At 36.3% G+C, this 144,179-nt stretch overlaps 6 protein-coding genes across 7 annotated transcripts in view; 3 read left to right on the top strand and 3 right to left on the bottom strand.

Annotated features, from left to right (window-relative positions):
• The window catches only part of LOC135783465 (E3 ubiquitin-protein ligase TRIM39-like), an 8,303-nt gene extending 4,432 nt beyond the window's left edge, over positions 1-3,871 (top strand). Inside the window, exons 6-8 of the mRNA XM_065294198.2 lie at positions 2,454-2,595; positions 3,136-3,162; positions 3,296-3,871. Of these exons, the coding sequence (XP_065150270.1) occupies positions 2,454-2,595; positions 3,136-3,162; positions 3,296-3,843 (717 nt within the window). The 3' untranslated portion in view covers positions 3,844-3,871. The remainder of the gene's footprint in view (positions 1-2,453; positions 2,596-3,135; positions 3,163-3,295) is intronic.
• A 16,492-nt stretch (positions 3,872-20,363) lies between these two features.
• Positions 20,364-31,163, top strand: LOC135783464 (E3 ubiquitin-protein ligase TRIM39-like). Its single transcript, XM_065294197.2, has 8 exons — positions 20,364-20,907; positions 21,915-22,002; positions 22,141-22,691; positions 22,795-22,890; positions 22,986-23,222; positions 28,980-29,145; positions 29,699-29,725; positions 29,859-31,163. The coding sequence occupies exons 2-8, from the start codon at positions 21,933-21,935 to the stop codon at positions 30,404-30,406; spliced, it is 1,695 nt and encodes a 564-aa protein (XP_065150269.1). The 5' UTR covers positions 20,364-20,907; positions 21,915-21,932; the 3' UTR covers positions 30,407-31,163.
• A 2,469-nt stretch (positions 31,164-33,632) lies between these two features.
• LOC141280599 (epidermal differentiation-specific protein-like) lies at positions 33,633-34,157 on the bottom strand. The gene has a single exon (XM_073811736.1). It carries the CDS (start codon positions 34,155-34,157, stop codon positions 33,633-33,635), a length of 525 nt encoding a protein of 174 aa, XP_073667837.1.
• Positions 34,158-47,638: 13,481 nt separating this feature from the next.
• On the top strand, positions 47,639-61,741 carry lrrc8c (leucine rich repeat containing 8 VRAC subunit C). The gene is made up of 3 exons (XM_065249516.2): positions 47,639-47,777; positions 52,461-52,602; positions 58,625-61,741. The coding sequence occupies exons 2-3, from the start codon at positions 52,465-52,467 to the stop codon at positions 60,854-60,856; spliced, it is 2,370 nt and encodes a 789-aa protein (XP_065105588.1). The 5' UTR covers positions 47,639-47,777; positions 52,461-52,464; the 3' UTR covers positions 60,857-61,741.
• Positions 61,742-66,834: 5,093 nt separating this feature from the next.
• mctp2b (multiple C2 domains, transmembrane 2b) lies at positions 66,835-111,441 on the bottom strand. 2 transcript variants are annotated; one of them, XM_065294200.2, is made up of 22 exons: positions 111,325-111,441; positions 97,044-97,589; positions 91,785-91,905; positions 82,207-82,349; positions 82,023-82,099; positions 81,834-81,945; positions 81,687-81,719; positions 81,147-81,314; positions 78,373-78,503; positions 78,109-78,295; positions 77,706-77,799; positions 75,919-76,021; positions 75,716-75,818; positions 74,259-74,360; positions 74,078-74,152; positions 72,683-72,802; positions 71,710-71,823; positions 70,804-70,845; positions 70,604-70,713; positions 70,216-70,325; positions 69,286-69,383; positions 66,835-67,573 (listed from the first exon to the last, which is right to left on the bottom strand). In XM_065294200.2, exons 2-22 carry the CDS (start codon positions 97,527-97,529, stop codon positions 67,505-67,507), a joined length of 2,598 nt encoding a protein of 865 aa, XP_065150272.1. In that variant the 5' UTR covers positions 97,530-97,589; positions 111,325-111,441; the 3' UTR covers positions 66,835-67,504. The 2 variants fall into 2 exon arrangements, with proteins under 2 accessions (XP_065150272.1, XP_065150273.1); XM_065294201.2 differs by lacking the exon at positions 81,687-81,719.
• Positions 111,442-116,568: 5,127 nt separating this feature from the next.
• On the bottom strand, positions 116,569-139,858 carry mef2ab (myocyte enhancer factor 2ab). Its single transcript, XM_065294446.2, has 10 exons — positions 139,645-139,858; positions 134,620-134,801; positions 128,926-129,129; positions 124,945-125,079; positions 121,510-121,687; positions 120,479-120,538; positions 119,976-120,112; positions 119,339-119,456; positions 119,124-119,250; positions 116,569-117,844 (listed from the first exon to the last, which is right to left on the bottom strand). The coding sequence occupies exons 2-10, from the start codon at positions 134,671-134,673 to the stop codon at positions 117,520-117,522; spliced, it is 1,338 nt and encodes a 445-aa protein (XP_065150518.1). The 5' UTR covers positions 134,674-134,801; positions 139,645-139,858; the 3' UTR covers positions 116,569-117,519.
• Positions 139,859-144,179: the final 4,321 nt, after the last annotated feature.

Below are 144,179 nucleotides of genomic sequence, written 5' to 3' on the forward strand. Positions count from 1 at the left end.
GGTAAAGCTCTTGAATATATTATCCACCCAGATCAATCATACTGTGTTCCGGGCAGGAAAATTTTTGACAATGTCTCTTTCGTTAGAGATATTTTAGACTGTGGAAAACTGTTTAATTTAGATTTTGGGCTGATATCAATTGACCAGGAAAAAGCCTTTGATAGGGTTGAGCACATGTACTTATGGAGCGTCTTAGAAGCATTTGGTTTTAGTTCAGGTTTTATTTCAATGGATAAAGTTTTATATTGTGGCGTTGAGAGTGTTTTAAAGATCAATGGTGACTTGTGCTCTCCTTTTGGAGTGTATAGAGGTGTCAGACAAGGCTGTGCACTATCAGGAATATTATATACTTTGGCTATAGAACCTCTGTTAAATAAATTAAGAACTGTTGTGTGTGGACTGTGTATACCAAATTGTACCCAAAATTTTAAGTTATCAGCTTATGCTGACGATGTTGTTGTCATAATCAGTGGATCTAATGATGTAAATGTGTTGTCAAAGACCTTAAATGATTTTAATTTTCTTTCATCCGCTAAAGTGAACTGGAAAAAAAGTGAAGCCATATTAGTTGGTAAATGGCTAAGAGGTGAACCAAAGCTTCACGAAGGCTTAAAGTGGACCAGAGATGGTTTTAAATATCTTGGAGTTTTTTTGGGGAGTGATGATGTTGTGAAAATGAATTTTGAAGACACTGTTGAAAAAGTAAAAGGGCGACTGGACAAGTGGAGGTTTTTACTTCCTAAAATGTCCTATAAGGGACGTATTTTGATTATTAATAATCTTGTTGCATCTGCCCTTTGGCACCGTTTGGCTTGTATAGACCCCCCAGTTGTCATTTTGACAAAAATCCAGTCAATTTTAATTGACTTTTTTTGGGACAAATTGCACTGGGTGCCGAAAAGTGTGTTGTACCTGTCAAAAGAGGAAGGGGGACTTGGTCTAGTACACTTGCAGAGCAGAACGGCTGCCTTTCGTCTACAGTATGTGCAAAGACTTTTAATGTGTTCCACAGAGTCAAGTTGGATGGGCGTTGCTTGTGCAATTCTTCGGAACATTGAAGGCCTAGGCTTGGACAAAGCTTTGTTTTGGCTGGACTCTCATAGACTAAGACTTTGTGACTCTCCAGTTTTTTATCGCAACTTATTCAAAGTCTGGTCTTTATTTAAGACTAACAAGGACAACAGTGCTCCCTCTCTATTTTGGTTACTCCAAGAACCTTTGGTCTTTGGTTCACGTTTGGACCTAACACATGAAGCATCATTTGCTGTACCTGAAAGAACTTTACTGAATACCAAAGTGACAACAATTGGTCACTTACATCAAATAGCAGGACTTGATTTTAAAGATGTGTACACAGTTGCTGAGCATTTAAAGCTCAAATCATGCCGCATTGTAACAAAAGCACTTGAAAGTTGGAGATCAGCTCTCACTGATGAAGAAAAAGAGTTGTTGGAACAATATTCAAAAGGGTCTAAAAACCCTGATTGTAAAGATCCTTTTCCTGATTTAAGTGTATATCCTGTCATGGGAGAATGTGATGGTATGTTACTTAATTGTGATGATTTGAAGATTGTGAACTCTGAGGTTGCATCAGGGAAAGAATTGTATAAGATTTGTGTTAAAGTGCTTAATAAGAACTTTTTAAATAATAGGTGTGATACACCTTGGAGAGAGGTTCTTAAACTTGATGGTAATGAAAAACCAGAATGGAGAGTCTTATACAAGTCACCATTGATCAAAAAAACTGGTGATTTACAGTGGAGACTGTTGCATGGTGCAGTTGCAGTTAATGCCTTTGTGTCTTTGTTTAATGATGATTGTAATGAAGGTTTTCCCTTTTGTCCACAAAAAGAAACTCTTTTTCATGCATTCATGCACTGTGAAAGGCTAAAACCTTTATTTGACACATTGGAAATGCTTTTTATGTCTTTTAATGTGTTGTTTTCAATGAAAATATTTATTTGTGGTTTTAAGTATTTAAGAAGTTGTAAACAAAAATCTCAGTTGTTGAATTTTTTGCTTGGTCAAGCAAAAATGGCAATTTATGCCACTAGAAAAGAAAAAATTGAGACCAATGTTTTCTGTGACCTAGTAGTTGTTTTTTCAAGACTTGTGAAGGCCAGAATTCTGATTGATTTCCATTATTATAAATTGATGCATGATCTTTCACTGTTTGAATCAATTTGGTGCATTAATGGGACTCTCTGTGAGATTGTTGAAGAAGAGTTGCATTTTTCTTTTTGTTAGGTTGATTTTTTTTCTCTCTCCCTTTTCTGGAATAGGTGATGTGTTGTAGTCTGTTCCATTTTATGTAATAAATGTTTTTTGAAAATCTCTCTCTCTCTCTCTCTCTCTCTCTCTCTCTCTCTCTCTCTCTCTCTCTCTCTCTCTCTCTCTCTCTCTCTCTTTCTCTCATGCTGATGTATTTCTCATCTCTCTCTCTCCTGCTGTAGATTGACCCATCTTCCCTGTACAGAGCTCCAGACATGAAGAACTGGTCTGAAATCAGTATGAAGACTCATGTGAGTGTGGAGACTCAGATTAGAGCTCTGACTCAACTACAGGAGACTCTCAATGAGAAACTCACTCAGACTGGTGGGTGAATATTCATTATAAATGTTTATTTGTGTTGTTAAGTGTCTGCCATCAAACACATGGGTGTTTCTTCAATAACATTAACTTTGTTTTCTCAGGTTTTTTTATTGAAGTGTTTTATTGTTTTGCTTTTTTCCTAGACACCAGCTTCAATCCTAAAATATGATATTTTTTTTTTACTTTAAGCATTTAAAAGTCTATTTTATGAAAATAATGCTTTAATGCATAGAGGGACATTGTTAAAAAAATGAGTTATGAATAAAAGTCAAGAAACTTTTTCTCTCAATTATTTCTTAACATTATGCTTTGTAGAAATGTTTCAGAAAAATTAAAAAAATATATTATTTAAAAAATGCATACAGAGTAAACAAATTAGACAAAAAGTGTTTTAAGTCCATGTATAAAAGTGATGATAGTTGAAGGAAAAACCCAAATATTATCCGCTATAGAAATATAGTTACTGATTCTTGTTATCTGTCAATGTTTTTAAGTTTCTTCTCTAAACTCTTGCTGATGTTTTATTGTGATTTGTGTTGACAGTGTTGATGAAGATGCAGCAGTATACAGGTACAATGTGTGATCTACACTCTTCTCTCACATTCACTAACAATAATACTTTACATACACAAACTCATCTCTACTATTATAAACGCATCAACATCTTTATATTGTCATTCATATTCTCTCATCTCTCTCTCAGTGGATGTGACTCTGGATCCTGATACAGCTCATCCATATCTCATCCTGTCTGAAGATAGAAAACAAGTGAGAACTGGAGACATTAAACATAAACTCCCAGATAATCCAGAGAGATTTGATCCGTGTGTCTGTGTCCTGGGAAAAGAGGGATTCACCTCAGGGAGATTTTATTTTGAGGTTCAGGTGAAGGACAAAACTAACTGGGATTTAGGAGTGGTCAGAGAATCTATTAACAAAAAGGGATCGATCACAGCAAAGCCTCAGAATGGATTCTGGACTGTGCAGCTGAGGAATAAGAATGAATATAAAGCCTGTGCTCATCCTCCTGTCTCTCTGTGTCTGAAAGTGAAACCACAGAAGGTCGGGGTGTTTGTGGATTATGAGGAGGGTTTGGTTTGTTTTTATGATGTAGAGTCCAGGTCTCATATCTACTCTTTCACTGCTCAAACTTTCACTGAGAAACTCTTTCCTTACTTCAACCCATGTCCTAATGATAAAGGTAAAAATTCAGCTCCTCTGATCATCTCACCTGTTCATTACAACAAATGAATTAACATCCAGAATATAAAATACTAAATAAAACTTAACTAAGCTTTATGAATATGAATAATAAATAGTAATTATCTTTACACATCTGTAATAATAATTAATTACACATTCTTTTGTAATTTGCAGAATCAGAATAAAGAGTTAAAAATTACATAAAAAGTAATTTTGTTTGGTTAATATGTTAAGTGCAATGGTGGTTTTTTTATTTAAATTAACTCTAAATTTTATGACAAATTGTAATTTAAATTATTAAATCTGACAAACTTGCAATGCAAAAACCAGTGAGCACTGATGGTCCTTAAAGTTCATGAAATGCAACAGAACTTTTATAAAGACAAACATTTGTTTCAGTTTTAATATGAAGGGACAATAATCTGCTTAAACTTCAATATAATATTTCTCCAAATATATGCACGGGTATGTAAGAAAATAATGAAAGCATTTTTCATAAAATACTTGAACACATGAAGTCAGAGAGATGTTAATTTTGTTGTTGAAAAAAAAAACAGCTGTGCATTATCACAACACACTTAAGCAGCCACATCACAGGAAAATAAGTGAACAGTGTCCCAGTGTGAAGTGAGCTAGAGTCCTTACCAGTGCCCGATCCAGAGCATGTGAGTGGAGCTGAGGGGTAAGAAATTCCACTCCCCGCTCACGTGGGTGTTCGCTAACCTCGCTTCACCGCTGAATGTCGGACCAGACCGCTTAGCTCAATTCCACTCCCCACTCACCTACAATTTTATCACGCTCCAGTGAAATTGATCCACGTTCGCTCAAATTTAAAATTCCTTTGCATGCCTAACAACTGCGTTTTCAGCCTACGCCTGGGACACACTGCCTGCATGGCAGATACCTCCACCCGCTTCTGACTCACAGGCTGTAAGTAGCAGAGGCGCGGGAAGATATTTTCAGTAGGGGGTGCTGGGGTGCGGCTGCAGCCGGGGGGGGGGGGGGGTTTGGTATGGAGTTATAACATTTTAAAGTTGTTCACAAGCTTTTTATTCTGCAGACCACTCTACCTATAAATGTCTTCTTTTAAAAACTCACTCGCACCTCCCATCCATAAAGTAAAGATGAGCTGACGGCGCATACAAACTATATAGCCTATTGCAACATAGAAGAGTTTGAATTCTCTGCCAGGGTCGTTATTTTCTGCTACTATCCTCTAGCCGGCCGTTGATTAAGCATATTTTTCATTATTACTTTATTAGCCTCATTGGGTGGGGAGAAAGCTATGCCATATAATCAGAAATATTATATATAGACTATATTTAGGCCAAAGTAACAAAGGTGTCCAAAAAGTTACACAAATTACAAAATGCTTTGTAAAAGTTACAAAATGCAACGCGAGTCATGTGCGGAGTCTCCTCTGGCACCCATCAAGCACGGGTCTGCTGTTCTGTAGCTTAAGTGCAACATGGAGTTTAAAGAAAAAAAAGAAAAACAGGAGAATTAACTTTGAGCAAGTTTGCAGGAAAGTCGAAGGCATGGAAACAGTTTATGTATACATTCTCATTCGTGCCAGTAGCCTATACATCTTTTTTGTTTTCCTTTGCTTAAGTTTTTACTATTTCTAAATTCTAACATGGAAACTTTATTGACATCACTCGAGTTAAGGCGATTAGTGGACCTTTTAATTCACGGGTTTCATTTAATTCTATTTTTACACGTAAGTGTAATATTTGTGTGTTATTTTTTGTTTCAGTTTGCCATGCCTCCTGCACGGCGGTGTAAAAATAAGATATTTTTCGACTTTAAAATTCGAACATCATATCCTAAATTGTCAGAATATATTCCATATAGATTCATTAGAATTTATAGATGTTTAACATTAAAATCGATGCATGGGAATAATTTATATACATTTTTGAAATGCCCACCACTCTTATTAAATGCGCATGTTCCTTGTTGTACATAGAGGCTTTACACTTTAGTTCCTTTCATGTCGTTTTAATCATTTAATTAAATCTTTTTTACTTTAAATGTTACTTTAAATGTTCTGTAACATTTACATGTGCGTTAAACACCGCGAAACATTTTGGCAATTTTTTTAAATAGTTTTTGAAAAGATGACCTTTATCTGATATGAGGAGTCAGTTGGAGAAATAACGCTAGTCCTAGTTGGGCTGTGTGATTGAAAAAATCCAAAATTCTCTTTTGAGACATTGCGAAGCTGATAGATACAGATAGCCTAAATGCATTCGTCATTGTGGCTGTGAGTGTGCATGCTTGTCTGTTATGCTTATACGTATAGACGGGTTGCAGGTTTACTACAGGGTGCGCAGCACGCATCCAGGAGGCAGAAAGCCCGCTTGGTGAGCTGATCCGGTACTGCAACAACCTTAATTATTGAAGCGTTCTTTATTGTTTGTATATAAATAAAACTTGATTTTAGTTGGATCTGTTTTTCTGTCTTTATTTTTGCAGTGTTACTGTGATACATGGATAATGTTAGACTAGTAACGTAATAGTCGCATCTATGTTAACATCAGGCACCCAGCACTGACTCTGTTGGTACTATTTTCCCACGCAACAACTCCTTGGCATTTTGACTTACAGACACAGCTACTAGCCTACAACACAATGGAACATCTCTTCTTTCTGCCTCTCGGTTGCGCGCAACCAGTTAATGATGTTGCCGTGCAACCCGTCTCTTCGCAGGGCTGAATCGCAATCACGCCGTCAAAACAAATCTGATTGGCTAATAAACACTGAATTAAATTAAATAATTTTAAAATTACTAAAATTATCCCTCTCTTCATCACACACCCCAAGCATGACAAACAAAATGTCTTGGAACAGAAACAAAAAATCAGAGATATTTATAAGCCATCATTTTATTGTCATCGCAGTTTTAAATCTTTGCCACCAGGGGGTGCTGCAGGGGCCCGCGCCCATGGTAAGTAGTCTAGATTTTCATATTATAATAATTTACTACTGACTAAACCATGACTCAAACACATTTTTTTTACATGGGTTTCACATGGGATTCACACAAAAATGTTTCAAAAACGCATTTCACGTGTGAATTTGCACATGTGAAATTCATGGGACTTTTCTGTAAGGGCATTGTTATTTCATACTGTATTTGTAACAATACCCTATTATGGACACGACAGAGGGGTAAGAGGGGTTAGAGAACTCAGGAACGGCCATCTTGGACATGGCAAAGAGTCTTTGAGATCGCCATTTTGGCAAGGGCAGAGAGTCTATGGAGCCTGGGAGTGGCCATGTTGGCTGACTTACAGGACACAAGAAACTCAGGGGTGACCATCTCGGTTTTGACAGGAAATTCAGGAAACACAGATACAGGCCTTATGGCCATGACAGGAAATTCACAAGCACTAAGAATGTAGGTTTCTTAAAACGTTTTACCCTTGTGAAAATTGACAATGATTTTGTTGTGGTAAAGGTGTAGTAATCATGTTTTTGGTGTATTGATTATATCAGCAAAATCATGGTTTTATTACACTAACTTTAAGGCGTACCAAACCCTGACAAAAGATATTTGTAAGACCAGCACCAAATGGCTGAATCCACAGGGAACTGTTTTCTAATTCCGATTGAATTAACATCTAAAAAACCCCTCTCTTAGAATTCACATCTACAAGCCACTTCTTGGTTTGAGGTCACACCCTACATCACTTCATCCCCATCTCCCCCTCTTCACATTCTCTCAGGACAAACTGTATATGGAATACTACATTCTAGAGGCTGTTTACACTTGGCATTAACATGCGTTTTCGTCGATCGGATCACAAGTGGACGACGTTAATGCCAGGTGTAAACGGTGTTCAAAACGTTTTGAGCTCGTCCACTTTCGACCACTTTCAACCACATCCAGAGGTAGTCGAAACCACTTTCGATTGGATCGCTTTGGAGTTGCGGAACGCATATGTGGTTGAATGCGTTCGAACAGCCACACGCGACCGCCTTCTCTCCGCCCATTTATCTAATCTGAGGTATTAAACACAAGTTTTACGTCTTTTTTTGACTTCTGGCGTGAACATACGGTGAACAGCGCTATTTTTAGCCTTTCATTGATACAACTAAAGCGGCTGATCTCCGTAGTTTCGTTTTGTAAGCGTGTGAAAGTTGCGCGATCCTATTTCATCAATTGCGCTGAAAATTCAGAGAAAGCTCCAACATATAAACGTACAAAACACTATGCAGCATGTATACTTGCTAAACAAGCAGTGGACTCCGACATAATATTAGTTTGCGTCCATATAAACTCATAATTACTCCCGCTCGGGTTTGAATGACAGCAGAGAGACTCGCCCACCGTCTCACAGACCACCCCCTCACAGTATTCAGGACAGATGCGGTCGAAAGTGGACAAAAGAGACGGATTTAAATACCAGGTGTAAACGTAATGTGTCTCTCTCGTCCACTTGTGATCCGATCGATGAAAACGCATGTTAATGCCAAGTGTAAACAGCCTCCTACATGCACAAAGAATCTGAATCTGGTCTTGTTTGGTGTCATATGAAATGTTTCAATGGGTTTATTTATTTGACAACAGAAATTAATATAAAAGTGTAACAATAAAGTATACACTGTAAAAACATATTGTGAAATTCACAGTAATTAACTGGCAGCCATTGACAAGTAACTTAATTTAGAAAAAATCTGCCAGTTAACTACTGTGATTTTTCTGTACTGTACGTTACTTGTCAATGGCTGCCAGTTAACTACTGTGATTTCTTTTCCACAGTAATTTACTGGCAGTCATTGACTAACCATGTAACTAACCAGAGATTATATATTTTTAATATATAGTTAATTGTGGTTTTCCCTACAGCATTTGATTGGTTAGTTATTTTCTGTAAACATTCATCAATATAAAAATAAAGTTGTAATGGTCAGCCTTAAAGGTTGAGTTACAATTATTTAAAAACTCAAGACTGAGAATACAAAAACCAAATCTAAAACAATCTAAAAGTCCAAGCGTGTTAAAAGTCCAAATGTGCAAAGTTTCCACCGTGTATATACAATCCAAGAAAGTGATATCCAAAGTCCATAAAATGTAACTGGACTGGTAAGCCCAAATACACAAACTCCTCACACCAGCAACCGCTTGTTTTAGCTATAGCTACAGCTAACCATGTGCTCCTGCTCTTTCCTTTTATACAAAGTTCCATGTCATGTGACCCCTCACATGACAGGCAGACGAGGCAAAATAAAAGACATACACACATAAAATAGCAAAAGGATAAAATGGAATTAAATGGCTAAGAAAACATGTAAAACTTATTAAAACTCAAATATACATAAATCACAACGTTAATGATCTAATTTAAATAGGCTAAATTACAAAACAATACAATAAGTTTTCTGATTTGAGGGAAAATGCTACTGTTTCACAGATATTTACTAATTTTTTTTACAGTCAAATACATTCAATAAATGCATGCTAACATTTGTAAAATAACATTTTAATTTGGATGAAAAAGTATAAATTCCCAAAATTTCATCTTAAAACATCTTAAACTTTTGTTACAATCTAAAAATAACGTAATATAATTCAGTTTTGTAGATATACAGGACAATCGGGTCAATCAAAAGTACACTGCAAGTAAACTGTAAGTTTCCTCCAATTCTTATTAAACATAATATTACTGTGAAGTATAATAACTAAAATGCAAAACAAATTTATGTCTACAATATTTTCACTCCAAAATGAATAGTTCTAGTGCACAACACAACCATTGATTCTAAAAATGATTCTAAATTCACAATCCTAATTTTACAGTGTATAAGTAAGATTAAAACAACATTGAAACGGAACCAATGTTAAGAGATTGAAAAGCTGTTTTCATTTAAATTGCTAGTAATCTACTGGATCCTACAGTATGAATAAAAAGATTTACAAGATTTACTAAAAGTTAGAATTTATGTTTTAATTCTATTCAACATGCTTAAACACATTAATTGTTTAATTTACATTAAACGTGCCTGTGTTGACATTTAACTACGAAATAATATCAGCTTTGAGTGGACCCATTATCAGATGTTTAAGTGAATCACCAAAACTCCAACACAACACTATTAAAACCGTACTTGTGTGTGGCACTTAAACAGACATACTGGGTGCATCCCAATTCAGGGACTGTGGCCTTCTGAAGGCAAATGACATCACTGGGCCGTGACAAAGGCTGTCACAATTTTAAGGCTCCTTCATATAAAAGCCTCTTACTGTGGCCTTTTTCCCCCTGAAACCGAGGATCCATAGATGTATCCTTCACAGCCTATCCAAAAATTCAATGCGCACCCATGAAGTCCGGGTATTTTGAAATAAACATTCAAAACTGTAGTTAAATAAAAGTGTATATTTTGCTAATTAAAGGTCCTTGTGTCTGTTTTACTATTATAAATGATGTTTTAGTGATGTAAATTAATATTATTGCTGCTATGTTATGTGTTGCGTTTTGCTTTTGTATATTTCTAAGGTTGGTGAATTTTACATACTGTTGGATAGTTTAATCTGCATCAATGTGTTATATTTTCTAAGTAAGGGATAATGTAGAGGCAGCCGGTAGTTATCGGGAAATAAGCCCCGACAGTGTGATCAGGACCCGACGCGAAGCGGAGGGTCTTGTATCACACTGAAGGGGCTTATTTCCCGATAACTACCGGCTGCCTCTACATTATCCCACTTATTACACGGCTACTTGTCATATAAGAAAAAAACTGGACATGAATATGAATTTGAAACATTTTATTGGCATATTTGTTGTAAATTAACATTTTTTATCCTTCCGCGAAACTTTGCACAGATGCATAAAATGATCGTAATACCTTAATAAGATCCTCTGCTTCATACTTGTCTGTCTCCATTTTTTTCTCTTTTAGCCAGTCTTTGAGAAGTTTTAATGCCCATCCTGTATTTTTTTGTGTGTTGGCTTCGTAGCTGTCATGCTCTATTTTGTCAAGTTCAGTCTCAGTAAGCTCTCTGTGTCTTGTCGTGGTTGTCCAGTGTTTGTCACAAGATGGCGCCAAACAAACAGTAATCTTTATTGGCGCGGAGCGATCTTTCTCGTAAAAGTAGTACCGGCTATGCGTTATTATTTTGGAGCGGTTATTATTCGAAAAGAACGAACCTGCAAATGTCTCAACTGACCAATCAGAATCAAGCATTCCAGAGAGCCGTGTAATAAAGTAAAATAAAAAAATCTGCCACCATATTTATTTTTAAAAGTCTGATAGGTCTCAGCTTTTGTGTCCCAGTGACAAGCGTAGTGGGTGGGAAAAGCAAGTGATGCCCCTGTAGGCTAGACCGTCTCATTTCATTTCACTTTGTGGCGTTTAGAGGCTGCTGCCTTCAAATATTGAGCCTTGCCTTCAAAGTCCGCGGCCTTAAAAGGATCCAGACCCTGAATTGGGATGCACCCTCAGTTTGTTCAAACTAAACCAGTGCTCACACAGCAGTCATTGGCCAGTTTACTGAATGACAGTCATATTAACCAATTATACTCAAAGCAACATGACGAGTCAGCCAATACAATTTGGTAACACTTTTTTTCGATAGTCCACTTTAGACATTTTACTAATTATAAGTAACTTTGCAACTATTTATCCTACCAATCTTTACCGTATTAGTAGACTGTCTGCTTAATATCTTTTCACACTTTATTGTGATGATCCCTCAACAGACATTATACTGACTATAACGGCGCATTCACACGGATAAATAATTTTCTTCAATTTATTTTGTGTATCCTGAATAAGATTAGACATCAGCATGTTGCAAACAAAAATTGTTGTTGACTGGACTTAAATACATTTACAGAATGTAAAATGTGCTGTAACCATCTATATAAATGACTGGATTGCACATAGAACGCTTGACGTAACTGCGTGAGGTGAAGCCAGCGCAGAGTTCGTGCCGCCATCTTGGTATACCCAACCGTCAGAGAGCGTCATTGACTTCCATTCAAAATCATGATCAAAATTTACCCCCTTTACAGCGTATCAGTTACACAAGGTTAATTTTTAGGATATGTGTACGTAAATTATTTGTTAATTCTGGTGTTATTCTTAATGGCACGGGTATAAATAAAGTTTTTTTTGACATTCAGCTACACTGTGACGGTCAGCGTTATTTCTCTAAATAAGTTTAGGTAACTTGTAAGTTTAGATAACATAATTACAAAACTAGCAAATCATTGCATGCACATACGATACAAAGCATGATTATTTATTTAGATTTTAGAATGAGCACGTTTATTGTCATTAATACTAAATATGCTGCGGTCTGTCTGCTGATCTGATACTGTAATAAAGATGAATGTATAATAACTGATTAAAACGCAAAATGTACAACTTTCAGTAAATAACTATTTACATGCTTTGGACGTTTGTGTTGTAATAATGTGCAGGGTAACTTTACATATAAAAACGAAGACGAGTAAAGTGATGTTTTATCATCAAAATCTGATAACGTCCATTGATTTAAAAAAACGTTTGGGTATACCAACATGGCGGCGCGGTGGCTTCACAAGTGTGAAGTCATGCGCAATCCAGTCATTTATATAGATCAGTGGCTGTAACACATCATGAAGTTTGATTTCTCAGAGTTTTTCAAAATAAAAGTCAATCGGGTTTAAATGTCAGGAGTTCCTGTCGGGATGAAAGTAACACTTGTTACTCTTTTCCCACTGCCAATACTGTTGAATTATGATGAAAATGTATATTTTTTTATTTGATTTAATTTTATTGTGTTCAAACTGTTAAACATTTTTGCAATTCAAGTTTGTACTGTCAGATTGCTTTAGAAACATTTGATGAAACCAAAATTTTACCGAAAATACATATAAACGAGATCATAGTCATGTTTATTTACTAAAAACAAGTGTAACACAAAAATCTATCTTGTTCTCTTTTCTGTTACTTTTGAGCCACCTGTGTGTTACTTTCGTCCCTGCTGACAGAGTCTAAGGCCATTTGGTTTCCAAAATTTCACCTGGAATTCATAGTCCACACTTGAGTTACTGATCACAGCAAAAATATATCTGTCTAAAACTTTATCTTTTAAAATTAAGTTTTTCTGAAAAATGGTACTTTCGCTCCTGCTTACCCCTACTGTGAGTCTCTACAGTACAATGTTGGTTACTGTGAGTCTCTACAGTACATTGCTGGTTACTGTGAATCTTTGCAGGATATTTTATTCACTATGATTTTCTACAGCACATACCTTTTTACTGTGATTTTTACAGTTCGAAAACACTACTGTGATTTCACACTGAATGCACTGTAATCCATAGTGAACTTTATTACAGTTATTTGCTGTGCATGAACACAGTTAATTACTGTAGATTTCACAAGCATTTTTTACAGTGTAGTGTTAAACTTCCCTTCTCTGTGTTCATTTATATATCTACGTTCAAGATGTATATGATCTTAAACTTCTGTGAGGAAATTCATGTCTGCGTTGATGTTCAGTTCAGTTCAGTCTTGCAAATTATCATTTCCATTGGTTTGGGTGTCTAATGTTAGGCTACATGATGGTCTTGTAATAATACTTGTAAACAGTTTATTTAATTTTAATTAACAGTTGAGTAACTTTTGGCCTTGAGTTAGATGTTGATTAACACTAAACCAGTCTAAAAATCAGTCCAGTTTCCCCAGCTGTAAACCTGTTGGCTGTTAAAGAGTAACTAAACCCCTGGTCAGAGCCTGACTCCACCCACTGCAATATTTGAAAAATGCAAGAAAAGTGGGCAGATCCCAACGGAGATAGAGGGGACGAACTAAGTGTGTGGTGAGATCGTAACAAGGGCGTGGTGAGCTTGAACCTGCTTACATCACGAGTTATTTCTTGGACCCAACATCCAATAGGAAAATTAAACTGCAGTAGCCACCGTTCAACCTGAAGAGGGCAGCACTCAGACGTTTTTACACCATATATTGTAGTATTGAAACACTTTATATCCAAATGTCAAAAAACTTACTAAAATCAATGAACAGCACTAATAAAGCATCATTCTTACAGATCATTAACTAAAAAAAGTTGGTTTAGGGTTTAGTTACTCTTTAAAGTCTTTTTTTCTTATAATAAACTGACATGTTGATAACACATTCAGTTTATGTGTTTATGAGTACACTTCGGAGATTATACAGATGCTGATGTGTTTTGTTTTCATACCATCATATGTAAGTGAATGTCTTTGATAGGGGACATAGTAGTGCATTTGTATGAGCATTTAAATATTTATACATCAAAATAAATCCGATGACAGTTAGAATTTGAAGTATTGAGTATATTTACTGTATATTACACTAATATATTCTGTATATGACCATATTATGGTGATCCTGGAGTCATGATGATGGGGCCCTTGAATATTGTTGCCCAGGGTATAACGAAGTGTTAATATGGCCCTGCGTTCTTGTCTGTATTTGTGTTCTTGTGGACTTGTAAAACGTCATCAGTCGTGGCCCAAGTACTGTTCCAAATCCATATAATGTAGTTTTAGGAGCTGTTTAGTCCAGAATATTGATGAATAAACTTCAAATATGTGGTCAGTTAGTAAAGATAGCGCCTATATTACAATTTGCTTTTGGATATGTGAGTTCCAGGGAATCAGCGGGTGGTCAGCGGCATATAAACCGACGAGAGCAGCCTCATCTTGGCAAATTTTTTGCTGTCTCAGTGCAGCTGTTCTGTCCTCTGGTGTCTGATGGTCAAAATTTTCCCTTTGGATATATCTAACTGGCAACATTTTGTCTCATCAATTTATTTCTTTTTATTATTCATATGAAGTCTGATATTTGTTATTATTCTTTTAACTGATGCTAAAGTTAAGTTTCATAACTTAAATGATATATTTTCTATATGATCTTAACACTGTAGTGAGTTACTGCGCTTTACTTTAACTGGATGTTTTTTTTGTGTTTATTTCATGTTGTAGAAAGTTTTTTTAGTATAAGTATACGTGTAGTATTAAAATAAATGGTTGTGTTTTATATCACATTTTATATGGTTGTGTATGTTCCATTTCTTTAAAAAATACATTAAAATAAGAAAAGCCAGGACTGCACGTATTGATTTAAACTGAATGACGACCTCAAGTACTCTGCAGTTCCATTTGCAATATAACCGGAGTCGCGTCCTTCCGGCTTCGGGAGTTCATTCTTCCGAGTCTGAACTTGCCAGTCCGAACTACGAAGGAATAAGTCCGCCTGTTTTCTTATCTTTAATAAAATGCATAAAATAATCATTTTTATTTTGTTATTTACTCTATTCAGTGTCATGCAAAGCATGATGGGGACTGGAAATTCTCACCCAGTTTTATAGCAATATTGCTTTAATACAGCACAAATTATTTATGTAGTCCCAACTCAAATAAGTCAAGTTTACATAGGTTGATTTTAAACATGGTATGTCTAGAATCCACTTAATATATTTATTAAAACCAAAGACGATATTTTAATGGATTTAATCAGCAAATTTTAATTATGGTAAATTTTAGGTGTGAAAATAAAACATTATCAGAAGTAAGGAGGCTGTGTTTTAAGACTCTTTATGTGTCCACTGAAGTTCTCTTTATATACAGACATCAGATGAAATCTTTCCTTCTTTGTGTTTGACTTTCATTCATCAACTTGTGTGCTGTTTACATAACATATCAGTTTAAGCTTGAAATGTCCAAAAGAACCTCTGTCCCTGCTGAAAAACATGCACCAAAAACAGCATTGGAATTATGCCTCCAGTGTGGCTGCCCTTCGCTGATCTCACGACGTGATTGGATACAATCTACCATAGCATCAGCTGACGCATGTCGAGAGACCGTTCTCAGGGAACACTAGTGTTATTCAATAAAGCTTCAGAGAAACCAGAAGAGGGAGGAGTTCCCCATAGCGTCAGCTGACGCAATGTCTCGTTCCAGTATCTCAGGGATAGTATGATAGTAACCGTAGACTTTTACCAGTGCACAAGTTAGTTTTGCAGCAGGTTAATCAGGAAAGCAGCAAAAGTCAGAAGACAAAGATATAAAATTGCAGTGACAGATTTGAAAGGTTGTTGTTATTTGGGGTTATATTGTAAACCTGGACTTTAAAACAAATGTAAATATGTGCAAAATATTAAAACTTAAAACATTTTTTAAATCTACAGGCTCTCAAGTTTGCCGCTGATTTCTCTTCATATATTTAACAGTTTCTATAACACAGATATGAAGAATACAGGCATTGTCATTCATCAGTTTATCATAACACTTGTTAATAATGAATTAATGAACTGCACAGATCCAAAAAACAAAACACTGCCACCATCTGACTGTATGAACTCAAAATTACTTTTACACAATGAACTGTTTCGTTCCTCTTTCTGAGTTACACACCTGCATGTATTCCCATCAAATCCTTAAACCTATAATTGTATTATTTGTTAGATTTTCTGGGAAACACACAAACCATTTTATAAATAAACATCTCTGCCATGGAGTGAAGTAAATGTTTACTGTAAAATTATATCAAACTGAAATGTCCAGATTCATAGATCACATAGACTGTCACGTTTTTGTTCTGTTTTATGGACTTTTCCTGTTCTGTATTCCCGGTCCTGTACTCTTATTTTGAAGTTTTGTGTTCTGTCTGCCATGTTTGTAGTTCTGTGTAGTTCTATAGACCCTTTTACTCTTTGTACACAATGATGACGTGGCAGAGTATGCGCGTGCAGTTTGGCAACGGAAGTATGGTAAGAATCCGCAGTGAAGCAACACAGACAGAGAAAGTGCTAACACGTTAGAACCAATGGGGAATAAAACCACTTCTGTTGCCTACATGCGCGCGCAGGCTATTTGATCACGTGGGTTGTAAAAGGGTCCATTGGTCCTCATGTTGATTGTTTTCTCATGTGTATATAAACCAGGCAGTGTTCCAGTTGTCTTTTGTCAGTCGTTGCATGTGGATTTTCTGCTGATTTTGTGGATACTTTGTTTGTTTATGTGGTGGATAACTTGTGTGGATCCGGTGCCTCTGTCCTCATCCGTAACAGAAGATGTAGTATGGATGACAGGGGATGTCTTTTTTTGGCGCCCATGTTAATGTTACCCGCTCCAGGCCCGAGAAACCCAGAGGGGCAAGTTGAATGAATTCACTGTAGAGAAATAAGAGAGACACGTTTATGCTGCTGAGCTCTTGCAATGTTTAATGAACTCTGACCTTTCTTTCCTTTCTCTGTTTTCTATCAAATAAGGTCAACATGAATAACATCTATTCATTTCCAAGATAAAGAACACAGTAACACAAATAAAGAAAATAAATTTCTTATCAACTATGTATTTAAATGTCCATGTGTTCAAATCAATTGTATTTTTAAAGTCCGTATTTGTTCCTTTAAGTCAATAGAGGATCAATGTGAAAAATACATTACATTGTATATTCTGGATGACTGTAAATACTCACATCATATCATATTTATCATCGCATTCACATTATATATTGCGATTTATATCACAAATGTTTCCCTTTATTTTACTCACATATTCACAGTTCTCATAATCATTAACAAAACATGGATTTCAATGTCCTCTTTTCATTAAACAGGCTTTAAACACGCCATTTTGTTTCACGTTATTTGTCACATGGGCGCCGCCATTTTGGCTCTAACTCAAATACACACACCACCATTTTGGCTCAGACTCAAATACACATTAAATCATATACACATCCCTTTAAACTCACAATCCATATATAAAACTCTTTTAACACATTCATGAACTCATTTTGTGTATATACTTGCATATATTTGATAGTTTCTGTGCATATTAATTCGTGGATTACACAATTTAATTATGAATTTGACAAAACTAACTAAATAACCTTTTTTAAACAAACGTAATTGCAGTTTTATGCTCTCAAACATATCACAACAACATCAAGACTCATTTAGTTTCATTTTAAATGATTGACAAACCATATTTTTGCTCACCTGGGGCATGTTCAATCTCACACCGGTGCGCAACGTTTTGCTACGGTTTCCGGGTTGAACGACATGTTTCCTGGAAACGGTGTGCAACGGAATGCAACAGGTTTTAGAAGCGTTTTCTCTTGTTTGGTGGGTGTGTCAGAAATGTCAGCCCAATCAGCGGCAAGATGTATAAAACCACGCGATAGTAAAGAGACAGCTCTCTCAATGGGTTCAAGTTGGAATGTTGTCTTTCATTTTGGACGGCAAGGTCAGTGATTGTAACATCGAGGGTATTTTACAGTATTAAACACACATTTATAACGATTTCATCAGGCTTTAGAAACATTTAAAAAAGAACACAAAGAATGGCCTCTCAGCTACCGTAGTTGCAACTCTTGCGTCATCACAACAGGGTGTTCAATGCATCACCGTTTCAGTTTAATAAACGTTGTGCAACGTTTTGTCGGGGCTGAACGCAGCCCTGTAGAGAAATAAGAGAGACACGTTTATGCTGCTGAGCTCTTGCAATGTTTAATGAACTCTGACCTGAGCTCTGCAGCCTCTATTACTCAGAAGCGCTAGGCGCCCTCTACAGGCGGCAAAGATAATAACAATTTAAGGATCAGTCCAAAAACACATTAATGAGTCCATACTACACAGAACAGAATCAGGTACATGTACTAAACCATTCTACCATTTAATTTTATGGGGTGTCTGTTTTTCTATATGTTTATGCACATTTATTTCTTGGACCTCTACATTAACAAGTTAAAGCATGTACACCGCACGGGTGAGCAGCGCATGCTCACGTAGCAGGAGCGTCGCTGAAGCAACAGTGCTGCAATCGTTTCGGTGTCGGCTCTATTTTTGCTGCGCTGCTCACGCTCAATTAAAGTGACAGTGCTTTGTTTATGGTTTAAATGGTCGTGGATTGATGCAAAAAAGTGTCATTTTACTATAAAACCACGAATTTGACGGCAAGTGTGTTTAAAACAGTTATGACTTTGAGCAATTTAAAAGAAAGCAATGAAATATTTAAAAACACACTGAAGACTGCGTTGTCATTCACCATCTGCCCAGCACTAAATGAGTCCTCATCTATCTTAAATAATCTTCAGAGAAACAGATACATCTATAAATCTAAATCTTATGCTTAAACTGTTGAAGGGAAACACGATCAACTGCTTCATGCTGTCAATAATTTAGTGTTTTTATTATTTTATCGTAAAACTTCAGAGAAACAGATTTAATAATGTGCTATAGGCTTTTTATGTCTATAATTGTGTTTTTTGTCTATATCTGTCATTACACTGACCAGAACAGCACGAAAACAATGTGGATTAAACAAATCACAGTTATATAAATTACACTGACAGTCAAAAAGCAACTGAAAGAGGTTTTGCTCATAAATGCGTGTAAAATAAAGTAATGTGAACTTGAGATTTTTATAGCTACTGTTATTAAACTGCACAGTATGCGCTGCAAACGCAGCTGGTGTGAAAGGACAACGGACAAACGCAGCAAACGCTCTCCTCCTGCGCAGCTCTCGCTTGTGGTGTGAAACCCGCGTAAGATGGAGTGCAGTGACCTCTGGTGGAGCATGAGACCACTACACCTGACGGATGATATAGAGATAAACTAAATGTATACATCTGGATTTAAACACAAGTTTATCTGTAACACACAAGACAAACATTCAATGCTGTGAGATCACAACCCTGGAAAAAATTCAGTTTGTAGGCCTATTCTTTTTATTTGTATTTACGTTAATCAATTATGTATCTTGTATTTCACTTGTCATATAAATATATGTATAAGATAAATCCGTTTTTAACATTTTTGTCAAAACATGTTTATTATTACGTTATCATGTTATTATTTTGTTTTATGGTGCTACTTAGCTGTATTTTTTAAGTTATGAAGGTTTAAATCAAAACAAACCAACTGCAGTTGAATTTATATTAATTGGAATGCACAACCAAAAAACAAGATTTCTGAAAAATAAAAAAAAACGGAGTTATCTTGTTTTGCAACGAATACACACACTTATATACACATTAGAAAACTGTAATGTGTTTATAAGCTAGAGTTTGTTTTCATGCCCTCACTGTGACGCATGTTGTGTATTATAAACGTTTTCCTATTCAAAATAATTTTAATTTACCTAAACCAACAAAAAAATGTTTTACACATTGTCTCTAAAAAATACATTTTACAAATCTTTCACACAGAATTTAATTCTGTTTTTAATAAAATGTTTCAACAATGAGAAAATATTTTACTGCTCAGTGTCTATGTTTTAATATAATATTCATCTTATTTCAAGTCATGATGTTATTTTAAATCTGATCACTGTTGTGTGTGAACATATAAATCTGATGCCTCTTGATTCTGATCGAGGCATGATTTTATAAATCTTCTAATACAAATATATTAACATTTCAGATAATCTAAATTGAATCTGTATATAAACTTTTCACACAAAACACATCTCAAACACAAACACATTTACGTCATGCCCATATGTAAGAGGAAATGTGGGAGGAGCTATGACATCATCAGCTAGTGACAGCTTTGAGTGAAAATGAAACTAAGGCCCTGTCCCAAATGGCGCACTTCATGTGGACTTTCGGTCTTGTGGCCTTAAATTGCGCGTTCTCGCTTAGTCTACGAGTCCGTAGGGTGTCCCATCTGTCATTTTTACGCTTTGAAGTGTGGTCATCAGCGCCTCCTTTGCCCCCTTGATGCGGTCTTCAGCGAAGCCCGCACTGCAGCAGGCTTCGCGCACTTTGCCAACCCAGAAGTCCTTGCGAAAGGGCAATCAGACCAATCAGGCGACGGAAGGGAGGAGTTCACGCTGACGGGCAACCTCTCTTCCTATTTCCGGGGTGATGCTCGAGTCTGTCCCAAAATACGACTCCGGTGCACCCACGTGGACTCACATCAAGGGTCCCTAAAGTCTGGACTACGTGATGTCATCAAAGTGTGGACTCTGAGGAGGACCACAAGTCCGGAGTGTGCCATTTGGGACAGGGCCTATATTGACGATCAACAAGCTGCAAGCTTTTAAACTCTTATCTCTTCAAGAAAGAAGATATTTGAGACTTTTAAAGCTGTACATGAACACATTTGAGACTCATTCACAGGTAACATGATGAAAATATATGAGAAATTTCTCTGAACAAGTTTCTAATCATAGATATGTATATAAAGGCTAGATGGCTCAAGGCGGAGTCAGCTGTGTCGTCACTTGGCGGCCATCTTAGGTCAGTGCTGCCATAGTGCTGCTCCCTGCTGCTGTGGACGGAAGGTGAGTGACATACGCCAACTAAAATGCTCGTAACTTGCTGAATTCTTGACGGATTTACAAACGGTTTGGTTTTTTACAAACGTTATTAACGTGGCTATAATTATGGATGCTTTAACATGTTTCATGAATTTTTTATTTATTTTTAGTATACGTATTCAGTGTCATAGGTACATCTTTGACGTTTATAACAAACCAATCCGTTTGAAAATCGGTAAAAAATTAAGCAAGTTATGGTCATTTAAAAGTACCTGCATCATTAAAACTCAATGCTACGAGTGAGCGAGCGCCCTGTCCTAAGATGGCCGCCAAAATGCGGACGTTCAACTCAATTGGCCATCAGCGCGGACGAGCCATCTAGCCTTTATATACATATCTATGTTTCTAATGTTAGTCTTCTGGTTCAGTAGGGTTTATAAGTCTAACTAGAACACATTAGACAAAGTCTGATTAATGCATAAGTTAAACTAGTTGATCTACACCAAAATGTTAAGAGACTGTTAATAAATGTAGACTATGTTATTTATTATAGCTATTATAAGTCAAAGTTTAGTGTTTTTATTTAAAGACTTAACACTTTAGAAACAGGAAGTACAGTGTGTGGACTTTAGACAGAATGAAAAACAGCAGATGAAAATCACATTAAACAATAAGAATGATGATTTTATAACAAGACATCAGATATGTAGACATTTAAATTTGTCTTTAAAAATTGCAGTTTTAATATCTTGTGTTTTTAATTTGTTTTTTAATGAAAGGGAAAAATGTTACAGGTCTTACTAAACTAAACACAGTTGATAAAGTAAGTGTCAGATGTGATTTGTGATGTGATTGTTTCCTGAAAAGCTTTAAAAAAAACGACCAATGGCAGAATCTTCACCAACATCACCAAAACCAAGACGGACCAGAAGAAAGAGTATGGAGGAACATCCAAGTAAGTCAACAATACAAAATTTAATAAATATTAATTTTAATATGTAAAATGTGTATGTATGTATAATTAAATGTTTTTACTCCGTAATGTACAACCTGTCAGTTAAAGAAAAATACAATTTCTCTCTGTGTTTTTCAGTTTTGTCATCCTCCAGTGTTTCTCTGTCTAAAGAGCTTCAGTGTTGTGTGTGTCTGGATGTGTTCAGTGATCCAGTCAGCACTCCATGTGGACACAACTTCTGCAGGATCTGTCTGAAACAGTGCTGGGACAACAGTCAGATCTACAGCTGTCCATACTGTAAAGAAACATTCAGTAAAAGACCAGAGCTCAAGATCAACACAACACTTAGAGAGGTCACGCTGATCTTTAAAGAAAAGTTCAGTCTGAGAAGATCTGAAGTCCTCTGTGACATCTGTGATGAAAGAAAACTGAAAGCCATGAAGTCCTGCCTGATGTGTCAGATGTCTTACTGTAAAACTCACCTGGACCTTCATGAAAAATTTCATTTAAAGAATCACAAACTGCTGGATCCTGTGGAGAATATAAAGGACTATATATGTGAGAAACATGAGAGACCTCTGGAGCTCTTCTGTAGAGATGATCTGACATGTGTTTGTGTGTTTTGTACTGATGGAGATCACAAGAATCACAACACTGTTCCTCTAGAGGAGGAGAGTAAAGAGAAGAAGGTACGAGTTCATAACAACATTAATACATGCTTTATTCATCTGTTATACATATTCAAACAACATGATCTTTTATCAGAAGATGATCAAATGTGTCTGTCTATAGACTCAACTGATGAAGACACAGACAGACATTCAGCAGATGATCCAGAAGAGAATCAAGAAGATTCAAGACATCAAACACTCAGCAGAACTCAGAAAAGTGAGTTGAAGATGTGAAATATTTGATGGATGATAATGTTTTGATTTGTCTTATAAATAAAGGTGATGAATTGTAATGAAAAACTGATTTCTCAGAGAAGCAGAGAGCAGGAGAAAGCAGCGAGTGTTGAGGTCTTCAGTGATCTGATCAGATCCATTGAGAGATGTCAGACTGAGCTGCTGGAGATGATGGAGGACGAACTGAAAGCAGAAGAGAAACAGGATGAAGATCTCATTAAAGATCTGGAACAGGAGATCGCTGAGCTGAAGTTGAGAGACAGTGAGCTTCTGGAGAAGATCACACACAGTGAAGATCATCTTCATATCATACAGGTCAATCTCTCTCTCTCTCTCTCTCTCTCTCTCTCTCTCTCTCTCTTTCTCTCTCTCTCTCTCTCTCTCTCTCTCTCTCTGTGCGTATGCGTTGAGTGGGCGGAGCGTTGAGTGAGCGTTTGGTGTTTGCGGTGCAGGTGTGAGTGCTACCTTTTCTATCTTTTCTTTCCTATTCTTGAATATTGTTTATGTTCATTTAGATTGGGAGGATTAAAAGTTTATAACTGATCGGAGCGTTTGCTCCGGGTTCCGTATCAGGAGCATGGCTGCCCCAGATAGCGGAAACTTTGGTTTCCTGACACGGCGTCATGGTGTTAAAATAGACACAGGTGTGGGTGTGGAAGAATGTAGTCTGGCTGTAGGTGAAGTGATTGGTACTGAAAATATCCTGTCTGCATCCCGTATGAACAGTGCGGTTGTGCTGTTTTTAAAAAGTGTTAATTTAGTGAATCAGATAGTAGAAAATGGTGTAGTGATTAGTGGTATTTTTACCCCAGTGCTCCCTCTCTCTACTCCCTCGAAAAAAGTAACTCTCTCCAATGTGCCACCTTTCATACCAAATGAAGTTCTATCTGGAATGCTCTCTCGCTATGGCAAACTTGTTTCTCTGATAAAAATGATTCCAATCGGTTGTAAGTCTCCGCTGTTGAAACATGTTGTGTCATTCAGGCGTTATGTTTATATGATTTTGCAAGACAACTTGGATGAACTTGACCTGGCTTTAAATTTTCGTCAGGACGAATTCAATTATGTTATCTTTGTTACCACAAATAACATGAAATGCTTTGGTTGCGGGGAATCGGGTCATTTGATCCGCGCTTGTCCGGGTAGAGTAAATCAACCGGATAAAAACCGGTTACCGGTTAATGGCGAAGATGTCAATGTTGCGCGCGATGACGAGAGGCAGAATGTTAATACTACTGCCGAGGCTCCAAGCACAAGTTCACATCATAAAGCGCTACCAAAAGCACCTGTAACAGTCGCAATGTCAACTGAAATGTCTAATGATGAGGGAAAGGAGGCTGCGGTTGACGCAAAGATAGACGGAGATTCTGAGGGGACTGATTTGTCAGTGCCGGCTCAGATGAATGAAGCGCAAAACCATGGTAATCCTGTCATAGCTGGAGAGCAAATTCCTTCTTATATAGGGGAAGATCAGTTTTCTATGATGGATTCAGATGATGTTGCTTTTAAAGCACCACAAAAGAGAAGATTAAAACAGCAAAATGTTGGTAAACAAGCTAAAAAATCAGATAATTGTGACGTGAGTCACTCTGACACAGGGAGTGAGAGTGATGCTTCTGAGTGCAGTATTTCTTGTAGTTTACCTCCGGGTGGTTTTTCAAGTTGAACTTATACTGTGGAGGATATAAAATCCTTTCTTAAGGTGACAAAAAACGCCAGGAAAGTTCGAATTGAGGAATATTTCCCTGATGTGTTGCAGTTTATTGAAAAGGCAAAAGTTTTTAAGAGTGATGGTGTTTTTACTAAACAGGAAGTGTTTCGGCTAAAGAAAATTCTTGCCAAACTTAACTCTCAATCAAGGCTCAATGCTAGTAATGACAGCACATAGATTTCATCTCCCTTTTTCTTTCTTTTTTGTTGTCTTTGTTTTGTTTTTTTCTTTTTAATTTTTTTTCTTTTTTCTTTGTGGGAGAATTTCATGTGGCTTCTTTAAATGTGAATGGGGCCAGAGATATTGCTAAAAGATTTCAGTTATACGAGTTAATGAAACAAAAGAGAATTGATGTACTGTTTGCTCAAGAAACACACAGTGATGTAGTGAATAGTACTGACTGGGCTAGAGAATTTGATGGGTTATCTATTTTAAGCCACTTGACTTCAACCAGTGGTGGGGTTGCCATTTTATTTTCTAAGAGTTTTTTTCCCTGTTCTTATCAGGTTGATGAGATTGTAAAAGGCAGGCTCTTGAAAGTTGTTGCTCAGTATGAAAATTATTCTTTTATTTTTATTTGTGTGTATGTCCCAGTCAATGCTCTGGAAAGAATGATTTTTCTAGATACTTTGAGTAGTGTGTTATGTAATTGTGATCCTGAGTATTATTTATTTTTAGGGGGGGATTTTAATTGTACAGAGAGTATCCTTGATAGGAATCATGTTGAACCACACATGGCCTCACAGAAACGTCTTATTCAATTAGTAAAAACTCATGAGATTGTTGATGTTTGGAGAAATTTTCATGGTTTTCAAAGGCAATATACTTGGGCTCATGCGTATGATGGTTTAATTTCACTGGCAAGGTTGGATAGGTTTTATGTTTTTAAGCACCAGCTTAATCTTTTTAGGAATTGTTAAATTTGTCCAGTGTTTTTCTCTGATCATAGTTTGTTACAGTGTGCTGTATCACTGAGTTCTCTAAAGCCAAAAAGCGCCTACTGGCATTTTAATAGTAATTTATTATGTGATAAGCATTTCAAAGATGTGTTTAAAGAATTTTGGAAACAATTTAGAGCCACAAAATCTTCATTTCAGTGTTTACAGCAGTGGTGGGATGTTGCAAAGGTGCAAATTAAACAGTTGTGCCAACAATATACTCTCAACGTCACCAGAGACATAACCCGTTCAATGAAAACAGTTGAGAAAGAACTAGTAGAGCTTCAGATGCTTGCTGATAGTACAGGTAATTTGACTTATATTGACTCTTTTAATAAAAAGAAAAATGTTCTAGGAAAATTGCTAGATACAGTTGCACAAGGAGCTCTGGTTAGAATTGATGGATGCACAGTCTAAATTTTTCTTTAATTTGGAGAAAAAAAATGGGCAAAAGAGGTTTATACATGCCCTACGTTCTGATGAGGGAGTTCTGTTGTCAGACCCCTCTGAAATTCGAAAAAGAGCAGTCAGTTTCTATGAGGAACTGTATAAAAATGAGCTCATGCACGAACAAACTGATAATGTCTTCCTTGAAAACTTGCCTCAGCTATCTGAAGAAGCTAATGCTGCTCTCAGCAAAGCCTTAACTCTGGAGGAGTTGGAAAAAGCTCTTGGAGGCATGGAATGTGGGAAAGCACCGGGAATCGACGGGTTGTCAATCGACTTTTACAAGTCTTTTTGGCTGGAAGTCGGGCCCGATTTATTAGAGGTGCTCAAGGAAAGCCTAGCCAGGGGGCGGCTACCCACAAGTTGCCGTAGAGCGATTCTCACCTTGCTGCCAAAGAAGGGAGATTTAAATGACATTAAGAATTGGAGACCAGTCAGTTTGTTGTGTAATGACTACAAGTTGCTCTCTAAGGCTCTGGCTAATAGACTCGGAGAAGTTTTGGAGCAGGTGATCCATCCTGACCAGACCTATTGTGTACCTGGTAGACGAATTTTTGATAACATATCTTTTATTAGGGATGTTTTAGATTTTGGTAAAAGTCTCGACTTAGATATTGGTTTATTGTCACTTGACCAAGAAAAGGCTTTTGATCGAGTCGAGCATAATTATTTATGGGATGTGTTAGAGGCATTTGGCTTCAGTTCTAAGTTTATTTCTATGATCAAGGTTTTGTACAGTGACGTCGAGAGTATTTTAAAAATTAATGGTGACTTATGCGCTCCTTTTAAGGTTTTTAGAGGTGTTAGGCAGGGGTGTGCCTTGTCAGGTATGCTGTATGCCCTAGCAATTGAGCCATTTTTAAATAAGGTAAGAGCTGATTTGCGTGGTTTGCATATTCCACAATGTTTAAATGTGTTTAAATTATCGGCATATGCTGATGATGTTGTTATTTTTATAAGTTGTCAGAAAGATGTTGATTTGCTTTTAAAATTGTTAAGAGATTTCAAAGTGTGTTCTTCTACTAAAGTAAATTGGTTTAAAAGTGAAGCCCTTTTGCTTGGGAGATGGTTAAATGGAGAACCAGTTCTTCCAGATGGGTTAACATGGACTAGGGATGGTTTTAAATATCTTGGAGTATTTTTAGGTAATGAAACGATTGTACAGAAGAATTTTGAAGGGGCTGTAGAAAGAATTAAAGGTCGTATGGATAAATGGAAATTTTTACTCCCAAAAATGTCTTATAGGGGACGCATTTTAATTATTAATAATTTGTTAGCGTCCTCTCTCTGGCATCGGTTGGTGTGTGTGGATCCTCCACCAATTTTTTTGTTTAAGATTCAGTCTATTTTGGTTGATTTTTTTTTGGGATAAAATGCATTGGGTTCAAAAAGCAGTTTTGTATTTACCCAAGGAGGAGGGTGGTCATGGACTCATGCATTTGCAGAGTAGGGTTGCAGCTTTTCGGCTTCAATTTGTACAGACACTTTTGACTGGACCAGCAGACTCGAACTGGAAGTCTATTGCTTTTATGATTTTGCGGTCTTTTGAAAGTCTGGAAATGGACATGTCTTTGTTCTGGTTGGACCCTAAAAATATGGACTTATCCAAGCTACCAATGTTTTATCGTAATGTTTTTAAGGTTTGGGCCTTGTTCACTGTGCAGAGACCCTGCAGCATACATTCTCTATACTGGTTATTACAAGAACCTTTAATTTGTGGTTCGCGCTTGGATATATCTCATGAGGGACCTTGTCCTGCACTCAATGGAATACTTCTTTCGTCTAAAATAACAACTCTTGGGCGTCTACTACATTTAGCTGGAGAAGGTTTTAAAAGTGTTGACTTAGTTGCTGATCAGCTGGGCATTCACTCAAAACGTACAGTGGCAAAGCTTCTTGAATTATGGAGTGCTGCTCTTACAGCTGAAGAAATCCATTTGTTGGAGGACTTTTTTAAGGGGTTAATTACTCCAAACTGCCATGATCCTTTTCCTGATTTACAATTATTTCCAAAGTTAGAGGATTGTAAAGGTGTGTTTTTGTACTGTAAGGATGTGATGTTAATTGGGTCGAAGTCAGATTCTGGGAAAGAATTGTATAAAAGTTGTGTCAAATCTCTGAACAGAATGTTTTTAAATAATAAAGTGGATACTCCTTGCCGAATTGTTTTAAATTTAAAAGAGGGTGAAAACCCTGAATGGAGAGCGTTGTACAAGTCACCATTAATTAAGAAGCTTGGAGATTTACAGTGGAGAATTTTACAGGGTGCAATTGCAGAAAATGCTTTTATTTCTATTTTAAACCCTGATGTTAGTCACGATTGTCCATTTTGTCGGCAGAGAGAAACTGTTTTTCATGCATTCTTGCAATGTTTTAGACTTGAGCCTTTGTTTACTGTTTTACAGAATTTATTTCTGTGTTTTGGTGAGACTTTTTCTAATAGGATTTTTATTTGTGGTTTCAGATATGTGCGGCAAAAGCGTTTTAAATGTCAACTTCTGAACTTTTTATTAGGTCAGGCTAAAATGGCTGTTTATATTACCAGGAAGCACAAAATTGAGCGAGATATGAGTTATGATATATTAGCAGTTTTTTTTTAACTCCGTTAAATCTATAGGATCCTTGTTGACTTTAGATATTTCAAAGCAATGAATGATCTTCTTTCTTTTGAGTTGATTTGGTGTTATGGAGGAGCTCTGTGTATGGTTATTGAAGACGATTTGGTCTTTGCTCCTATGTTGGCTTAATTTTTTTGTTTTTTCTGTTACTATTATTATATAATTTTTTTTCTTTTCCTTTGTTGTTTCTGATTTGAGGTTATGAAATTGTATTGATTTGTAATAAAGGTTTTTTGAAATTCAAATTCTCTCTCTCTCTCTTTCTCTCTCTCTCTCTCTCTCTCTCTCTCTCTCTCTCTCTCTCTCTCTCTCTCTCTCATACTGACATATTTCTTCTTCTCTCTCTCTTCTCTTGTAGATTGACCCATCATCCCTTTACAGAGCTCCAGACATGAAGAACTGGCCTGAGATCAGTATGAAGACTCATGTGAGTGTGGAGACTCTGAGGAGAGCTCTGACTCAACTACAGGAGACTCTCAATGAGAAACTACAGGAGACTCTCAATGAAAAACTCACTCAAACTGGTAGGTGAATATTAGTTACAAATTATTATTTGTGTTGTTAAGTGTCTGCCATCAAACACATGGGTGTTTCTGCAATAACATTAAATCTGTTTTCTCAGGTGTTTTTATTGAGAGGTTTTATTGTTTTGCTTTTTTATTAGACACCAGCTTCAATTCTAAAATATGAAACTCCATTTAATTTAATTTTTTTTTATTTTTACTTTTAGCATTTAAAAGTCTATTTTATGAAAATAATGTTTTTTTTGTTAGGAAAATGAGTTATGAATAAAAGTCAAGAAACTTTTTCTCTCAATTAATTCTCAACATTATGCTTTGTAGAAATGTTTCAGAAAAATTAAGAAAAAAAGAGTAATTCTGTAAAAATGCATATACAGAGTAAACAAATTAGACAAAAAGTGTTTTAAGTTCATGTATAAAAGTGATGATAATTGAAGGAAAAACCCAAATATCATCCGCTATTGAGATATAGTTACTGATTCTTGTTATCTCTCAGTGTTTTTAAAGTTTCTTCTGTAAACTCTTGCTGATGTTTTATTGTGATTTGTGTTGACAGTGTTGATGAAGATGCAGCAGTATGCAGGTACAATGTGTGATCTACACTCTTCTCTCACATTCACTAACAATAATACTTTACATACACAAACTCATCTCTACTATTATAAACACATCAACATCTTTATATTTTCATTCATATTCTCTCATCTCTCTCTCAGTGGATGTGACTCTGGATCCTGATACAGCTCATCCATATCTCATCCTGTCTGAAGATAGAAAACATGTGAAACATGGAGATATTAAACATAAACTCCCAGATAATCCAGAGAGATTTGATTACTGTGTCAGTGTCCTGGGAAAAGAGGGATTCACCTCAGGGAGATTTTATTTTGAGGTTCAGGTGAAAGACAAAACTAACTGGGATTTCGGAGTGGCCAGAGAATCTGTTAACAGAAAGGGAAGAATCACACCGACTCCTCAAGATGGATTCTGGACTGTGTGGCTGAGGAATGAGAATGAATATTTGGCCTGTGCTGGTCCTTCTGTCTCTCTGTGTCTGAAAGTGAAACCACAGAAGGTCGGGGTGTTTGTGGATTATGAGGAGGGTTTGGTTTGTTTTTATGATGTAGAGTCCAGGTCTCATATCTACTCTTTCACTGATCAAACTTTCACTGAGAAAATCTTTCCTTTCTTCAGCCCGTGTCCTAATGATGAAGGTAAAAATTCAGCTCCTCTGATCATCTCACCTGTTCATTACAACAAATGAATTCACATCCAGAATATAAAATACTAAATAAAACTAAAGCTTTATGAATATGAATAATAAAAAGTAATTATCTTTACACATCTTTAATAATAATTAATAACACATTCTTTTGTAATGTGCAGAATCAGAATAAAGAGTTAAAAATGGCATAAAAAGTCATTTTGTTTGGTTAATTTGTTAAGTGCAATGGTGGTTGTTTTATGTAAGTTAACTCTAACTTTTATGATAAATTAATATTAACTTACAATTACAATTATGAAATCTGAAAAATTATTTTCCAATGAAATGTTCTGTACCAAAACTGTTTATTATCAGATTACTTCTAAAAGAACAAAGACGAAATCTAAATGAGGTTTGCTGAAGACATGATATGTAAACAGAGAAACATAAATGTGTTTCTGTAAAGCTCAGTGGTAGAGCATAACTTTTACTGTTTGAACACAGCAAACACAAATACTGATAAAAATGTATAGCTTGTAATTCACTGTAAGTCGATAAAAGTGTCTGCCAAATGCATAAATATAATACATAACATAAATGACAAGACTTACATTTTTAGTCCTCTGATAATTAATAGTGAGTAATGTGACTGACTGACAGTAATCTTTTACTGTAGCTCATAGGTTGGCTCATTTTGTCTCTTGAGGGGTCTCATCTTATTTCTTTATGATTAATTGTTTACGTTCATCCAAGTTATAAGTTTCAGTTTTCAATCATGAACCTTGAGCTCTTGCCAAAGACTCTCAGATGGACTGAGATCTGGTGTCCTTTAAAAAGTTTTGAATCATTTTAGCATCATTCATCTTTCAATGATTCTTGTTAAACTTTCTGGTGATTTTTCTCTTTATGTTATTTACCTCTGTCTCTTGTAATTTGTGATGATGTAGTGTACACTCTCAGAAATAAAGGTTTAAATGCTGTCACTGGGATGGTACCTTTTAAATAGGTCCTAATATGTTCCATTTTGGTACAGATATGTACATTTGAGGTACCAGAATGCACCTTTTAGGTACAAAAGTGTACTTTTTGTCAAGGTACCGCCCCAATGACAACATTTTGCCTTCATGTACCTTTCTTCTGAGAGTGTACAACTGATCTAAACACAATGAAATGCACAAGCATTTCTGTAAAATTGACATTTACTATCTTCTGAGGTCCAGACTTTAAGGTCCATGAAATTGTTAAAGGTGTTTCTTAATCTTCTAAACCTGAACTCTGTTTATTGTCTGCTTACTGTAGTTGAGTTCAATGTTAACTGAGTCACTCAAATCAGATGTGATCAGTTCCCTAAAATCAATATACTCCTGGTTAGATTTGCACCAGATACGCACCGGAGCTGCTGACCCTGGAGTCTATTTGTCAAGAAAGACAAAGTCAGTGATTCAGATGCAGGTAACAGATTATTTTATTGAAAATAAACCACAGAGCTATGCCCGGGAGTGAAAGAAAACCACAGGGTTAATCCTGGGAGAGAGGCGATAACCAATGGACCAACGCCAAGGAGAGATGTTGATATATGGTCTTATCATAAGACTCTTATGGTTTGCTATATCAGGTTGGATGGCGCCAACTTGGACCTCTGGTTATAGTTTGAGTTCTGTATTAAGTTATAGGTTGTTGGTTGTGGATGCGTAAGTATTTTTAATAAGGTCACGTCAGAATGGGGCAGTTGCTTCAACCATTTCCTCTGGTTACACAGATAGTTAGGGTTAAATAATTAATCTAAGTCATATGTAATCGTGATTGTATGTGGGCTATAAGGTGATAAGCCAGGACCTCTGGTCATCGTCCCTACTTTAATCAAGTTGTTTAATAGTATTTGATTCGGTATAGCGCCAAACAGCGCTGGTTTGGACCTCTGATCATCGTATGGTCTTTGTATCAAGTTGTGTGTAGATGATTACAGTGGCCGATGTTGCCAGACCTCTGGTGTGGTCGAGTTTATGTTTCAGAAAACAGCTGGTTTGGGCTGATACGACATCGGTAATCGAATGAATGAGTTCAATTTAAACATGATTAAATAGAATGATAAAACATTTATCCAAATTCCACTATAAGATCAATTTGATTCATAATTACGAATAACACATTTTTTACATGTTATCTTTTGGAGTCAGAAAAAAATACCTAAATTGTGTAACACTAAAACGTCATCTGTATGCAGCAGAAAAGACTGAACGTGTGAGAATCCTTCTGCCATGCTGATTTGTTTCCGCCATTGGGCCAAACGGATGGATACATTTTATTTTTCCCAACATAACCATTGTTTAACTGTGTTTTTTCAAAACCATTGTTATTTTGTGGTTACAATGCTTTTACTACAGTAACCATGTTTTTTATTTTATCTTTAGTAAAACCATGGTTAATTTTCGTAAGGGTAGCAGTTATAATAATAATAAAGTGAGAGTAATTAATTTGAGTTATTAATTTGTGACAAGAGTATGCAGCAAACCGTCGACACCTAGTGGCTGTTGTTGGTAAAACCACTAAATGTGTGACACAAACTACATTTTTTTGTGATTTTAAGTTGAAATTTGGATCACAGCTAGTTAAGGCATACGTCTTTATTTTTTAGTGTTTCTGGTGTAAAACATTTTCTGTTTTATAATTATGCATACAATTTATACTTTATTGCTTTATTTTTATTTATTATAGTAAATATTAACTGCTATTATTATTTCCACATCCTTCAGAGTGATTTCTTTAAAACAAGACCAAGATTAGGGCACAAAAAAGTGCCAGAGTTATATTAATGACAATAATACAGACAATGCGTTTTCACGTAATGTATGTTTTATTTTTTAAGTTTGTCTTTAGCACAAAGCATAATATAATGCCAAAAACCCTTTGAATACAAAGACGAGTAAAGGAAATAACATGATCCCTTGAGTGTGTACATATCTGTGAAAACTGAAAACTGCCATTAATACAACATTTCATATAACATTTGCAAAATTAAGATGTATGTCCATCCATCCATTGAATCTCCAAACATGCTTATCCTCTGCAGGGTGTTGGGTTGTCTATAGGGCATTTCGGGCCATAGGCAGGGCACACCTCCAGGGGACAGATATTCTTTAATGGCAGTCTGATGCAGTTTTGGCAGACATGTTAATTGCTGTTTCCTTTATTTGTTACCATGACATTCCCCACCACCGGTCTAAAGCTTTCCAAAAGGGTTCAGGTTCATATTAAGCCATTGCAAGAGCATTTTGAATGAGACCTTTTATTTCTTTGGCAGCAAGGGGCGCGCATGGCTGATGACATCATTGAAGCCATGGACGATGTAATCATCAACTTGTTCTCCAGGATAGCAAACCATCTGGTTTCCACTACGATCACAATGCTCATACAGCACCCAGACACCACTTTTGACTTTGTGGGAGGAGGCCGTGTCATTAAAATCAATATTCTGAAGATTTGTTTCCTCCTTTAGAGTCACGCTTCTTCCTTGAAAATATGTATCCATGAACAGCTGGATTTCAGGATTCTCAAGGTTTTGTGTGATCTTTCTGAGGGAAGAAAATTGCTTTTTGTCTTCAAGGGTAGGGTACTCTCCTTCCTCAAACACCCGTGTTTTCCCCTCATAATTAGGCAAGTAACATCCGACCCATGGAGCACCGATGACTTTCAAAGATGAGATGACTTTGTCTAAGCCATGATCTTTTAAAACCGCAACACCCTGACTGAATTCAGCGCTTACTCCAGTAAATCCTTCGCCTGTATAAACAATGATCTTGTTCGCGCTCATTGTTTCTGGTTATGATTTCAGGGCTTGATTCGGCTGGAAATAGTGGTTGTTCAATGGTGTGCAGAGCTGCCTTTTTAAAGCATCCAAAAGAGCCAGCCCTAACAATTTGTTTGCCCTATAGGCAAAATGTTAGCTTATGCACTTTGTAAGTTTGATAGATTTGCATGCAACCAAATAAATAGTTATTCATTTGATTTATGGCTCAATCGGACTAAAAAGCCTTAATGAAAAAAACTTTATTTTTCATACCTGTAAGTGCAAACATAGCTCATATTTTAAGAGTACAGCTTATGCACACAGTCACTAATTTATAATTTTTAAGTTTTAGGTGTTGATTCAACAATTTTGTCGAGATGATGAGTTGCTGTAACTCAATGTAATGTTGAGTTATGTGACACAAGAAAACTCTGTGGTGCATCTAAAGTGAACATTACTCATCACTTTAGGTTAACCATTGATGTGCAAAATGGTTGATTCAAATTAGATGTAAAATGTGAATGTCAGATGGCATTACAGGCAGACTAAGCTACAGGGTTTTTGATTTTGAAACTTATGTTTGATATACAAATTTTAGATGAAGAGTATAAATTAAATCTTGATTCACATGAATTATTGTACAGTAATAATTATTTGGCTGTTCACTCCAGGCTAGAATGAAGACTACCGCTGATTCCATTTTAGATCTGATAGCATTGGCTTATTAATTACCTTGATCTCAATTTAATTTAATTTCACTTTATTGTGAGAATTTGTCTCCATCACATGTAATATATAACGTTTTCTGTCCTACAATAGTTTACAAAACAAAATGAAACAAAAATTGGTGTTTCTGCAGCTTTGGTTTCCATATAGGGGAGACTGGGGACAGTTGTAACACTTTTAATCTCTTCAATCAGATTACAAATCACCTTATGCACTTCACATACACTGTTAACCCAAATATTGTTTTTGGAGCTCAATAAAAAATGAAGCTTACAGAACTAGAAATTTTAAGTTAAATGTACTCTTGTTTTAGTTCCCATTACATCATCTTTTTAAGGCAACAACTTTCCTCCAATTTTTTAAGTAATTCAACTTGCCCAGGTTTACAGCTCAGTTTTGTCCTTTGCAGACACAGCAGATTTTAGAGGGGGAAAACTCATTTCAAGGTAGGAAAGTAACTTTTTTTTACTTCCTTAATTTTTCTGATGGCAGTGCCTGCTTTGTAGTTAAAGGAATATTCCATTTTCTTAAAAGAAAAATCCAGATAATTTACTCACCACCATGTCATCCAAAATGTTGATGTCTTTCTTTGTTCAGTCGAGAAGAAATTATGTTTTTTGAGGAAAACATTGCAGGATTTTTCTCATTTTAATGGACTTTAATAGAGCCCAACATTTAATACTTAACACTTAACAGTTTTTTTCAACAGAGTTTCAAAGGTCTATAAACGATCCCAAACGAGGCATAAGGGTCTTATCTAGCAATACGATTGTCATTTTTGACAAGAAAAATTAAAAATATGTACTTTTAAACCACAACTTTTCGTCTAAGGTCCGGTCCAGCGCGACCTAACGTAAACGCGTAGTGACGTAGGGAGGTCACGTGTTACATATATAAAACGCACATTTGCGGACCATTTTAAACAATAAACTGCCACAAAGACATTAATTAGTATCAGTTGACATACAACAATGTAGGAATGGTCCTCTTTCAAGACGCTTGTAAACACTGGGGCGGAGTTTCGTGTTCGTCCTCTGTGACCTCTTGACGTCATGACGTATTGCGTGGGGTCAGCTGGCTCATCACGACCGGATCTACATGACGAGAAGTTGTGCTTTAAAAGTGTATATTTGTTATTTTTCTTGTCAAAAATGACAATCGTTTTGCTAGATAAGACCCTTATGCCTCGTTTGGGATTGTTTATAGTCCTTTGAAACTCCGTTAAAAAAAACGTTAAGTGTTGAGTTAAGTATTAAATGTTGGGCTCTATTAAAGTCCATTAAAATTAGAAAAATCCTGCAATGTTTTCCTCAAAAAACATAATTTCTTCTCATCTGAACAAAGAAAGACATCAACATTTTGGATGCCATGGTGGTGAGTAAATTATCTGGATTTTTCTTTTAAGAAAATGGACTAATCCTTTAAGCTCTTATTCTGTATCTGTGCAGATATTTAAATGTTAGCTGTGAGGCGAGCTAGCTCATGGAAAAAACATGGCTGCAGCAAGCGTAGCGGTATTACACACTGCCTAGAAATAGTTCCCTGCCATTGAAAGATACCAAGGGGACTATTTCCAGCTGCTGCTTAATATCATTGCGCCTCCTGCAGCCATGTTAAGGCAGCAAATTCGTTATGCCAGAATGAGAGGCATATCTGCCTAGAAAATCGCAACTTTTAATTTTCTGTCATTCTTAGTACACGATGTAACTACAGAAGAGTCAAGTTTTAAATAGCAAAAATATCGAAACTCTTTGGTTATTTTTAGCACGATGCTAATGATCTAATCAGATTCAATGGATTGTGCTAAGCTATGCTAAAAGTGCTAGTGCCAGACCCGGAGATCAGCTGAATGGATTCCAAAATGGTAAGAGTCAAATGTTTAACTCTAGGGGAGCTGGAAAATTAGCATATTTTCAAAAAAAGTGGAGTGTCCCTTTAATAAATGACAGAAAAGTACAATCCCAGGTTAACACAGAGAACAAGAAACACGAGGAACAACATTACACTTGACAATACCAGACAACAGACAGCTGAAACACAAGGGCTATTTATACAGAGATGAGATGCTGGTGAATCAATAAATGGCAAAAAACAAGGTAGACGTCCCTTACAAAAAAAAACATGGTTACTGTAGTAAAACCATGGTAACCACAAAATAACCATGGTTATGACAACCATGGTTTTCAAAAACCATAGTTAAACCATGGTTGGTGTAGTAAAACCATGGTTTTGCTGAAAGTAATCAATACAACAAAAAACCATGGTTACTACACTTTTCCCACTATAAAACCATGGTTAATTTTCATAAGGGGAAGTTTCAATCAATGTCCATCATAACAAACAAGGGGGCGAAGTAACACAGAAACAACAGGAAAACAAGTCAGGACCCGTGACAGTCATGAATCTCAATATATAATATTGACAATCAAATCAAAAGTGTCATGATGCAATGCATGCTGGGTGCTATAGTACAAAGCTCATCAATGACCCAGCATGCTTGCAGCATTAATATATACAGAAAAACAGGAATGTTTACAGTTGCTTTATTTTATGGTGTATGCCTGTTATTTGTGTTAATTGTAAACATTTGGCACTCTGGTGCTGTGTACCTCTCTGTCCTCTCATCATCATCTCATCCAGTACAGTTGTGGGAATTTAGTATATTTTTATAGTATATTTTATTTTACACACAAATGTCTTGTACATACACACGCAAAAACACAACAGTTCACTCGTTTCCAAAGCTCTAAAAACATCAATCTAAACGTATATAAATATAAATCTGGCCACCAAATGATATGGATGTGGGCAGAAGTAACCAGGATTCAAAATGGGTTTTGTTAGTTTTAAAGCCAGATCAAGGTAATGAATAGGCCAATGCTATCAGATCTCAAATGGATGCAGTGGGAGTCTATGTTCCTGCAAGCCAAATAATTAATATTGTACAATAAATCATCAAATAAAGCTTTTTAAATTAAACTCCTTACCTAAAATTTGTATATCAAACATAAAAAACAGTAGTTTGGTTTGCCTGTATAATGCCTTTGGCACATACGTTTGACATCTAGTTTAATTAAAGTTATGCTGCGTTGAATGTTCTCAGCCATATCACTTGGATTTAGGCATTTGGCAGAAGTTGTAGCGGACTACAATCTGTCAAAGTGATTTTTATGACCCCTGTCAATCATCTTTTTACAGGTTGTGCCCCACCCATATTTAATTAAAAACTGTACGCACTGTCCAGTTTTGAGTGACGTTTTTATATTTTTTTTTGCTGGCATGTCTGAATGAGCCTCATTTATAATGCGTCGATCAAAGAGTTGCATACTTTTCTGTGTCTGTTAGTTGTCACGCAATTGTATGTCTTTTTTTTTAGGCTTCGTATTTTTTGTGCGTGTTAAATGTTGTACAGAGTTTTTTTTCTGGTTGTCATTTCTTATGGCAGGGGTCTCTGTGTCCTCTCTCAGCCACCCCACAACACAACACTTCTCAGCAGGGGTTTCGGTGGATGTGTTTCTTAAACCTTGATGGTAAAAATAATGTAATTCTGACCATTCTGACAAAAGTAAAGGTTAATCTTAGATTAGTATTTCTTGAACCATGTCTCTGATTAAAAACAGGGCTAGGATTGTTTTGAGGTGACGCACCCATGCGTATTTTCATGTATGCAACTAAACTTTGTGTTTGTAACATCAAAACTTAGATGTGTATTGTTAGCCCTCGTATCTGATATCACTTGAACCATGCTGTGTTCTGAATAAAGTTTAGTATTTTTTAGTTTCTAAACTATGCCTGTGTGTGTGTGTGTGTGTGTGTGTGTGTGTGTGTGTTTGTGTGTGTGTGTGTGTGTGTGTGCACGCGTGCGTGCGTGTGTGTGTGTATGTGTAGAAAAGCAAAGTGATGATTTAATTTTATATTTAAGCGTTACAATGTTCTTATAATGATTGTTTATTTAGACTACGACACTAAGACGCATAAGACTATAATGCATAAAGAATTTATTTAATGAAATATTTAGTACGTGTATAGTTTTAACCAAAACCCTATGCCACAAGCAAGGTGCCATCAATACTTTCAACATTCAACAAATGTACTGGGTTGTAAACCATCTGATTCAGGGGTGCTAGTGTATTGTCTACCCATCCAAAGATCCGAATGACATTAATGTCTGTGTTAATGCAACTGACATGTTTCACAGCATCACACACTGGGCTTTTTTGTGATTGTTTTGTTTCTTGCATTAATCATTATACTAGTCTTAAACATTCAACGGTAGCACTTTATTTTACAGTACGTGTACTTACTTTGTACATATATGGTAAATAAGTTGTACTTACCGACAAATGTGTAGTACTTACTTTGAGGTGTCTACATGGTAATTAACTGGTATCATTACTGTACTTACCAGTGGTACATACCTGGTAGTTATTAGGTAACTCTAGATAAGTACTGGGTAATAACAGATACATCCTTATAGTGTAGGTATACTTTAACTAACAAGAAATATTACTGTACTTACAAATAAATGTACAATATAAGTATTTAGTATTTACAGGCAAGTCAGGGTAAGTGGCAGGTATTTATAGTGTACAGGATTCCCACGGGTCCTTGAAATACTTGAAAGTTTGTGAATCTGGGGGAAATAATTCAAGGCCCTGGGAAGTTTTTGAAAATATACATACATAGATACAGGTTATTAAAAGTGCTTGAATCTATTTTATGCAAGAAGTTTTCTGGGAAAAAAATCCATATAATACCCTGTGTAGTGTAGAGTAATATCATAAAATTTCTAGCCTTTTAAGCACACGTGCTAAACTGTTCACTTTAAATGCTTATATCTTCTGTATGCGAATGTTGATTCATACCAAAATGCTTTTTACATAGTTGTGTTTGACACATGAAAACGTCTCGGGTTTTGTATGTAACTGTTGTTTCCTGAGAAGGGAACGAGACACTGCGTCTCCCTTGCCATATTTCCTGCGTCCCTGTAATGCCGTCTTTGGCAATATTTCAGATAGCGTTATACTTCCTTGCTCCTGCGTCACCCTGTCTTTGTTGTTAAGCCTCACCATTGGTTGAATTTTAATATACACATTCAGACGCAGTTACCCCTGAAAGCGTCCCCAAAGTGTCACCGCCGTGATGCAGCACGAGTTCCCTCGAAAGGGAACTGTAACAATGCATCTTTAAAAGTAACATGATGTAACCTTGCTGTCACTTGAAATGTGTCCCCACATTTAGTCCTTGAATTTGAGGGTATTGGACCTGGAAAGTCTTTGAAAGGTCCTTGAATTTGAAGTTAACTAAGGTGTGGGAACCCTGAGTGTCCCGCTGAGAGAGACAATAGCCTCCGATCTCCAGCTGCGCAGACAATATAAGATGCGTTTAGACTATCAGGCCAATAGCACAGCAGGACTTCAGTAAACCCTGCCCTTAATACGTCTACATGGATCTAGTCTCAGCCTCAGACGTCACGCCCACATAATGTTGGCTTAACGTCTGATGTGTATCGTACACTTAACTGGAAACCCTCTGAGAATGTCGAAGTCTGATTTGTTAAAATAAACCGGAATTCCGGGAGACGCGAGTGTCGCGATTATTCTCTGATTATATCTCTGCTATTTGGTTGCAGGTGGTTATTTCAATGACTGAATTTTTGCCAACCAGTTCATTATTGTGGGGACATTTCCACACTCTGAAGACGAAACAAACTGTGATTGGTTGTTTGACATGTCTTGTGGGCGGGTATTGGCCAAAAAAAGCAGTAAAAACACCGTAGCCGTTTCTCAATGTCAAGGAAGGATCCTCGGAAGCCAGAATTTCGAGGATGCTACGTCATCGACGTCCGTCAAAGGACTGTTCCAATGTCAAGGATCCTCGAAATTTCAGTCAAGGACTGAGTCCTTTGTTTGAGAAATATTCCATATACAGGAAAGGATGCGTATGTGTATCCTTCGCGCTCTTCACGCGCTGAAATCACCCACAATCCTATGCGCGCTGCACCGAAAGCACACCTTTTAGAGTGATCTACACTCTTCTCTGACATTCACTAACAATAATACTTTACATACACAAACTCATCTCTACTATTATAAACACATCAACATCTTTATATTGTAATGACGTCATTCATATTCTCTCAGTGGATGTGACTCTTGATCCTGATACAGCTCATCCATATCTCATCCTGTCTGAAGATGGAACACAAGTGAGAACTGGAGACATCGAACATAAAATCCCAGATAATCCAGAGAGATTTGATAGGTTCGTCTATGTCCTGGGAAAAGAGGGATTCACCTCAGGGAGATTTTATTTTAGGGTTCAGGTGAAGGACAAAACTGACTGGGATTTAGGAGTGGTCAGAGAATCTATTAAGAGAAAGGGAGAGATCTAGGGGTTCGAGCCCCGGCTAGGGCAGGTGGCCTTTCTGTGTGGAGTTTCTGCATGTTCTCCCTGTGTCAGCGTGGGTTTACTCCGGGTACTCCAGTTTCCTCCCACAGGCCAAAAACAAGCAAGTTAGGCAAATTGGAGATACCAAATTGTCCCTCCCCCAACTTGTGTATGAATCAACTCGTCTGAATAAAACTTGTGGGATTACCTGGTTCTTGCCATGAATGTAGCCGTAGATGCTGGAATGGCGTTAAGAAATAAAGGAAGAAGAAGAGAGATCTGGGGTGCACATCCCAAATAATGACAACATAACTCCCTGCTAACCCACCATAGTACGATGCATAGTATGAGAAACTAACTAGCTTGTCACAACTGTTTCCTGAAAGCATAGTAACTTTGGTTTAACAACATAGTTAATGATGTCATGTGGGAGGAGGAGTACAAATTAATCTGTGTGTAGTATCTTTAAATAAGGAACACCAACAACAGTTGCTGCTTATCGAAGTTAAACTTTACTTCTCTGTTCCAGTTATACACACGACAAACAATCACAGCTTGCCTTACGTTGCACTTTACTTTGTCTGACACCGTAAAGTACACCACCTATATACAAACCAACATTGACCCCTAGTGGCTACTTCAGGATACTACATCCCCTCCTTCTTAAGCTACAAATTTGGGGGGGGGGGTTAATTTACTTAGGGTTTTCACATAATATGAGTGAATACCAAAAAATAAGAAATAGAATTACAAAATAGAATTACATAAGTTACACAACACTGTATTAACAATAAACACAAGCACTCAAATAATCTCTTCCTGATCTTCGCAGCTTAGTGGGAAAGTTAGTATCTTTTTCAGTAACAGGCAATTCTGGTGATTGTTTATTCCCAGCAACAGACAATTTGGGTGATTGTTCTTTTTCAGGGGCAGAAAATCCATATTTGGCAAGGCAGAAGCATCAATACCGTGTTCATTCTTTGAAGCTTCTACAATTTCTAGCATCTCATCAGCACTGCGAGTTCGGATGTGGTCCACATGTCTTTTTACAATTTGTCCTTATAGCAGTTTTGTACAATAAAGGTCCGGTACAACTTTCCACTACTCAAGGAATCCACTTCCCAAACATGTAGTTCCTCACTGAATCTCCAGCTTCAAAACTCCTGAGTTTATCATGGCTTTCTTTTTGCTTTTGTTGTGTTTGTAGGACTTTGATCCTCATGTTACGAATGAGCAAATCTAAGGTCGATCTCAATTTATGTGACATTAACATTTCAGCAGGTGACAATCCAGGTTTTGCATGAAAAGTGATTCTATAGTTAAACAAGAATCTTGCTACTTTTGTCTCCACAGTGTCACCTGTAGGGTGGCAATTCGTGCCAGTTCCGCCGGACACGTCCCGAACATGTTTTCGGGTTCGTTCTCCGGAAGTCGCGTTGCTCGACCGCATATGTCATCAAGGTTTAATATTTCGGGTTTAATTTCAGAAAAGCAACCGTTACATTTCAAGGTAAGAATGAAACTACAATGATTGTATGTCTTAAAAGAAATAAATCTTAATTTTCTAATGTATTTTATCTGAAATGCGAAAACCTTGATGACGTATACGGTCGAGCAACGCGACTTCCGGAGAACAAACCAGAAAACATGTTTGGGACGTGTCCGGTGGAACTGGCACGAATGGCCACCCTAGTCACCTGTCAACTTCCTCATCCCCTCCTTGAAGGTTTGTACAGCACGTTCTGCGAGGCCGTTTGATGAAGGATGGTACGGAGCAGACATAACACGCTGAATGCCATTTCTCTTCATGAAAATCTTAAATTCTTCACTTGTAAAACATGTTCCATTGTCAGTCACTATCATTTTAGGTAATCCATGTGTGCTAAAACACTCATTTTCACGATGGTAGTTTGCGAGTAGCATGTGTTACAGGATAAATTTACAACCATTTGGAATGAGAATCTACCAAAATCAGAAACATCTTTCATAAAAAGGGCCCTGCATAGTCCACATTAATTCTTTCTCAGGGTGAGCCTGGCCACTCCCATGGGTGCAAATTGAAATTTTTAAAACTTTGACACACCTCACATTTCTGCACGACTCTCTCCACATCCTGATCCATCCCAGGCCACCACATGTAGGATCGGGCCAATCCTTTCATTTTGGTATAATAATTTGAGCTCCCCAAGTCACACATCCATTTTTAACATTCTACTAGGCCAGCCCTTCCAAATGTACTCATGTACTTGTGAGAGTGTGATGTCATTTTTTGTCAATTCTTTTTATTTGTTCAGCACTAACAGGCAAATCATCCATTAACTCCATCATTAGTCCTTGATCATCGTTGTCATCAGGTTCTCCTTTACCAGGCATTGGGGGTCTACTCAGAGCATTACCGTTGATGACACTTCCCTGGCTTGTCCTCAATATTGTACTGATATCCTTATAACATCACAGCCCACCTCTGTACTCTATGTGATCCTATTTGAGGAATTGCCTTAGATTCCTTGAAAAGATTAAACAAGGTCTACGCCTTCTTTGTCCACCTGTGAATAACGCTTTTCTGCAGGCGTTAGTTTTCTTGTCGAAGTGCTGCAAAGTAAGTGCATACAATATAGTTCTCATTTTTTTATCCGCTTATAAAATTGCCACGTTTTGTTTTGTGCCACTAGACTTACTTGTGTAAATACTTATGTAAGAGTCTTTAAATAGGGAAAACACATAAGTAAGGGTGACCATACGTGCCATTCTTCCCGGACGCATCCCGTCCAGGATTTTGTGTTCGTCTTCCCGAAGTCGTATTTGTCGACCGCATACGTCATAGAGGATTATTATTATTATTACAGAAAAGCAACCGTTACATTTTAAGGTAAGAATGAAACTACGTTTGTATATCTTATGTTTTTAACTAAATGACGTATGCGGTCAACAAATACGACTTCCGGAAGACGCACCGAAATCCTGGACGGGATGCGTCCGGGAAGAATGGCACGTATGGTCACCCTAACATAAGTGTTTGGTGGCTTCTAAATTCATCCCTGTTTGGATCCTAAGGAATAAATGGGGCTAGGCTAAATGCTAACACATTCACGACGCGTTGTACAAAAATTAGGTTAAGATAGGGATGTATTAATTCGTCTAAGTTGAGATAAGAACATAGTAAATATTGAACAACAGAGGTTTTCCTTGAATATAGTAATTACTTTTATTTCTGGCGCTATGGCATTTGTCGTTAGCAAGATGTTAGCATGTCTCTATCTAATAAGATTGGTCACAAACATGATTCCTGCACAATCTAATGTGTTGTGTCTAATTAACTCACTGTCATGCAATGTGTTCTTCAATTCTACCTCTTCACATTTTGTTCACTTTCCCTGCTGCTAAAGAAACTCTTAAGCCACTTAAAAGTCCTTGTTGATACTCCTAACAATTTTGGACCTTAAGACCTCTTTTAAGTGTTAATGCTTTCTGAATTACCCTTTCATTTTCTTTCATTTTAAGGGGAAATTTCTAAGACATTTCTTAGTCACTATGACTCACTATGACTCTTGCACTAAGATTCTTTTTCATAAGAGAAGAGCTTCACACATACTTTTGTAATGCCCTAACATGGCATAATAAGAATAATCTTGTTGATCTGCCGAATCATGAGGAGAAGGATGAAAGACCACGGACTGATCTCAATTGAATTTATTTCAATTTCACTAGAATTTCTATCAAAAAGTTGTCTTACATCCCACATTACGTACAGCGTTTTCTGTCCTACAATAGTTTACAAAACGAAACAAAAATTGATGTTACTGCAGCTTTGGTTACCATATAGGGTGGACCGGGGATGGTTGTAACATGGGATAGTTGTTACAATTTCAATCTTTCCAATCAGGAGCAAGTTACAAATCACCTCATACACTTCACATACATTTGTTATTGTATACTGAATTTCTTTTATTTAACAAAAAACACATAAAACCACCTATTACTAAACAAAAGAAACAGAACCATATAAATCTCCTCAGGGGCACCAGTTGATATTGTCTTCTCGAACTTCTGATTCTTCCCCCATCCTGCTCTTTGTCACTGCAGATGTGGTATCCTGGTAGCTTTTTTGTAACAGCATCTAGGTGAAAACATAAAAAAACAAGATTTTTCAGTGCAAGATAACAATGGTGTAATGTATTTAAGTTAATGTATACTTGTAAATGTATGCAAAGGGACTTTGAGATAATGTTTTGTGCATGTTTCTTGCTCATGACTCACTCCGTCCACAGTATGTCTCCAAAAGCTTGGATTTATTCCTAAAGAATTGGTACAGCTGATCTCTCTTTTATAAATCTGATAAAACTAAAAGCTTTTTGGATATATAAAAGATGCCATACTACTCTACAGGTATTTAAAAGGAGTAGTCCACCCTTAAAATGGGACCCATTGACTTTTCATAGTAGGAAAAATAACTATGTTCAAGTCAATGGGGACCATTTTTGAGTGAACCACACATTTAACATTAGCCGAAACAGTTTGTGTTATGTGGGGTTTAAGGTGGCAATAATAAGATAAGTGCTAAGATACTATAATTTAAACAATGTATACTGCAATAGTTTGCTTACCACATCACAAGTATGTTTTATTGCTTTAACTCTAAAAAGCTCCAAAAGGATTATCTTATAATTGTCTTTTGTTTAGAGTACATCTGTAGATTTTATTTCTAACACAAAGCTGATGATATTAGCCAGTGTGTCACTATTTGATTTGTGTGAATTTTTATTAAAAGTATATGCATCATATTATACATTATATCAGACTGAGGTGTACATCAAGTCAAAGTAAGCTCTGAAAGCTATTAAATTGTAGTTAATATTTTTATTTGCCAATTGTATTGAAGAGAGCTTTATGAAATATGTTGTTTTACTTATGCACTTTCTGAGCACATATGTTCTGGGTGTTAATAAACACAGCAAAGTAATACTCGCCATTGGAAACATCAAAACACAACAAGAAAAAAACCTGAAAGAAAAGTGAACATAAATATACAATAGTTATTAATCTAGAATTGATGGCCTCTGTTTTAATTCTTCTACTGTACTGTGTGCCCGTAGGCTACTATAAGTTATATAACCTTAGATTTACGCGTCAAAATATCACATCAAAATAACTTGCTTTATAATTAACTAAACAATGTCAAATAAATTTAAAACAAAGCAATAAAATAAAGCATAAAACATTTTTATACAAGGTAAAGATGAATGAAAGATCTGCACTAGCTCACAGCTCAGTCAAACTGTCAGCAAAAAACTGTCAGCTTAGCAACAGTCAACATTAAAGTTTATAATATTTTAGTGATATCGAATTACTAACCGCAAAATAAACATTATTGTGAACTTATTTTAATAAAGTAACCAGGAATTAATGAAAACTTACCTCAGAATTTACCACAGAAACGAAAACTGAGGAGAACATCAGTGAAATCCGGAATGCGCACTGTTTGAAGTCACGAGGAGCGCGCCCGCAAATAGGTGCGTTCGACTTCATGCGGCGCTGCAAGAACAGGCGGATGACGTCAAAGTACCGTGAGAGCGATTCGAAATAAAACTTCTACGTGTGATTTCTCGACTCGCTCTCGCGGCACGTTGAGTTCATCCGCCTGGTGGTTCTCGCAGCCCGCATGAAGTCGAACAATCCTAATAACACACAAAAGACGTTCTGTTAAAGAAAATAAAGACGAATAAAGTGCTTCTCCGAGCGAAGGACAGCGTCCAAACTGGACTGAAAGTGGTTTAACATTTAAATATTTCTTTTATTAAAACATATACAGATTAATACAGATTTTTAGATCTTTATCCGGGGGATGTGTTCAATTATTTCTACATAAACATGCATATTTTGTTCTAAATGGACAGACCTTTATAAATATTAATTATGGTTTTATTATAGTAAACGTGTAGTAACCATGGTTTTTCATTTAACAACAACAATAAAGATCAAATGGAAATTATCTGCTAAGATAATAACAACCAATAACTCATGTTGCGCATTCATGCAGCTATATTAAAGCTTGTTTCTCTTATAAACGACACAATTAATGTTGTTTCTAATTATGTGATAAAAGCAGTTGCAGATGTTTTACAAAATACATAACAATGTTTGCACAAGTTTCCGCGACATCTCAAGAGGTTTAGGTAAAAGTCTCACGATTTACATTCAGAACATAATGGGATAGGCTAGCCTATAGCCTTAATACCGCTCCGAAGCGGTATTCGAGACAGTGTGGGTTTAGTGTGCGTTAAGACCACTGCATTTGCCAGTTTTAAGACATGGGACAGTCTTCCTCACTTTCACGTGCACGCGCTCTCAAGTGGTCAAGACTTCAAGTGTGGGTATTTGGACGCAGCCCTTATTCTCATGTTTGACGACCCCGCCCAGTCAGGTCAGCCTATAGGAGCAGCAGGAGTACAACAGTCCTTACAGCCGCAAGGACGGGCACTCACGCACTCCCTGTGGGCTCAGCGGAGAACGCTGCTTTATTTTTAAAGGGTGAGTGAGAACTCTGACTGTTTATCTCATTTGACCTCTGTTTTGCGATCATCGGAAAATGTAAAACGTCTGTTGGTTTTTATGTATGAGTATTATTGTCTTTTAGCAGGCCGTCTGTGGCAGTGTTTAACTTTTTTCAAAGCCTTTCTGTGAGGGAAACGTGGGACAGTTATTGTTCCAAACAAGCGCGAATTTGCCGAACGGAATTAGGCATAACGTTACCTTGAATGAAAAAATACGTTCAAAGTCAGATATCCGAGAATAAAGATGATCAAACGAAAAACTGTGAATGTCTTTTATAGAGTATTAGCTTAAGTTATGCTTTGTCTTTGAAGTTGTAAAATTTTTTAAGGGAATGTTTTTCGTATACAAACGGCGTTAGGATGTAATCCTATAGTGATTAGATATATACAGGCTTTTATCGAGAAAACATTTTTAATTGCTTGTCTCTCAAGAATGTTTTACAAACGAGAGTGAATGCACTTAAAGGAACATTGCATGAGCCAATGTTGTTTTACTATTCCTGTGAGATGGCATTCATGTTGTTTGTTTACTTTCCGTTATTACCAGCACAGGAAATGGGCTCCACGTAACATTATGGAACATTTCCGGACGCATATTTTTACTGATCTCAAAATGAGCTCTTTATACTTGAGTGAATGTGATTCAGCTTTGGGCTGTTTTTTTCCACGACTGAAAATCACACTACTTCCTGTCAGTAAGAGCAAGTGAACAAGATGCTACAGATCAATACTGAACTGGGTTTATTAGAACACTTTAAACAGTAAGATTTCATTCCAGATATGCTACATACAAACCCATCTGGTGTTTATCTCTTCAGCAGAACTCATTTGGTCTATCTATCTATCTATCTATCTATCTATCTATCTATCTATCTATCTATCTATCTATCTATCTATCTATCAAACATAAAATTGGTGAAACTAAAAAAACATTAGTTATGCATAACATATATATATATATATATATATATATATATATATATATATATATATATATATATATATATATATATATATATATATATATATATATATATATATATATATATATATAATATAAACTGAGGAGAACATCAGTGAAATCCAGAATATATTTCAAAATATATTCGAGTTTCGTTGCAAAACGAGAAAACTAATGTAATTTAAAAAAAGTGTAACATTCCATTTCTCTATATTATTATTAGTGACCAATCAGGGCTCAACGCAAATAATTTTTTATACTGTCTTGCAATAAAAAAATGTCAGTGTCACATATTTAATAATTCAAAAGTCAAATATAATTGTATACATATACGACAGACATGTTCCAATGAAAAAAGGCTCCCAACTTTACTGCTGTACCTGTAAACTGACAGCAAATTGGGCAAAATATTGCATCGTTTCTTTCGTCATGTTTTACCTAAGTAAATGTCTGCTTCCAAGATGTTAAATAATAAACATTGACAGGGCTCCAGACTAACTTTTTTCACTAGGAGCACAGTGGCCCCCAACTGAAAATTTTAGGGGCACAACCAGAAAATGTAGGGGGCACTTTCCGTAAATCAACATGCTAACCAAATATTCACATTTCTACTAAGTAATACACTGTATTACTAATGAATACTTTGATGATAGATGCAGAAAGTACAATGTGCGGTTTTAAATTCAGTGTCACATCACAAAAAAAGGTCAAATTTACTGGTCGCACATGTGCGACTGGATGTAAAATTCAGTGACACACACTCAAATTTTGGTGGCAGTCTGGAGCCCTGATTGATATAAATGTATTTTAGTGACTGAGGGTAAAGCACTGGCCCGATCGGGAAAGTGACAATACTTTTTACTGGCCCGAACGTCTCTCACGCTTGCCCCGGGCCACCATGCAGTCCTTTATGTTGAGCCCTGCCAATGCATGCTATATCTTGGTCATGTGTGAGTATTGCTTTCTGTATTGTACACGCATTACTTGTCAGTGTGTGGTATATAACTTAAACAAAACCAAGCAGCATTCAGAAGTTCCAGACACTTTAACAACTGCAGCTGTTCACAAATGTCCAAATATTTTGCCTAGCATGAAGAGGCATGCCTGTTGAAGCAAGCTGATTCTCCCCTCGGTTTCTTTTTTTGTAAGTGTACTTGTGCATGCTGTGTACGGTACACAAGCAAATTGTAAAATGGAATTCATGCAAGGTTTAATGATTGCTTTTTCTTTTGGATTTTTTTTACAGATGTTTAGACGATACAGATGTGTAGATGTGTGCTTAAAAATGTGTCGTTTAAAAACCATTAAACAGTTAACATTTTAGCAAGAAGAACAAAACGTGTATTTATGATCAACCGAGTTCAGGTCTGTCTAGTTAATTTGCTTAAAGAGCAGTCATCAGTTTAAACAACCCAGTCACTCAAAGTATAGAAAAATAAATTAGGACCTAGATTTTCTTTAAAATATAATTATAAATATGCTAGTAAGGCTTCTGGAGTCTTTTTTAAGGAAATTTTAGTCCTGCCTCTAAAAAACCGGCAAACTGGAAGTGACATCCCCAGAGTTAGGCTACATTTTGCTGAAAGGATGGCTAAATAGTAAGGGTGTCACAATTTCGTTTTTAGATCGAAATTGATCGGAATTAAGTCACAACCTCGAACTTCGAAAAAAAAAGGAATTGTCAATTCTGCCTCGTCCCCATGTCACGTCCGGTTGGATTGCCAAGCGGAGAAACGCATGTGTTGAGTGCTGCGAGTTAACCTCCTCTAACTTAGCTAGCTACAGCCAGTTAAAAGATAGCATGGCAGATGCAGGAGACACCAGGCAAGCTGCTCTTTACATGGGAAACACAAAAAAACAGCAAGTGCCTCCTGCCTTCAGCTGAACTCAATCAGAATGGGCATCTGTGCCAGGACCGGTCGTTTCTCTGAACTGAGAAACTTATTTCAGTTGCTTGAGTTATTAAAACAGCATTTAAACATGACTACTTGGGTATAGTCTCACAATCTCGTCTGACAGTAATAAAAGTGTATTTTAAGGTGCAAAGTACTGACAGATGTTCTGTCAGGAAGTTTAGTTTTATTAGGTATGTGCGTGTACCATATTTTTCCACTGGCAGCACGACTAACATGGCAGGGCATCTCCGGGTTCAAGGACAGATATCATATTTCATAAAAGTCTAGGCTAAAAATGGCATAGCAACCTGTTCTTTAAAAAAAAAGTAAAAACAAGAATCGAATCGTGCCATTAGAATCGAAAATTTAATCGAATCGAGGATTTGGAGAATCGTGACAACCCTACTAAATAGCTATGTGTGATAGCCCATTTTTAGATAGTTTATAATGTTGCAAATGCAGCATCATTACCAAAAACCTGGCTAACACAAAACTTTACATCTATCTTAACGTTCGCAAAGCCACATCCTGACGCCACGGTCGTTGTACTACTGCTGAGTCGGCCGGCCTATAGGTGGCTCCTCAGTGAAGAACGAATGAATGCAGTTCACCTGCTTGCATTTATACCACCGTGCAGGGTGGAGCCAGCAAATGCAAATACTGCATGCTAACATTCATTGGCTCTTTACATACAAATCGAAGCTGATTGGTCTCTTCAAGCGAGTTCCCAATTCATCGGTCACGATGTCGATGTGACATCTCTGTTCCCTTCCTTCAGACAACGTCTCTTTTACGGATGTTTAGTGACATACACTGGTTTAGTCGTACTCCCTTTTCCAGTGGCTTTCTGTGTTTCACTACTTACTTTTTGATCTGTGCAGGCTTTTTATAAGGTTGGACAAACATGAAGCACTTAAAAAAAAACGAGTGCTACAAAGTGAGGCCAGTGCAGCAATTTTCTTAATAATTAATGAAAAGAGATAAATATGCTTTGTGCATAATATCATGTAAGTGCTGTAGATCCAGAAGCAAACCTGGAGGACTTGTATTTTACTTTTTTTTCTAATAGAAATTATAAAGTATTATCATGCCATTAAAACCTTAAGGTTTTAATTGTATTTCAGCAAAGCACACACAGTACTCGGCAGACAGTAGATGGTAAAAATATTAGACAGTGGTGGTTGGATTGCTTGTGGTATACACTTTACACTTTAAATTGCAAATGTAAATATTCAAATGCACACACATATTTAAATATGCGGCCTCTTTCAAACAAATACTCATTTAGAACTAAAGGGCTGTTTTGCTTCTGCACAGATAAAGCAAATACAGCTTTTTATATCACAGAAATAATACTGACAGCAGCTAATAAAAAAGTCCCTTAAAGCGATAGCCCCCCCCCCAAAAAAAGTTTGTTGTCATTTACTCATTCTCAAGTTGTATAAGTGTCTTTGTTCTGAACACAAAGAAAGCTATTTTGAAAATGTATGGGAAAAAAACAGATCAGGGGCACCTTCACTTCCATGGTATTATTTTTAAATCAATTGTGCCAGTGTTCAAAACATCTTACTTGAAAAAATCTAATTTCTGAGTAAATGATGACAAAATTAAAATGTTTGGATTTATGTTTCACATGCACAGTCCTGCCAATTTTAATTTACATCCATGAAAATAATTTGGGATAGAAGTATAGAATTCATAGAAACATTTCTTAAATCAAAATGATAAATTTTGGCAGTTCATTATGTGGTTAAAATGTTTCGAACATTCATTCATTGTTTGATTCACTCATTTGCTTTAACAGGAACATGATTCCAGTGACAGAATTCCGGCAGTTCACAGAACAGCAGCCAGCGTTCCGAGTTCTAAAACCATGGTGGGATGTGTTTACAGACTACTTGTCTGTGATTATGCTCATGATAGGCGTGTTTGGGTGCACTCTGCAGGTAGATATTACATTTCTTCTACTTCTTAAACCATAGTAATATGAGCTGACACATTAAAACAAATGTGAAAAGAACTTTTAAGCACTTTTAAAAACTTGGAGTTATAAATGACTTTACAACATGGATGGATTTCTACCACCCCTTAGCATGAACAGGCCACTGTTGGGTATCTTTATTTCTTGAGACTCGTAAACTTGTGGGTGGAGTTTTAAGCACCATGGATGCCTTTCAGTTTAAGTTCCTGTAAATCATCCTATTTATTTTTAGTTTCAACAAACAACATTAACAGGAACCCTTTTAGGGTGGGAATATCCCCCCAGAGGTGTGCTTTTAAACCAGTGGATCTCAACTCTTGCACATTTTGTATGTCTCTCTTATCTGCCAGCCGCAGTTTAGTTCATGGAGATCTCTTCTAATGAGCTGATGATTTTAATTTGGTGGGCTAAATAAAGAAGACATACAAAATGTGCAGAGCAGTGGGCCTCCAGGAATAACGTTGAGAACCACTGCTTATGTCATAGTTGTTTGATGGATTGCTATTTGTACGTTGAGTATGGATGTTCATTATGATCCCAGTGAAAGCTGTGATTATTATCCTAATTAATACTTTTTACTGAAACCATCGTTTAGTCCCTTGGTTCAATGAGAGGAATTAACATGGTTTTTGCTAAATGACCATGCTGGTCTTATGGCACTTTTGAGTAGCCCCGTTATACATAATGTACATTTTATGAGTCACTTGGGGCTACTGTGCCTCACAATCACTTTACTGTAGAGATGGTGTGTCAAAAGCTGCTAATGCTTTCTTTGGAGGCATCACTTAGCAACCAGGCTGTTGTATTCTGTCACACTGTAGTGCTGTATAGAAGTCTTACAGTTCTCTTTCCCTTTCTCTTGCTGATTGGTTTTTATTACCTTGCCAGAAAAGCACATAACTTGAACACAAACACATTGTGTAATTACCAGACAAACTAAAAATCTTTTACAGGAAATAGGGGAATCTTGTATTGAATCCAGTACAAGACTTCCTATAATATTTAAAGCCGTATTGTTTTTCAAGTGTTTTTATTATGGCCTGAGCACAGAGGAGCAGGCCAGCAGCCTGCACCATAGGTGCAAAGCCATATTGTTTTTGTTCTGTTTATTAGGGCCAGGCACCAAGGAGCAGGCAAGCGGCCTGCACCATAGGTGCAAAGCTATATTGTTTTTTTCACTGTTGATAGTGCTGCTAACATTGATGTGGCCATAAAGCTACAAAATGCAGCCACACTTTAGGTCGACTTTTACCACAGTCCATCGTGCAAACTGACTTTTAGTATCCAAGCGGATGGTCCTGCAGATGGCTATAGGTCAGGTGACGTGCGTCCCGGAAACGTGTAATCGAAATTTTAATCTTATAACAAGGATCTCATTTCTTTTTTTATGGATCCGATTCCAGAATTGGATTTGAAATTCGATTCCCAACCCTACTCTTAGTCGAGCTGTTATCACGCATCTGTCCATAAAAGATTTAGCTTTTCAGGAAGAGACTCAATGGGAAGCGCACTGTAAACCTGAGAAACGGTCACGTACAAGTGAGGGGTGTACAGTCCCTCATTTTCTGAGATGTTTGACAAAATTCTACAGGAAAGCCGCCCCATCCGTAGTTGTGTAGCACAACAAATAGATACTTACTTATCTAGGTGAAGTACCCACTGCCAGAAGCGTCAATCACCTTGACTATTGGCGCGTGAACAAAGACCGAGTTTGGATTAAGTTCTATTGCTGTTCTATTCTTTTGCACTGTTGTTTTGCACAGCAATTTAAAATGCAAGTAAAAAATAGTTTACTTGCAACAGCAAATTAGACCCCATGCACTGCCATTCTGTGTTTCAGAATTCAGATTCATTAAATTAAATCAATTTAGGTGTTTGTTTGTGTGTATGTGTGTGGGTTGGCATATGTGGTTTACAGGGACATGAATAGTGTATAATGACATGTTTACTATTCTATAATAGAATAGTAAACATGTCATTATACACTATTCATGTCCCTGTAAACCCCATATGCCAACCCACACACACAGGAAGTTTCCCCATAAACTGAACAGCTAAAAAACATACTAAATGGTAGTTTTTCCTAGAAAAAGCCAATATGTTTTTGTAACATTGGGGTAAGGGACTGGGGTAGGCAAGGGGTATAGAATAGAATAGTTTGTACAGTATAAAATGCATTGCAACTATGGAATTGTCCCCGTAAACCACATATACCATCTCTTATTTTTTCAAAATATTGATGCATTTACCAAATAAAGGGCTAAATTAGTTTATTTTTGAAGTGTCCAAAATTGTTGGGTGTCTTTGTGTGAGGTCTACTGAGACAGTGTACACATAAATGTCTCAAACTCAACGTTGACAAAAGTGATTGTTTTGCAATACAAATTTTAGTGAACTAACAAATCACTGAATTGGTTAAAATTGTAAGCAGCATAAAATATGATTTTCTCTGTTTATAATTCGACCTCCCATGGCGAAATGTTTAAGAACCACTGCTTTATACAGGGATGAAAATTCACCTCCCTCTCTGGTGTCTAGTGCAAGGATCTATCATTTCCTGTCTGAGTCACAACACTGATGTCAGAGCACCAAAATAGTCAGAAGGGATGCTCCTCCTTAGATATACTGTTTCAGGCAACAGTGTTGTGCAGTTGTAATAGTTTGCTTTTGGCTAGTCTCATCTGCTAAGTTTACCTGCTGGGTTCATTTATTTAATCTTTAAAGTTTCAGATTCATAACTTTTCTTATCTTTTAATGTAAAAATGCATTCAAATGAATATTAATATTAAGAAAAGGCATATATGATTATGGCTTTAAAGGATTAGTCCACTTTCATAATGAACATTTCCTGATAATTTACTCACCCCCATGTCATCCAAGATGTTTCTTTTTTTAAACATTCCAGGATTTTTCTCCATACTGTGGACTTCAGTGGGACTAGGGTTGTGCCAATAGACTATAGTATCGTGTATCGACGATCGTCAGACATATCGCCAATAGCAGGCTTTCATGACGATAGTTGCCTATTATTATTATCATCATCAACATTTAAAATTAACATGCGCATTGCATGCTTTTCCTCACACGAGAGGGTTTGTGGACTTTGCACAAGAGACCTCAGACGTTTGTTGAGACACGCGATCAGCGGAGGCTCATGTTGCGGACCAAAACGGGACTGGACTTTTGTGTGTGTCATGGATTCTTGCATGGACCTGTATGCGCGCGGCATGGATTCCTTCTAGCATCTGAACTTGTAAAACGCATGATTCGGATTCTTCCTTGCACATGTGCTTGTAATATGCGCAGCTCTGGCATTTCCTTGCACTGGAGAGGTTGTTAGGTGCATAGGGGTTTAAAACCAGCGAGTGTGTTGTTCCCGCTCCCTGGCAGGCAGGACATTTCTGAGAGCCTGTGCTTTAATGACACGCTCAGATTAATGGCATCAGTTTTTAGAAGGTTGTGGTCATGACAGTGTTGCCCTTGCTTCTTTTTTGTCCACCAATCAAGTGACTTGTCATAAATGAGTAAACTATTGCCCCGCGCCTGATACTATCGTGTATTAACGTTCTCACAGCCTGATGATAGGACGATCTCAAATTGGGGCATATCGCCCAACACTAGCAGGGACCCCATAGATGAGAGAGGCATGGAGCAGGGACCCCCTGATACTAAATGTGTAAAAAGAGATATTTGAGTAAGCAGTAAGGTACGAGAGGCTGCTTTTTAGTATTAGGCACAAAGTAGAGTACAACTATTGACCAATCAGAATAAAGGACTGAAACTGTTTTATAAATAGAAACAAACCATATTGTCACACAGCCATAGTAGGTCAAGACTATTATGCTGTTGTTTAGTGTTGTGCCGATAGACGATAGTATCGTGTATCGACGATCATCCGACATATCGCCAATGGCAGGCTTTCATGGCGATAGTCATGACGATAGTTGGCGAATGGTTGTTATTATCATCATCATCATAGTTTTGCATGCTTTTCCTCGCATGAGGGTTTGTGCTTCACTTTACGCGGAGAGCTTGTAGAGAGAGAGTTCCTTCTTGCACGCAGATGCACTAAATGCGCGCGTCTCGGACTCGTTCTAGCACCTAAATCCAGCGCGTGGATGAGCAGCTACGCTTCCCTCTGTCTCACATGCACGCGCTCTCGCATCTGTCCGAAGTCTAAACATAAACTGAAGTAGTAATCCTTATGTATTTGTGCGGTTTAATGCGTTTCATGCAAGCTGAGGCAAACTATTCCTTTTGTTTAAAATATAACCCGCTGCACAGAGCTGCGCTCTGTCTGAACTTGAAGTCAGATAGTAATCCTGTTTATGATATGCTTTTCAAGGAGTTTTAGCAATACATCCCTCGTGTTTAAAATATGATTGTGTTCTGCTGGACCAGTGTGTTTAAAAAGGCACCTCTGAGAGCACCACTGCTTGACACGTGTAACCTTCTGCAACAGCACTAAACAAATGCATTTAATTATTTTTATGTGCGCTGCGTGTGTCTGCGCAGGTGCATGTTTTTACAGTCATTAAGTAATCGTGTTAAAAATCAGGATTATGATTTTTCCCATAATTGAGGAGCCCTATCTCTGACATTTCCTTGCACTAGAGAGGTTGTTAGCGCGCAGAGGGTTAAAACCAGCGCGTGTCCTGTTCTCCCTCTCTGGCACGCAAAGAGCGTCTGGGCTTTAATGACGCACTCAGATTAATGGCATTAGTTTTAAGAAAGATGCATTCATGACGGTGTTGCTCTTGTTCTTTTTTCCACAAATCAAGTCTTGTCATAAATGAACAAATAAATAAATGAGTAAACTACTGCCCCGCCCCCCGATACTATCGTGTATCGCCGATCTCACAGGCTGACGATAGGACGATCTCAAAATGGGGCATATCGCCCAACACTACTGTTGTTACACATGCATCATTTTCTGCTTTTTTTTAGATTTAGTTTTATTATTATTTTAAGGTAATTGCAGTGTAATACATTTTCATTTTACTGTGAGATGAACAATTACACATTCATTGATTTCATTGTTTCGTTTGATTTTTAAATGTGAGCGAAAGTTTTGTTACAGTTTATGATGCAGACGCAGTGGGGTGTCATTGCCTGTCGAATTAGCACTTTAGCAATAACACATCTGAATAGCTTGAAACAGCTGTCCAAAATTCAGAAGTATAACACACGTGCTTGTAAGATTTACCATGATGCTTTTTCTGTCGCCACTGCTGCTTCCTGAGTGGACATTTATAATCTTCAGATATTTTGATTTTGTCCGCTGGCTAAACTTGCACTGAACACGCGTAACTTAAGGGAACATTTAAGGTTTTGTACATATGTTTTACGTTTTTAACAAAAAATAGCTTATTATTAGACATAATTTGGTGGACACCCTGCAGTTCTGTTGCGGACCCCTGGTTGAAGACCCATGGTTAAAAGCCTTTTGAAGCTGCATTGAAACTGCAATTTGGACCTTTAAACCATTAAAGCAACACTATGTAGTTTTTTTACCTTTAAAAAATGTCTCCAAAATTATTTCAGTGATAGAACAACTTTTAACTGGACAAATTGTACTGTTGCTGCAACCTGAGCAACCTCCTAGCTGCTACAAGCACACTCTGAAAGTGGCGGTGGAGGGTAGAGCACACTGCCCCGCCCCTCCTCCTGCCTGCAGAAGAGTGTCTGATACCAGGCACTTTTGCGGTTTTCAACCACATGGGGGAGCTGTAATTCATTTTTACATGGAAACTACATAGTGTTGCTTTAAGGTCCATTGAAGTCCATTATATGGACTAAATCTTGAAATGTTTTCCTTAAAAAACTTTATTTCTTTTCCACTGAAGAAACAAAGACATGAACATCTTGAATGACATGGAGGGGTCAATAAATTATCAGGAAATTTTCTTATGAAAGTGGATGAATAATTTAATTTGCTTCAGTTGTATTGTGCTGATATTAATAACTGCACTATTGTATCATTCCAGGTAATGCAAGACAAAATCATATGCCTTCCTCAAAGGACAAATCAGACTGAGCTGACAAACCCATCTGTTCCCTTAACTCCTGTGTCCTCAGTGACTGTTAGAGAGCTGAAAGGACTGAAGACCAACTTGGATATCCAGCAATACAGCTACATAAATCAGATGTGTTACGAAAAAGCACTGCATTGGTATGCAAAGTACTTTCCTTACCTGGTTCTCATACATACCATCATTTTCATGGTGTGTAGCAATTTCTGGTTTAAATTTCCTGGCTCTAGCTCGAAAATTGAGCACTTTATATCCATCCTGGGCAAGTGCTTTGACTCTCCATGGACTACAAGAGCTTTGTCTGAAGTTTCGGGGGAAAACCCTGAAGAGAAAGACAACAAAAAGAACAGTGCTAGTAGGTCAAACCTCAATATTCCAGCTACTGAGGGAAACTTGGAGATGACTCAATCTCTCAGATCCATTCCTGAAAAAATAGTAGTTGACAAGCCAGCACCAAGCGTCCTTGACAAGAAAGAGGGCGAGCAAGCCAAAGCCTTGTTTGAGAAGGTCAAAAAATTTCGCCTTCATGTCGAGGAGGGCGATATTTTGTATATGATGTATGTCCGTCAGACCGTTGTGAAAGTATTCAAGTTTATCCTTATAGTTTCTTACAGCAGTGTGCTGGTGTCAAAGGTTAAGTTTACTGTAAGATGTACTGTGGACACACAGGAAATGACGGGTTACCAGCATTTCTTTTGCAATCACACAACGGCCCACTTGTTCTCTAAGCTTTCCTACTGTTACTTGTGTTTTGTGATCGTTTACGGACTCACATGCCTTTATACGTCCTATTGGCTGTTCTATCGATCTCTGAAAGAGTACTCGTTTGAATATGTAAGACAAGAGACTGGAATTGATGACATCCCAGATGTGAAAAATGATTTTGCTTTCATGTTACATATGATTGATCAGTATGATCCCTTGTACTCCAAGAGGTTTGCCGTGTTTCTGTCCGAGGTCAGTGAAAACAAACTTAAACAGCTTAACCTCAACCATGAGTGGACCGCTGACAAGCTTCGACAGAAGCTGCTGACGAATAGCAACAACAGGCTTGAGCTTCAGCTCTTTATGCTTTCTGGTCTCCCAGATACCATCTTTGAGGTTACAGAGCTGCAGTCTTTGAAGCTAGAGATCATTAATAATGTTACCATACCAGCAGCCATTGCCCAGCTTGAGGATCTCCAGGAGCTTTCGTTGTACCAGTGCTCCCTCAAGATCCACAGCGCAGCCACCTCGTTCCTCAAAGAAAACTTGAAGGTGTTGCGAGTGAAGTTTGATGATATGCGCGAACTTCCACAGTGGTTGTACGTGTTGCGGAGCTTGGAGGAACTCCATCTGATTGGAGCTTTGTGTTCTGATGCATCAAAGAATGTAACGCTAGACTCTCTGAGAGAGCTCAAATCGCTAAAGATCCTGACACTGAGGAGTAACTTTACCAAGATCCCTCAGTCTATTGTAGACGTTGCCAGCCATCTACAGCGTCTCTGTATTTGCAATGATGGCACCAAGCTGGTCATGCTGAACAACCTGAAAAAGATGGTGAATCTCATAGAACTCGAGTTGGTGCACTGCGACCTGGAACGAATACCACATGCCATTTTCAGCCTAAGTAATTTGCAGACATTAGATCTGAAGGAGAACAATATACGTTCCATTGAAGAAATTATCAGCTTCCAGCACCTCCGTAAGCTGGTCTGTTTGAAGCTTTGGCACAATAGCATCACCTTTATACCTGAACACATCAAAAAGCTTGGCAGCTTGGAGCGCCTCTACCTTAGTCACAATAAGATTGAGATCTTGCCCTCACACTTGTTCCTCTGCAACAAACTGCGCTACCTCGATCTTTCGAACAATGACATCCGCTTCATCCCACCTGAGGTAGGAGTTCTTCAGAGCCTCCAATACTTCTCCGTTAGTTGTAACAAAATCGAAAATATTCCGGATGAACTCTTCTTCTGTAAGAAGCTAAAAACTCTCAAGCTTGGCAGGAACTCGCTGTCCATCCTCTCACCAAAGATTTCTTACCTAAGTGCACTGACTCACTTGGAGTTAAAGGGCAATCACTTTGAGTTCTTGCCTGCTGAACTAGGCTGTTGTCGATCCTTGAAGAGGAGCGGACTTGTGATAGAAGATGCGCTGTTTGAGACGCTGCCCTCTGACATCAGGGAACAGATGCAAACAGAGTGATGTTCCACTGCTTCGCTTTAATTCCAAATGTCTCGATCTTGCTCCTTAAAGGGACACTCCCATTTTTTTGAAAATAGGCTTATTTTCCAGCTCCCCTAGAGTTAAACATTTGATTTTTACTGCTTAAAATCCATTCAGCTGATCTCAGGGTCTGGCGCTAGCACTTTTAGCATTGATTAGCATAATCCATTGAATCTGATTAGACAATTTAGCATCGCACTTAAAAATCAAAGAGTTTCGATATTTTTCCTATTTAAAACTCTTCTGTAGTTACATCGTGTACTTAGACCAACGGAAAATGAAAAGTTGCGATTTTCTAGGCAGATATGACTAGGAACTATACTCAGTCCGGCATAATAATCAAGGAATTTGCTGCTGTAATGGTGCATTCACACGGCCATAAGCTTTAACGCTTAACGGAAGGCTGGTCTGAAGCCAATCACAATTCCACGTAATTGGCTAGCTCAGTCTAGGTTATTAGCATAAGGCGATCTGATTGGCTGATGCACGCGTTGCCGCATAAAAAGTTGAGAAATGTTCATCTTCTGCCGCGAGCAATGGCAGTGATGCGTTGCCGACGGATCCACAATTCAGTTCGGCAATGCATGATGTCACCCAGTTAAAGGGAATAGGAAGGTTAACGCTTACGCCCCGTGTGAATGCACCGTAACATGGCTGCAGGAGGCGCAATGATATGATGCAGCAGCCGGAATATAGTCCCCTTAGTAACTTTCAATAGCAGGGAACTATTTTTGAACACTGCGTAATGTCATTGTGCCTCCTACAGCCAGCAAAGTCCTTGATTATTATGCCAGAATAAGAGTTTAATGTGATGCTAATGGTCTAATCAGATTCGATGGATTATGCTAAGCTATGCTAAAAGTGGTACCGCCAGACCCGGAGATCAGCTGAATGGAATCTAAAATGGTAAAAATCATATGTTTAACTCCAGGGGAGCTTGAAAATAAGAATATTTTTTTTAAAAGATGAGTGTTCCTTTTAAAGAGGCAATACTCCATGTGCTCTGTCCCGTTGTACGTGTTGTTTATCTATATTGGTGAGTACCTGCAATTTCATATTACAAAATTTCAAAAATACAAATGTAGTTTATTTTGATCTGAATGTTTTATTACCTGTCAATCACAAAAGTATTTACACAGGAGTCATATAAAACAATGGGATGTACTACAGTTCCAATGTTTTTGCTTTCTCAATCCCATTTAGCTCAAATGCTGTACTACATGTTTTTGCACTAGCGTTTTCGTTATTAGAATTTGCACTAGAAATATCACCATTCCTCTTTTTACATTATAATGTGGGACTTAATGATTCATTGAAGTATGTGTGATAGGAAAACATCGTTTATATAATTGTTTATACTAGTCGTTTTGTTCTTTTTTTACTGCGTAACCAAGAAATATGAAGCTTTTAGAAAATGGTGACCGCAGGAACCTCTTATGCATGTCCTCTCAGGTTGACTTCACTTTCTTTGCAACGCTGACTTTAATGTTAAACTGGTTTGCGAACTGTAGCTGTAGATCATAGCTAGATAAAGCAAACTGTCTTGTACCAGCTTAAGCTGCAGTGTTTCCAAAACATAAGGGGCCTTTATTGTAATAAAAGATAATAATTTAAGCCGGAAATATCCCTTACATTTACCTTTTTAACAGTACACAGATTTTCCAGTATTTGAATCATTTAAAAAAAAAATCCAATAATTCACTATAATAAAAGCTTTATCAACTAATATTAGCAGCAGTGTTTGTCAACTAATATAGCTTACATTGTACAAGGTCATTATGTATATTGAAATAAAAACAATTTTGTAGAAACCTAGTTAGTAAATATATTAATTGAAATAATTAAAGCTTATTGTTCTTGTATGGAAGTAATATTTGGTGCTTTTCTGTAATGTTCTTATGCAACAAATATAAAAAATAGCTTTATTATTATTACCTTTATTATTCCTTAATCTAGTAATGTAGGTCACAACTGTGTGTTTTGTCCTGAGGTCATGTTAATGTTGTCTCTGATCTGATCTTGCCATGTGGGAGTTGACTCCATCTCATGTAGTAAGATCAGCATGTGGCCTTTCTTTACAGACTGCCCTTCACACTCCTCTTTCATAACAAACAAGTATTAAGTCAGGTTTTCACTTGTATATCACAATTGTATTTGAATGAAATGTGTTTGCCAGAAGTATTTTAGTAGTATTGTCTATGCAAATCTTTGAAGCCTTTGTCATTTAGTTTTTACAGTAGGCCTTTGTTAAGGAAGCTTTGTTTTGGTTTTTAAAGCCATAATAGCATTAATGCCAAAGTGTATCAGGTATGTTTTTTATTGTCTGCATAATTTAAAACTATTATTAGTAGGGCTGGGCAAAAAAATCGATTTTTCGATTAATCGATTTTTAAAACGTGGTCGATTAAAAATCGATTCTCAAAGAGCAGAATCGATTAAAAATCGATTCTCAAAGAGCAGAATCGATTTTTTTTTTCACATTTATTTCCACAAACATTGAACGGAGGAATGGAAGCATTTTAGATTTCGCAAGCAAGATGTGCTGTGGCTTTTAATTTGTTTTTATTAATTACCCACTTGTAAACTGCTGTTCACTGTTCTTTTTTATTAATATAGTATGTGTATTAAATCTATATTCATTGAGTTGAATCGAGAATTGAGTATAAAAACCGACCAGAGAACCGGAATCGAAAATTTTATCGAGAATCGGAATCGAATCGATTTGATAGCTTGTGAATCGAAATCGAATCGATCTGGAACATCTGAATCGATACCCAGCCCTAATTATTAGATAAGTGCTGACATAATTCAGTGCTATGTATGCCTTTTCTGTTTTTTATTATTTACATGTTTTTATTGTGTAAAACAGCATAAATAAAAGTATTTTTTTTTGTATCTGCTGTTGCGTCAAATTATTGTTTCGTAATAATATTCATGGAGCATTATATATGTTACTCAACAGAAATGTATGTCTTTAGAGGAAATGTAATTTATGAAGAAGTTCCTTTAATTTTAATCTCGCACAATACCACCAAGTAGGGGTCAGATTGTGTTTGACATGATCAGCTGTTAGGGATTTGGCTTTTGATAGATGCAAGTGGCCTAGCCAAGATGAAACAGATATCCATAACTTAATTCTTTTTAAGAAGAATGGCACTGTATTTGTGTTATAGAGAACATACTTCGTTTAATCTAAGAGTTAAATGTTCATCAAACAAGATGGTACCCTTGAAGGCCAAACATCTCATTCCTGTACAGTTTGTTTTCCAAAGGATGCCAAGTCCTTGTGTCCCTCCAGAGAACAGCCGGATGCCATAACAACAGCAAAAACAGTACAAATACACCAATGCTCCAGCTCTATATTTAGTTAAAGCCTTTGCAGTATTATTGTGTATTGCATATCTTGAAACCATGAGCATTATTTTATTTTTGTTGTTTAATCAAAAACCATGGTTACTACACTTTTACTAGAGTAAAACCATAATTAAAGAGTCCATTTAGAACAAAATGTCCAGGAATGTTTATGTAGAAATAATTGAACACACCCCGGATAAAGATATAAAAAGCTGTGCTTTAAAGCCACAATATTGTTTATTTTAATAAAATAAATATTTTATGTTAAACCGCACATTGTAGATAAATTTTTGTGAGATAAATATATAACCTTGTATGAAAATACCTTACAAAAAAATTAATTAAATGTACACTGTAAAAAAATCCATAGAAATTACAATGTTATTGCAGCTGGGTTGCCGGTAAATTACCGTATATTAAAATTTATGTTATTTACTGGCAAGAGTTTGTTAAAAGTTGAATACATTTTAAATACTAAGAAGTCTTTATCTTTACAGAATAAAACTATACAATAACAGCCTCATGAAAAGCATTCTGGGAACCAGAAATCATCATCAAACTTTTTCTGTTTTTTGCTTTAGATTTTGTTTCCCAGAATTTTTTGCTTGATGCTTTTTTTCTAGTTTTATTCTGTAAAGACAAAGACTTGTAAATGTTTAATTTTCATTTAACTTTGAACAAAATGTTGCCAGTAAAAAACATAAACTTAAATCTATGGTAAGTTACCGGCAACCCAGCTGCAAATTTCTACGGAACTGTTTCTAAGACAGTTCTCAAAATCCCATTTTTTTCCAACAACGGGTCATATTACGCATGTAGATGGAGGATCTTTGTGGTTCAGTATGTTGGTATTCAGTAAAAGCAGTCGCAAGTTTGTGTGTTGTTGGCAGTTTTGTATTTATCATCATCACGGTAAATTATTGTGTTAGTGGAGGTGTATCAAACTTCAGCCTGTCAGGACAGCGAGTCCACGGGTTTCTTATCAAGAATAAGGACGGTGCTATCTTCTGTGCATGTGTGTGTTTAGTGCAGCTGAATAAACGCAACTTCACATCTGCACATGCCTCGAAAAATGCAGTGCCCTGCTGAGAAAAAAAAACAATAGAAACCATTACAGAATTTTTAATGGGAATTCTGTTGATTTTAATGGACACTGTAATGGTCCCTGATGGTCTCTATCGGTAGTTTGCTTTTTTCTATTGGTGGCATGTATTGTTTATTGGATACCATTAAATGCAGAGTGCACGATTTTTGAAAAACACTTAGTCGGGCCGACTACCAAAACACACTTGTAGCCAATCAGCAGTAAGGTGCGTGTCTACTAAACGACATCAGTGCATGGGTTGCGTATGTGTGGGGCGGGTTTATCAACAGAAGGTCCAGATTCTATTGATGTAGGGGCGTGTTTGTTTAGATGATTTAATATGTCAACATTGGCTTTCAGAGATCATGCACCCCGCCTTTAAGGACCAATAGAACACCTTTGGCAACCTATGGTGGACACCAGTAGAAACCAATATGACTCCAATAAATTTTGTGGTTTCTTTGGAAAGCTGTAATGGTCCTAGTGGGTACTGCTGAAAAAGCAAGAAACCATTACAGAATTTGGTTATAATTATGCTGAGAGTTACAGAGCATGCTGCCCAACTCTAAAACAAGACTAATAAAACCACAAAGCGGGCTATTCATTCCCAAACACAGAGTAAAGATTGAAGATAAGTAATGCATAATGTTATTACTTGCTCAGCCCTCCTCATGAGGTTTCTGAGGAGGAGGGCGTCGAGTAAGGGAGTAGTATAAAGCCCAGACAGACTCGGTTTCCTCTTACTCCCTTACTCAACCTTTTTTTGATGATACTCAGTTAGTATCGATTTGGAGTGTCTGGTCGGGGGCGGGACTCTGGTTCTTGTAAGGGATTTAGTGTGTTGGCCAGTGACTTAATCTTATTCTCCCTAAACCAAACTTTGAAGAGTCTGTCACGGGGGAGACGTTGTATCTTCAACACCTAAACTAACTCTTTCTCTCAAACAGATATTGTTTAGAAATAGTGAAAACTTGTATCTTGTTATAAGCACATTTTATTTTGCCTATCTATGACACATCGCTTTAATTGTTTCCTAATCTTTTTTTAAGTCGTACAAAAGCGTCTGCTAAATGCTTAAATGTAAGAACCTTTCAGAAACCATATTTTTTAGATTGAAGCCATCCCTCACCTTTATGCAAATTAGTCCCCAACTCTGCTCAGTCGCACAGCTCAGATCATAGATATGAATATGCAAATTAGTCCCAGCTCAATTTTTAGCGCTGATGTAAAGAGGTTAAAGCCCGGGATACACTGCACGATTTTTGGCTGTCCTTGACGAAAAAAATTGCCATCGTGAAACAATCGTGGCGATTTCTGTTGACACTGCGCTATCCTGTGTCGCAGTCCTCATCGTACAGTCTACATGCTTGTCGTATACCCAATTAAATGGAGAAAATACTGCACAATAGTGTTGAATGATAGATTTGCACATGGTTTGTCTTAAAGCATTAAAAAAACACAACACAGACGTATGAAAAAAATAAACCTGATATTCACCACAGGGGGACTTTAAAAATAAAATTAGAGGTGCATAATTTTTATTTGTATTTACAGTAACTGATTATGTATCTACAGTAGTATTTTACATTGCATTAAATGATACATTTATATACACATGAGGAGAACTGTAATCATTTTATTTTTATCACCTAGAGTTTGTCAAAGGCACTTCTCATGCACTCACTGTATTATAAACATAAATAATTTACATAAAATACACTTTACAAATCTGTCACACAGAATTCAATTCTGTTTTCAAATTCATTCACCGAAATGTGGCAACAATGTGATTTTACAAACCAGTGTTTACCTTTATAAAACTTACTGTACAATCTGATAAAACAAAATAATATATATAAAAAATAGCAAATCATTGCACTTTATTGTACTCCTAAACATTATATTGCAGAATCTATGAATGGATGCTGGTGTAAAACTTTATTTCAATGTGTTAAAGTGTAAACGTGCATTGCAGTTACTGTATGTTTGTTTAACTCTTGACTGTATCAGAGCTGTACTGTACATTACACGAGTTACTATTGTATCTGTAGGTTTATTCAACACAATCCAGCAGTAATACTGCTATCATCTCATGATCTACAGACCTTTAGTACAGCACGCATTTATATTAAAATACACAGATTAACACAATCTGAACTGTTCTTCACAAGAAATCTTCTCATGATTCTCTATGGAGACGCTTTTCTTCTCCTGTAAGGAGTGTGAACACTACAACTGCTGAGCTCTGTGTACTGTGCCTGAAGAAAAACATATTAAAATGATTTCATTGGAGGAAAATACAATGACAACAATAGCGGCCTTCAAGACCGGAAGTGTTGACTGGAGTTCATATTATGTGAATTCACTTGATAAATGACTTACTGAACCTTAAATTTATATAATTTAAACAGTCACATACAGCAAAAAATTTATTAATTTGGCCAAAAATACTTATTAAATAAATGCTAAACATATTTTGTAGAAAGTAAAGCTTAATTAAATATATTTTTATATTTTGAAAATATTTAGTTTTAACCGTCAGATATGAGAATATATTTTAAATTATAAAACGGGCAGTTCTGGTTCTTCATTCTGATTGGTTGAAACGCATTCTTAGCCGTGATAAAATACCCCGGTAAACCCACGGTTCAGACCGCATTACATAAGTATCACTGCCCCACTGATTTATGAAAATAAACATCACATTCTTTAATTATGTTTTTAATTTGTCTACAATTGCACAATTAATGGCGATATCCAGACAAATGTCAATAAATATTGTTGAGTTATCTCGTCAATAAAGAGAAAACATTCGCTGAGGAGTTTATACCTCAAATTCATATTTCCGCCATCCACTGGGTGGCGATCTTACCCAACTTAAACACTGACGCATTCACTCAACACGTAAAACACTGTGTAAGTTTTGATCATGGCTCTGAATCTGATCTCTTACATTAGTTATTCACAAAAATTTAATTATCTAAGCTTTTAGCTGAAAATTTGAGAGGTGATAAAAGACAAATGAAGTGATGAAAAGTTTTTTTTTTTGTTGTTGTTGTTTGAAAGCGGAGCGTCTGTTCTTTCATTGGATATTTTTATTTACAAGATAAAAATAATAAATAAATAAAAATGTTTATTTAAAGAAGATAATTTTTCTGTAAGGCATTAAACTAAAACTGGGTGGCAACTTAAAAAACAAACGTTGACGGGGAAAGAGTTCAGCATGCTTCCAATGTTCCAATATTTGATCATCACTTCAACAGTTGCACAATATAAATGTTTATGTATAAATTAGATGAATGTTGGTTTATAAAATAAACACCACAGTCTTAAATCATATTTTCATTGTGTCTTTGCTGCGTCTGTGTTGGTTGGGAACTGCGCTCTGTTGCAGCCACACTTGATTCTGAGGAACTACTTTGTTTGGCGGAAAAGTAATATTTGTACTAATATAATTACAACTTATTTGTGTTTTATTTTATAAAATCCCGCTAACATAATGCATATGAAGTAACCGTTTTATAAAATCAATAAGCCCCGCAAAGCAGTGTGCCAAACAATGCCCCTTAGCTGTTATAAAATGCACTGGTAACCCACTGCTTCTTGCTTAATGTATTTCAGTGGCAACAATTACATTTCTAAATTTACAACCCATACGGCAAAAAATAAATTTTTCCTGGCCAAAATATGAAAGTTTGTATAAAATGTATACGCATGTATAAACTATAAAATTCTAAGTGTATTTTTGTAGTTGAAAATATATTTAGTTTTAATATTTACAGGTTTGTAACATACACCGTTTTTCTTCCAATGCATATACATTTTTGTAAACATATTTCAAAATATATATTTTTTGCAGTATGAATAATATGTATAATAGGATAATTTTTTTAAGCAAAAATCTTATAGATCACAATAACAAGCCTTGACTTTAATATATAAACCTCAGATGAAAAATTGTAGTTATTACCATTTGGACATCTGAAGGCACTCTGGAGAGAAAATCCATCACCTCATTGTTTTCAATGGCGTATGGATTTCGCAGTTTCTTTGTGAATTTATGAATACCTAAAAAAACAAACATAAGACTAGATACTGAAAATCCTACATTACACTCACAATCACTGTTCAGGGTTCCCACACCTTAGTTAACCTCAAATTCAAGGTCCTTTCAAGGACTTTCCAGGTCCAATACCCTCAAATTCAATGACTAAATGTGGGGACACATTTCAAGTAAGAGCAAGGTTACATCGTGTTACCTTTTAAGATACATTGTTACAGTTCCCTTTCGAGGGAACTCGCGCTGCGTCACTACGGTGACACTTTGGGGACGCCTCCAGGGGTAAGTGTGTCTGAATGTGTATATCAAATTCAACCAATGGTGAGGCTTAACGACAAAGACAGGGTGACGCGGGAGCCAGAAAGTATATCGCTATCTGAAATATTGCCAAAGACGGCGTTATGGCGTTCCTTCTCAGGGAACAACAGTTACATACATAACCCGAGACGTTTTCATGTGTCAAACACAACTATGCAAAAAAGCATTTTGGTATGAGTCAACATTCGCATACAGAAGATATAAGCATATTTACAGTTTAGCATGTGTGCTTAAAAAGTCTAGAAGTGTATTATCATACACTACACAGGGAATAATTTGAATTTTTTTTCAGAAAACTTCTTTCTTAGAATAGATTCAAGCACTTTCAATGACCTCAAACACTTGGGCCTTGAATTTTTTTTCTCCCCAGATTCACAAACTTTCAAGGATTTCAAGAACCCGTGGGAACCCTGATAATATAGTTTTTCTGTCCTTCTAAAAGTTACACAATGGACCTTTAAAACAAACAGTGTAATGGTTTAACTAATAATGTTATATATTTGATTAAATCTGTTATCTCACCCCATAATAAAACAATGTAGCGTATTGGGATAAAATAGGTGATGATTGTGGCCATGATGAGAACCAGAAAGGCCAGATTAGATAGGAATGGCACAGACCAGTTAAACGTACTGGAGAGAAAAGACAAAGAAAATATACATTTTCATATTAACAATAAGCATCATTGAATCCATTCTGGTCAATTGTCTTAATATCACTGCATTAGATACCAAGTGTCATCATAACTTTAATACCAGCTGGTTAAAGAAAATTTGTGTTAAATGACTCAGAAAAGTGAATTGAAGTTGTTTTGTTATCTAATGAAAGTTGAGAGAGGGTCTTGCTACTAAAATTTGGACCCACATAGCTTGAAATATGACACCGCTTAATTGAAAAGATGAAAACTCACTTCTTTATTCTTTCACCAAAGCACGCAATCTCCTCCAGAAGGTTCTGGACCGCAATGACAATCTCCTGAACCATGTGAATCTTCTCCATAATACCTTTCTTTTCAGACTCCTACAACAAGAAATATTCAACATGAATGTTTGTATTTTCCGAGATGATTGAAATTGTAGACGTGTGTTACTGCTGTAGTAATGTTTATACCTTCTCATCTTCCTCTTCTTCTTCATACATCTCCATAGTGTCCTGCCAAGCAAAAGTTTTACATTATGATTCAAGTTTACAGCCTGTTAGACATAAATGATAAAGAAATTCTCAGCTGTAGCTGTCCACTCTTGATGGACATGATACTATACAAGTCAATGTAAGCTAATTATGTTAAAGGGGGGGGGGTTTAACGCCATTTCATGACTTATTAACACAGATAAAGAGTTGGATTTTCATGCTAAAATAGGCAAAGTTTCAAAGAACCATTTGGAAATGTTACAGAGTATTTCTGGGCCGAATGCACTTTTTCAGACTACTGAAACCAAGCAGTGCTGGAAGTACAGTGGAAGTCCTTATATGGGCATTCTTCCGGAATAACGCACACACACACACCAACCAAGAGCTGACACAAAATCAGCGTCTCCAAAGAAGTGTGTTGTTGTTTGTGAGGGAAATTTAAGCTTGTTCAGCTTCCCAAAGAACAATATTGTAATAATACAATAGATGTAGTTAGTTTAACTGGAGTAGCAGCGGAATTATGCAAGTGTGTTTGTATAACGCTGGATTTCGTTGAAATAGGACGGTCCTAGTAATAAAACAACCGGGTCATGAGTTGCAGGAGGTAAGAAAAACTGCATCAAATATTTTGTTAGAAATCATATAAAGTAAACGACGTGAACATGTAGTGAACCTTAAGTTATTCAGAGATTGTGGGATAATGTTTTGCGTGTGTTGCTTGCTCATGACTCACAGTAGTGCTACAGCTGATCAGCCTTTTATAAATATGATTAAACTAAAGACTTTTTTAAATTATGAAGGATGCACTAGTACTCTATAGGTACTTAAGATTAACATGAGATAAGTAGATATAGTTTGTGTGATGTGAGGTTTTAGTTTTCTCACCAGATCTCTGCTGACTCTCTCTGAAGCGATCTGAAGATAGTTCCACGCTATCAGCACAACCATGAACAGAGGTAACATATAAAACTCCCAATACCACACCATAAGAATAAAAACCTGCAGAAAAATTAAAATATTTAGATTCATACAATACAATTGTATATCACATTATTAAACACTTCTCATAGGAATTAACATTTTCATTCAGATGGCCAGAGAGAGAGAGAAAGAAAGAGAAAATTGTCATGCATTATTAAATTATGTTTTAAAACAAAATAAATTAAGTTGAATCAAGATAAAAAAGAAAAATACAAAGATGTTCATAAATGTTAATGTTACACTATACATTAAGCTATTGTGTAGGAGACAAAATATGTTATAATATGTGTTTTTCACTTTCACCATTGTGTGGCGCTGTGACCATTACATTTAGCATATAGGTCAAACCACCTGACTATCACAGACTATAACCTATATGCTAAATGTAATGGTCACAGCGCAACATGTATGTGAATTAACTCTTCATTTGATCAACCAAATTCAAGAAGCTTAATCTAAAACACAGTAAATATAAACATACACACAAAACTAGCATGAAAATAGACAAATAAACCCAGCAAGCAATTTTGCGTCTAATAGACATCCAAACACAGCCCAGAAGTCTAGGCTAAAACAAGGCAAAATCTAAACGTAGCCAAAAAATAAAGGATATAAAATAACCAAACACCAAGTTATTTTTGCAAAAGACACATGTAACCAAATTCAAGTGTATGTGGGCTAGAAGTGTGTTACTCATAGCCAGACTATATCGGGTCTATGGTTAACCTAGATAGTGAAATGACAGCTATTGCTTGTTAGGAAAAGTCATAACCCAATAAAGGAAATTTGCAAACCCATTTTGATGCAGTTTTGTGACTTGAATATGACCTGAAGCACAAATGAATATAAATGGGGGTAAATGAAAGACTTGTCATACCAGAAATGCTATGATGCTCCTCTGAACACTTTCCCACTGAAAGCAGCTTTTGATGAACTGGTTTACACGGCACACGGCACGATAAAGATTCCTCACGCGAACAACATTCCTTGCAAGAACCTGTCATTGTCACAGTTATACATTTTACATTTAACCCTTATCCAAAGTGACTTACAAATGAGCAACATCACAAAACATTTAAAAGTAAAGTCAAATGTAAAAGAAAGTTAAAGGGTGTAATGGTAAACATTAGGGCTGTGCAACTAATAGTTTTTTAATAATCAGGGTAAAACAATTATTGGTTTAAAATAAATGCATGTTTTAAATTCACTGAGGGGTAGTTTTCCGAACAGGGCTGATCCTACTCCCAGAATAAAATTTAGGTTTAAGCTGCCTTAATTTCAAAACACCTTCAGTGTCATTGTTTTGTCTCAAGACACCTGTATTGTTTTTGAAAAGTTTATTTGTAAAAACTATTTAAATGTCCTAATATAACTTAGATTAATCTGGATTAATCTTAACCCTATACAGGAAACCGCCCCTGAGTAATCATGTAAAATAATTTTTATATTATACTCAACGCAAATTATTGTGATTATGATTCTGCAAATAATAAACATATTTGTATCGAACCATTTTGGTACGGGACTTCCAGTTCGGTGCAATCTTTAACGGTAGTCAACAGTAGACTTAATTTACATGAGTAACAAACTTCCAAGTTCCCACATGGACATATTAAGTGGTGAAGTTTTTTTTAACAAAGCCGCTAAAGGCGAACATATTTTTTCATTCATCTGCGCTACTTTTGTTAAAATGTGTTAGATGGATTGGACTGTTACCCGCGTGTCTCGTACACAATTTTAAGATGTCGTGTCAAGTTAAAAGAATTTCAACTTTTGCAGGCAGCACAGCTCATCAATGTCATGTCCAAAACAGTGGACGAATCGGGAAACCTCGGAGGCTTGAAAAACATTGCAAGCTTTTGTAGCAAGTTTCCGTTATTCCTCAAGTTTTATTCTATTTTGTTTTTATTCATTTCATTTAAACCAAGCAGATGTTTAATTAAAATATGTAAACTCTTGACGTTTACAAATGTTGATATTTACAAAAGTTTATAATGAACAACATCATTTTATGTTTGGCATTTCTTTCACCAAACTGTGTTAAATATGAACCTAACTGTGACTTAAAAACCGGGGTACGTACTGAACCATAAATTCTGTGTACCATTACATCCCTATTATCTACATTTGACAGGTCAATCAACATTGTAAAATCATTTTTCTTAGTTTTAGTGTTGATGTAGTTGCCCTTGTACGGTTACTGTATGTACTATACTACAATAAACTACACAATATAAAAACACAACCATAATCAAAACATTTAAGCTTGTACCTTCTTAGAAAACTTGGCATTGTCCTCAAGGAACTTCTGTTCTCTGGGTGTGAACGTCCTGATGCTTGCTTTCACCTAACCAACAAAACATTAGACACAAAAAACATCATCAAATATAAATAGCAAAAATGTAAAGATCAAAGTATTGATCTCTAGATTAAATGCATATTCCGTGACTCACAGAATTGAAGATAACTTCAAGCTCCAATAAAATGGTTCCTTTGGACAATCCTCCTAAATTCTCTTTCCTCAGAGCACAAGCAACCTGCTGGCCATTATGTACCTGTTGAAAAAATAATAATATACAATACTTAAAGGATTAGTCCATTTTCTTAAAAATAAATCCAACTAATTTACTCAACACCATGTCATCAAAAATGTTGATGAAAATGAATGTCTTTCTTTGTTCAGTCGAGAAGAATTATGTTTTTTAAAGGTGCAGTGTGTAAATTGTAGCGGCATCTAGTGGTGAGGTTGCAAATTGCAACCAACGGCTTAATCCACTTCTCACTCTTCGCCTTTGAAACACATAGATACGCTACGGTAGCCGCCACCGGACAAACATCTCATAGTCGGAGACAACTTAGTAAAAAAAATTGTCCGTTTAGGGCTTCTGTAGAAAAATGGCGGCACAAAATGGCGACTTCCATGTAAGGGGACCCTCGGTGTATGTAGATAAAAAGGTCTCGTTCTAAGGTAATAAACACATAACTGGTCATTATGAAAGGTCTTTATACACCCCTGATAATACAGTTTTGTATATTATTTTGCATTTCTGTCAAGAGATCCTTCTAAAAATTACACACTGCACCTTTAAGGAAAAAATTCCAGGATATTTCTCATTTTAATGGACCCCAACACTTAACAGTTTTAATGCAGTTTAAAATTGCAGTTTCAAAGGACTCTAATCGATCCCAAACGAGGCATAAGGGTTTTATCTTGCGAAATGATTGTCATTTTTGGCAAGAAAAATAAAAAATATGCACTTTTAAACCACAACTTCTCGTCTATCTCTGGTCCTAAAAAGCGCCAGCGCGACCTCACGTAATTGCATAGTAAAATAGAAGGGTCACGTGTTACATATATGAAACGCACATTTGCGGACCATTTAAAGAATAAACTGACACAAAGACATTAATTAGTATTATTCAACATACAATAACGTCTGAACGTCTTTCTTCACACTTGTAAACACTGGGGGTGTAGTTTCGATACGTCATCCGTGACCTCTTGACGTGATGACGTATTGCGTGAGGTCATGTGGCGCGTCACAGGACTGGAGGAAGATGAGAAGTTACGTGTTAAAGTGCATATTTTTAATTTTCTTGCCAAAAATGACAATCGTTTCGCTAGATTAGACCCTTATGCCTTGTTTGGGATCGTTTATAGTCCTTTGAAACTCAGTTGAAAATGCATTAAAACTGTTAAGTGTTGGGGTCCATTACAATGAGAAAAATCCTGGAATGTTTTTCTCAAAAAACATAATTTCTTCTCGACTGAACAAAGACAGACATCAACATTTTGGATGACGTGGTGGTGAGTAAATTATCTGGATTTTTTTAAAGAAATTGGGACTAATCCTTTAACCTTTAAATAATCGCTATTCACGTTAAGACCAAAGTAAATCTTTGCACTTACAGAGAGTAAAGGAACGGCCACCTTCCCCAAGAAATCTGGAGCTTTGTCTCCGTCTTCATCAAACACGGTTATTTCCAAAACCTCATGAATGTCTTTTATTGGGCTGCCCGTAAAAACACATAAAACAAAAGTGAACACATTTAGTTTGATATAGATCACTCATTCGTACTAAAAAATAAAAACAAAATTATGAAGATACTGACAAAGTGAAGACTTTATTCCACTCTGGGTTGAGCGTTTTGTAGATGGTGTGAGTCTGCATCCTGTTGTTTCCCAATTCCAGGACACAAAACGGATCGCTCTTTCCTTATGACAAACAAAAAATGACTGTATATTAGAGCTCTTCTCGGGTCCAAAGAAATGCACCCGACTCAAGTCATTTCTTACCCAAACCAGGCCTGCATAAATCTTTGTTTTTTGAAAGAAAGACCTGACCCGAGAAAATTAGACCCGAGTCTAACCCAAACCAGTGCCAATTTTTTAAACCTGAATGTAAATGGCACAGACATGTGTGCAGCCTCGCATGCACCAGTCAGACAGAAAGAAACTCTGTGGCCTCGCACCAATTTGTTATCTTCTAACGAAACCAATGCGCATTCAAAATTGATTGACAGGTCTGGCTCAATGAAAGTGACCTAGCGCCATTCACACAATGTAGCAAGCTCTCTTGGCAAACAGAGGAGCCCATACGGCAAAAAAAAAAAAAAAACATTTCTCTGGCCAAGCTCCCGTTCCACCACATCCCAAAGATGCTCTATTGCGTTGAGATCTGGTGACTGTGGGGGCCATTTTAGTACAGTGAACTCATTGTCATGTTCAAGAAACCAATTTGAAATGATTCGAGCTTTGTGACATGGTGCATTATCCTGCTGGAAGTAGCCATCAGAGGATTGGTACATGGTGGTCATAAAGGGATGGACATTGTCAGAAACAATGCTCAGGTAGGCCGTAGCATTTAAACCATGCCCAATTGGCACTAAGTGGCCTAAAGTGTGCCGAGAAAACATCCCCCACACCATTACAGCCTGCACAGTGGTAACAAGGCATGATGGATCCATGTTCTCATTCTGTTTACGCCAAATTCTGACTCTACCATCTGAATGTCTCAACAGAAATGGAGACTCATCAGACCAGGCATCATTTTTCCAGTCTTCAACTGTCTAATTTCGGTGAGCTTGTGCAAATTGTAGCCTTTTTTTCCTATTAGTAGTGGAAATTAGTGGTACCCGGTGGGTCTTCTGCTGTTGTAACCCATTTGTCTCAAGGTTGTGCGTGTTGTGGCTTCACAAATGCTTTGCTGCATACCTCGGTTATAACAAGTGGTTATTTCAGTCAAAGTTGCTCTTCTATCATCTTGAATCAGTCGGCTCGTTCTCCTCTGACCTCTAGCATCAACAAGGCATTCTCGCCCACAGGACTGCCGCATACTGGATGTTTTTCCCTTTTCACAACATTCTTTGTAAACCCTAGAAATGGTTGTGCATGAAATCCCAGTAACTGAGCAGATACTCAGACCCGTCTGTCACCAACAACCATGCCACGCTCAAAAACGCTTAAATCACTTTTCTTTCCCATAATGACATTCAGTTTGGAGTTCAGGAGATTGTCTTGACCAGGACCACACCCCTAAATGCATTGAAGCAACTGCCATGTGATTGGTTGATTAGATAATTGCATTAATGAGAATTTGAACAGGTGTTCCTAATAATCCTTTAGGTAAGTGTATATGAAGGACTAAAAATATTTGTAATGCTTTCAAATTTATTTACTTTTAAAATATATTTCAAAATATGCAAAAAAATGCCAAAAGGCATTTTTTTGGCCATTTTTTGTATATTTTAAAATTTATTTTTTGCCATATGGGAGGGGTTGGAAAAGGACTCTATGCACACCCACAAGATAGTTGATTATAGTGGACCCATAAAGACCTCTACTGTAAATGACTTACAGTAGGGTGACAACAAAGAAAAACTTCATGTGATCATCTCACCATTCAGATCAGCAGCCATGAGGTCAGTGGCCTTGATGACTTTGACCTGAAGGAAACCAACATCTTTCATGTCCTTCAAACAGTTCCTGAAACCCTAAAGACATAAAGACAAAACGTAAAGCGCAGTACACTTTTAGTATTTGTTGCGTAATGTTATAACACCATTCTTGAAATAGTCTACTACACTAGGAAAGAAGCATGCAGTTTGTATATTATGCAAATATTTATGCTGGGAATACTCAGATGACATTTACGACCAAAACATACGTATATCACAAAACATATACATACGGTAACGGCAACTGTTTGACTATATTATCATTAATGTGCTCTGTGTAGCATGCAGTAAACATACAGTACCAGACTAAAAAAGAAAAAGACACAGTGAATGCGGTACACATACGTATTTGAGGCGCATGTTATCTCTCTCGTGAGGTTCATCCAGCGGTGCAGCGATGAGGTCTGTGATCGAAGCTCCAGTGCAGGGTGTTGGTGTGACCAGAAACACAACCTTCCCTTTACATGGATCCAGTTCTGGTGTAAACAGAGTCGGTTTGTTCAACGGCAACCCAGACAATGGAACCTCACACCTGAAACACAGAGGCACGTGGTCAACCTGTTAAATATCAGGTGGAAAAATGCCATTCAGAAAACCTCAGTAACTCACTGTCCATAACATTCCTCATATTTCCGTCCTCCTTTTCCCAAGACTTCAATCTCCAGGAGGTTTGATCCATCAGGAAACTGGTTAAAGTCAAACCTCTCTCTCCACTGTATGTTAACCTTCTTAACTTGGCTCTGTATGGGTGGACAAAAACAAGCGCTTTTTTATTTTTAACTTGAAATGAACTCGGGTGCTTTGCTACATTAATGAAGATCTGAATTTTTAAAACAGGAATTTTTGTTTTATTTCTTCTGCTGTTCTGCGTCATCTGCTGTCAGAGATTTGCACTTTTATTCAGGCCACCTAGTGTTTGTTTTGTGCAAGTGTTTTCACAAAGTCAAAGTCAGACAACTCTGTTTTTTCCTTTACATCTTAAAATTATTGAATAACAATAATAATAATAATATATAGCCTTGGACCACAAAATTGAGTTTTAGGCATCATCTGAAAGCTGAATAATATGGACAATATTTGGCCAGGATACAACTATATTTTGAAAATCTGGAATCTGAGGGTGCCAAAAAATCTAAATAGAAAATCATCTTTAAAGTTGTCCAAATGAAGTCCTTAGCAATACATATAAGTAATTATAAATACATTTTTGATATTTACAGTAGGACATTTACAAAACATCTTCATGGGACATGATCTTTACTTAATATGCTAATGATTTTTGGCACAAAAAGTGATATTTTTGACTCATACAAGACAAGATATTGTTGGCAATTGCTACAAATAGACCCATGTGAGGTATGACTGGTTTTGTGGTCCAGGGTCACATACAGTATATAAATTACATTTAATGTCATTTAAAACAAAACAACTTCTAATGCCAAGTATGTTGCATATTTGATCATTGTGCTTTAGATGCAGTTGTTGTCTCTAATTTTAACCCCTTAACTGTCACCCGCACTTGACGGGGGGGGGGGGGGGTGAAAAGGTGATATGCACCTTCAAATTAATATGTCATTCTTTGGTCTAAAAGCCGAATCTTGGTCTCTTTTTAATGAAGACACTGTCTGTTGTTGTATATTAAAACGTTTATTTTAATTAATAATAATAATGCAATAAAGTATATATTTAATATAAAACGAACTATAAAAATGAAAAAGTTTCATGCCCAAAATGCAAGAAAAATAAGTCTGAACTAGTTTTGATCCAAATTTTAAATTAAAATCACAAAAAAATAGGTTTCTGTCACACTTTTAGTGGTTTTACCAACAAAGGCCACTAGGTGTCATTGGTTTGCTGTATACTCTTGTCACAAATTAATAAATTACTGAAAAATATGAAATATATTTTGAAATATGAAAACTACATTCTTAAACCTTTCCAATGATATATACAGTAGGTTGTCAATATTTTTGAAAATTTATAATAGGTTATTAGTGTTATAAATATGTAATAACAACTTGCGCCCACAATGACATTTTACAAAATTACTCTCATTATAGGTCATTCTTTTGGCAAAATGGATGAAAAATAAAAAATAAATCTCTTAGAGCTTTCCAAAAATATATACTTTATCAAGATTTGTTAGGTTTAAAATATGGTATTTATGTAATAAATATGTAATAACAACTTGCGCCCACAAAGACATTTTATAAAATTACGCTCACTTTACGTCATTCTTTTTGCAAAATGAATGAAATATGAAAAATACACTTTTAGAGCTTTCGAATGATAAATAGTTTGTCTAGATTTGTTTGGTTTAGAATATAATTTTATGCCAATATTTATTTTGCAAAAAAGGGCTATAAGAACAATTAATGGAGTTGCGCCTCGAGAACATACTACAGGACTGTTTCTGAGGTCAGGACTACTCCAATTGAAGGACTTGGTTGCTTTACCAACTTTATTGGTTGTTTTTAAAGCAAAATATTGTCTGCTACCGCATGGATTACAATCCCTTTTTTACGGCAAATAGTGAGACAAGTAGAAGAATTAATGATTTTAGACCACCGTTTGCTGGAAAACCCTCAAACAAATGTGTATTTCAGTTTCTGGTGTGAAAAGATGGAACTTCCTGGATAATGATTTAAAATGGTGTTCAAATATTACTCAATTTAAATATAAGTATAAACAGAAGGTACTTAATTTGTATATAGATGAATCTGAAAATTGTTAAAATTATAATAATAATGATGCTTTTTTTTAAAGTTGTTTTCGTTGTCAGATTGTTTTTGTTTGTTTAGTGCTGTGTAAGCAGAATTAATAATAATAAATAAAAGAAAGATAAATTAAAAAAAGGAAAATGGTCAAAATTGGAATTAGATTAAAACTGGTCAGGGCTATTTTGTTGGTATTTTTTTTTTCTTTTTTATGTCATGTCGGTGAGGCCATCTAATTTCTAATTTGTTATTGCTTTAAAATAAGAATGGGGTAGGAGTTTATAAGAATTTTTTTCTTCATCCTACTCCTGTTCTTCTTGTCATGGAATGTATTTTTGTTATGTTTATTGGATTGTTGTTTGTGGCTTTTTGTGTTGCATTACCATGAAAAGAAAATAAATAAATAAAATGAAATGAAATATAGGGTAAAAGTGTTATAAATATGTAATAACAACTTAGGCCCGCTAGTGGTACCATAAAAGTTAAAGGGTTAAATAGCAACAGATATTTTTGGGGTTTTAGACCAGACATGTTAACAAGCAAATAAACATCTTGTTCATGCACTCTTTCTTGACAAAAAAATTGGTATCATTTGCAAAAACAGCAATCAAGAAAAACTCTAATCCATGCATCATTGGTTTAATCTGCACTGATGGTCCACAATACCTTGCTTTTATATTTTTGATCGCCCAGTCTGAAGCGAACAAACATGTCACCCTGTCCGTCCACTGGAAAGTCCCGACCCTCCACGAGCGTGATGGTGAAGACCCCGGTCCACAGCTGACTTTTCTTCATGGACTCTGTGAGACGTCTGTTATGTTCTGTTGAACTTCCCTGATATACAACACAAATGGTGGGTCAGACAAGAGCTGTGATGGGGTTGCAGACAGCAAAAAAACTTTTACATGTATGCATTTAGCTGATCCTTTAATGCAAAGCGCCTTCAATGTATGCATTTTTTCAGTGTGTGTGTTCTCTTGATATCAAACCAGTAAACTTTTAATGCAATGCTTCAAAAACTGAGCTATAGGAGCACAAAATTCACCTATCCATAAAACAAAAGCATAAAATTTAGGAATACATGGTGCAATTTCCAGGAAGTCCACATTTTGATACAACGTAGATCATTTATGGATTTGCCATAAATGTCAAGTTAGTATGAAACAAATATTTAGCAAATAGACGTACAAAACAAATGCTTCTCACCGTAAAACTTCTTCTTTTCCTCTGGGCCCACCTCTTCCCAGCAGAAACAAATCATGTTAACACATAAGCAGCAAGACAGTTTGCAGAGTTAGTGACTGTTGCCGTGCAAAAGCAAGCCTTTACGATCGCAATCATCCCAATCCTTACATTTTTTTTGTTTTTGCCGTCTCTCACGGATAAACAGATGTCAATGACGATCACACCCATATCGTCCTCCAGGCTGTTGGGGTCGTCCAGCCGCAGCACCATTTCATGGCTCCTGTTTGAAGATTGCAGACAAAAACATCAGAAACTGAACTCCTGTGTTAACATCAAGAAGATTTCATGTGGACTTACTTATCAAGTTCTAGATCACTGAGGACAACAGCACAGGAGCCCATGAAATCATCCAAGGTGAGATCTCGATCATAAACCTAAATGATTGATGAATGAATGACTGACTGTTTTAATATACCTAAATATTTACATTAATACATTTATATACATACATATATTAATACATATCAGGATGAATTTATACCTTGGTAAAGAGTTTCTGGTCCAGGTTGCGGATTGGGAAAGAGAAGGTTTCATTCCAGACAGGGTTCAGATTCTTATAAACCACTTTACTTTTGTAAATGGTTTTTCCATCCAGTTTGAATTTCACGTATGGATCACTTGTGCCTAAAAGAACATACAAGCTTTTACTAACCACCTGCAAATTTGGTTTAAATATTTATTATGACATAACAAAAAATTAAAAGGGAAAAATGCAGTGATTCAAACAAGATGTAGCCGTTGTCTCTCTCTATATTTTTTTATATATTTTAAGGCCAGTATGATCTGTTAACAATTAAATAAAGCAGTGTGGTATAAGCAACATGCAGTAAGCAAGTCTGTTTTCATATGGTAAGAAAACCACAAAACAGGAAGTGACATCACATATTTGGGCTGCTGGATGGAGGTCAGTGGGTTTCTTAAAACTTTCACACCTTAAAACTATGAAAATTATTACTATCCGTCACTCCTTTTTTTTTCCTTCATAAAAGTCTCACCAATCTTCCGAGCCCCTAAGGTGACATTGGAGTAAAAAAAATGTAGTAGTAAAAAAGTTTAGTTTCATGTGCTCACGTGAAACTATCGCGTGCGCATGTGAAACTATCACGTGCTTACGTGAAACTTTCGCGTGCGCACGTGAAACTATCGTGTGCCCACGTGAAACTACCGTGTTCAGTTTTGCGTGCTCACGTGAAACTATCGCGTGCGCACATGAAACTTTTGTATAGTTTCACGTGCCCGCACGAAAGTTTCTCGTGAGCACTCGAAACTAAACTTCAAAAAAATTCTGCACATGAAAGTTTCACGTGAGCACATGAAACTAAACTTTACATTTTTTTTACTCCAATGCGCTGCGATAGTTTCACGTGAGCACGCGATAATTTCACATGAGCACGCAATAGTTCAACTTTCATGTGCAGATTTTTTTTAAAGTTTAGTTTCGAGTGCTCAAGTGAAACTTTCGCACGAGCATGTGAAACTATACAAAAGTTTCATGTGCGCACACGATAGTTTCACGTGAGCATGCGAAACGAAATGTTATTTAATTTTTGCTCCGTGTCCCCTTAGGGGCTCCGTACCTATCCATTCTTTTTAATGAAAGATTATTTTAAAAAGACGTTACAATTGCACCCAAAGCTTCGAGTCTGCTAGTAAAAACGACATACTACAGGTTTTTTTTCCATTTTAATTCAATTCTTCATTATTACTTTAGTAAACTTTTTGTGGCATTTTTCACCTTTAATTGACAGAACAGTAAGAAGAGACAGGAAAGTATACTGGGTGGAAAGAGGGGAACAGGAAAGGAAAAGGATGGCGAGCTGAGACAAGGGCTGCACGATTAATAGAAAAAAAATCACAATCTTGATTCAAACACCCACACGATCTTGTTCCTAAATTATAACAATATTTGTATCTATTAAACCTTCAACAGGAATCAAACTGGAACATTGAAATATATGTGGGCGTCATGATGTAAAGGGGGATTTTAAACAGTGGGTTGCAATGACAATTGTTCATTGGTTAACTCGTTTAAATGACTCACTTAAAGAGCAGATGAAGTTCACGTTGATGTGATCATCATTTGAAACGAAAAAGATTGTGATTCTCACAAGTTAACATGCTCAATTTCACAAAATCTTACTAAACTAATGACATAGAAATTTTGAAAAATCCTAGTTATTCTTTTTCTTAGTTTAATACTTTTCAAAACACTGAACTTTTGAACCCCATTATTCAGTATTTGATAATGCTTCATTGAACTCCAGTGTACAGGAGCATTTACAATCAGTTTAATTCAGGTACCACAGACCTGCATCAAACTCAGTTTATCTATTTATGTGGGTTTTGTCTCTGATGAGGATGTGGCCAACACTTCAATGCATGACGGCAAACCCACACATTTCCTGAGTAGACTATAAGTGTTAAACTGCCATGGAACGTGGTGAAACGCTCAGCTCATCAATGTCACTTTTCACTACACAGCAGTCTAACCACAGTGGAGGAGTGGGCGGGACAAATACCACAACAACCAACTGGTGCATCGTACAACGACAGACAATCAATAAACAGAACAGAAGTATCCATGGGTCACGTTAGGCCATTTTTTTTTGGGGGGGGGGGGTAAAGCCCCTTCTCAGCCCCCCTAAAAATGTTGCTATGTTAGCTGTACATGGATTCGTGATCGCTTCAGTCCCCTTTAAATTTCATATGAAAACGGCAGCAGGGCAGAATTCGGCTCTCCTCCCTCTTTAGTCTACAACTTTAAATGTATTCAGCCCAATACAGTGAAATACTCCAATATGGTGGCGGAGCTGTCCGGGGTGTCCAAATTTAATGCGCTACTTTCACTCCCTACAATAATTCATTTCCCGGTAATCAACGTGTTTATTTTGACGTATGGCAGTGCAGCACATTGTTAAAAACAAATATTAAGAAAATATTAACGTGCGTTGTTTTGCGGACTGCAAAAGTCTATGATTATCATTTGGGCTTACTTTTCTCTTTGTACTCATTTACAACAAAACTCAATGCCATGTTTTTATTCTTGAAGTTATCTTTTTACTGTATGATGATGAGATGAACTGTGTTGGACTGGATTGCTGCCTTGCACTGTAAAATATTTCTGTAAAAATTACAGTATTACTGGGTTTTACTGGCAACTAACTGCCAGTAACTTACTGTAGATTTTACATTTATGTTATTTACTGGCAACAGTTGGTTAAAAGTTAAATGAACATGAAACATTGGCAGTCTTTATCTTCTACAGTAAGTTACTGGCAACCAGCTACATAATAACAGCTAATTTTTTACAGTGCTTCCTACCCAACAATAGGTCGCGTGCAGACATTGGGCGAAATGACGGGTTTAAAATGTCGTACACTAACATTATGTGAGAGTCCGCTGCTTGTGTTGTAAGTAAACATGCTGCACAACATTTTGGTCAGATATTTAAAGGTGCAGTGTGTAAATTTTAGCGGCATCTAGTGGTGAGGTCACAAATTGCAACCAATGGCTTAGTCCACTGCTCACCCCTCGCTTTTGAAACACATAAAGAAGCTACGGTAGCCGCCACCAGACAAATATGTCAAAATTTGTCCGTTAAGGGCTTCTGTAGAAAAATGGCGGCACAAAATGGTGACTTCCATTTAAGGGGACCCTCTGTGTATGTAGATAAAAAGGTCTCGTTCTAAGGTAATAAACACATAACGGTTCATTATGAAAGGTCTTTATACACCCCTGATAATATAGTTTTGTATATCATTTTGCATTTCTGTCAAGAGATCCTTCTAAAAATTACACACTGCACCTTTAAGAGCAATTGATGACATAACCTTGCGCAACTTTCATACGCTCGCAAAATGAAACAAAAATGAAACAGGCGGAGAACATGCGCTTTAGTTTTATCAATAAAAGCCTAAAAACCATTTTGAACGATGTGGGTTTGTGCTAGAAGTCAGAAACGATGGGAAAACATTGTGCTCGGTACATCACATTAGATCAATAGGAGGAGAGTAGGCGGACATTCGACCACATGAGTGTCTACACCACAAAAACAATCCAGTCGAATGCGTTTTCGACTACCTCTAATTGGGTTGGTACCGGATGAGCCGCTTTTCCACTGTACATGAGATTCCAACTGCCGAGGTTCGCCCCCTAGTGGCAGTCGTAATTTCAGTTTAATCGTAAATCCGTGCAAAAATGGATGAGAAGCTCATTTCAGCCCAAAAGCCTTCAATCTACGCATATGCACCAAAGTGGAATAAATAATTTAATGCAAATAAATGAAAAAATAAACAGATATGCATATATGACAAGACCAAGACTATGTTATTATTAGGGCTGTGACGATTAATCGTGTCTCCCATTAAAAATGCCTGTCTGAAATTGATTCTGAATCGCAAGGCTGCGATTTTGTGTTTCATGCACAGCTTGTGCGTGTACTACGGCATTTGGTCAGTAGGAAGTCCTTATCAATCTAAAATCATTATGAGTCGGAGTCGTTCATAACGTGCATTTAACAACACTCGTTTAACAAAATCATTCAAAATATTCTTTACAATCATGAAAATCCCTGAAACAATTTGAAGAACAGCAATATAAATATTCCTGTAGACACTTCCTGGAATAGCGTTTGTAATGCTACTTCTTCTGTGGCACAAAGGGAGTTTCTGCATGAGAGCGCCCTCTGGCTTTTCATTCAAATTCATTCATTGAAAAAACGCGCATTTGCACGATTAATCGTTACAGTCCTAATTATTATGAGAAAACATGTGGATTATATCAATAATTTTTAAAAGATTCAAGTGTTACTGATTAAGTAAAAAAAAATGAATATTTTTACCTTACAAAGTGTTTTGATTGGAATACATTGAAACGCATCACTTCCAGTTGGCATATCGCATGCGGTATAGTCGCACAAGCTCGGATCCGAAAATTACGCATGGTCAGCACCTCACGCAGCCCCTTTGCGACTCTCCATAGGGAATTAATGACTTTCTAATTAACGGTCATCATTTGTCATGTACAGTGGAAAGGCGACTTTAAAAGCGTCGTCCACTTGCGATCCGATTGACCAAGTCTTAATACCAATTGTAAACAGCCTCTTTTAGTGCCCCTTAAGAGAGACTGTTTTAATCTAGGAAATCCAGATAAGCTGTATAAAACCAGAATGTTATTATTTTTTGCAATTCATAGAGAAGTTTTCTACTGCCCCGTGTAAAAGTGACATAAATTGTCAAATTAAATTAAATGGATTTAAACTGAATTATGGAGCTGCAGTAAATAAAAAGCTAATCTGATTGCCACTGACTTCTGGTGTGTTACTAAACCAGCAGGTGGCAGCATTTAGTTTTACTAGACAGTTAAAGTCTTCTTCTCAATGGTCCCCTCATATGACCCTTTATTATTCACACTGTAAAGCGCAAATGTGATAATTAACTTAATCATTAACGATAAAGGTTTCTGTGTGTATGGGGGAAACACTGACTGGACTACGCACGGTTAAACTTCAACCTGCTCTTTGATATCAGAAACACGCATTTAAAAGAAGCAATATATGAAAGAAGAAATCTATCAGTTACAGTTCACTGTATTTTCCTATACAATACCAAATACCTTGAACGTTGAAAGAAAAAAAACAATGCTGTAAAATAGCAGACACTAAACATAAAAACAGCAGTTGACCACCAATCATAAAGTTACAGTAACATACACAGACTCATACGTTTGTTCAATGTGTCTCGTACTGATGACGCAACACAGACACATATCCAAGTTTCCATCTGATGGTCTATCTGTTTTCACATGTCTCAGATGAGCTGTTAAAGAGTAATGAAGTGCTTTGAAGAGTTAAGGTGTGTCTCGACTATGGGCGGGTGTGACCTCAGACAGGTTTCAATGTGCTGCGAGGAATGTTGGCTAAACTACAAAAACAATGTAACTGCGAGACAAAGCTAAACAAATAGTCATCAAACAGTAATATTGTTCACGTATTGTTCAGGCTGGTAACACTGGAGTAAAAGCACTATAAAAAAAATCCTAGTTACACTTACAGTAAATGTTCAAATTAAAACTGAATTAGTTTAACTACTTTTTATAACATGCCCTGTATCAAATTTTTAGTATGCCTCGCATTAAGTATGAATAATTTTTGTTTTGATGTGAAGATATGCTAATGTTTTGTTGCCTCCTGTAGCTCTGTAAGGCAAACTTGAGATCTTATTCTGTTGCCCTAGCTATCTAGTAGTTGTATTTTGTATGTATAGTTTTTAACTTGTATTGTCTTGCCGTTTCAAGTCTAAAAACATCTGGTCAAAGGACTACAGTTGAAAATTAGCTGGCTGGCTAACACTGGCACATTTACAGAAATGTTGATTAATGTGTGTTGTCCTTTAGAAATAAATAAATTAACTAGTCAAAAAAGTTGAAATGACTTATTAACGAATGTTGTTTAAACTTCAACATTTAAGTGCAACAGGGATTTTTTTACAGTGTTACTAAAATGTCGTTGCAATTGTGTTTACTTTGTTTTTTACATCGCCTTCAGTACATGAAACAAAGCTGAAGTGAGTAATTTCCAGATTTTTTATTTTCTTCCTGGTGGTGGTAAGGATGTTGTTAGGTGGTTGCCTGTTCACCTAAAATCAACAGAGCCTATCCCTAACTCTCTTTATATACTGATATATAAAGTCAACAGATATGGAATTATATGGAGTTAATATATGCACTCATATATAAGGTTTTTGTTTCCATTAAAATACCATTAGAAACTGTAAGCTTTTACTAATAAAACCATTTCAAAATTCCTTTTTGTAGTGTGTTTTTGGGACATTTTCATTAGGATTTAATTATCCCACCAATAGAACCCAACACATACCAGTAGAGACCCCCAGAGACCATTATAGTTTCCATTATTCCATTTAAAACCATTGAATCCAATACAATTTCTATCATGGTTTCTATTGTTTTTCGCACTGTAAATACATATAGTGTACAGTGTGCAGAATGAAAATTGTGTCATCAGAAAAGTATGTGGGTATTGTACGAATGTTTGTAACACGTTGCATATGCACATCCAGTATTATGTAATTTGTAGGCCAGGAGAGGCACTGCATGTGTCGCAATCTGCATGCTTCAAACGAAAATGAAGTATACTTTGCAAGGCTCTGTGTTCAACTTTGCTGGTACGCTTGCGTATGCATAAAAAAATTTAGTCTATGCTGAGCAAAACTTATAAAGCTTTCAAAAATAATGATTTAGACACAACTTAACACTCTTATGTTGGGAAAAATAGATGACTGTGACCTACATTCATGCCATTTGGTTGAGCCAGAATTGGGATGAACAAACAGCAAGGAGAGCTCTATGCACTGCAAAATTAATGTCTTGCTATGATTTTCCACTAAAAACTCTTAAATCGAGATAAATTAACCTGTAAAGCAGATTTTTAACTCATTTCATTAAAATGTATTCAATTTAATTTTTCATACCCCACTGGCAGACATTTTTTATTTATTTATATATTTTTACAAATTTTCTATTGATGTAGGGTTTGTTCGGATAGGATAATATGTGGGCAAGATACAACTATTTGAAAATGTGGAATGTAAGGGTGCAACCACTGATCTATTTAAATGACTGGATTGCACATAGAACGCTAAACGTAACCGCGTGAGTTGAAGCCAGCGCGGAGTTCGAGCGGCCATCTTGGTATACCCAACCAGCAGAGGGCGTCATTGACTTCCATTCAAAAACATGATCTAATTTCACCCGCTTCACAGCGTATCAGCCACACATGATTAATTTATAAGATATGTGTATGTAATTCTGGTGTTATTTGCAATGTTTATGTTTTAATCGGGCAGGATAATGGATTTATAAAAACTGTTAAGGTGAGTGTGTCTGCATTCTGTTAATGACACGGGTTTTTTTTGACATTCAGCTACACGTCAGTGTTATTTCTGTGAATAAGTTTAGGTAACTTGTAAAGATAACATAATTACAAAACCAGCTAATTATTGAATGCACATACGGTACAAAGCATGATTATTTATTTAGATTTCAGAAGGAGCACGTTTGTCATTAATAATAAATATCTGTCTGTCCGCTGATCTGATACTCTGTATTGAAGATGAAAGTATAGTTACTGTTTAAAAAGCAAAATGTAAAACATTCAGTAAATAACTATGTATATGATTAGGATGTTTGGGTTGTAATAATGTACAGGGAGACTTCAGATATAAAAAACGGAGACTAGTTAAGTGATGTTTTATCTTTAAAATCTGATTACGTCCATTGATTTAATAGAATGTTTGGCCATACCAATATGGCGGCACAGTGGCTTCACAGTTGTGACGTCATGTGCAATCCAGTAATAAATATAGATCAGTGGGTGCAACACATAATACTAATGATAAATAAATTTTGATATATTTATAGTAGGAAATTTACAAAATATCTTGATGAAACATGATCTTTACTAAATATCCTAAAGATATAGTAAGGGATAATTTTGACCCATACTATGGTGATGTAGTACTCGAGTCCGGTCTCGAGACTGATTTCTGCTTTCTCTGACTCGTCTCGAAGTCGTTCATTCAAATACTCGGTCTTGACTTTCAGAGTCCTCAAGACCAGCGCATTTTTTATGTTCATATAAAAAACCACACAACATATAACAATAATAATAAAATGCAATTATAATTACATTATTTGAAAATGACATCCCATGGTGCAATGCAAAGATACTGCCATCAGAGCCATTTATTTATCTCTAGAAAAAAATAGGCAGAAGAAGATGCATGTGGTAGGGATTTTTTTAATGATAGTAAAAGCATAGTCCATATTAAGACGTTAAGACTGCTCCTCTAAACAATTCCCAATCTAGCTTAGTCTGTAGGCCTAACTGTTGATTATTAACTTAACTGGGGTGATATTAAATCATTAATATGAAAACTGACATGTTTTTATGGTCTTGGTCTCGACTCGATCTCAACTCCTAAAGGACTCGGTCTCAACTCGGACTTGTTTCCTCAAAGACTCGGTCTTGACTCATACTCGACTTTATTTTAAAACCAACAGACTCGGTCTCGACCCTTCAAAGACTCGGTCTTGACTCGGACTCGGCATAGGCGGTCTCGTCCCCATCACTACCATGCTATGTGTTGGCAATATCTACAAATTACCTGTACGACTTGTGTGGTTTGGTGGTCCAGGGTCACAAATTTATTTGATTTTCATAATTCTTTCAACAAAAAAGACTAGGGTCATTTTCCTTATCAAGTATGCACATTGTGTTTGTCTACTGTTGTGACGAGGATCAGATCACATTGTATTGCAAATCACTGTAGAAACCAGTTTATTTTTATTAACATACTTTTTCTTGCCACTGTGTATATATAAACGGTTTCATTGGACGGACGTGCGCTGATGCGATACACGTGTGAATCTGAACTTTACGTCCAGTTTTGTTTTTTTATGGTCTGACTAGTTGCTAAACTGAACTCTTGAACAAATGCCTCGTCGAAAATAACAAATGTTTTGGTTTCCTATGTAATCTATGTGTTGTTTATCTTGCTTGTTATATAAATAAACTACGTTTAAAGAACTTTGTTGTTATTTATTCTTAGCGGAGTTTACCGGAAGTTACGTGCGGACCACGACAGCCCCTTGTTTATGTGTGAAATTAAGACAAAAACTGAAGTGAGGCATTGACTTTTTGCAGTGTGTTGACATGTAGGAAAGTCTATAAACAGCTTAGGAGGAAGTATTTTAAAACCTTTTTCCAGCTTAATATTTAAAGGTATACCTTTATACCTCTAATAAATTGAATTAATGCATCTGCAATACGTAACATTTAAATGATTATGCATTAAATCAGACCACACATTTCTCTGGGAATCTTAGTACATTCAGTTTCATTCTCCAAGTTTCTACGGGGCTATTTGTACCTGCATATTTATCTTCTGGGTTCACCTTAACAAACAGTCGATTACACACTGACCATTAATCGTAATTTAAATGTCTATTGGGTTTCAGGGTGTGGTTTGATCTGACACTTACCACATCGATCTCGTATGACCAGACCACGTCCCTCTTTTAGGCATATGGTGAGCAGGTACGATCTCTGACGCTCTCGCTGATTCTCACCCACAACAGGCGTCCCCGGCCTCATGTCCACAATCTGCAAATAAAATAATACATAATTTTGTATGTATCTGTTTTTCTTGATTGATATTTAAGGCATTTTGCATTTTAAGGCATTATTATTCACTCAAAACCTAAAATCTACCATTGAGTCTCATCAAACTGTCAAGATAAAACCGTGGTCTGACACATATTAAGAGTCATCTATGAGGACTCTTGGATGGTCAAACAGCAAACCTTGCCACAATAACATTGAGATGCACTGTATGGACATTTTAAATACCCCAGCAAGCAATAGTCGTCATTTCCCTTTCTAGGTTAACTATAGACCTGATATTAGTTACTCACTTCCAGCCAAATTAAACTTGAATGATGTCATTTTTGTCAAAATAACTTGCAAGATATATCATCATGTGAGCAAAGTCAACAGTGACTACAAGTTGTTTGCTTTCATTGAAGGTTATATCAGGTTAGACGTCTATTCAATTTTCACTGACAGCCCTCGTTTTAGCCTAGACGTCTGGACGGTGTTTGGACGTCTATTAGACGTCTTTTAAACGCAAAATTGCTGGCAGAAGCCTTCTTCACAAAACAAAGCAGCACAAACACATCAAACAAACTTCAACGTACATTTTTACGTTCGTTGTCCTGCAGGGAGAACGTCTCCAAACCATTTCTGTTCACTAGTGGCTTCTGTTCTCCCAAAACCAAACAAAAACAACAAATGATCGTACCGATATCATCAGAAACGGCAGTAATTTACAAACTACAGTAGTGGTGTAAGTTATTTCCTCTTGATAAAATCCTCTGAATAGTTTTATTGACCAGCTGGCTACACTTTGTCATGGTAACTGGTCATTTTCTATAATAACGTCGATAGCCGTCGGCCTTAATATCTTTATTAAAAATTCCTTAGCTGCAGGGAAGATAAACACTTCATGAAGTCATTTGCAAGCAACAAAGAGGAATTCAACAGTATTTTAAAGTACGAAGGAAATTTAAAAGAGCAAAAACAGTCCTGTTTTTACATGACTTTACCTTTGGTGGGGCAAATATAAAGCATAGATCACCTCGTAAGCCTCTTAAGATCATTTTACAGTAAGTTGCTGTATAATTTGTTTAGTTAAAAAAGCCTCAGTGAGTCAGCCAGTGTAAGGTTTCCAAAACCAACACAAACGCAAAGTTAATCTTTTTTCCATATCAGGTCAGGTGATTAACTGTTTAAGGTCTTACAAATCACCTGAATCACTTTGAATACTCGGCAGTTTACTCACCCAAAAACATACGGTATCAATCACACAGTGTCCACTAAGTAGTGCCCATATGAAACCATATAAATCTCCACTAAAACAAAAACCACCAAGATTAAAAACACAAATAAAAGCAGACTTATCGAACAAACACGCCGTCCATCTTCAAGTGACCACGGGATCTATATTTGTGTGGTAAAACAACGATTACTGTACTGTGAAGGTAGCATGACACTTCCCGAACAATCATTTGCATTTTAAACAAATAGAGAAGCGCCTGCATGTTCTACATGATACCGATTACCACATACTACTGTTCATAAATGTTATGGCAAGTTCCTGCAGCGGTGACTTTGTCAGAGGAACTAAATTACACAATAAGCAATGATGTTGTTCCCCTGAAGGTAAATACACAAAATAGAGGATCTGTTTCATTTTATAAGTTTACGCAAACTTTGCTAAGTCTTCGGCCACCGCCAGCTTTGTTGTTTTTGCAAAGTTTTATGGCCATCCATATAAATTGTTGCCCTCAAGATACAAACAGAAAATACAGGAAATATGTATACAACATGTTCTTCTTCTAATTAAAGTCAGTATTTAGTGTTGATCTCTCTTGGCACTAAACACTTCTTGAACTCTTTTGAGGAGATTGAAGTCCTAAAGTATTTGATTAGAATTTGAAAACCGGATTTTATTTAATTTTGGTTTAAGCGAGCGTAAGTCCTGCTTTTAAGTGTAATGCTGCGTTCACACCAACCGCGAAAAAAGCGTCTGGCGCATTTGATTTTAATGTTTAGTAAAGTTTGCGCAAATTGAGCGTCTGACGCGAATGGTGTTTTTTGTTTGACGTGAATTTGCGTTTGACGGCCAAGTTGAAAATTTTGAACTTTGACGTAAATTTGCGCTGCGATAACCAATCAGGAGCCGGGATATAGCACCTGTAGTTGGTGTGCTGGAGGGTGATCCTCGCTCCAACGCAGGACAACAGATCATCAAATTGGGTGCGATACAGGTGGAAGATCCGCTGAAAGCGGCCGTTATCTCGCAGCTCCTGGAGCAAAGTACGCCTACGGACATGCGCGTAATTTGCACGGGGGTTACGCAAAAATCAAATCCAGCTAATATACCCCCCCAATGTAATCACATCATTCAGATTAAAATAAATATGAAATATTCAGAATGAACACTTTTGTTCGTTTTCTTTATTCATTTCATTTGCCAGCATTAAAGATAGTATTATATTTCAAATTATCTGTAATGTACCCCCCCCCTGCCCACCGCACCGACTACTTGGTATTACCCGACCCGCTTTCTCTACCAAGTTTATTCACTATTTTGCGCATGCGCAGTGGCTGGGATGAATGGTTGGAGAAAGCTGATGGTGCATTATGAAAAGGACACTGAAAGGCAGCCAGTCGAGCCAGACAACGATTTTTCAAAAGAGGAAAAATCCTGACCAAACGGAGGTACACACGCGCGAACACGCGGTGAACAGTGCTATTTTTAGCCTTTCATTGATAACACTAAAGCTGATCTCCGTAGTTTCATTTTGAAAGCTTGAGAAAGTTGCGCAATCCTATTTCATCAATTGAGCTGAAAATTCAGAGAAAGCTCTAACCTATACACGGAAAAAACACTGTGCAGTATGTTTACTTGCTAAACAAGCAGTGGACTCTGACATTATATTAGTTTGCGTCCATTTAAACTCATAATTACTCCCGCTCGCGTTTGAATGACAGCAGAGAGACTCGCCCACCGTCTCGACAGACCGCCCCCTCACAGTATTCAGGACAGAAGCGGTCGAAAGTGCACAAAAGAGACGGATTTAAATACCAGGTGTAAACGTAATGTGTCTCTCTCGTCCACTTGTAATCCGATAGATGAAAACACATCTTAATACCAAGTGTAAACAGCCCCCAGGTTACGCACAACTATGACACAGCAGAGGCTGAATCATGTTGCATTGTCATATCCATCAGGACAAACTGGACCTCTTAACTAAGAAGTCAGTGTGTGCACAGTTCATTTCTTTTACACAGAGACGTAAACAGGTGTTTGGTGCATTTATCTGAATGATATGTGTGTTAAGTTGTAATACATTTGCTGCATGTAGGTGCCAATACAGTGATGGAATTGATTAATCTTTAAGTTCTTGTTTCTTTTTTGATAAAATATTGAACACACACAAAAAATCAATTAAGTGGAAGCTGCCACTGCTGGCTAGTGCTTAAACACTTAATTTAACTACTGTGTCATTATGGCATAAATAGTCAAGTGAACAGCTGCATTTACGTTAAGTAATCAAAATCAGTAAAGGTATTACAATGTATTTCTAATACAGGAACGGCAAATTAGCATGTTACCTTTTACACAAGAAAATTATTCAATAAATAAATAAATATGCCGCGAGTTTAACCCCCCCAATGGTAGACCCAAAGTTACGCCCTTGCCTACAGAGGACCCAAGTACAGCGACGCTGACCCCTACGCCGCTGTTGTGCTTTCTAGAGCAAATACGAAGCGGTAACTGTCTCGATGAATGCTCGATCAACATCAGCCATCTTGCAAACAGACAACTGCCTAGCACTTGCCCCTCCCACAAGAAGCGGATTAGGACGCACGTCAATTTTTGCTTTAAATGCTTGCTTTTTATGCGCGTCTTTTTCACTCTAGATGCGCGAATGCATTCAAAATGTTCAAGCGGCAAACTAGACATGTTAGACGCAAATTTGACACGCTATTCGTGGTTGGTGTGAATTCAGCATAAGGGGAGTTCACACTAAGTACTTGACACTTTAGCTTATAATTTAAATCAGTTTTTTAATACTGCATACAAATTTTTTGTATTATTTGATTGGGGTATAAAAACATACCAAAAAATAATTACCTGGCTATGGCCAAAACCAACAAAGGTTATTCACCTGCATGAAGTTGGTCACCAACGGAAAACATCTGCAAAATTGCGTCAATCGTTTGTCTGCTTTTTTGCGTTGGTTTTTATTAAAGTGCACCTATTTTATTATTTTAGTTATTTTTGTGTATTTGGTATAATACAATGTATTTGTGTGATTTACGGTTAAAAAACACATTATTTTCCACATACCACACATTTTTGTAGTTTTAGAAACCCTGTCTCTAAAAACACTGAAGCAGCACAAACACACTTTTTATGGCACAGACGAAGCACAATCAAACAAGAATATTTTAGGTGAACATGTGCATGCAGAAGGGCTTATTGCCGCCATCGCCTTAATTCAATGTCAAATATTATAAAAAGCAAACAAACATGACAAAACTTTTACCGGCACAAACAGAGCATAAACGATTGAGACTATTTTGCCGACGTTTTGCACTGGGTGGGGGACCGCATTCAGGATGGTGGGCTAACAATGTAGTAAGTCCAGATCAAGGTAAATAAATGCAAAATACAGTACTGCCATTATTTAGACCAGTGGTTACCAAACTTTTAATTTAGCATAATTTATCCTGGGATCCACCAACATATTTTTAAATGAAAAATACTCTTTTAAAACTCTTTTACAATTGAGTAGATGTTATACTCCTTGTCATTTTATAATGAAATGTAAGTTTAATTAAAATATAAAAATAATGTATTATTTTCCAATCAAAATCATTTTCATTGCTAGTCACTAATTAGACTAAAACATCAAAGCGACTTTGCGCAACCCACATTATCCCACAAGTGGGTCCTGACCCACATTTCAAAAAACCCAGATTTAGACAATAAATCAAAAATGCACATATCTATAGACTAGTTAAATATTTCCTTGAATTTATTTTAAGAAAAATAAACTTGCAACGATGGATGTACTACAGAAATAATACACTTTACAGCTTAAATTTAACATGAGAATTTTCTTTCTGAGTTTAATCGTAAAAAAAGTCACTATAAAGATCAACATTACCTCTGTCACACTTCCTGAAGAAGGATCTTGTGTGTCCTCTGGTTTTAGTTCCTGCACCATCTCTTCTGTAGCCTCATAGAAGTCCTGCTCCTCATGTGTACTATCAGAGAGTGAGTCCTGCGACGGCCAGCTCGTGGAGTCCACCAGCATGTTCAGCGAATCGGTAATCCCTGTGACGGCCCCTCTTCTGTGCACTTTCATGTTGGGAGGGGTGGTTGGGCTGCTGTAGCATGCGGAGAAAGCCCCGAGGTTGGCAGTCTGCTTGCGTGGTTGGCTTAAGGGTGAGGATTTCAGACGGAAGGAGTGGCTTAAGGGGGAGGACAACCGACCCTTCTGAGGGACATCGGTTTTTATCCGCTGGTCCAACAGACGCTCCTCCCTCACGTCCGGCTTGTTTGGGTTTTTCTCACTGCTAACCCGTGAAGATGATCGCAAGAGTTTGGCTTTTTGGCGCAGAGTTGCAATCACAGACTTTTTTTCCTCCATCAAAGGGATATAAGTGAATTCGCAAGTCGGTCGTACAGGCCTCTCTCTCACACACTAGACCTGCAGTGACAATAAGAGAAAATAAATGAAATATTTTTGGATTTATGCACTTCTGTGTAATTTGAAATACGTTTTTCCTGGTACATATATCGCTGCATCTTTCGATTGGAGTGTCCACTAGAGGCGCTTGTTTTTTCTCCATTTTAATGAATAAAATACATGAACGTCTTGCTTCTTTATAAATAGATCACACTATGCAAGTAAAATGCTTTGTAAATGTTAGATTAACTAACACCCAAATTCATATCTCGGTAATAAATGTTTGGATGCATGTGTATCAAATTTATTAAAACAGCGCATGAAGAAAATGTAATTCAAAAATAAGGTTTTCCTTCCGGTGTATAAATAAACACCTGCACAACATGTGAGCTTCTTACGTCAAAACTTAGTGTACATTTCTGGCAGAGCTTCTGTTGCAAAGAAAAGAGGGTCGTGTCAGACCATAACGATATAGACGCTATTGTCTCGCCTGTATCCCGCTGGGAAACAATACATATATACCACCCAGCCCTAACTGGACCAAGCAGTTGACAAGTTTTCCAGCTGCTGGGGACCTGGCTGGACAGGTACATCTTGTTTGTTTGATTATTGTTGAATCCTGATAATTTACTCACCCCCATGTCATCCAAGATGTTTATGTCTTTCATTGTTCAGTCGAAAAGAAATTAAGCTTTTTGGAGAAAACTTCCCAGGATTTTCTCCATAAAGTGGACCTCAACAGTTTCAATGCAGCTTCAAATGGCTCTAAACGATCCCAACCAAGGCATAACCCTGCTGAAAAAAACAGCATACCAGCAAGACCAGCATATGTTGTGTTTTGGTGCTGGTTTGCTTGTGAACACCAGCATCAAACCAGCATCAGCACCAGCTAAACCAGCAACAAACCAGCATTAACACCAGCTAAACCAGTATTAGCACCAGCATCCCATGCTGGTCATACCAGCATATGTTGTGTTTTGGTGCTGGTATGCTGTGACCACCAGCTAAACCAGCATAGACCAGCATAATTCCCATGCTGGTCCATTGTGGTTTGATGCTGGTTTTTTCAGTAGGGAAGGGTCTTATCTAGCAAAACAATTGTCATTTTTGCTGAAAAAATAACAAATATTTAATTTTAAACCAGAACATCTCGATTTGTACTAGCCGTGTGACGCGCCAGTGCAACCTTACGTATTACGTAATCAAAGGTCACATGTTACATATGTGAAACGCACACTTACGGATCATTTTACATAATAAACTGACACAAAGACATTAATTAGTATCATTCAACATACAACAATGTCAGAATGGTCCTTTTTCTTCACACTTGTCTTGTAGCGATAGTTTCACATACGTCACATGTGACCTTTCGACAGGATGGCGTAATACGTAAGGTCACGCTGCCGCATTACAAGGCTAGTGCAAGATGAGTAGTTGTGGTTACAAAGTTTTTCTTTTTTTGGGGGAGCCTTCGTTTAGGGCCCTTTGAAGCTACATTGAAACTGCAACTTTAAACTTCATTTAAAGTCCACTATATGGAGAAAAATCCTGGAATGTTTTCCCTAAAAAACTATATTCATGGTGAAAATTGGTTAATCCATACACAAGTTAATCCATAACAGGTAACTAGGGCTGGGACAACGCGTCGACGTAAAAAAATAGGTCGACGCAAAATATGCGCGTCGATTCGTCAGACCCAAAAAGTCGGCGCCGTAGAGTAGTAGCAACGCGAGTGGCTCCAGTCCACGCCGGCTTCATAGGCTTCACAGCAAGTGTGAGCAGTGTGTAAGCGGCGCATGTTTTTTCAGCGCCCATGTTAACAAGCATGCACCCTGCCGCATGAGCAGCGCGAGCTTGCGGCTCTGTAGCAACAGTACTGCAATCGTTTCTACGTCGGTTCTGCTGCGCTGCTCAAGCTCATTTAAAGTGAAAGTGCTTTGCTTATGGTTTAAATGCTCGTGGATTGACGCGAAAGAGTGTCATTTTACCATAAAATCATGAATGTGATGCCGTGTTTTAAACAGTCATGACTTTGAGCAATTTAACAAAAAGCAATGAAATATGTAAAAACACACTGTTGCCAGAAGACTGCGCTTTCATTCACTCTCTGTACACCAGGAAATGAGTCCTCATCTATCTTAATAAACTTAAAGCAGACATATCATGCTTTTAAATCTGTCCTTTTTACATATAAATCATCTATTTGTGGTCTATATAAAGCGAAACTGCAATGCTTGGGTCTGAATTCCTCATTATTATAGCCCCACAGGCCCCCTTTCTACCCCTTTTCTGATGTACATTTAAGAGCAACTTGTTTTGGTACTGTCTTTTTAAATGCACGTCATACCCTGCCCCCTCTCCAGGTTGCAGAGGTGACACTCGGTTAAACTCCACCTCGTTCAGCCATTTTTGTAGTTTTATAGCAGAGATACGATTATCTAGCGGCACAGAAACTTTTTATTCACTCGTTATTCACAAAATGTCAACAACAGAAGACTTGTTCATCCAGCCTTACATGTTCGCGCCAGAGTCGTAAAATGGAGCGAGATGAAAATGAAGACGACGAACCTGCAGAACAACGTTTTCATATGGAGGTATCGCAATGGTGTGTTAATGCCGGCTGTCTTATTTCAGAATATTAACAATTATAAAGTTGACTATTATTCTTAGTTAATTGTAAGTTGTTGTAATATGCTATAACTTAATCCCTGGTTGATGACCACATGCGACATCCACAGGCTGCAGCCTTCGGATTGAGAAACAGCACTGCTAAACCATGACCACCGTGTACTTTACTGTTTTTAAAGTTATTTACAGCTTACCGAAGTGCTCTGCTCGTCGTCTCCAAAGATAGAAGTAATTGACCCCTCAATCAGACGAAGTCTATCGGCAAATCCTACTTTATACTGGTGGAGGTTGGTGAAATAGTTATCCTTGAAGTGCTTCGCACACTAAAAAATGACATTTCCGTGAAAAATAAAACTCAACCAGGCACAGGTTCAACAACCGAACATTTTGATTTACTCTCTCGTAACTTCTGCATCCTTGAGCTTGGACTACAATATCGCAGCGAGAAATTGAAAATGGCGGATTGCTCGTAGTGTTGGGCTGGAAGTCGATGTCCTTATTTAGCAGTTCCGCTGCAAATACTGTGACGTAATTGTTCAAAAAACGTAATAGATAATAGAAAAATCAGAACAGGTTGGAAAATATGACCAAAACAGAATATAAAGATATCAACAAAGCACCTGAAGAGACTAATTTCAACTTTTATGTACTTTTAAACACTACAAATATACAACAAAATGCATTTAAGAGCTAAGAAAGTGGATTTAGCATGATATGTCTCCTTTAAGAGAAACAGATTGAATAATATATGTGCTTCTTAAGTCTATTTGTGTTTATATCTTTCATTAAATGGACTAGAACAGCACGAAAACAATGTGGATTAAACAAATCAAGTTACAAAAATTACACTGTGTGACCATCAAAAGGCACATTGAAGAGGTTTTGCTCATAAATGCATGCAAAATAAAGTAATTTGAACTTGAGATTTTTATACTGTTACTAAACTGCACAGTATGAGCTGCAAACGCTTTATTAAATGCTACCTCTGACTAAGAATGCATTATTTTGCACCATTTTGAAATTTCAAGAGCAATCAACATATATTGAAATGTTTACATTCAGATATGTAAATCAACATGTATAAATTGCTATTAGTTAATTAATGGGGAGATAATCGAGAATCGAATCGAATCGGACTGATAAAATGAATCGTTAGATTAATCGATGCATCGAAAAAAGAATCGCTAGATTAATCGTTTAAAAAATAATCGTTTATCCCAGCCCTACAGGTAACGTGTTGGGGGAGTGGCATTTTGGCATCTCCAATTCACCTAACCTGCACGTTTTTGGCATGTAAAAGGAAACCGGAATGCCATAGTTAACCCATGCTGACACAGACAGAACATGGAAACTTCACACAGGATGGCATGGCCTACAAGCTACTAATCCATTATGTCAACCATCTAAACCACTTCAAGCTACCTAATGACCAGCTTGAACTCCAAAACACAGATACCATTTTAAGTTCTTTTTTAAAAAGTCCATCTTCTGTCAAGTGCACATGCAAACCAGTTCATGTGAAGCAAGAAATTCAATCGCTGAAGGTTTACACTGGCATGCGTGTACATGTTCTTAAAGTCAGATGACAAATATTTTCAGAAGGAAACTCTGATGCATATGTCAAGATAAATTTGTGTTTTAACTTTTACTTACAAAAAATCATAAAGTCAAATGCTGTACTTACTGTGTGCTCTTTGTCATTATATATTTGCACGGAAATGTCTTGTGTTTGGCTAACACATCAACATACTATGAAATGCAGTTTATTGTCTACATTTGCTCTTTAATTTCAATTGTTTTATTCAAATAACATTGCAATACATAGATTTATTGCAGTCACAGATAACTTATTTACTCATGTCTTGGACAATGTCCAAAACTGCTACTAAAATAATAACGGCTACAATAAATTTTAAATTACATGAACTTTGCACTATTATCCTACAATGAATATTCTAATTGTGTAAATGTCTAGACATTAAACTTTTCTGCCCTATTCATATATTTTTTGCCCCTCTTTTCCTTATCTCTTTTCCCTCTTTTATGAGATGCCTTGTTCTCTTTGAATTACATTGAAAATCCAATAAAATAATAATAAAAAAATACATGAACTTTTTTAGATCAATTTAGACAAAATTTAACATAAAATGTCAATATAAATATGACACCAGCAAAGTGCATTATTAGATTACATAGTGATCTACTGTATGCTTTTCTTCAAAATGTAGTACTTTATAATCCAATACTCTTGACACTATTAGTAGCAAATATTCGCTTCATCCAAACGTGAAGCGAATCTTTACAAAATTCGCACAAAAAGAAAAACAAACAAATGTGCATTATGTCCATATTTCCATCCAGTTTTTCGAGCGAATGACGCTGGTATTGGTAATAGGGTTGCAAAGAGGCGGAACGTTTCCGATAAATTTCCGAAAATATTCCAAATTGAAAACATAACAGGAATTTATGGGAATTATTTAGAAAATGTAGGAAATTTGTATAAATTATATCATATACAAACATAAATAAACATTTTGTTTGGTCATAAGCAGACATGCATGCAAGGTAATACAAATGACGTCTTGACTGATTTAATTGTAAGTACTTTAATTGTTTGTTTGTGTTTTCGTTGTAATTGTAACTGAATGCTGTGCACAGAAGAAGGAATGAAGAATTTTTGAGGCAGGCACTAGCAGCAAGGGCATTACAACAACGTTAAGCCCCATTTATGGCAAAGACAACATGCTTGTTTGACTTCATGCGGTGCCGCAAGAATCGACAGGCGGATAACGTTAACATACAGAGAAATCATACAGAGAAGTCTAATCTTGTGGCGCCACATGAAGTTGAACAAACCTAACGTCAGAATTTATTCGGCAAATGCATTTACATCTTTAATTATTCGCATTTACTCTTTTTCGAACAAAAACCTCAAGCGAGCTTAAAAACTTTTTTGCAAATTAAGGGATTTTTATTTTAAATTTGGTGTTTCTATTACTAAATTGTATGCGATACTTCAAATGAGCATAAAATCTGGATGATGGAAACCCAGTCTGTCTGGTGTCAGATTCAGTATGACTGTATTTGGGGTGGCTCAGTTTCCTCCTACAGGCCAAAAAAGGTTAGTTGAATTGAAGATGCCTTATTGTCTCTCCCCCAACGTGTGTATAGATCAACTTGTATATGGATTAACCAGTTCTGGCCATGAATATAGCCATAGATGCTGAAATGGCGCTAAGAATAAACAAACAAACATGACTGTATTTTGTTGAGGGCGGACAGCATCAGGATATAAAACCGTCTGGGTACATTAAACATTCAGAAGTGGCCAAACAGCTGCTGGGCTTAAGTAAATGTATTGATTATTTTAGCTGGTCTGGAGCTGTAATGTAGACACTCAATTAAATTCAAGTTTATGACAATAAAGCGTTTACAATTTTGCATTTCTCCCTAGCAGCTTTATAGTAAATACATAATAATAAAGAAACTAAAAGCTTAAAAAATGAAATTATATACAGAGTATACAAAATACTTCCCGAGTGAATAAATCAATGAAGAACATATAAGTTATAAGACTATCATAATGTATTGTACTGTACTGTCATTCTATACTCAAGATCAATGGTGTCAACTAAGTACTGACGTCTTCAAATTGATTTTTCATTTGTTTTTAAACAGGTGTAACACCTGTGAAACGCCTAAACCACAATAGCAGCACACAGCTGATCCCATGTCTTTGTGAGTTGGCATAATGTGATCTTACAGCTATTTCCTGCTAATGAACTAAAGACATAAAGTTCATACCAGATTCATTATTTGTGATTTAATTTTATTGCTCGTATTCAGGGTTTGGGACTTGCACGAACCCTTAACCCTAAATGCTAAATTCAGTGCTGAATCATCACAAATAAATCCTCCAATTCTGCAGCTGATGTGCAGTTGCTTGCTATCTACGGGTTTAGATATCATAGAGAATTTGTGGTGGATGTTATCGCTGAGCAACCACCAAGCTCATCCAAACATTGACAAGTTTTGCACATGCACAACACAAATTTACTTTAGAAAACAGATATAATTATGATTAGACAGCTAAAGATCATTATCATCGATGTGCTAATGTTCACACATGGTAGTTGAGGTCTGACGTAGAAGACTATTTCTTGAAACTCCACCAACACTGAGGAAATGGACCAGAGAGAGTAAAACATTGAAAATGAAACATTTGAGCTGCAACCTCAAAATATCTCTCCCTCTCTCTCTCTCTCTCTCTCTCTCTCTCTCTCATTATCATTATGGATGCACCAATATATCAGCCTATAATCGGTATCAGCAGATAAAGCACTTTTTCATCGCAACATAATACTTTGAAGTAAATAGCAAAACAATATGTATATATTGGTAGATGTCATTCTAAGTAATCGAATATCGGGAAACAGGAGGCACCTGGGCTAAATTTCAAGTGTTGTTGCAAAGGGACTATATACGTATGCCCAGGGGTCTCATGCACCAATTTTTTCCTAGGGGGCACAGTGTAATCATAATTATTAATGCCCATTAAAGAGCACCAGTGGTCTGATTCACGATTTTACATTTCCGTTGGTGTGTAGGTGTTTATGCTAACGATATGCAAAAAGTACAAACCTAATGTAACCTAAATGTAAACAATGACGCGGGTTATCGTCTCCTACGTAAATCTCTTTTCTCAGACTATAACAAACACATGGATTGATAGATATTCATGTAATGCTGTAATTTTTCATTTATTTTCACATTTCAATTTAAATGTATTAAACGCATGCAACTTTAAAAAAAACTATCTTATAAAAAATTTAAATATACATTTATATAACAAAATGCAGCACCAGCAGCATTGAGTGCGTTTACATGCACAGTCTTACGCCGATTATGCTCAATAAACTGATAACACGTGGGGTCATGTAAACGTGTAAAGCGGTTTTCTTTAATCGGGGAAAGCCCATAAACAACGTAAGCAAAAACCGATCGGCACAGGTAGTTTTTTGCTCATTACGCCGATTTCACGTGGCATGTAAACACCTTAACCGGCTTTCTCACGGTTTTGTCCATGTGCGCATGTCTCCGCGTATAAAAGATAAACGTCACACGCGGAAATAAGCGCAAGGTAACGCATAAAAGTCTCCGCTCGACTAAAGCAGTTGGCAGAGAAACTGTGAAAATAAAAGCTTATGTTACATTTACAGGTTCTGCAGACACAAGAAGAGATACAACAGTACAGCTTAAGACAGATATGTCGTTGACTGTTTGATCGACTATTGTGTACTATGGTGACGTCACTGCCTGCGAGAAAACTGATAATTCTTCAAATCCCATGTAAACGCAGTTGTCTGCATAGCCGGCTTACTGATTTGCGTGTAAACGCATGAAAAAATTTTCTGTAATAAGCAGATTTTTGATAGTTATCCGCTTATTCTGTGCATGTAAACGTACTCATTGTGTCCACGACCCTGCACAATGATGGCACAAAGTGCTGCTCAGGGTTTGTATAATTCATTAATAATTAATTGCGCCCAGAATGAAAAACGTGATTAAAACAGCGAAAATGTCAGTGAAGTGAAGAACTGCTCATATTTTTCCTATAAAACTTAGTAACAAATGAAAAGATGCTTCATTTATTTTGAGGTTGCATGCAAAATGCCAAAATGTTTGAATGAGCATGACGCCTCTGCTTATGCCAATGTGTTTCAGTTTTTATATATATTTATATACATATATTTATATATGTATTATATTCAATTTTTTACGTTGTCATGATAGGGTACCGAGTGCAGATTAATCCAAATAAATATTTTAAAGGTGCAAAAGAGGATGTTTGTTTTATAAATTTTTGCAATGTTACTTGAAACTGTCTTTATTAACTGATAAAATCCTATTTATTAGGTGAATGGAAAGTAATATTAATATACGTCATCTGTGCACAAGGTAGAGCCTTAAAAACATCAGCCAATCGTTTATGCGATCATCGCATAAACAATTGGTCCTCTGGCTTGTCAATCACAGCCATTAGGTTCCTTGTGAGAGATGTGCGCGCTCCAGTAACTTTACACAGGCGACGCTTACACATAGTTTCGCTTTGTTTTCATTGTCGCTCCTGCTTTCCTCCTTGAATTTGCACCATGGCAGAGAAGAAACCCGGAGGAGGACGCAAAAGAAAGACTTTTTCGAAGTCGCTGAAAAGAAGAGAAAATTGTCAGAAGAACGTAATCTAACAAGATTCGTTCTTGGAGAAACATTTTAACGCCATAGAGCAATGAAGGAACAGAGAGGTGTCAAGACAGACGCGCAGTTCCCAAAAATTCTTATTAAAAAAAAATTCTTGTTGTACTGTTATTCAGGTATATCGACGTTGTTCTTGTTCTTGTAGTTGTAAGGCAGTGACCAGTTATGCTAGTTGAAATGGGAGTAGCGTCGACTGAGCTAACATTACGTCTTATGTGTTTATTATCATATCATTTCACATAATGAATCCACATCATATGCCGGTGGTAAACAAACACTCGTGCACGAGTTTCGGGAGGCGTTCCCTAGAAAATAGCTGTGAAGAAGGGGGGCTGTTCTTACGCATGCACTCATTTCAAAAGCTCAGTAAACATCCTCTTTTGCGCCTTTAATTATTTAATTTTTAGTAGCAGGCTGCCACTTTGTAAGTAAAGGGGGTCTTAATACTTTCTGTATAATTTCTGAAAGCCAATACTGTGTCATCTGATTTTGTGTTTTAATACTGTGAACATTTACTGAAGATCAGCTCATGTTGAAGGTGTTATAAATGACGGTTTATAATTACAGGATATGAGCTCACATGTGAAGTAAAGTCAAACTCTGTCATGATAATTCAACCATGCAGCACTGCAAATCTTAATGCATCTTCCTCTGCAGTCTGAGCCATTATCTGAGACTGCTGGACTAAAGCCAGTAACCCATTCTCTTAGAGGAAATCAATGGCTGAGTAAATATCACACTCGGGTTTCGAGTGATAGCACAGCAACTAAATATACCCCACCACCACTTTATAACATCTCTATTCTTCTTTCAGGACAGAATCAAACCCACTAAAAACAGAAGAACATTTCGAGTTTCCCATGTTGTCATTCAGTGTAAACCAATTTACTTTCTGTCACTGTTTGTCATCAGAGAAGAAACTTTGAGGAACTATGAACAGAAAATCAAATCTCTATTTCACACATTTTTATACATTTCCAATATGACACAATCGGACGTTCGTTTTCATTTAGTGTAGTGAAAACAAAACAAGAAAGGATAGTTCAGCCAAAAATAAAAAACCCCTCATGATTGACTCAAACCATTACGCCCTTGGAGCCATTCTCGATGTTTATGATTAGAGTAATATAAAAAAAATCCACTGGCTGTTCCAAGCTTTATAATGGTAATAAATGGTGCATTTGATTTAAAGGCCAAAAAAGCCCTCCATACTACACAGAAATAATCCACTCGGCTACAGTAGGTTAATAAAGGCCTACTTATGCAATGTTGTAAGAAAAATATCAATATTTAAAACTTTACAAAGTATAGTAACTATCTTCCAATAACAACTATCTCGTCTCATCTCCACTACGTCTGGTACGCTACGTCCAACGTAGTGTTGGGCCAATAAAGCAGCTTGTTGATGCTTGCAATGCTTCTCAATGAATAATGGTGAGTACATCCAAAATCCAGAGGGCGCTCTTGTGCTCAATATGCGCCGCAGAAGAATAACCATTTCCAAATACGCATCTCCATGAAATGGCTATAAGCATATACTGTATTTATATCGCTGTTCTTCAAACCTTTTCAGGTATTTTCATGATAATAAAGAATATTTTTAATGATTGTGCCTTGCTTTCGCGGCTTTACTTCCTGCTCACTACTGCGCAGGACTGGTCCCAAAATCGCTACTGTGCAGACTCAAGACCCAAGACGTCAGCACCGTATCAGGACACTGACGGCTTCACTTTTCACCAATGGAAGAGAGCGAACGTGCGTCGTCCATCTTTTTTTACAGTCTATGAAACGAACTCACAGTGATTTTAGATTGATAAAGACTTCCTACTGATCTAAAGGTCTTGTAAAGTTTGCATAATATTGGCTGTGCGATTCAGAATTGATATCAGACAGGTATTATTAGTGTGTATCGTCATTTGGGTCAGTGACAAAAACTGTTCGGTAAGATGATAAATTCAAAAATCTTTAAAAAAAATTGTTTTTAAAAACATGCATCAGGTATATTTCAATGCACATAGTGTATTTATGTTGATTTTATGTAATAAAAAATTTACATTTGCACCATTTTTATGAAAGTTTAGACTGAATGGACCTGAAAATGTCAAATGGTGTAACTGGCAATTGAGCCAAAGAATGAGAAATATTAAATATTTTAACCACCTTGATGGCATGTAAGCGTAATTATAAAAAATGATTATAATTTCAAAATATCACACAAAAATAAATTTTATTAGTTATTACAAAATGTACATTTTAATGCGTTTTTGTATTATTTGTCCTGACAAATATTGAAAACAGCTCTGTTTACTAAATAATCTTTGACAAATGTATGTAAAAAAATCATTTTACACAAAACATGATGGTGATTATGTAAAAGATGATTATATTTTATTGCACATTTTTTATTAATATATTTATTTTCATTTAAAAGAAAACACCAATTGACACAGACTGGTTACACCACATTGACATTTTTGCAATTATCCCCCAAATATTCTTTCAAATTGAAATAAAACCAGAATTTTTAGACTTGGTCCTCAAAAAAAGAAAATGCATGTAAGTAATCTTTAAATTTATTTTGAAATGAACCCTTTTACATTTAATTGAACCATACAGACACAAAATAATTAACGTCACGTCATTAACCCATTTATCATCCCATCATTAGTCTACATTAGTAATTCTTAAAGTGTGGTCCGCGGACCACTAGTGGTCTGCCAAACCCCCCCCCCCCAGTGGTCCGCCAAAAGATGACCTAAACTAGGCAAGTGTTTATACAATAGTCATTTATTTAAGTAGATTTTGAATGCACTTGCAAAACTGTGATATCAGTTCTTGCCATTTTGTTTTAATAACAAAATGGATCGGTAGCTAAACCAAAGAGGAGTCAAAATAAAAGATAAACTGAAAGCAGCTAAAATCCACAGATCTATTAGTTTTGTAATGTACTAGTTTTGCCTCATGTGTAAAATCCCTGTAATTTCAGTGATTTTGGACATTAAGGGGAACATTTTTTTTTAGCTTTTTATTGTTACCATAGTTTCAACCATAGACTTCATATACCCACCACCTCAGTTTAAAACGAATGGCTCTTTGGAATGACATTAAGTGGGACTTAGGCTGTTACAGTATGTTTAATTGCACTTTTTTCACATGTGCAGTTTGTTGTTCATATTAAGCTGCAACTCATTTAACATTTACTTTTTCAAATTAAATAAAATTCATATAATAATTTCTGAACATAGTTTTTGACTTGAAACAGTTGCATATTAAACTTAAATTTAGCTTATCCTTCCTATTTTGTTGTTTTTTTGGGGGCGTGTTAGAGTGGGATTCTGTTAGGTGGTCCTCAGAAAAAAATTGGAAGATAAAGTGGTCCTTGGGCTGAAAAAGTTTGAGAAACACTGCTCTAAAGTCATACATTTTCTTACAAATCTTCGCATTAATGGACCTCAGAAGGCCTTACTTAAAGGGATAGTTCACCTTAAAATGAAAATTCTGTCAACATTTACTCATCCTCATGTTGTTCTTAACTTTTTTAACTAATTTTTTTTTCTGATGAACACAAAAGAAGATATTTTAAGAAATGATGGTAAACACACAGCAGGTAGTGACCATTGACTTCCATAGTAGGAATAAAAAAATATGATGGAATTTAATACCGTCAACTGTGTGCTTACCATCGTTTATCAAAATATTTTCTTAGTCATTTATCACAATACTTCCAAAATATGTTTTTCCTACTATGGAAGTCAATGGTCATTATCTGCTTTGTGTTTACCATCATCTCTCAAAATATCTTTAACACACTGGAGTCGTGTGGATTACTTCTGTAAAGGATGGATGGACTTTTTAGCACTTTAAATCAGAAGCACCATTTACTGTCATTATAAAGCTTGGAAGAGCCAGGACATCTCCTAATATAACTGCGATTGTGTTTGTCCGAATAAAGTTAATCATAAACAATGAGGATGGCTTGAGGATTATGTTGATGGTGTCTGAACTATCCCTTTAAAAAATTTAGATTGAAAATAAAGGATGCAATTGAAAAAAACTTTTTTTTGTCTGAATGGTTAAATATGTAAAACGTTTCTTTGCAGTTTATAATACAACAAAAAATAAAAAGGTAAGAAAGAAGCTTTTAAGCATATTTAAAAAGCGTAAGGTAGTGAACAAAACAGTGTAAGAAATCACTTTCAAGCACTTTCTTAAACTGCATATAATGATTAACTTGAGAGTAAATAAAGCTGGCTGTAAAGTTAAGTTAATGGTTAAGGTGGAGCCAAACAAGTTCCTTCATGAATCAAACACATGTACTTCCTATTACTTCCTATGAGTTTGATGGGCATCAGTAAAAATTTTCATTCAGTCAGACTTCCACATGAAGTCAAATGATATGTTATATTGGTAATCTATTGGTCTATCTATTCCTATCTACCTATCTGTCTGTCTACCTAATCTAAGGTATGTATCTATGGGGTTCCCACACCTTTTGACCACGTGGGTACTGAGTGACATTTTAGCATCTCAGGACACTTGTGACAGCTGTCAAACTGAACATACAGACAGAGTCTCTCTCCCATAACACAATGACACTGACAGCCCATTCACCTTCACAAAGGAAGAAAAATCACCCTCTGGGACCAAACATGTGATAATGAAGTTATGTAATTCATATGTCTGTCATAACGTCTGTTGTCAAAGACTTTAAAAAAGTGACAATCGCAAAATTTACCAATGATCAAAACGAACACATGTAGGCTACTTATGGAACTGTCCCAGCACAGACATCATCCAATGTCAACTAATATTTCATTCATTTGAATATATATACAGTTATTTGAATAATTTACTTTATCAGAGGTATTACCTGACGTCCAGACTTTAAACCATTTTCAGAAACACGTCTTCATCGATCACGTCTTGGGAAAACATCTCATATGAACACAGCGGTGCTGCTTGTAACTTCCTATACGAGTGACTGACACGAGTAAAAGTAAAATACCTCAGTTATCGGAAATAAAGCGAGCGGGAGAGGCGCGAATCAAACTTCCGTGTTACTCAGTGGGCGGGACTTGGTGGCCCAGAGCTTCTCTTTAATTGGTCAAGTACGAGGTCTTAATTTTTTTAAATTTACAAATATTAAATAATTCTCATATTAATGCTCTTTATAAAACACTAACATTTAAAGTTTTATGGTTTCTTTATTCAGATGTAAATTAGTAATTAATTTCCCAGAGCTTTGTTAATGGATAGGTGTTGTATCACTTGATAGTTTTCTCAACGCTGGTTTAGATGGACCAACAGTAATTGTTTATTATTATAGGATAGGGCGAATTATACATTATTATATGATTATCGTATATGCATATATAATAAATATATAATTGTATAACAGAAAGGTTAAACGTTTATTTAAAGGTGCCAAAGAATGCATTGAAATAATCAGTTAAATTGTTCCCTGATATCTACATAAAATGTCTGTGGCTTTATTAAGTTTTAAAAAATCCAGAAACGTTTTTACATGTCCATTTACAACCAATAGATTTTCTTTTAGAATGAAATGGTCTATTATTACCTTATTTGAAGGGGTCATGAATAATAATGTTGAGCTCTGATCTGATTTGCTGTTTGTCAGAACAGGTTTTTTGAATAGCTGTATGTGTGTGTAAACAGACCTAATAATCAATTGTTAGGAGATTGTTTATGGACGTTTCTGAGTGGTAAGTTTTTTTTTTTCAGTATAGACATGCAAAACTAACTGTAATGTCAATAGTAGAACTTCAGCCTAAACGCTAGCATATAGCATTAATTAGCATAAACTCAGCAGTCACAATTTTGTTTTTAGCATTGTAACAACATTGTAATTAATTTCATGAGTAATTTAATGTTGGGGCGTACATCTGGACTGTAACGTTGAGATTGTTCTGTTTTTCATCTGTCTTTTTCATGCACAAGGTTTACAGTTGGAGGAAACAATCGTGTTTAAAGGAATAGTCTACTCATTTTCAATATTAAAATGTTATTACCTTAACTAAGAACTGTTGAATCATCCCTCTATCATCTGTGTGTGTGCACGTAAGCGCTGAAGCGCGCTGCGACGCTACGATAGCATTTAGCTTAGCCCCATTCATTCAATGCTGCCATTTAGAGATAAAGTTAGAAGTGACCAAACACATCAACGTTTTTCCTATTTAAGACGAGTAGTTATACGAGCAAGTTTAGTGGTACAAAATAAAACGTAGCGCTTTTCTAAGCGGATTTAAAAGAGGAACTATATTTTATGGCGTAATAGCACTTTTGGGAGTACTTCGACTCGCCTGAAAAGTCCGCTCCCCTTCTCACTCTCATAATGGGAGAGGGAGGGTGTTACTGCGCCAAGTCGAAGTACTCCCAAAAGTGCTATTACGCCATAAAATATAGTTACTGTTTTAAATCCGCTTAGAAAAGCGCTGTGTTTTATTTTGTACCACCAAACTTGCTCGTATAACTACTCGTCTTAAATAGGAAAAACGTTGATGTGTTTGGTCACTTCTAACTTTATCTCTAAATGGTACCATTGAATGAATGGGGCTAAGCTAAATGCTATCGTAGCGTCGCAGCGCGCTCCAGCGCTTACGTGCACACACACAGATGATAGAGGGATGATTCAACAGTTCTTAGTTAAGGTAATAACATATTTTAATATTGAAAATGAGTAGACTATTCCTTTAAGGCTCACAATATGTCATTACCATGTACACGGCTCTTATTACTCATTTATGCCTAGATAAATACATTCTGTGGCACCTTTAAAATGTGGATCAGGGAGGATTCTGATTTCTGAGCCACGAGGCGCCCCCTGGAGGAATAAAACTGTTAATGCGCTGATAATAGTTATTAACTGGTTATATTTGTTGTATAATAATGCCAGGTTACTCTTTGCCCCTATAAAACAAGGCTGCTGTAATCTAGTCATGTGGATGAGATAGTAATCCAACCATTCTAGTGTCTCATTTCAGACGGCTATTGTCATTCTTCTTTTGTAATCAGTTTAGATTATCCGTAACTGAGACATAAATGAGATATGCTGTAAAGTGATCCTCTGCGAAGCATGAAAAATGTATGTGTTGTGTCACAAAATATAAGAATGTAAAATTGAAGGTTGAAATTGTCAAAAGTTTAAATATGGGTACGGCATTACACCTTCAGTAGTCTCAGCCTCAGACAGCACGCCTATGGACCGCCCACAGTCTGTTTAATGAATTTTTATGCATATTGCACACAAAATTGAAATCTTATTGGTTGACTTCATGCAACTTTCTGTTTACACACAGTTAAAGGTACACCTGCAAACAGAGTCATGTTAAGTATCAACAGTATCCATCTATCCATCCACCAATTTTGCCACATTTGTTTACATTTATTTTTACTCTGGTACTAGATCACCACAGATCCATCAGATGGGGTCTTTTTCTGTCTGGGTGGATAAGAATAAACTGCAGTTTGGATCAACTGTGTGCGACGTGTGCTGTTTAGTCAAACCTTTACCAAAGACTTTGGACTTTATTAGCTAATGATAATATGATTTTGTTTGTGAGTTTGTGAGTGGTTAAAGATCTAAACCATAAAAGTTGCTGGTTGGACCAAAAGCATTGTCCCTTAATGGAGGGTATTTTGCATCAGTTTACTGACAAATAAGTTATATTGTAATATGCAATATTTTCCTTGCATCGATCAATGCAATGCAGAATTTGTGCCGAATTCAATAATGAAAACTGCACCCTTGCAGAATTAAAGTAACCTGCATTATATGTAAAATCAAGAAGTTTGCTCTGCTTATTCAAAAAATTCTGACCAAATGAAAACCAAAATGCAATGAAAACCCTTTACTGTAACATGCACCAATGTAAAATGGTGGGAACAATGTGAGCGCTTTGTGTTTCTGTGGTGAAGAGGAAAATACCTCAAACTGTCAACATCAAAGAATCAACATCCTGTTTAATACCCATAAACATTCTTCCACAGAAGTGAATGACCTATATATATATATGTATATTTATATATATAAACAGTATAACTCCACAGCGACTAAACTATATTGACAGCCACAGAGGGAGTACATATGATGTTTATTGCCATTCATTGTGCTGCATAAATAATAAAGGAGTCTTAGTATTTTGCATTTCTAAAATGAGGCAATAACCAAAGTTATATGCATGGGCGTCTTATAAAGTAACTTTATATGGCTTGTGGGAAGATTTTAGGACGAAAAATTGCACATCAGCAGATAAGCCTGATATCAGCAGAAAAATATCTAATGGACAGGCAAGCTTCATATGAGATCTCCAAGGCCTCGTACACACTGCAAACACGCGGGAGTGACAATCCCCTAAATGATTTTTCCATGTCTGTACGGAAAAAGACTCACTTCCGAAAATGCAATGAGAGGTAACCATAGCAACGTTGTGCCCTCTCACATGGTTTCCATTCACTGCTTTGACCAAAATTATTTTACAGCTTTATGTTTTGCAATAAACCTCCATTTTGGCATTTGTAAGGGTTGCTTCACAGAGCGCTGTCTTGCAGTGTTGCCAGGTCCATGTCCTTTTTGGGCTTAGATGCTACTGTAAGATGCATTTATGTTATTAAAGTAGTAAGGTGCCGGTCCCAACATTTTGATCTTTTAGATAATGCATTTGGATTTATCCCTGTATTTTTTTGTGCAATATCTGGCAACACTAGTAAGCAAAATCTTGTGCCTTTGCAATTCTCAGCATCGTGCACACAGACAACTTTTTCCCCTTCTAGGCAGTTAGTTTATTTGAAGGGAGACCTGTCATGCCCATGATGCATGTTTAAATACTTAATAAAAACTAGTTGTTCAGTTCGGCACACACCAAACAGAATTACTGTAAGTTAATTCGGTAGTAGAATGCGGTTGTCACTCCTGTTAATTTTCTGAAGTGTGTGTACAAAACAGGATTAAAGGCAGGGTCCATGATCTCCTGAAAGCCAATGTTGACATTTGAAAACACCTAAACAAACACGCCACTACGCCAATAGAATCCGAACCTTCTGTTGATAGACCCGTCCCAAACTTTCGCAACCCAGGCAATGATGTCAGTTAGTAGACACGCCCCTTAGTGCTGATTGGCTACTTTTGGTAGTCTGCCCGACACTTTTTACCAAAGCATTTTTTAGACATCGTGCACTCCGCCTTTAAGCATTAAAATGTGAAGTGACAACCAAATTTATATGCAGTGTGTACGAGGCCTAAGTGTGGGTTCACACCAGCCGCATTTGAGGTGTCAAATTCGCGTCTAGTTTGCCGCTAGAACATTTTGAGTTTACTCGCTTCATTCACACGTGAAAGCCACACGTGAAATACTAGTCATCGATACATTCACGAAGAAATTTGCGTCATGGGAGAAGCTTCTGGGACTGTGCTCGCTTCATCACGTCACTACTAGAGCAAGCTCCTGATTGGTTAACGAGACGCGTTTTTCCGACAAAGCTCACATTTTTCGACTCGCACGTTTCCTGCAGCAACGCTCAGTTTATGCCATTCGCGCGAACTAGACGCATCAAATAAGGCGGAATTGCACCAAGACCTCCAGACACACGTCAATGCGTCTTTACATTGACTTCACATTGAAATCACTTGACGCCTTCACCGCGGCTGGTCTGAACGCAGCATAAGAGCATCAATAATATTGAAGATGCTATGTTTGATCCTAATGGTCACATTATAAGCATACATAAGCTGTTGCACTAACACTGTTTCATTACCATACTCCCATTACATTCAGTCTGAATAGATGAGAAAAACATATAAAGACTTTATATACTTCATTATTACAGTAAGTCCCCATGAACCGGAAGCCGCGATCTAATTTACTTCCATGACTTTACTTTGTGACGTATTTCTGACAGAAACCGAGAACATTGCATAAGGAAAATAGTGGGCGTGGCTTGTGTTTACACTGTGAACTGATTAGATATATAAGTAGCTGTTTCTTACAGAAATGGAGCTTGCAACAGACTGATAGTTGAAGGGGGCGGGGTTAATGGATGCTCCACCCAAGCTGTCTAGCTGATGTCATACATTTTCAGATTATTTTATGAGAGCACATAAATAAAAAAAATACTTGCGCGGATAAATTGTTTATAATAAACACTGCAATATTCCATAAAAAAATAAGAATTGTCAATTTTGATTTCATGGGGACTTTAAATAGTTGTGTAATTGGAATTCAAAAGCAGCATTCACAATATTCACACTGTATAAATGACATCAAACATAATTCATAAATATACTGTGATTGTGATGTGTTTATAGCCTCTTACAATCCAAATTGGCCTTAAGTTGAAACATTGAAACTTTCTTTGTGCATATTACCATTGTGAACAATTTACCAATGCACTTCAATTCCAAAGGTGAAAAATTTTGGAAAAACAAAAGTTAACCAATAGCCAAATGTCTACTGTGGTTGTTAATATTTTATGCAGTGAGACATCACATTATAGAAGTAAAATGGATTTCAAATACTGCTTTCTTACAAAATAGCGATTATAAGTTTAAGACGAGGTATTGCTAGTAAGCGCCAACAAACAAAGACTTTATTCACAATCCTTAAAATAAATTAGTGTGTCATTTGTACAACTCCTTTAAAGATTTCCAGTTGATCAGGGAAAGCTGATATACCTGAGGTTCACCTGAAAGTCACCTGCAAGTAATCGATCCACAAGTTTCCTATTTCAACCAGCAATGTGTCCACACTGTATGGTCTTATAAAACATGATCATTAAGCCATCATAACTCAGATCCATAGAGGAATAATGAGTCTCTGTCTATATTTATACTGTGTGGCTTTGATCATAAAGGAATCACGAAATTAAAAATAATAAAACAACCATGTTACATTAGTATCAAGCACACAGTCTTCATATTTCCTCTTCTCAGTTTTTGCCGTGTCTTCTCATTATTTGCTGCAAGAAGCAGATAACAACAGCAGTGCTCGTGTCTGCAACACACATTGACAGAAACTTGACTTTCAGACGTTTCCTTTAAAGCAACGTGGTCTTAAGTCACCCAGTTGTCTGTTCGCATGCGTTTGAATGATGGGTCGTCTCGGTCTTCTGTCCTGGGTGATGATCGGCTCTCTTGTATTGAGTTAGCAGTAACTGTTAGAGAGTCCAGACGCTGGTCCTCACGGTCACTACCCTCGTATGAACTACCAGATGAGCTGAAGCTGTCTGCAGAAGACCGGCCCACCTCCTGTCTGGTGTGGTCGGGTATGTTGTGGATGTTGGGGTACAGTGAATTGGCTGGACGTTCTCTGGGTGGAGAGGTGGGCTCTGATTTGATGCTGATGGTAGAGGAATCGGATGGTTGTGGATGTGTGGCCCTGGAGATAACGATGACATCATACATTTTTTTTTACATTTATCCTTATAATGCACGTTCCCATAGTCTGAAAAATGCTGGGTTGTTTAATGAATGGATAAAATATGGACAAACCCACAAAAACTGTGCTTTAAAAATTACAGTAAACTACTGGGGGCTGTGATTGCCAGTAATCTACCGTTAATTTACAGATTTTCAGTATGTTACCGTAATAATACCCTGAAAGCTATCGTCGGATTAAATAATAAAAGAATCATTAAGAAATTTTCGTATTTGACCTAACCATATGTTGAATTAATGCATCATAACCCAGGTGTTTTCTTATGGGTCATGATTAACTCTTTCCCCACCAGCGTTCAAAAAAAACGTTGCCAGTTGCCAGTCAGCAAAACATTTTTTATGATTTTCACAAAAGTTTGATGCCTTCTAGAAACTTTTCTTTAAATATATAAACATATATGAAATTAACAAAAAACAACCCCTCTGCTTTCAAACAAACAATAAAAAAAAAAAAAAAAACGTTTCATCCTATATTCATTTGTTCCCTTTTTATAACTTCTCAAATATGGGTAAGTTTCTTTAAAAATACAAAATTAAAGCAAAAAGCTGAGATAATTGCTTTTTTTAAGATTCAGAGCGATGATCAAAACATACACAGAGTTTTTACTGTTTTTGGATCAGTGGATGCTTCAGTGTTTTATAAGTTGGGTAACAGCACCACCTATTGGAAATATGTGGAAATATGGATTGCCGTAAAAACTCGTCATTGGCAGGGAAAGAGTTAACTGGTCAATATTATTCCAAATTAAAAAAATGTGTCTGCCTTTATAATCTTACTTTATAGGCTTTATGCCCAGCTGCAATACTTCCTGAACTTCAGCCAGCTCCTTGTTTCCTGTCTGCCATTATTGGACAAACTGATTAATCCAGGTGTGCCTGACCTCAGTAGTCACAACAACAATAATCAGTTTGTCCAATAATGGCAGACAGGAAACAAGGAGCTGGCTGAAGTTCAGGAAGTAGTGCAGCTGGGCATAAAGCCTATTGATTTGCTTTAGGGATGACCATTCTTGATGACTTCATCAAATACATCCAAACTTCTTCCCTTCAACATCTGTCTTTTCACATCCATTTAATTCCCAGTAGATAAAATCAAGACCCATTCTACATTTTCTTCATTAAACATTTAATATACTTTTAACATCCCATATAGGTAAAATAGGTTGCGTTTATCAATTTTGCTGAAGGTAATACTGTGAGTGACATCAATTCTATTTCACCTTTGAGTAGTGAAGCCCTGTTGACCAGGTTGACTATGTTCCCATGAAGACCCTGGACCTGATGTGATGCTCTCTGGTGAACTGAAGTCATGTAAAGTACTGGACTCTGCACTGTTCAGGGTATAATCTAGAATAAAATAAGGCAGTGGCTCCAAATGAAGTATTAACCAGATCTACAGATGAATATATCTGACAGAATATGGGATGTGGCTTACCTGTATCGTAAGATGAGGTCATTGCTGAGTACACAAGGCCTTGGGGATGCAGACTTGGGGTTGCCACGGAAACCACCGGTGTGCTTAGTGACTGGCTGGATTGGGGGCTGTTTATTCTCTGAGGTTTCAATAAACAAATACTCAGATTGATTTGTGTGGAAAAAACTAATAGGTTGAAAGTTCGCAAAGGTACCCATGGTATGAATGTAAACAGCATCATTTGTATGAAGATGTCACTTTCTAATGCATTCAAGTGCAACAAATGCATGTGTTAAAATCAGGAATTTAATGCAAATACAATTAAATATAAAACTGTAATAATAAAAAAAGGTTTATGGCCGGTTGCAGTGTTTAGTCAAACCACTAGAGGGACGCGCCAGCATGTGAATGGGTATAATGTTGACTGTTTTGTAAATGTGCACATATTTTGGAATGAAACATTACATAATACTCCATACCAAATGTTCCTCACCTTCCTGGCTGTTTGCAAAAAAATAAAGATTTAAAGACAGTGATCAGTCAGTCTGACGCTGTGTGAACCCAAACCCTTCAGACAGGTTAATACTTTCTCATTGTCACACAACTCCAGGTCTTTATGGACATAGTGGATGTGTAATGGGAGATGATGGAGACTCACCGCTGGAGAGATGTTGTGTACTGGAGGTATGTGAACTCTCAGCTCAGGTCTACGGCCTGCGGTGGACAACACTGAAGATTTCTGCTGTACAACTCCTCCTCCTCCTCCTCCTTCAGAACTACTGATGAAGCCATTTGCTGGTAAAGAAGGAAACAAACAAAAACATTTCCATTAAGAACCTTTAATACCTTCTTTAGATAAAAAAAATATATGAAAATAATGGTTCTTCTATGGCATCGTATTGCCCTTTTACTTTTAATAATGGTGCAAATTACAAGAGCATTACACTTGCATCCCCCTTGTAGGGTGCATCACTTCCTAAACAAAACATTAAGTTATATGATGTAGTGTTGTTGGTTAGTACCTTATTTTTCTGAGGTTAATTACACAGAATTAATGATAAATTAATATATTTTTTTAAATCTTAAGTCATAAAACTGGGGCCCACCTGGCACCATCTCAGAGCCCCCAGTTTGAGAACCACTGTACTAGAGAGTACTCACCCACAGGAGGGGGGTGAAGACCATTTGGAGGTGTGACTGCGGAGGATGTCGGCACACCATCTAATCGTGAGGAGTGATAAAGTATATGAAAGGAGTGATATATAAAATCTTGATCATTTTAATGCAAAAATGTGCTAAATTGCTTTTTTTTACTGTTTGACAGACGTTAGTGACCCCGGCAAAGACAAGCCACTAATTATATACCCTACAAAAAACTACAGTCATAGTATGAATGTATGTACCATAGTGAACAATATTTTTAATACATGATTCAAATTGTACTGAGAGAATAAGATGGAATTATACATGACACATACTGTAGCATTACCATGGTATCATGTGTAAAGGAACATGGGCTAGATTTACTAACAGCTGGCGCAAACTCTTATTTTGTCATTAAAAAGTGATTGTCGGGATTTGCTAAAGATGCGCAGTGGATAATTAGCGATGTAAAGGTGAGGTCTAGTTATTTTTTGCGACTGACCTTATTGCATATGCATCTCTAAGAGTTTCCCTTTCAGACGCAAAATTTATGGGAGGAGATTATTTAAATGATTCACGCAACACAATTTACTAATATTTGTGCGTGTGATATTTCTGGTATTTGCATCATTATTTAACGCATCGCATAGATTAGAGAGCACATGGTACAAGGCAGAGGATTTTTTCGACATGTAACAGTATATCTGGAATGCCAGAGGAACATATTTTTGATAAATATTGTATTTTCAGAGATGTCCATGGTGCTGAACTCAAGCACATCAGGTGTTAGTAAATCACCTGCACCTCATCAGCTCTGCTTATTTGCAACCCTGAACTAATTTGCGCTGCTTTAAGTAGATTGCGTTGGTTATTATAGAAATCAGCTGTTGTGCTTGTGTTATTTAATTTGCGCCTTTTTAGTAAATAACCCACAGATATTACCACTTTCATTGGCACATTTTTCCAATAGTGCTGTCACACTAATTTGCCCCGTTTAGTAAATCTGGCCCATCGGTAGAGTATTTTTTAAGAATGTTGTAGATGCTAACCCATGACAGTGGTAGAATCAGTGCTCTGAAGGCCACTAGAGGACAGAGACAATACACTCGGACCGCTGAGGGACACCGGAGTCTCCAGTGAACTGTCTGTACTGTATGAGAGTGAAGTGGGGGTGCTGACCGGCAAAGTCATCGGCATACAAAAACTCTGCTGACCCAAAACAGCCGGCTGAAAAAGAGGACATGAAATTGAATTAGATTACACAAATAGGGATTTTTTTGCACCCGTTGTATTATCAGCCTGCTAAAAAGTTTAATCGCTTAGAAAAGTAATACAACAAGCTTCATTATTTGAGGTATCATTTGCACAAACACATTACATGCAAATGTTTCATACAAACCCATAATTGTAAATATAAGCAATGGCAGGTTACGCCGAAAGGGTACGCCGAAAGATTAACACTAGGATTGGCTGTATGAATGTGAAACAGTAGAAATGTCATAGTTTCATTTAACATTTACATTACAATTCATGACAGGAAATGGTTGCAATCAAAACCTGTTTTATTAACGCTACAGCGAGGCAAACATTGTAAGCAAGTCTTTAATCAGTATAGATTGAAATGTTGTGAAACAGAAGATGAGGTTATAAATGCGAACAGACAGTATAGGTGACTCTACTGTATGTGGAAATCAGGCCCGGCTCCAGATATGAGATCAAAGGTGGGCCAAGTGATATTCCAGGTGGGCCGGTTGGATGGGGGGGGTTCTTTAATGCTTTAATCTCGCATTTCTATATTTCTATATATATATATATATATATATATATATATATATATATGTGTGTGTGTGGTTTAACATGTTTATTTTTACATTCTCTCTTTTTGCATTTGTAATATTTTTTTGACCCCTTAACAGATCTTAATTAAGTACCTTTAGATTTGATAAAAAGGGGCAGTTCTTTAAAAATAAAGATTTACATCAACTAAAACAAATTTGTTACAAACTAACAATGTTAATTTTATTTAAAATTAGTTTTTCTTAAGAATTATTCTTACTAGAGCTGGGACAAACGACTATTTATTAAAGATTAATCTGTCGACTATTTTTCCGATTAGTCGACTAATCTAATGACTAATTGGACGATTAATCTAATGATTAGTTTCTGTTGCTTGATTAATAAAAACCATAATGTAACTCAAATAAAGGCCAAAACTACTTTAGGGGGTCCATAGTCCATGAAAGAAAACGATGTGTAACTATGTATCAAAAAAGCATGAATGAATGCATCATAAGATGTAAACATAATAAGGGTGAATTTTAAACATTTCTGCTGTATTTCTGTTAAAGGGATTCACCCAAAAAGGAAAATTCTGTCATCATTTACTCACCTTTATGTTCTAAACCTGTATAAATGTATTTTATTTTGATAAACACAAAATAAGATATTTTGATAAATGATGGTAAGCACACAATTAATGGTATGTAAATTAAATTCCATCATGTTGTTTTTATTTCTACTATGGAAGTCAATGGTTATTTCAAATTGCAGAGCTCAATACAAAGGATGTTTGGCAAAAAAAAAACTAAAAGTAAATGTGGATTATTCTTTATTTATGAAGTTACATACGTTTTATTTTTTATATATTTAATTAACTTTAAAGACAAGACAGATTATGCTTATTATAAGACCGAACGCAATCCAATTTTTATTCGTTTAAGACGTACAGTAACCACATCATATGTTTACTATGAAAATCACAAAGACAGCTATTTTGACATACCAGTATGAGCGTTTGTCCGTTTAAGCCAAAAAGACGCAAACATGAAGTCGTTTAAGCTCTGCCTGTGCACGTGCGTTATCGGATATGCGCATCGCGCTTTCAAGTTCAATATGCAATCCAGTCCAGTTAACAATCATACAGAAGCCTATAAAGATCACGTCAAGAATTAAAACACGGTGCTGGGTTTTGTGGTAAAAAGAAATGCCAATCGTAGACTTTATTCAGTCCACAAAAAAATTACTATACACACTTCCAGCCTATATACGCTGAAATCATGTAGTATTGGCAATGTACGACTTCACTTACATCAAGAAAAATTTCCAGCCCAATGACAACTTAAAACCCGCCCAAAAGGAATGAAAACTAGCCCAATTTTTACCTTTGTCCAATCACAGTTGAAAACTCCGGGATTACAACAAAGGCTCTAAAATAAACTCTTGCTTCATTTTTTGGGCCTTAAATTGAATGTTTTGGTCTCACACGTGCGTGTGGCGAGCTGTGTCAAAGCTTCGACGCAAAAATATGACGTCAACGGAATTGACGTCATCGACGCGTCGCTACAGGCCTAATGCTGCGTTCCAGGCAACCTGTAACTCACGACTTCAAAACCACGACTCACGACTCTGAACTGGGAGTACATCGATCTAGTACGAGTTCACGGGTGGGAAGTCACGGGTTTGACTGCCGTTCCAGTGCACTTTCACCGGTAGAAGGTTGTAAAAACACGGGTTACTGGCTGCCTGGAACGCATAGGGTCGTGAGTCGTGGTTTTGAAGTCGTAACTCACGAGTTTAAAAACCTGCCTGGGACGCAGCATAATTCTTACGTCTGTTACAGTATAACATTACAGATTTTTAGCCAAAAGATTGGCTACTATGTGGTGTGGGGCCAGGGTGGGCCAAGCCTCTGATTGGGTGGGCCAGGCCTACTCTGCCCCCCCCATGGACCCGGGCCTGGTGGACATATCTGTATGCCATTAATAATACAAAAAAATTGATCAACGTCTTCTTTTCAGCCCTTTCAATATGAACCAGAGAGAGTAACATAAACAATGAACAATTTAGAAATCATACAAATGAAAGATTATTAAAATAAATAGCATTTACTATAGTAAACTAGTACTATTTCAAGCCGACAACCATTACACTAGGGTGACCATACGTGCCATTCATTCCCGGACGCATCCCGTCCAGGATTTCGGTGCGGCTTCCGGAAGTCGTATTTGTTGACCGCATACCCCATTCAGTTAAAAACATAATATACTGTATACAATCGTTGTTTCATTCTTACCTTAAAATGTAACGGTTGTTTTTCTGTAATAATAAAAATAATCCTCTATGACGTATGCGGTCGACAAATACGAGTTCCAAAAGACGCACCCGAAATCCTGGACAGGCCGGGTCCGGGAAGAATGGCAAGTATGGTCACCCTACATTACACGTCATCGACCCTGAATGCACTATGCGTGAAACATAATGACGGCCTCCATATGTTAAAATGAGTATTACATGATGTGATTTTTTAAGGTAATGAAAAAATGTAGTGTTTCTATCAAGGATTTTGGCAAACATAAAGTATTTAAGCAAATCTTCATAGCTGAGGTACACTTTAAAGATGTTCAGACTCTTCATGAGCAATTAATGAACTACTAACCATGAAACATCCAATGCCATATCATTTATTAACAAAATAAAATTCTTACAATTTTATGATTTCTCATCATATTGTCAAACTCTTGGTTGATCTTTTGATATTTCTCTTCTGTGTGAGGAGTAAGGATGTATGAAGTGTCCGGGTCTGGACTCTCACAGCCTCTCTGTTCCTTTTTGTTTAATACCTGCAGTCAACAGCACAGAAAAATGAAATATAATCATACAAACATTCAACAAAATTACTACAGCTTTAAAAAAGCAGCTGAAAGGAGGGGCGTCATGCCCATTCAAACCGAGGGGCCAAATCGAGAAATTTTGTGCAAAAATGCATTCCTCTAATCATTTTATATAAACATATTTTTTAAATCAGTATCGAACATTAAAATCATTCACCTGACTGTTGCTTCTGTCATTTGTTTATATACTTTATGGATTTAAAATTACATTAATTTGATAGCGTAACGTAGTTATTGTGCAAATTCATTGATGGCACAATTATATATAAATAAGTCATTAAACAGAACGTAAATAAACAAAAAAGCCATTTCAGATGTAATTATAATGCCAATATGTCTTTATTCAGATTTTTACAGTATTTGACATAAAAGTTAGTCAACACATTTATTTTGGTGGTTTTTACATGAAGGCAGGGAGGCTCAGGTTGTTAGAAATTATAAGCGGGAATGCCATGGAAAAGACTGTGAAAGCTCAAAAATGTTTATTTTAATGTCTTTGTTTGCACAAATTTCTGTGAAATGTGCACACTGAGCCCCCTTAAAAAATTGGTGCATGTAAGTATACGCCTTAGAAAGATAATAAAAAAAACAGTGAAATGCATTTACACAATACATATACTGTAGATTTACATTTGAAAACATGAAGGTTTAAGAACAGCAACATGCATTTAACTATATTATAATCTTGTAAATCTAGTATGAAATAAATACCTATACTACTTGTATTAGGTACGAATTACACATTCAGAAACACATTCGTGGTGCGCACAAGTCTTATTGATTCATGTATGCTAATGAAACCATAAAAACCTTTGACTTTAGAGCTCACGTTTCTTAGTAACAAATACTTATTTTTAGCTACAACCAATTAGCACAGCTTCCAGTAAATCTGTCCACATTACTTCAATACAAACATTTACACCCTATTATATATTCTTTTGGTTTGAGTTTTTTAAATTGCTCAATTGTTTTTAACCCAACTGTATTATTGGGTAACAACAACCCAGCATTAGGACATATTTAACCCAGCAGTGTGTTCTGTCCAATATTTACCCAGCATGTGTTAAAAACAACCCAGTGTACAGTTTCCAACAGATGACTATTGCTTTTATGCCACTGCAGACGATAGAATAACCTCAGATAGCTTTATACTGTCTGATCAAATGCACGTGAAGATGCACATGTAATACGAGTACAGGCCTCTGAGAAGACAATGATCTATCATTACCACAGCCGGCACGCTTGAAATCCAGCTCTACTCTCTGCTAACTATATTACAGGCACAGTAAATGTAGACCGTACACCCAGATACTGCTGGCATTACATGCATTAGTGTAATCTATCACAGGCTCTTCTCTTATATCCGGGTAAATCAGGCATTGGCCCACACTGAATCTGCTCGTATTTTCTGCACAGATTTAGATCTGCAGACTGGATTCAAACATCAACTGAATATGCAAAGTGTGAATAGTGGGTGTCAACTGCTGCAGAAGGATCGTTGATAGGGCTGGGTATCGATTCAGATGTTCCAGATCGATTCGATTCTCGATTCAATTTTCGATTCTGGTCCACGGGTCGGTTTTTATACTCGATTCTCGATTCAACTCAATGAATATAGATTTAATACAAATACTATATTAATAAAAAGAACAGTGAACAGCAGTTTACAAGTTGGTAATTAATAAAAAGAAATTAAAGGGCACAACACTATCGTCGTCGTCTTGCTTACGAAATCTAAAATGCTTCCATACATCTGACTTTTTATGTGAAGGTGGCATCAACGTCGATGAAGCACCTTAAACCGCCATTTTAAGCACTGAATGAATGAATGAATGAGAGGCTCGCCTCTCGCTCCTTGGTAACATCGCGCAAGGCAAAAAAGATGGGGGACATCTACTGGAGAAGACTTGTAATTAGATTAACGTTAATCTTATGTTCAATGTTTGCGGAAATAAATATGAAAGAAAAAAAACGATTCTGCTCTTTGAAAATAGATTTTGAATCGACCACGTTTAAAAAAACGATTAATCGAAAAATAAATTTTTTGCCCAGCCCTAGTCTATGACATGCATGTTTTTGGTCCAGGGACATTATTTAAAAATAACTTGATACATTTACGAAATGTGTTACTTTATTCTATAAACTTATTTAGTTTAAATAAATTTTTAGTATATTTTAATAATAAATACAAATTTTTGTTTGGTATCTTGGTATTTCTGTAACTTGTAAAATGGCAGCTGTCCGTACAAATTAGCAGTTTAAGGCAACGGATAAAAATTGTGTTTAAATTATACAAAATTTAAAATAAGATACTTTATTTTATGCTTGAAACCTTTCCTACAAACAAATTTTATGAACATCAGTAGTTTTTGTGATGTTTGGATAACTTTTGTCCCACAATTTGAATGTTCTCACATTTTTGTCTGAATCTAATTTAATGTATTGGGTTTTTGTGTCAGGTGTACAATGTAAAACTAGAAAAAAATGCTATTTGATAAAACACATTTAAATTTATAAATTTGATATCACAGGCAAAAGCTTTTGCAAGCATTCAAGTAGAAGTCTGTTAAATGTAACTTCATTGCAGAGGTCAGGTGGTGCGACCAGAAAGTCATAGTGTTCAACTGCTTTGAATGCCCCTAAGAAATAAAAATCATTTGTTTGAATGAGCTTATCATTTAGCTAATAATTTTAGTTTTAATAAATGCAAGTTTAGGTTGTTAATAATCGTTACCTTTTTAAATTATTATTCTTAAATGTATGGTTCCAAAATTGGTAAAGTTGTTTTACGCATTGAAACTATTTTCTGTATTATAATTTAAAATTCCACTATTACATAAACAAACAATCAGCATAACACAGGGAGCGCATGAAATCTTCTGGCAAATAGACAATGATTGGTTGTACCACCATTTTTTGACATTTTTTGAATGGGGGTATCAAATATTTTGTGGAAAAAAAATGTACAATGAACTGAAATGTTGTTTAATAAACAAAAATGTATAGACACATTGTTCCTGACTAAAAATATGCATTATATTTTAAAAGATATGTTTAGGAGTTTGTTTTGGGTATTATCTTTGAAACAAACAATGCATTTAAAGGGCACCTATTTCATTGCTAAAAAACAATGTTATTTGTGTATTTGGTATAATACAATGTGTTTGCGTGGTTTATGGTAAGAAAACCACATTATTTTCCACATACCATACATTTTTGTAGCTCCAGATATCTTGCCTTCCTCGTCGATCTGAAAAGCGCTGTTTCACCGATTGGCCAGCTAATCTGTACGTTGTGATTGGCCTGAATACCTCTAATGTCAGCCGGAAATATGGCTCTTTACCATGTTTGAAAGATTCGCTCACAAAGCAATGCTAACAGGAGTTAACTTACAGGCTGTGAGTCAAAGTGTGAGGAATTTTGATAATGTCGGTCTTGTTTACATCACCAACCCCAGGAAGTAATCTGTTGCCTACAATTTGTGTGTTTGTTGTAGTCCAAGAAAAGAGATTTACGTTGGAAACGATAACTCGCATCCTTGTTTAACTTGGGGTTTGGACCTTTGGGATATTGTTAACATGTACTAATACACACTTACACACCAAAGGAAATGTAAGGAAAAGTTTTTACATAGTTGCCCTTTAATACATATAATTTAATTTTAGCCAATCATAAGCGAATCATAACTGAGACATTAATGCTGTACTATAAATACAGTCAGAAGCGTCATCCATTTGTTTTCTTTTAAACTTGACACATATCGAACTTGACCTTTATAAAAGGAAAATCACTTACTTCCATAATATCAGCGTTGGTTCTGCTCTCGTGTGGTTCATTGTATTCGGTGTATTTGAGTAAGACCTTGTCCATGTCTGTGCTGGCGTACTGAAAGAGTTTATTTGAGCTGTTGAAGATAATCAGGGCTATTTCACAGTCGCACAAAACACTGAGCTCATACGCCTTCTTCATCAGACCAAACTTTCTCTTCGTGAACGTCACCTGAGAAACAAAGGACACGTATTAAAATGCATACTAGTTGATAGTTAGCATGGGTGCCAGACGAATTTAGCCCCGCCAACAACATTTTAGGCTGGGGGAAATTCAGTCTGGAGTCGCTCCGTTGTGGCGCTACTATACTCGAACAAAAACTGTCGGACCAATCAAATTGTCAGGGAGGGCTTTATACGATGATGGACATATGATCAACAGTTCCGTTATCAACAACGTGACCAAAGAACGCTTGTGTTTAATCCGTTTACAACAAAGACGGCACCGCTGCAGAATTTATATGTGAAGATTCAGCCATCGAGTCTATTCTAGAAGATATCGACAGTGCATTGATTTTAAAAGAGGAACAGAGAAACGCGATCAATACATTTGTTGATTGGAAAGATGTTTTACCGTCCCACCTGCGGCATTCAGCAAAAGTTTAATTTATCAGCTGACTCTGATGGTCGCTAACAAGATGGGACACAATGAAAAAGGGCAACTCGGAGTGCACGACAACGTGGATTTAACTAGCAGCTGTTGCCAGCTCCTTTACAGAAGTTCATGGATGAAGTTCATCTAACTTACGAATGGTAAGAGATAGTATGACTGTATGACTTAGTAAATAACTCACAATGTTATGAATGAAATGTTGTAAACATAGAAGGTGTCGATGAATGGTGGCTTGATGACACACTGGAGCCACCGGGCATGGCCCCGCCCAAATAATCTTGAAAACAATTCACAACTACATAGTTCACAGTCTTTGTAAAGTGTTTTAGTTAATACATAACTAACATTTATAATGTACTTAGAAATAATTTTCTGAAATGACTTTTTTTTACATAATTTATAATAATTTTATTTGATTGACGCAAGCATCCATTGTTTGAGAGACAGCAGCTTTCCCACATGTGGGTGTGGGTTCAGCACAGAAAGTGGACACACAGCTTAAGAGCAGGGAATCCTGCATGTTTTTCCAAGATTTTACAACTTATTTTATGTACTTGGGTATTTTTTATTATTCAAATTTGGCTGGGTGGTCACATTTTTCTACAATGTGACAAATTGAGAACACATTTATTAAATGACTTTACATGACAACTTGTCTAGCAAATCGACAATGGGAGGTTTTACCACCTGACATGTTTTTTTTTAATCAAAAATATTGTAAAAAAAATGTAAATGTAAATTTAATGCAATGCTGTGCAGAAAATCAATGTTAAACACAAAAACATATGATATCTCTACAAATGTAATTTGGTTAAACAAGATAGATTCAAGTAGAAGTCTGTTAAATGTATATTCATCGCAGAGGTCAGGTGGTGCAACCAGAAAGTCATAGAGTGCAACTGCTATGAATATCCCTAAGAAATAAAAATCATTAATTTGAATAAGCTAATAATTTAGCAAAAATTTTTAGGTTTAATAAATGCACACTGCAAAAAATGATTTTCAAGAATAAATATTCTTAGTATTTTTGTCTTGTTTTCAGTAAAAGTATCTAAAAATTCTTAAATTAAGATGCTTTTTCTTGATGAGAAAATAAGTCTAGCTTTTAGACCAAAAATATTAAATTTAAGTGATTTTGTGCATAAAACAATCAAAAAAATCTACCAATGGGGTAAGCAAAAATCTTGAAATTTTTTATAAATTCAAGAAAAATTTGCTTACACCGACAGATTTTTTTGATTGTTTATGCACAAAATCACTTAAATTTGATATTTTTGATCCAAAAACTAGACTTATTTTTTTGTGTTGTTTTGCTCATCAAGAAAAAGCATCTTAATTTAGGAATTTTTAGATATTTTTACTGAAAACAAGACACAAATACTGAGAATTTTTTTTTTTTGAAAATCTTTTTTGCAGTGCATGTTTAAGTTGTCTGTAATTGTTACCTTTTTTTAATTATTATTCTTTAATTAATAGTTCCCAAAAGTTTTATGGTAAAGTTGTTTAAAACTATTTTCTGTATTATAAGTTTAAATGTCACTATGACACAGGGAGCGCATGAAAACTTCTGGCAAATGGTTGTACCACCTGACATTTGTTGAATGGGGATATCAAACATATTGCGACAAAAAAACAAAATGTACTGAAATGTTGTTTAATAAACAAAAATGTATAAACGCATTGTTCTTGACTCAAAATATGATATATTGAAAACAAGTGATATCTCTACAAAAGTAATTTGGTGAAACAAGATAGATAGACCTTTTTCAACAACTGATGGCAATGTAGAGATATCATTTCATTCCATGATTTTTAATAACATTTATTAATTTAGTAAATGCATTTATCCAAAGCGACGTATAAATACAACCTTAAAAATAAAGGTGCTACACAATAAAAAAAAATAAAGAAAGCATTTTTTTGTAGAATGGTACCATAAAGATCCTCTATAAAGCATGTTTTTCCATGATATCTTATTGTACGAGTAGGTTCATTAAAGCATCAGACAAACACATTCTTCACTTTAGCTTTTCACGACTGTCTGACTGTGCCCAGCTGTCAGTGTTGCCAGATCTTCTCATGTTTCCTGCCAATTATCACCCATCCCTGAGGAATCCCATCACTGCTGAGGGCCAAACTCTTACAACAGTGCATGTAACACTAACTGAGAAACAAGCTCTTCTACTGTCAGTCATGTGTAAAATCAGCTTTCACAGCTTCATCCACAACTTACAAAGACTTACTGAGCTGCCGAGATCAGATCATTTTCATACACCATATGTATTCCCAATCCTGTATATGTATCTGATAATTATTTAGTGCCACGTTTAATGCAATAATTCATACTGATACTATGGTGGTGTTGTAGGTGAAAGACACAAGGCGTAGTGTTTGTCAATGCCTAAACCACTAAACCATCAGCGTAAATTACTGATAAAAGCAATCTATATACCAAAAATAATAAGCGACCACACAAGATTAGCTCTGTGGCTTGGGTCAGATTGTGTTAAATTTAGACGCTGTGTAAATTCAGGGCTGTCTCTGTGGTTTTGCTTTGAGTGATGACCATCAGAGTTAAAGAGAGATTTTGTACAACCTCTCAGTGGATTAATGAGAGATGTGGAGCGGCCTCATTACAGCGACCACACCGCAGGACTTCACACACCACAGATCTACACAACAGATCCTCTGTTGTCTGACTGAACACTCATTAAACAAGCTACTGAAAAATAAAGCTCTCACACCAGAGATCATCTGAACGGACATTTATCATATACTGTAGGTCAGGGATGAAGGTTCTGGGTTTTACGGCTCCAATGGTCTACAAACCAGAAGGGATTTGAAAGAAATCTTTGTAGATGATTCCGAAAGAAGTCAGCATTTTGTGTGCATGCAAATTATAAGATGACGGATGGAATGATAACATGAAACAAAACTAATAGTGATGCTTTAGGGGTTTACTGAGGGGTTGATAGACATCTTTTATGTAAGGAATTTAGGACGAGGACTACTCCATAAAAATCGATAAGGGATATAAAGCTGTGATGTATTTGTGTTATTTTGAGGCTTTATGTCATAAGAGTCCATTCAGGTTGGAAACTTTCCACCGTTTTTCAATATTTTACTATGTTCTTACCTCAACTTAAACTAATTAATACATAGCCTACCTATCTTTTCTCAATGCGTGCATTTAATTTTTGTACAACGCGTCGTGAATGTGTTAGCATTTAGCCTAGCCCCATTCATTCCTTAGGATCCAAACAGGGATGAATTTAGAAGCCACCCAAAATTTCCGTGTTTTCACTCCAGTCCATCCCATTTACTTAATACCATGCATCTACATTTATGTATTGATTTCTTTCTTTTTTAAACATTGTCGCTCTGGGTTAGGGGTTAGAAAAACTTTCTGTTACATAAAATAACATCCTAAACTAAACCCCAATTCTAACCCCAACTCCAGGCGACCATGGTTTAAAAATAGACCAAAAAGTGGAAAAACCTATATATTAAATGACATCCTAAAGCAAATCCCAAATCAAACCACAACTGCAAGCGACATGGGTTTAAAAATAGAAAAACATTGAGAAACCAATACATAAAATGACACGAAAAAGTGTGTGGAGTGCGGAAAAAAATGGAGTTTGGCGTATGTATTGCACAACATTTTAAAATGCATGATATTTATACGCAATTCATAATTACACAGAGATGACAAGGCGCTGTGATCAAAAACTTGAAACCACCTTAAAAAGTTTGTTTTTGACCAACACTGCAAAAATGACTTAGTACTTTTGTCTTGTTTTTAATTCAAATAACTAAAAATTCTTAAATCAAGATGTATTTCTTGATGAGCAAAATTACCTAAGAAAATAAGTGTAGTTTTTAGACAAAAAATATCACATTTAAGTGAATTTGTGCATAAAACAAATAAATCTGCCAATGGGATTTGAATTTTTCCACAAATTTAAATAAATTTATTTTCTTAGGTCATTTTGCTCATCAAGACAATGGGTCTCATTCACTAAGCATGTGTACGCATGTATTGGTTCGTAAAATTTTAGCTAACAAATCATAAATCAGCAAAAACTTTTATACTAAAATTTTCTCTAAATGTTTGCAATAACGTTAGAACAACTTAGACCACACATACGCAATAATCATGAACAAGGAAAAAGAACCATATAATATATATCTGTGTTATATATTTTATATATTTTTTCCTTGTTCATGATTATTGCGCATGTGTGGTCTAGTTGTTTTTATGTTTTTGCATACATTTAAAATTAATTTTAGTTTTTGTTGAATCATGATTTGTAGTTAAAACGTCTGTACGCACATTTTACGAACAAATTTGTGCGTACGCATGCTTAGTGAATGAGACACAATGCATTTTTATATAACAAAAATACTAAGTAAGAAAGTCATTTTTTAAGTGTTGTCATGTAATTGAACAGACAAACCACTTAAAAACGATAGCAAAAATCATTGTTGTGTTAATGGCTTCTAAAACACTGCTAATGAAATGACTACCATCTATTTCAAATAAATGAAAGTAGCTTTTGATAATGACCCTAATGCTGATATCGCTACATGAAAAATAAATATATTGTACTCTATATGCATCTGTGTTTGTACAATACAATTTAAATCCACAATATGTAAGATTTTTACCACTAGAGGTCGTTATCTCACAATAACAAAATAAAAAAGGTGAAGCTTAACGACATTTGGAGGACAACGCAAATATGTATATTTTTTATATTTTATTACAAAAATATTACATATTGTGGCTTTATCTTAAAACACATGAATGCACATTAATTTACACAAAATATTTATGTAAAATTCACTTCAATTGTTAAAAATGTGCATTACCTATTGACACGGCTGTTTGCATTTGACACGTTTTCCAGCAATAATTAATAATCTCAAAATGTCCAGAAAAACCAAATGAAATATTAGCCAATATTCTCAGTTCATGTAGTGACTCATAAACTGATTTGGATTAGCTTGAGAAGCACCTGGCAGATTTTTGACTTCAGATCTCACCTGTCGGTTTCTCTCGTCCATTATGCGAGTGATCTGGATCTTCTTTCGGCCCATCGTCCTTCCTTTCGTTTTCACTCCTCCAAACAAAATCCTTTATTTTCCAGTGATTATGAGAGATTGCGGTTTGGTTTTATTGCATCATAAGAAACCAATTCCCCTCTTTATTCTTCAACACACATAACCTGCAAGCAACATAAGGGGATTTTAGGCAAGAAGGATTAACTATTTCATGAATATGTACTACAATACATAGAACTACAATATCATAAACAGCAAAGACAAATATGAGTGAATGATGACACAAAGCAACGTTTCGGTGTTACCAGCGGTATAATCAAAGAAACATTTCTGAAATCATCCATCTTCAAGAGCTCTCTGAACACTGCCGCTGAAAGATCCTATAAACCCAATTGCTTTATCTCTACTATTTTAAAATTTCTACTTTTACAACATTGACTGTAGCACTCATGCATTCTTCATCGATATGCATCTTATTATATAACTAAATTATAATCCATCAAAAATTGTCAATTTGAAATGACATTAACTTTGGTTAACACATGCTAAAATATGCATTAGAGGCAACTATGGAAATACAAAATAAGTTCACTCAAATTTTAAATAAATAACACTGCAATAAAGCAATGCAAATAAAACACAAGCAAAAATCACATCCAACATAAATCTCAACATGTCATAATGAAAAACACCCTTCAAAAGTTCACTCGATATCAGAACACGGCTTACTTCAAGAATACTGCAGGTACAATACAAATCCAAGATAAAAATCACAAAATTCCTTGTATTTCTCCTTGGCTTGGAATTATTTCCAAAATCTTCAGAAAAAAAGTTAAAGTTGGTTAAATCTAAAGACTAAACATTAAAGTCACAACATGGACTTCTTAAGTAGATCCTCAGTTCAGAAAAATTGATGTGTGGTGTTCAGGTCTTGAGATGTATAAGGAGACAAAGAAACGACACCCTCATTCCTGCACTTTCACACCTTCCCGCTCATCTCCTCCGTTACCACGGCAACCAACCAAATGTCTTACATATGATCTATCAGCTGTCTAAGTGTAAGAAAAGCTGCCGAGTAAACGCACAATGCCATGATGCTGTTGTAAAAATTAGCAGTGTTTAAAAAATTCTAATCTTCTTCAGAATGCAAAAGTTATTTATATTGTTTTAATAATAACTTTTTTGATGCATTTTTGATGGAGTTACTGTACAGAGATGAATGTAAAAAGAGAGTTAGATTTGGGGTATAAAAAGTGCTAGTTTTTATTCTCTGTTGTTGTTTTTATTTACTGGTTTAGGTGGAACAATGATGCATTGATTCCTAAAGTGATTCATTTTGGCAGCATTGTTAATTCAGATTTTTATAGTTTGTTATACTGTAATGTGTAATTTCATGCTTTTGTAAAAATATTTTTTTTCTTGAGAAATTTTTTTTTTATACATTATATTTTATTAAAAAAAGAAGTGTAAGATGTATTGTTGGCATGGAAACTTTTATATGAGGGTGAGTGATATGCAATATAGTAGATTTGTTGCTAACTAAGCTCTGTTTGATGGTTCCCATAATAAAAACACAAGCATGTTTAATGTCTGTTTGGAAAACATCTGGATTTAGAAGCTTGTGTATATACTTCACAGGCGATTCCTTTGTTGTCGAAAATTTTATTATATTTATGTTTTTGCTATTAGTGAAATAAGTAGATCTGAACTGAGCTGTCTTGTTAATAACATCAAAAACATTCTTTAAGTACTCAGGCAGATTGCTTTAAAAAGTAACAAGGATTTGGAAATGAATGAATGGTTTAATTATACAGATATTCTCTGGTGTATTTATAACTCACAGATGTCTAAAGCAGATTGGATTTTTCACAATAAAGGATGTATAATAAATTTAGTCATTGTTGCAGTTTCTAAAAGGTGAACTCTTATGACTGAACAACTATATAACATTATTAAGCCCAGCTGACTTTATCTCACACAGAGCTCAATGACTCAAAACACATGTAACAGGATCTGCTGACTGTCCCCACAAGATTTTATCTTACAAAGAAATATCTATTTTATCCAGATATTATCTATCTACGGAAATATCTAAGTTCAGATTTGTTTATTCTTTTTATGAAAAATTCTGCACTCTCAGCAAAAACATGACTTAATATTTATATTATGACTAACTCTCACAAAACCAAAGAACCCTCACTGAGTTACAGATGTAAAAAACAACCTATGACTCCCCTTGATTTTATACCACTGTAAAAAAAGCAGCATGAAGTTAAAACAACTTGGTTTTGGTATAAAACAACTTGGTATTTTAAGTTTTGGCCTTTGATAAGTTGACATAACTTATAAAATCAAGTTGAAATAGTTTACCTTATTTTTTTAACATAAACATAAAAATATATTTAGTTTTGACAAAAATGCTGTGTATATTTACAGTGTGTGTATGTTTTAAGAGATTACAGAGCTCACATGAGGAATTAATGAAGTATAATCTTATGAAAATAATTGGTAAAACTGTACATTTTTGTAAAAACAATACATTTCTGTATAAACTTTACATTTTTTTGTAAAACTTTACATTTTCAGTACAGACATTACAGTTCTGTAAAAACTAAATATTTTTGGTAAGAACTGAAATTTTTTTGTAAAAGCGGTACATTTCTGTAAAAACTGTAAATTTTAGGGTAAAACTGTAAATTTTTGGGTAAAACTGTACATTTTCTGTAAAAGCGGTACATTTATTTAAAAACTGTACATTTTCTGTAAAAACTGTACATTTCAGTTAAAACTAAACGTTTTTGGTAAAAACTAAATGTTTTTGGTAAAAACTAAATGTTTTTGGTAAAAACTAAATGTTTTTGGTAAAAACTGTACATTTTCTGTAAAAACTGTACATTTTAGTTAAAACTAAACGTTTTTGGTAAAAACTAAATGTTTTTGGTAAAAACTAAATGTTTTTGGTAAAAACTGTACATTTTCTGTAAAAACTGTACATTTTAGTTAAAACTAAACGTTTTTGGTAAAAACTAAATGTTTTTGGTAAAAACTAAATGTTTTTGGTAAAAACTGTACATTTTCTGTAAAAACTGTACATTTCAGTAAAAACTAAAGGTTTTTGGTAAAAACTAAATGTTTTTGGTAAAAACGGTAAATTTTCTGTAAAAATTATACCTTTCTGTAAAAACTAAAAAAATTAGGTAAAGACTGTACATTTTCTTTAAGAGCGGTTCATTTCTGTAAAAAATTACATTTTCTGTAAAAACTGTACATTTCTGTAAAAACTAAACATTTTTGGTAAAAACTGTACATTTTCGGTAAAAACTGTACATTTCTGTAAAAACTAAAAAAAAAATGGTAAAGACTGTAGATTTTCTGTAAAAGCGGTACATTTCTGTAAAAACTGTACATTTTCAGTAAAAGTAGGACATTTTCAGTAAAAGTAGTACATTTCTGTAAAAACTGTACATTTTTAGTAAAATTTGTACATTTTCAGTAAAAGTAGTACATTTCTTTAAAAACTGTACATTTTCTGTAAAAACTATAAATTCTCTGTAAAAGCAGTACATTTCTGTAAAAACTGTAAATGTTCTGTAAAAACTGTACATTTCTGTAAAAACTAAAAAATGTTAGTAAAAACTGTCAATTCCTGTAAAAACTGCATTTCTGTAAAAACAGTACATTTCGGTACATTACAATAAGTACATAAATCTGTTTTGTACCAAAAGATCCAAGACAATTGTATTTCTTTTTATATGACAACAAACACACAACTCTCAAATTTATTTTATATTAAACTACTTTACAGGAATCTCTCTCTTCTCTGTTAAATCTTCATCATAACTGCATTTATTTTTAAACAGTATACACATAAATTGCTGCTGCATGTCAAAGGTGACAGTGAAGAACTAGGAGTGGATTAAGAAATTAAAATTAGCATAAAACTCAGGTTTAAGTAACTCAATGAGATACTTCCTTTGATCTTTATTACTGAAAGTCAGCAAATGTTGTTTATGAGTTCAATGAAAGTATTTTATGATAGTATTTTATCTTAGTTTTTTATAATTTCCATGACCTTGGAATTGCTAGTGTCATGTTACATGTTGCTACAGGAAAGCTCTATTCCAAATAACAAGTTCACAATAGAAGTGTATAAACAGTCTGCCTTATATGATAGTGTATTAACTCTTTTCAGACAGACTAATCTCATGAGTAAATAATACAGTAAAGAGTTTTATAGCACCGCGTCAGGTTCACAGCATCCACCCCTCGAATCCTCTGTTTTGGCCGCCATGGATGTTAACAGTCAGTCTAATAACACACATCATGTGCCTTCCCAAAATCATATGTAGAGTTTAATTTGGTGAAGTGTAGACATTTCTATTTACAATTCACACAAGCATGCATCTGAATACATTTAGAAACCATTATACTTGATTTATCGAGCATAAGATGTTAAATCTGTTTAGGTATAAAAGTGTGGTGCGGTGGTAAGATAGAGGCAGCCAAAGGTTTATAACTCTTTTGTTGGACCCAAGTCCAAAGAGACTCCACAGGAGCACAGAAGATTCCTCTGGATCAAGGACAACTCCAAAAAGAAAGCCACAAAGCAATAAAACTTTCAGAAAAAGTACAATATCTGTCTCTGGGCTGAATTAAACCTGCTCTCAGAGACTCAAGTTAAACTTTGAATGCTGTTTAACATTCACACGTGTGCAAACGCCCAACATAACAAACTGAAACCCAACAGTGACATACAGAATACTCTGTACACATTATCTGTGATAGTACAGTCAAGACTCACACATCTTTGGAGCAGATAAAGATTTTTAAAAGCCATCTCACAATTAATAAAGTACAGCCCGCTGTACATAAACATGCATGTAATAGTGCATATTTAATATAACACACCCAGTGTCAGAAGTCTACAATGCACTGAAGATCATTTTTCAAATAGCAATCTACTAGTTTACCTTCTTAAACAAGGACTTTACATGTTCATTCACTTACCTTCAGTCCGATGTTTTCCAAGTAAAAGACAGACAAAGGAGCAAACTGATTTCATAAAACAGGGAAAAATCTGTAATAATCCCGAGTCATTCCTGGACTAGTGAGCGAGATCCGTGAGGAGACTCATCTGGAGCTCACAGCAGCTCCTCCCTCTTTCTCTCTCTCTCTCTCTCATACATCAGTGTCCTTCAGAGACCTTCCAACCCTCTTCACAAATAAACTTATTGATTCTGTCTCCCGTGTCAATGGACCAACAGACAAGAAGACGTATTGCACAGAGCTGTGTATGAAGCACATATGAAAAAAATAGATTACATTTTTTTAAAGCGATGAGCTTTTCATACAAACGGTAGCTTAACTACGAAGGTTAAATAATTTGATACAGGCAAAATAAGTGCAGCTGTCACAAACAATTTGAAGACAGAGGATGAACTCAGTAGAGATATTATGCATACATCCAGCAGGTGAGTATATCAACCAGCACACAGCACAACAACGAAGAACGATGGAGACAAGGAACACCAACCAACATGAAATCTATACCAAGGCTCACTGAGGATAAATACACAGAGCTCAGGTAAGTTTCCACAATGAATCTGTAGTTGTGGGTATTTATTTGACCAATGATGGGACTGTGATGGTGAATAGGTTTGAATAAATCATAGATCAGATGAGGGGTGAATATATTGTTGAATGAATCTCTAATGGTTCCCTCATCTCTAAGGGACTGCCAACTGCCAACCCCATTCAGAGGCAACAGTTGTTGTTTTTTTAATATCCTTATCCGTTCTCCCAAGGGTTTTTCCCTCCTAGGACTTATTTTTCCTCGGATAAAAGCCCGGGTTTTTTTTCTCCTAGGGGGTTTTTCACCCCAGGGAGGCAGCCTTTTTGGTCTTTACTTAGCTTCCTCTTCTAGACGTTACTTAAGTAATACGTTCGCTTATAATATTGAGTCATAGCCGCAGCAAATTTAACTGCTTATGCTATCATGTATTTTGTTGTGCTATCTGTCGTTTTTCTGTGCTTTTCACTGCTTCTATTTATGTAAAGCTGCTTTGAAACAATTGACTTTTGTGAAAAGCGCTATATAAATAAAATTGAATTGAATTGAATCGAATAAAATTTTTTTTTTTGAGAAAACATTTAACAAATACGAATACATTTGTTTAATCAAAAAATTTGATTTATAATAAATAAAAAAATCTAGTTTAAATTAAAAGCTGTTGTGATAAATCACATACAAAATAAATGTTTGGTTTTTCCACAATATATACAGGTGCTGGTCATATAATTAGAAAATCATCAAAAAGTTCATTTATTTCACTAATTCCATTCAAAAAGTGAAATTTGTATAATATATTCATTCATTACACACAGACTGATATATTTTAAATGTTTACTTCTTTTCTTAACTGACAACTAAGGAAAATCCCAAATTCAGGCTCTCAGAAAATATTGTGAAAATGTTCAATATTGAAGACACCTGGTGCCACACTCTAATACACAGCTAATTAACTCAAAACACCTTCAAAGGCCTTTAAATGGTCTCTCATTCTAGTTCTGTAGGCTACACAATCATGGGAAAGACTGCTGACTTGGTAGTTGTCAGAAAGATGACCTTGCACAAGGAGGGCAAGACACAAAAGGTCATTGCGAAAGAGGCTGGCTGTTCACAGAGCTCTATGTCCAAGCACATTAATAGAGAGGCGAAGGGAAGGAAAAGATGTGGTAGAAAAAAGTTTACAAGCAATAGGGATAACTGCACCCTGGAGAGGATCATGAAACAAAACCCATTCAAAAATGTGGTGGAGATTTACAAAGAGTGGACTGCAGCTGGAGTCAGTACGTCAAGAACCACTACGCACAGACGTATGCAAGACATGAGTTTCAGCTGTCGCATTCCTTATGTCAAGCTACTCTTGAAAAACAGACCGCGTCAGAAACGTCTTGGACTGGACTGCTGCTGAGTGGTCCAAAGTTATGTTTTTTGTTGAAAGTAAATTTAGCATTTCCTTTGGAAATCAGGGTCCCAGAGTCTGGAGGAAGAGAGGAGGGGCACACAATCGTCCCAGCGTAAAGTTTCCACAGTCAGTGATGGTTTGGGGTGCCATGTCATCTGCTGGCGTTAGTCCACTGTGTTTTCTGAGGTCCAAGATCAAGGCGGCCATATACCAGGAAGTTTTAGAGCACTTCATGCTTCCTGCTGCTGACCAACTTTATGGAGATGCAGATTTCATTTTCAAACAGAACCTGGCACCTGCAAACAGTGCCAAAGCTACCAGTACCTGGTTTAAGGACCATGGTATACCTGTTCTTAATTGGCCAGCAAACTCACCTGATCTTAACTCCATAGAAAATCTATGTGCTATTGTGATGAGGAAGATGCGATGTGCCACACCCAACAATGCAGAAGGGATGAAGGCCACTATCAGAGCAACCTGGGCTCTCATAACACCTGAGCAGAGCCGATCAACTCCATGCCATGCCGTATTGCTGCAGTAATTCAGGCAAAAGAAGCCCCAACTAAGTATTGAGTGCTGTACAAGCTCATACTTTTCATGTTCATACTTTTCAGTTGGGCAAGATTTCTAAAAATTCTTTCTTTGTATTGGTCTTAAGTAATAAGATCAATAATGTGGGATAGTGATGGCGCAGTGGATAAAACACACGCCTTTGGTGTGAGAGACCTGGGTTCGAATCCACTGTGACTCACCATTGTTAAGTGCAAGACACTTAAAGGTACAATTTGTAAGATATTTGCAGTAAAATATCCAAAAACCACTAGTCCGGTGTTATATATGTTGTCCAGCTGATTACTAACAATATCTATAATGTTTTCAACTGCTTGTAAATTAGGAGAAAATTGCTGCCCTAAACAGTGATACGGGGCAGTGCAGTCACCTGTAAATGACGTCAATATCTATGTTACCCTTTGTTACGGCCTTTACCGATGTAAAAACCACATGACAACAGTGTCGTGGACAAATGCGGAAGTAATAGCTTCTGTCGGGCCACTCGCTTTTTTATGGTAAGTTTGTTCATCTGAACACTTAATTCTGTGCTGTGTTAACAAACTATCGTATTGGACTAATACTGTAACATCTATGACTAACAATTGCGTTTTGAACATTACATGAAACCTTACATAATGAAAAAAAAACGATGTCATCAAACACAACATTTATAAAACTTGATTACTTTACCTCATGTGTAACATGATTTCTCATTCTGTCTGATTGATGGCATCATTAATCTACGTCATTGTTATTGATTTGATCTGGCGCCATCTAGCGGCACAGGTAATACAAATTGCATCTTTAACCCATAAAGGCTGTTTACACTTGGCTTTTGAGAGAAGAGGAGAAGGACAGGGTGTGAACAGAGGTGAAGAAACAATGGTGAGGTGTGTATTTGAGGCTGTTTACACTTGGCATTAACATACGTTTTCGTCGATCGGATCACAAGTGGACGACGTTAATGCCAAGTGTAAACGGTGTTCAAAACGTTTTGAGCTCGTCCACTTTCGACCACTTTCAACCACATCCAGAGGTAGTCGAAACCACTTTCGATCGGATCGCTTTGGAGTTGTGGAACGTACATGTGGTTGAATGTGTTCGAACAGCCACACGCGACTGCCTTCTCTCCGCCCATTTATCTAATCTGAGGTATTTAACACAAGTTTTACATCTTTTTTTTACTTCTGGCGTGAACATACGGTGAACAGCACTATTTTTAGCCTTTCATTGATAAAACTAAAGCGGCTGATCTCCGTAGTTTCGTTTTGAAAGCGTGTGAAAGTTGCGCGATCCTATTTCATCAATTGCGCTGAAAATTCAGAGAAAGCTCTAACATATACATGTACAAAACTCTGTGCAGCATGTATACTTGCTAAACAAGCAATGGACTCCGACATAATATTAGTTCGCGTCCATATAAACTCATAATTACTCCCGCTCGAGTTTGAATGACAGCAGAGAAACTCGCCCACCGTCTCACAGACCACCCCCTCACAGTATTCAGGACAGAAGCGGTTGAAAGTGGACAAAAGAGACGGATTTAAATACCAGGTGTAAACGTAATGTGTCTCTCTCGCCCACTTGTGATTCGATCGATGAAAACACATCTTAATACCAAGTGTAAACAGCCCCAAAGTTGCTCCAGAGACGTGCGACCTCTGACATGTATAGCAATAGTAAGTCGCTTTGGATAAAAGCGTCGTCAGGTAAATGAATAAATGTAAATGTAATATTCTAATTTTCTGAGATACTAAATTTGGGATTGTCAGTTATAATCATCAAAATTTAAAGATATCAGTCTGTGTGCTGTGTGTAATGAATTAATATAATATACAAGTTTCACATTTTGAATGGAATTTGTGAAATAAATCTACTTTTTGATGATATGTGTCAACTGTGTGTAAATAAATATTATTACATTATTTATATATATATATAAATATAGTTTCTTTAATACATACACGTATGTGTACATGAAATAATATTTATTTACACACAGTACACACATTTTATGCAAAA

Source organism: Paramisgurnus dabryanus, chromosome 2 (genome assembly GCF_030506205.2).
Source record: "Paramisgurnus dabryanus chromosome 2, PD_genome_1.1, whole genome shotgun sequence".
Taxonomy (NCBI): domain Eukaryota; kingdom Metazoa; phylum Chordata; class Actinopteri; order Cypriniformes; family Cobitidae; genus Paramisgurnus; species Paramisgurnus dabryanus.

Excerpts from the sequence above, each read along its gene's own strand:
- mef2ab (XM_065294446.2), bottom strand. The coding sequence starts at position 134,673 with ATGGGCCGAAAGAAGATCCAGATCACTCGCATAATGGACGAGAGAAAC. Across the intron at positions 119,457-119,975 it reads TACACAACATCTCTCCAGCG|AGAATAAACAGCCCCCAATC; the intron begins GTGAGTCTCCAT and ends TTGAAACCTCAG. Across the intron at positions 117,845-119,123 it reads CAGGGCTTCACTACTCAAAG|GGCCACACATCCACAACCAT; the intron begins GTGAAATAGAAT and ends CGTTATCTCCAG.
- LOC141280599 (XM_073811736.1), bottom strand. The coding sequence starts at position 34,157 with ATGAGCGCGAACAAGATCATTGTTTATACAGGCGAAGGATTTACTGGA.
- lrrc8c (XM_065249516.2), top strand. The coding sequence starts at position 52,465 with ATGATTCCAGTGACAGAATTCCGGCAGTTCACAGAACAGCAGCCAGCG. Across the intron at positions 52,603-58,624 it reads TGTTTGGGTGCACTCTGCAG|GTAATGCAAGACAAAATCAT; the intron begins GTAGATATTACA and ends GTATCATTCCAG.
- LOC135783464 (XM_065294197.2), top strand. The coding sequence starts at position 21,933 with ATGGCAGAATCTTCACCAACATCACCAAAACCAAGACGGACCAGAAGA. Across the intron at positions 22,692-22,794 it reads AGGAGAGTAAAGAGAAGAAG|ACTCAACTGATGAAGACACA; the intron begins GTACGAGTTCAT and ends GTCTGTCTATAG. Across the intron at positions 29,726-29,858 it reads GAAGATGCAGCAGTATGCAG|TGGATGTGACTCTGGATCCT; the intron begins GTACAATGTGTG and ends TCTCTCTCTCAG.
- mctp2b (XM_065294200.2), bottom strand. The coding sequence starts at position 97,529 with ATGGAGGAAAAAAAGTCTGTGATTGCAACTCTGCGCCAAAAAGCCAAA. Across the intron at positions 78,504-81,146 it reads ATCAAAAATATAAAAGCAAG|AGCCAAGTTAAGAAGGTTAA; the intron begins GTATTGTGGACC and ends CCACCCATACAG. Across the intron at positions 72,803-74,077 it reads ATGCCAAGTTTTCTAAGAAG|GTTCTTGCAAGGAATGTTGT; the intron begins GTACAAGCTTAA and ends TGACAATGACAG.